At 42.8% G+C, this 144,179-nt stretch overlaps 1 protein-coding gene across 2 annotated transcripts; it reads right to left on the minus strand.

Annotated features, from left to right (window-relative positions):
• Positions 1–4,953: 4,953 nt before the first annotated feature.
• Positions 4,954–120,514, minus strand: SEC63 (SEC63 homolog, protein translocation regulator). 2 transcript variants are annotated; one of them, XR_012243902.1, is made up of 22 exons: positions 120,261–120,514; positions 94,350–94,449; positions 92,426–92,540; positions 82,550–82,662; positions 80,201–80,262; positions 79,962–80,020; positions 79,135–79,185; positions 64,332–64,440; positions 60,207–60,301; positions 59,981–60,113; positions 59,789–59,881; positions 54,105–54,259; positions 47,819–47,966; positions 45,113–45,195; positions 44,772–44,831; positions 36,173–36,346; positions 35,277–35,426; positions 26,862–26,963; positions 23,472–23,553; positions 23,138–23,236; positions 7,869–7,973; positions 6,309–6,443 (listed from the first exon to the last, which is right to left on the minus strand). XR_012243902.1 is itself a non-coding variant. In XM_073627034.1 (21 exons), exons 1-21 carry the CDS (start codon positions 120,382–120,384, stop codon positions 6,303–6,305), a joined length of 2,271 nt encoding a protein of 756 aa, XP_073483135.1. In that variant the 5' UTR covers positions 120,385–120,512; the 3' UTR covers positions 4,954–6,302. The 2 variants fall into 2 exon arrangements, 1 of the variants encoding a protein (XP_073483135.1); XM_073627034.1 differs by lacking the exon at positions 23,472–23,553 and having other exon boundaries at positions 4,954–6,443; positions 120,261–120,512.
• Between the last annotated feature and the right edge of the window lie 23,665 nt (positions 120,515–144,179).

Consider the following 144,179-nt stretch of genomic DNA (forward strand, 5'->3'; position numbering starts at 1 on the left):
CTGGTTTTGGAGGCAGAGAACACGGCAAAGAACACTGGCGTATGGTGAACTGGGTCAGTGGACCAATATGACCGCAACTCACTCTTTTTAGTTATGCCCATGTGGAGGGATAGGCCTAGGAAGGTCTTAAAACTTGGAGACCGTAATAGGTCTCCAATCTCTGGAAAGGGTCAGCTGTGGATTAGCGGCGATGAATTGACCAGCATATAAATTGCTTTTATTCCACAATAGATCTATAGAGATCTTCGGTGAAAAACAGCGAATAAAAATCAAGTGACATAAAATCAACTGTTTCCACCTGAATTCCGGGTTGACCAGTGAATGGGGTAAGTACGGGTGCTGCAGAAGTGGTGGATTGGATTGGCGAATGCAGCAGGAAGGGAACTATAGGCTCGATGGGCCTGTCTTTGTCTTCTTGGTGGCAGCGGGACACTTCTCGTGCTTGCCACCTCGCCAACTTGAACTGCACTTATGGGACTCACCACATCACCAAGTGTTACTGCAGTGCTGGATGTACGACCAGGATGTACTAGGCCGCTGGTGCTTGGCAGTTCACCAGAAGGGTGAGCGGCGCTAGTACTGGCTCTCTGCTCCATATGAGGGACCTGCGGTTCTTGCACCTCAACGACAGCAGAAGAACAGGGTCTGGTAGGCCTGACCTTGGCAGGGACCTGAACTCCGTTGTGAGAGCTATCCGTCAGGGTGCCGCTGCTGTCTACAGGTTCGTATTCTGAGCCTGAATCTGACAGGTAAGTGACTTCCTCTTCACTATCTGTCATGCTCAGAAACGTGTAGGCCTCTTCACTACTGTACCTTCGATTTGATATCGAAATTTACTGGTACAGTAGTGAGACTCACAAGAAAAAAAAGCACCTGTCAGCGACCGATTCAAGCGCTATTAAAAAAAACTGTTAGCGTTCACAGGGATCAGGACTGACTCTGCAAACGCTGCAGTTATGTGTTTTGTAAGTGACAGTGATCGATTGATACTGCACTTGGGTGGGCTGCGCTGGGCGGAGGGGCTAAACGCAGGTGCTAGCAGGTATCTGGGCTGATCCCGCTAACACTGCGTTTTTGGGAACCCTAAACTGCTGGGGACGCTAATATAGATCCGATCAGATCTTGATCTGTTCAGACGATATACTACTGAGGGAGGCTTATGGTGCGTGCAAAAAAAAATCTGAACGCTGCACTGGATGACACAGCGACAGATGGTGAAGGGTTTAAAAGGGGGGGTGAATTGTGTGCCTACGTGACCTGGTGTCAGTGTAGTGTTGTGCAACTCACTCTGAGATGTCTTCTCTCCTTGGTCTAGAACGGAAAAGACCAACACGAGGAGAGATGACATCACTTCCCCTGTCAGTGTTTACACGACAGGGGAAGGATCTCATTCGTCAGGACTGATCACCAGGCCTGGGCCTGGGGATTGATCGGCTCCTGATCTAATCCAATGGTCGCGGCCGGTGGGGGGGGGCACACGCCCGATGTAACATGACGGCGATTCGCCTGCCTGTGGTACTACGGCAGATGGTCGGCAAGCGGTTAAAAATCTTTACATGATGGCACATGGACTTTAGTTTGGGTGTGAAATTTACATCACTTTTCACAGTTTTTTGTGGTCATTGCACAGTATATATTAGTTTGTATATATATGAATTTTTATCATCATGAATTTAGAAGAAAAACTGTTAAAGAGTCTGCAAAAGACTTGAGACCGGGAGGAGGTTCACCTTCCAGTAGGACAACGACCCTAAACATACAGCCAGAGCTACAGTGGAATGGTTTAGATCAAAGCATAATCATGTGTTAGAATGGCCCAGTCACAGCCCAGACCTAAAGCCAATTGAGAATCTGTGGCAAGACTTGAAAATTGCTGTTCACGGACGCTCTCCATCCAATCTGACAGCGCTTGAGCCATTTTGCAAACAAGAATGGGCACATGTTTCACTCTCTAGATGTGCAAAGTTAGTAGAGACATCCCCTAAAAACACATTTACAAATTTGGTTACAACATAACAAAATGTGGAAAATTTCAAGGGGTGTGAATACTTTTTCAAGGCCCTGTAGTAGCCCAGATGTGGATCCCCCCCAGTAGGTTGTGTCCTACTCTGTTGTACTCACTAGTAGTTTTGGGACAGATGGGGGGTGAAAAAAAAAAAGTCTGTTTACCCTATATGCCTTTAACTCGTTTATTAATTCAAAATTTATCGCAGGCTTATCCTCACACCTCTTTAGTTGGTGGATAAAGGACTGATGTGGATAGGAAACGTTATATCGTTAGATATTATGCCTGCTATGGCTTATTTCAAAAGTAAACTGTATCTACCTTTGACAGTTATTCAGATACAATCAGCTTACCTTATACATCAAAGAAAAACTTAAAAAGATTACTAGAGAGCCACTGAAAGGCCACATTTCCATACTATACAGCCTCTAATAGAATCCGAACATAAGCTTTCCTACATGAAGCACTGGGAGAGAGACCTTAACACCCAATGGGACCTGTTAGAATGGCAAGATATTGCAAATAAGTTGACAACGATATCATTACAGCACTGGTTGAATCGAGTTACAAAATGTTACGATGGTATATGGCCCCAACCAGGATAGCTAAGATGAACATGCACGCCTCTCCCCAGTGTTTCAGGAAATCTGGCCAGGTAGACACCATGAGCCATGTTCAGTGGCTATGCCCCAAAGTGACAAGGTTTTGAATCAGGACATTTAACCAAATCCGATTGGTAACAAGGCAACACATTGCCAGAAAGCAATAGACTGCCTCCCTCCAACAATAAGATAAAAATATTCCCCCAAAAAATTACACATTTGATTTCTTACATGATCCTAGCTGCCAGGATAGCTATTGCATGATGTTGGAACCAGTCAACAGTAACATTAGAACAAAAACTAAATTGGATCATGATTAATGACATATTAACTTGTACCCTCCATAATAACCAAGCAACCATGTATGCATTATACCCCTTCTTTTCTTCTCTTTTATACCTTAAAAACACTCACTGTTTTGTCTTAGCAGTCATCCATTTAATACAACCGTTTTATTTCACTACATGGTGTTCTTCTGACCACTACATCATAGCATTCAGTAGACAACTGCTATGTTTTCCCTTCCAAATCGACGAGAACTACATTGCATCCAAAACTATGGAGCCTCTATCATGAGATGTTGTTCATCTTGTCAATTATTAGAGCTGCACAACTTTTTTGCTTAGAATAAAAAGATCACGATTCTCGTGATGTAAAATCTTTCACATTATACAAAAAAAAAAAATTGGGCTAACTTTACTGGTTAGTGACAAAATATTGCAACCACCATTTTATTCTCTAGGGTCTCTACTAAAAATATATATATATATATATAATGTTTGGGGGTTCTAAGAAATTTTCTAGCAAAAAAAAAAAAAAAAAATGATTTTAACTTGAAACCAACAAATGTCAGAAAAAGGTTTAGTGTTTAAGTGGTTAAACTTTCCTCATTTCCACACGAAGTCTATTCCTTTGACAAATTGTTGCAATGTTTATACTTAAGTTCCACTGCTAAAGAATGTTGTGATTCTTGGCAGACTGCCCGTTTTTTTCTTCCTTTCTTTTGATGGCTGTGTTTTCAGAAGACCAGAGAGAATTCTTTGCATAGAAAGAATCGTGAAACACTTTAGTCAAGATCGCAAAAGGGGAAAAAAAAAAATCGTGATAACGATTCTTGACGATTAATCATGCAGCTCTATCAATTATATAATATCCGAGTTAATTCATGATATCCTTTGGTACTGTTTATACAGATACGTTAGTGAGCATTGACTAACACTTCTTGTCTATGGCAGCACTATTAATGTTTGGAGTTCTATCTCAACTTCAATTTATATTTTGTGAAAAAATAGATTGAAATCTTGGTGTTACACTAATGCCCTGTACACACGATAGAATTTTCAGATGGAAAATGTGTGATAGGACCTTGTTGTCGGAAATTCCGACCGTGTGTAGGCTCCATCACACATTTTCCATAGGAATTTGACACCCAAAGTTTGAGAGCTTGCTATAAAATTTTCCCACAACAAACTCCGTTGTCGGAAATTCCGATCGTGTGTACACAAATCCAACGGACAAAGTGCCACGCATGCTCAGAATAAATAAAGAGATGAAAGCTATTGGCCACTGCCCCGTTTATAGTCCCGACGTACGTGTTTTACGTCACCGCGTTCAGAACAATCGGATTTTCCGACAACTTTGTGTGACCGTGTGTATGCAAGACAAGTTTGAGCCAACATCCATCGGAAAAAATCCATGGATTTTGTTGTCAGAGTGTCCGATCAATGTCCGACCATGTGTACAGGGCATTACAGTTTACACCCATTAATTTTCCCCTGCATGTGTTGCAATGTAGAATAAAAAAAAGAGAATAGAGAGAATAAAGCTCTCCTAAAATAAAATGCATACGTTAATGTTGAGCATTCTGTTATGAAACATACTTTTTACTAGTGTGATGTTAATCCACAGACGTTTTAGATTATATATTTTAGTGTACATTTTTGGGGTTTATATATTACAAAAACTTTGCATTCAAAAAAAATTACATGAAATGCATTTTTTTCTAATTGTTTGCGATTTATTTTCAAATAAATCAGGGAGAAAATATTTGTATCCATATCTGTTACTAGGTTAAAGCCATATTTGTCCTGAACAAAAAAAAAATGCAATGTATAATAGATTAGGTAGACTACATACCAAGGGTATAATTTGCGGAAAAGGAGACATTGCTGAAATTAAGAAAAACAGATGTTCTGGAGATGAAGGGGATTAGGGGGAAAAAGGCCCAGACACAAAAATGGTTAAACAAGAAGCTTCCATCATTAGCACTGAATAAATAGGCAACTGAAGCCCAATGCACCTACCTTAATAATCCTCGCCTGGCACTTAATAACAACAACAAACAAGTACCAGTTAACCTCTGAAATTTTATTCACAACTATTGCATTACAAAGACTTTCGCAATGCCATTTTGCATTTAAAGTGACAACCCATTTTCAAAAACATGGTATTTATTTTCGAAACCGAGAGTCTGCCCACGAAAATTAAATGGGCAAAAAAGTGCATGTGACTTGCCACAAGTTCCATAGGTGTGTGCAACACAGGAACAATACAATTTCTCTTCTAAGAAAGTTTGACTCAGGTATGTTATACAGGATCACAGACCACCTGAAATGCTAATTATATACAGTTTAATAGCAAATATTTAGAAAATTATTCCCCAATGGGAGGCCAAAAGAGGTACACACTATTACAAATGCAAAACAGTCATCAATGGTGTACTGGTTTATTGAGTATTATACAAGCTAACCATGTCTGTGTAGCCCCGCTCTTAAAATTTCAGTAGAAAGCCAAGTGAACCTACACAGTAAACAAAATTGCACAAATGTTCCAAATGTAGATGTCACAGCATCAGGACAGACAGAGGAGCTTGGCACTGATTTGAAGACTAAGAGGCCATAAAAGTAATATGTGTTTTTTTTTCTTTTATACATAATTTAAAAATATCACATCCCCCATAATGAAGGCTGGTGTGTCTTGTCTTCTTATTACAGCCACAAATCTAAATCTTATCCACATGTTAACACTTTCCAGAAGTATTTAGCCCCTCACTTACAGCTCAAGATAAAAAGTATCTTTGCATTAAAACCACAAACATTCCGGCCACTTGTGGTCCCATTACCTGTACAGCCACTCTTTTACCAAATCCCTATTTGCATTGACTTGCTAGTGGTAATGATAAATATTTTGTCTGCTAAAAAGATTTTTTTTCCTCAAAAAGAAAATATTTTCAAACATTGTATTAGTGTTATATACTATATAAACACCCTGGCAATATACATTTTTGGTGGAATGTTTCACCAAAAAAAATAATAAAAATGAAATGAGTCAGAGGATGGAGGAGAAAAACACAACTGAAATGGAATTATCAATTTAATCAAGTTCTGGATTAAACTCAGGAGGTATTTTTAAAAGATCTCTTGATGTGCAAAAATGAGCAGTTTTTGACCGCAGACATTGTAATTTACCAAAACAGATGTTTTTAAATGAGCCAAGGGCACTAAATGGCTTTAGAAATCCATTAGGCCTCAGCCCAAAGCAAGGGTCTGCTTGAGTAAAGCCAAACAATACAAAACACTAACTAAAACTGACTTCTTGAAAAACTTCTAGGCTGTGGCTCTGGTGAATGGAATAGCTGCAATATCCAATAGATGACCATGTGCAAATCTGAGAAGTCCTTTCTTTGCCTTCTTGGTTTAATCATCTTCCTCATCTTCCTCCTCTTCTTCATAGCTTTCTTCAAAGCCTTCACTATCTCCTTGGTCATCATCACCTTCTATGGTAGTATCCCACTGTGGGTGATTTTCTGGTATTGGTTTAGCTTCATGAACCTCCAGCTATGGGAATGAGCAGACTGTTAGCTCTATACAATGCTTAATGAGAGAACTTGGTACTATTTGTTAGGGAAAGGTTTCCTTAAAAGCAAACTTGTGGGCAGGATGGCCATATGTAAGATAAATAACAGCCCAAAACAGACCATAATCTAGGCCAAAATAAGCAAAGTTCGTCATATAAACAGAAAACCTAAAAATAGCACAACAAAGGATTTTTATTTTTAATTAAGCAACCCAGGGTTTTATTGCTGCCAGGGTGCTCGGGGTAATCCTGAACAAGCCTTTTAGCCCCCAAATCCAATCACTGTCCAAATCTTGCCGTTTCAACCTCCGCAACATCTCCAAAATATGCCCCTTCTTAACCATCGATACCACAAAACTTCTAAACTCCATGGTCGTCTTTCACCTCGACTACTGCAACTCCCCTCCTCTCTGGCTTACCTTTACAAAGACTATCCCCCCTTCAGTCCATTATGAATGCTGCTGCCAGACTCTTCCACCTTACTAACCGTCCAATAATGTCTGCTACCCCTCTCAGACGATCCCTCCACTGGCTTCTGCACACCCAACAAAAAATTCTAAATACTAAGAACTTAGGCTAAAAGAACACCGGTGATTTAGGGATAGGTGAACGGTCACAGCTCTGGTACTAATAACTCTGCATGGAATCTCAAGGTATACTGGAGTGACATGAAGCACAGTACTTTACTAACAGAAGCACAGATGGGTTTTCACTGCAGAATGCAGGACCATCGCAGAGAGAAAACCAGTATACTTAAAAAACTTGTAAAGCCTGGACTCTTGGCTAACTGGAAAAACTTCCAGGATTTCCAATACCTGGCCTGAATCTACTACCCCGTTTCCCCTAAAATAAGACCTAGCGTGATTGTCGGTGATGGCTGCAATATAAGCCCTACCCTCCAAATAAGCCCTACCCTGTTTCCCCGAAAATAAGCCCTACCCTGAAAATAAGACCTACAAAGACTTTAACTAGGGCTTATTTGGGGGGTAGGGCTTATATTGAAGCCATCGCAGACAGTCACGCTAGGTCTTATTTTAGGGGAAACAGGGTAGTAGCTGCTAATAGCCTGAAATTAAACTTACAATTCAGTCAAAAAAAGTAGCAGAAAGTAATATCCACTCTCCTAAAGATGCTAAGCAAACCTGGCAGGTGTGACGTAGGAGGGATTATAGCCTCAAGGGGGCTGGTCCTCAGTTTTCTATATACCTAATGTCCCATTTCTTCTGTAGGCGGCACAACCCCAAGTTTCCTTATCATCAAGCTATGACCCCAAAACTTAAATGGATAATAGATAAATCGTATTTAATTTCATAACTACATTTTGTTTGGAAATGAACTTGGTAATGCATACCTTATCAAATATTAAAGTCAATTCTCTATTTTAAATGAAAAAAATAGACCTTTACCTTCAAAGGTTTAATTTGATCCAAACCCATATAAGAATCCGACCTTAAAAACAATGTGTATTGATAATTTCCAGGTTTATTAGGTGCTGGGAATTTAAGCTCAACCTACAAAACAAAAAATATACTGTATATTACAAACACAGACATGTACATCTATCGAATTTCAAACCAGAATTATTTTTGTAAAGTTTAAAGTGGACCTTCACCTGAAAAATGAAAGTCACCCTCATAAGCTTCCTCCCCCAGCTTTTGAGCAAATCACTTGTTTTTTTTTTAGCCAGGCCACCCCACCCTCCCCCTAGTAATTGTGGCTGGACTTTTATTTTTCATGTGCGCAGATGAATTTCCTCTTAAGAGGTGAAGGCCAGATTTCCATAAAACTATGGCAGCTTTGGCAAATGTTTTCTGTAAAACCCTAGGGCTTCTCCAGAGTTTGCTACGAGTTAATTGAGTAACGGTGGATTGATCCATGGAACCAGTAGCACATTTCCTCTCATAGATAGCCACTGACACCATTGGTGTTTTTTTAGTTGTCTGAACAGGGGCCTTTCTACCATTATTTACCATTATAAGGGTTCCCTATTTTCTTGTCGATATATTTTGCTTCATTTATTGTTCAGACCAGACAACATATGGTCAACAACTAGATCACTTTTCTCATGATCAAAATCTATGGGTGAAAAGAAAAGGCCCAGGCTTTAGACTCTGACACTTGAACCAAGAAAGGAAGGCTCCCAAAAAGAATAAATATGCCTGGCCAGATATCCACTTTATCTTAAGAGATATACAAAGTAGAGAGAATCAGGTTCTACTTTAACAACTTTAAAAGCTTTTTTTTTTTTTTTTTTTTACAATAAAGATTTTTATTGAGCAAAGTTAGAGAACATATGAAGTAATGCAGCCATGTATAACAAAGAGTCACATCAGGTAAACTGGTTACATATGAACTCCGTACATAAAAATGTATCATGAAATTAACATATTCAACAACTGTTGCATTTATGATTAAGCATTAGGAATCTTTGTTAACTATGATGAAGCCTTTCACTTCCAAGAAGCATCGTAAGAATCAGGGGACTTCATTAGAAGAAAGAAAAGAAAACTGAAAAAATTAAATAATAAAAGGAAAAATAAATAAGTACACAAGTAAGGGTCAAGAATACCCCCTGGGGGTATCACAGGTACATAAAACAGATATATAGTGGTCAAATTTCCAATAGGGTAAATACTCTCTCAGAACGAATATATCTGTCGTCCGACTATAAAACGCTATGGAATATTTGAACTGGAACCAGGCAGGCCATGTTTTATGGAACGTGACAGAAGTTTAATTTGCTTCTTCCATTTCCAAAATGTGGTTTACTGTGTAGGCCCATTCTCTTAGGGAGGGAGTTGTCGACATTTTCCAGTATTTGGGGATCAAAGATTTTGCGGCAATCAGAAGGTGTTTGGTCAGGGATCGTTTGCATCTACCCAAAAGGGAAATTAGAAATATGTAAAAGACAACATGCGGGTATAAGTTTAATCTTTGTGTCTGTGATGCGGAGGATCAAGCAGATTTTGCTCTAGTAAGAGGCTATTTTAGGGCAATCCTACCAAATATGAAGCATACCTCCAGCACAGATCCGAAGCCAATGGGTACCATTGTTTTATCTCTGCTGTTGTTGCCTGCAGCAAATTAGGGATAGAGAAGTGTGGTTGTGTAAAAAAACAAAACAAAAGGTCATCTGCGTACGCAGCTTTTTTTATAGTTTTTTGTGTAAATCGCAAAACCTCTAACTGAGTTGGTCATGTTGACTGTGAAGATAAATGGCCCTAAAGTTAATATAAATAGTAGAGGTGACAGAGGGCAGCCTTGTCTAGTGCAATTTTTAATGAAGACCGGTTCTGACAGGGTGCCATTGACCTTCAGCCTGGCCGTTGGATTTTGATACAGTGAGGAAATCCAAGTAAGCATATGTGCTTTCAAGCCTATGTGGGAGCAAGTAGCTAGTAAAAAGTCCCACGACACCCTGTTCTCTGCATCAGTTGACAGGAGAAAGCCTTCAAAACCAGCTCTGCGGCAGCGATGCATCAAATTAAGGGCCTTCGTTACGTTGTCCCTTGCCTCCCGCCCCAGCACAAACTCAACTTGTTCAGGACCTACTAATTGTGGAAGAAATGTGCGCAAGCAGTTGGCAACAATTTTAGATAGTAGTTTCAGGTCGAGATTGAGCAAGGATATGGGTCTGTAACTGAACCATTCTGTTGGGTCTTTACTTGGTTTGGGAAGCACCATCACATGCGCCATTAAGAATGTACTTTGTATTTGTCGAGGGTCCTTTAAGAAGTTTATTGTACGTATTAATGGGGTTTCAAGTATATTGCTAAACGTCTTATAGTAATGAGCTCCGGGCACTTTCCGGGTTTGAGGCTTTTTATAGCGGACAATAATTCCTATGAGGATATCGGATTCTCACATGGACTCTGCGTCTTCGTTGGAAAGGGTAGGCATGCCGCTTTGTATCAAATAGTCTTTAATTACTTGTTTCCTATTACCCTGTAGGGCTAATGATTTTTGTATGTGGGGGATATTATAAAGTTTAGAATAGTATTTTTGAAAACAGTCTGCAATTTTGTCTGTGCGGTTATGTAGAGTACCGTCTTCTGACTTAATCGCCAAAATATTAGACGCTAATAAGGCTTCTTTTAGGGCTCTAGCCATTCCCCCTATGTTCATAATAGATTTTTTTTTTTTTTTTTTTTAGAAAACATGGAGCGTTTGGCCTTAAGATCTAGTAAATTCTGAAAGCTTTGTTGCGCCTCGGATTGCTTCCCCAAGGAGAGCTTGTAAAGCATCTCAGTAGCCAATTTGGTAAGTTGTCGTTCTGATTTAAGTTTGCGTTGGACCCCTAGTTTAAGTTATTCTCCTCTGAGGACATACTTATGTGCTTCCCAGATTGTTAAAGGGGAAAGAAAGGTCTTCCACACAGTTTTCAGAGAAATAGTTACGTAGGGTTTCGGTTGTTTTTTGGAGTGAGTCAGGATCCATTAATATAAATTGGTTTAGTCTCCACATACATAGGTTTAGTATGAGATTCAGGAGAGGTCAAACTGAGTGAAATAGGTGCGTGACCTGAGTGCGTTTGTATGCGGGTGCCAAGCAAGGTTGGGAGATCTTTCTGCGTAATAAAAACATAATCAAAGCGGGTATACTTTTCATGGGGTGCGGAGTAGTAAGTGTAATCCTTACCCGCCCGATTCACCGTGCACCAGGAGTCTATAAGGGTCAAGGATTGTAGTGATGTTTTGATATTTTTCAGGATGCGTTCCCTGATGAGTTGTCCTGTAGGGGATTCAAAGCTACATTAAAATCCCCCCCAGGACAACACCACCCGAGGCAAAGCTTTTTAGTTCTTCAATGAGATGCCTGCAAAAAGAAACATTCGTAGATTTCAATAAGATGCCTATCCCACCAGGGCTTATAATTTTTCTGCTTATCAGTGTCCAGTTCTCTTGAGGGTGGCAGCATAACCTGACTGTTACCGAATTCCTATGGATGATGGAGATATATGCTAATAGGCTATAATATAAAATGTAATTTTGAAGAAACATTTTGAGATTGGAGAAAAGTGCAGTATTGCTCATCTTCAGACCTCAAACAACTAGATAAACCAGCAGAGGATCTCACACTGTCCTCTACAACCAATGTTAATTTCATCAATGAAAAAGTTTGTAAAAATTTTCAATCGCGGCATTTTTGCAGTGACGAAAACGAAAAGTACACCACATTTTCGTCCACCGACTAAAACTGTCGAAAATTCTGTTTTCGTTAACGAACAAAACGAAAATGTGAGGCAGGGATGTTTACCGTGAACTAACTTCCACGGAGCTCTGCCTGCTTCTGCTCCCAGCAAGCAAGCGACTGTGCAGCCAGCATTACAGGCTTCCGAGTCCTCAGACAACCATCCAGAGCAGCACTGTGCATTACAGGCCTCGACAGTCCCACTGCGGAGTCACGATGACGACTATCCAGAGCAGAGGGCACCCACTGTGAGTGTGTACATTACAATTACATACCTGAGGCCTCCCATCAGACCACCGTCTGTCCAGAGCACTGTGTGCACTACAGGCTTCCTCTGAGCGCTGACATCCAGGTTACTGTGCATTACAGACCATCCCTCAGACCTGAGACCACCATTCAGCTCTGTGCAGCATTACAGGCCTGCTCTGACCACCAGCATGCAAAGCACTGTGCATTACAGGCCATCCCAATCAGACCTAAGACCAACATCCAGCACGCTGCACTATTGGCATTACAGGCCTCCTCTGACCAGTGACCACTGGAATCCAGAGCACTGCGCATTACAGTTCATCCCTCAGACCACTATCCAGCATTACAGGCCTCCTCTGCCCACCGGTATCCAGAGCACTGTGCATTACAGGCCATCCCTCAGACCACCATGCAGCACTGTGCACTGTCAGCATTACAGGCCTTCTCTGACCAGTGAGCACCGGCATCCAGATCACCGTGCATTACAGGCCATCCCTCAGACCACCATCCAGCACTCTGCGTAGCATTACAGGACTCCTCAGACCAGCGCCCAGAGCACTGTGTGCATTACAGGCCTCCTCAGACAGACCAAAGCCCAGAGCATTGTGCAGCATTATTCCTCAGACTGTCCAGAGTGGCTAAATCTGTATCTGAGTTTGTGCAAACCTTAAATACCATATTCCATTTTTTTACTCCCAGGACTATATAATGAGTTTGGAAATTCTATAGAAATTCTTAAATAATGCATTACAATTTACTAAACACTTAGATTTTAGTTGACTAAAATTATTTTATTCAAATAACATGTACTGGAGATTTTAGTCGATTAAAATACGACTAAAACCAAAACCATTGCAGATGACTAAAATGGGACTAAAAAAAAACAAAAAACAAAACAAAAAAAAACGGCACTTTAGTCAAAAGACAAACTAAAACTACTGTGTTTTTCGCTCCATAAGACGCACCTGACCATAAGACTAACCTAGGTTTTAGAGCAGGAAAACGAGAAAAAAAAATATTCTGAACCAAAATTGTGTCCTAAAATATTTACCAGTAGCCATGAAACGCAGCCTGACCATTGCCATGAAACGCAGCCTGACCAGTGGCTTAACACAGCCTGACTAGTGGCTTAACACAGCCTGACTAGTGGCTTAACACAGCCTGACTAGTGGCTTAACACAGCCTTACTAGTGGCTTAACACAGCCTTACTAGTGGCTTAACACAGCCTTACTAGTGGCTTAACACAGCCTTACTAGTGGCTTAACACAGCCTTACTAGTGGCTTAACACAGCCTTACTAGTGGCTTAACACAGCCTTACTAGTGGCTTAACACAGCCTTACTAGTGGCTTAACACAGCCTTACTAGTGGCTTAACACAGCCTTACTAGTGGCTTAACACAGCCTTACCTCATGTCATTCCATTCTCCTGACAGACGACAGAGCAGTCCGAGCGGCCAAATGCTCTATCTTTTGTCTCAGCAACAATGTCAGGCCCAGCCGAGAGATCACCCGGCGCTCACAGGGGTTTCAGATGTCTGTCCTCCGCTCTCCTGCCTCTCTTCTGGCGGTGGCGGGGGGCTTTGGCAGCGGCGGGGGAGAGGGGGGGCCTAGCATACATTCGCTCCATAAGATGCAGAGACAAATTCCCCCATATTTCTGGGGGGAAAAAAAGTGCATCTTATGGTGCAGAAAATACGGTAAATCAAAATTGATGCCAAAATTAAAAGGGTCTACAACACTGTGCTCTACAACAAATACAACATTTTTACTAAAGCAGAACATTGTATGTACAATCTACCCTTTCAATTCACCAGTAATTCTATTTTAAGGAAAACTGAGTGTAAGATCTTCAGATAAGGGGCAGTACAAATGAAAGATTCATGACTGGGCCTTAAAAAAAAATATTTATACTGGAATTCATTAGCCCTCATTCACACGAGGCGGACTCCGCTTCCATGGAGCCCGCCTCGGTCCACCGGCTCAGCGGGAGATCTCTCCGTTGATCTTCGCTGAGCCGGCGGATGACAGGTCCCTCTCTGCCACTGAGCGGGGAGGGGCTTGTCAGGCGCCGCTGCTGCCTATGGAGGGATTGGATGAAAACGGACAGAATGTCCGTTTTCATCAGATCTTACCCGATCCGATAGCGACGGATCTGGACGTAGGGCCATCCGTCTGCTTTTAGCGGATCGGATGGGGTCGAATGTCAGCGGACATGTCTCCGCTGACATCCGTCGCTCCATAGGTAGACATGGAGCGCCCATTCAGGTCCGCCGTCAAAACTGACAGGCGGACCTGAACGGTCCGATCGTGTGAAAGGGGCCTTAAGTGCACACACATTTATACATAAGACAATATTTACAATACACATCTAGCATCCTGTAAGTAACGCCACAGAAGTGCAGGAAGCGTCTGGCAAAGTCCGTTATATAGCATAGGCTGAGGACTAGCTTAGTGTACTGTATATACATTTATGCATTTTTGGAAAGCATGGTCATTTAAAACCTGTGCATTTTTCAATGTTTGCATACATATATAACAGCAAATATTTAAAACCAGTTTTAGACAAGCCCAATGTCAATTGCATTACAAGTGCATTTCTAATGTATTGTCTTAGATTTGTTTAGTTGTTGTCCAGTGTATTAACATATTTCTCACAAAAACACCACAACACACTGTATACTTTTCTCTATGAGTTAATACTCTCATACAAACACATTTAGTACATGTAGCATACAATGCGTGCATCAAACATTGCACCAAAACAACATGTACCTTCTAACAAAGCAATTAAAAAAACTATAATAATAATAAAAGATACTGTCTGCAGAAACAAACTGCTGCAGATGTGTAGGGCAAGCACAGAGAGGAGGCTGCACGCACCTGCATCCAACCGAGCCAACACTTTTGGCAATTTCCAACCTCCTACATTCCTTACACATAGATGGCTCATTAAGGCTACTTTCACACTCAGACCGCCCGAGCGTTAGCGGTAAACCTGTGCAGGCGGAAGCAGGGCACTTTTAACCCCAAAGAAGGGGTTAACAAGGGTTTAAAAGCAACAAAGCGCTTTGGCAGCGCTGCCCATTGATTTCAATGGCAGCGGCGGTTTAGGAGCGGTGTATACACTGCTCTCGCACCACCCCAAAGATGCTGCTTTCAGGAATTGTTTTTCCGTCCTGCAAGCGCATCGCCCCAGTGTGAAAGCACTCGGTGTTTCACACTGGGAAGGCTTGAGAGGCGCTTTTCAGGCACTTTACAAGTGCTATTTTTAGCGCCAAAAACAACTGAAAAGCGCCCCAGTGTGAAAGGGGTCTAATAAAGAGAAATAAGCAAAAGTCAGGAAGGAGTGGCCCCTATGAGGATGCCTTCAATTTTTTTTGTAGGTTGTTTTCCTCTACAGACACAATCTCTAACATTTCTTATTGGTAGCAGTAGCTTTTCATGGCAACAATAAAGCTCCTCTCCATTGTTACTGCTAAAAAATGCAATCCAGTTTACTGTTACGCATTTTAAATTCTTACCCACTTTTGTTTTTCCTGTAATTTTCCCATCTTTTTGGAGGGCCTGCCTGCTAAGAATACCTAATTTGTTCCAGTATTGCAAGACAATCTTGGAATCTCTGTAGATGGGTAAAACGTGGCCAGTATATATCAGACAGGCTCAATGATGCAGATTTAAAGCTGAACTCAGATTAGAGATATAATATTTATATATCTATACACACACACACACACAGTATCTCAGCAATGCAGAACACGTTTATATGCAATTCTGGTATGAACGGACACTTAATACAGGAAGCTATTGGGCAGAGTTTCACACTGGATATGCTGCACATATATGGAAGAAATACACAAAGTAAGATTCTAATAAAATTGCACCAAGTTTAAAGTAAAATTACACCTGCCTCCTTATAAATAAAAAAATGTTTTTATAAAATATAATATATATATATATATATATACACACACATACATACATACATATTCATATACACACACACACACACACTGTATCTCACAAAAGTGAGTACACCCCTCACATTTTTGTAAGTATTTTATTATATCTTTTAATGTGACAACACTGAAGAAATGACACTTTGCTACACTTTACATGTAAAGTAGTGAGTGTACAGCTTGTATAACAGTGTAAATTTGCTGTCCCCTCAAAATAACTCACACAGCCATTGATGTCTAAACTGCTGGCAACAAAAGTAAGTAAACCCCTAAGTGAAAATGTCCAAATTGGGCCCAAAGTGTCAATATTTTGTGTGGCCATCATTTTCCAGCACTGCCTTAACCCTGTTGGGCATGGAGTTCTCCAGATCTTCACAGGTTCCAGTCCTCCATGACAACATCACGAAGCTGGTGGATGTTAGAGACCTTGCGCTTCTCCATCTTCCATTTGAGGATGCCCCACAGATGCTCAATAGGGTTTGGGTCTGGAGACCTGCTTGGCCAGTGTAACCTTTACGCTTATTTTCTTCAGCAAAGCAGTGGTCATCTTGGAGGTGTGTTGGGGGTCGCTATGTTGGAATACTGCCCTGCAGACCAGTCTCCGAAGAGAGGGGATCATGCTCTGCCCCAGTATGTCATAGTACATGTTGGCATTCATGGTTCCCTCAATGAACTGTAGCTCCCCAGTGCTGGCAGCACTCATGCAGCCTGAGACCACGAAACTCCCACCACCATGCTTGACTGTAGGCAAGACACACTTGTCTTTGTATTCCTCACCTGGTTTCCGCCACACACACTTGACACCATCTGAACCAAATAAGTTTATCTTGGTCTCATCAGACCACAGGCATAGTTCCAGTAATTATGTCCTTAGCCTGCTTATCTTCAGAAAATGGTTTGCCGGCTTTCTTGTGCATCATCTTTAGAAAAGGCTTCCTTCTGGGACGACAGCCATGCAGACCAATTTGATGCAGTGTGCGACGTATGGTATGAGCACTGACAGGCTGACCCTACACCCCTTCAACCTCTGCAGCAATGCTGGCAGCACTCATATGTCTATTTCTCAAAGACAACCTCTGGACATGACGCTGAGCATGTGCACTCAACTTCTTTGGTCGAACATGGCGAGGCCTGTTCTGAGTGGAACCTGTCCTGTTAAACTACTGTATGGTCTTGGCCACAGTGCTGCAGCTCAATTTCAGGGTCTTGGCAATCTTCTTATAGTCTAGGCCATCTTTATGTAGAGAAACTTTTTTTTTTTCAGATCCTCAGAGTTCTTTGCCATGAGGTGCCATGTTGAACATCCAGTGACCAATATGAGAGTGAGAGCGATAACACTAAATTTAATAAAAATGCTCCCCATTCACACCTAAGACCTTGTAACACTAACGAGTCACATGACACTGGGGAGGGAAAATGGCCTATTGGGACCAATTTGGAAAATAGGGGTGTACTCACTTTTGTTGCCAGCAGTTTAGACATTAATGGCTGCGTGTTGAATTATTTTGAGGGGACAACAAATATACACTGTTATACAAGCTGTACACTCACTACTTTACATTGTAGCAAAGTGCCATTTCTTCAGTGTTGTCACATGAAAAGATAGAATAAAGTATTTACAAAAATATATTTTTAATACAAGGAGTGTAATTGTATTAGAATCTTACTTTGTGTATTTCTTCCATATACGTGCAGCATATCCAGTGTGAAACTCTGCCTAACATCTTCCTGTATTAAAAAGGAAGTAAACCTTGATGGGTTTTACTTCCTCTTTTGCTCCCTGCAAAGTAAAAGCATAATGGGCTAGTAAGCATCACATACTAGCCCATTATGTGACATTTACCTGCAAACGAAGCCTGCGCTGTCCAGGCTGCATCCATCTTTGCCCCCTCTTCCTTCCCGGGCCGCAGACTCCGTCTCTGTCACTGGCTGGAGCCGCATGACGTCACTCCTGTGCATGCGCGCAGGAGCCGTCAGTCATGGCACACGCTGGGGAAGAAACGGCACGGAGTTCCGTTTCTTCATAGTGTATGCGCTGAAGATGACATCGGCGCACTACAAGGGAAGTGTCTCCTATGTTTAGGAGATATTTCCACTACGTATAAGTAAGCCTTATTCTAGGCTTACCTATAGGTAAAAGTCATTCAAAAGGGTTTACAACCACTTTAAGTGTCCGTTCATACCAGAATTGCATATAAACGTGTTCCGCATTGCTCTTCGATTCAGTGCAATGCGATCTTTAGACCATTCATTTAAACGGGCCGAAATTGTACTGGGTTGCACCAAAAGTAGTGCATGCACTACTTTTAAAAAGCACTGCAGCCAGATCGCATGGCACTGTGATCTGCATTTGAGGTGTCCTTAGGAATGTATTGACACACACAACAGACTGCACACCCAATGAGTTTGGAATGCATTCTGGTGTGAACGGGCACCAAGGCTCCATTCACCCTTGTGAAACTTTAAAATGGTGAGATTTTCATAGCTACTTGATGCGACTTTTGGATGAATGCGACTTTGGCTTTGAACAAATGTGATAGTTTCGTTTCTCCTCCACAAAGTCACTAGACATGCGCAGAACGTAAAAATTGGTTTAGTTTTGTTTGGTTTCTTTATTTTCCAACGAGTTCCAAATATACAGAATGATTCGAATGGGTTGAAAAATTGATCGACGGATTAGAATTCTGTGCTGGTTAAGGAGCGGGCCGGAAAGCTGGCCTCCGCATCCTTAACCGTTGACTTATCAGCAGGTTTCCCCACTTTTAGCTGAATGTAAAAAACAAAACAAAAAGAAAACACACAAAAAAAAGAAGTAGAACGCCGGGAATGAAAAAAATCATACCATACCAGACCCCCAGATCCCTTCCCACCCCCTGTGTGACTGAGTATGGGGTACATAGTATCTCTACCCAGTCACTAAAAAAGTATAAGTGAGAAAAAGACAGAAGATTATGACAAGTCGTTTATTAAAAAAATAAAAAAACATGATTCCCCCTCCCCCCCCGCTGTAGATGCATCATCAATCACGGCGCCCGCCACGAGGAAGAAAAACAAAAGCAACAAAAAAAACCTCCAGCTTCGACGAAGACTCCCACCGTCTGCCAGCAAAGCCAGACATTTCTTAAAGAGGGGAGGGGGTGCAAATGGTAAAGTCATTAGGTGGCACCACCCCCTTGTGACATCGCCAACACAGCATGTTCTCGGGCAGTGATATCACAAGGTTTTGGTGTCAGAGGGCGTTGCTGGCAGACGGCGGAAAGCTTTCATCGGAATCAGAGTTTTTTTGGGTCGGCGGTGGAACTGACGATTGATCTACAGCAGGGGACATTTTTTTTTTTTAAATAAAAGGACTTGTCAAAAACTCGTGTAGTGTATTTGTTTACCTTTTTGGTGAATGGGTATGGGTACTGTTCCCCATACTCATTCACATAGGGGGAGGGCCGGGATCAGGGGGCCTCCTTGTTAAAGAGGGCTTCCAGATTCCAACAAGCTCCCGCCCGCAGACCTTACAGCCCCGGCCAAGGTTGTGGGGAAGAGGCTCTTGCCTCCATCAGGTGCCCCTCCCATGTTGAGGGCATGTGGCCTAGTATAATTCAGGAGGGGGTGCTCACTCGTCCTCCCCCTTTCCTGACCTACAGGGCTGCATACCCAGATAAGGGTCTGGTATGGATTTTGGGGGGAGCTCACTTTTTTTCATTGCCGGCATTTACAAGCCGCACACAAGTCACACCCAAATCACATCTGTATCATGCAACGTCCATGAGACTTTACATTGCGGTCTATGGATCTCAAGACGCGTGAACATCGAACCAAAGTAGCGTAGGAACTACTTTATAGTCACACTCATAGGGAAACATGGTGAGAGTTGTCAATTGTCACGCGGCTTAGGGGTCCAAAGTGTGAACAGGGCCTAAGACTAGCCACTGCTGCTTCCTTTTCTTGTGCAGGGTGACTGGCCTTGTATCCACTCACCTCCTGTAGTTTTCTAAAGGCAGTCTGTAGTGGGCAGGAGCTGCTGGGTCCCTCCAATAACCCTGCTCTCTGCACAAGGGGTGCAGCACAGTGATGCTGTCACCACTACCTTTATAAGAACTGGGTTTGCAAAGACATCTGGTGCATACATATTAACTGATGTTTTTTTGGAGCAGAGTTCAGCTTTAACAACAGTGTTTTAATACCTGAAATTTTCCTCACATTTTGCACAGACCTCAGTAAAAGCAATGAGCCAACCACATGGGCATGGAATAAGATTTCTGGGAACACTCTAAAAATAAACGTACAGAATTTCCACTGTGCTTTCAAAGCTGCAGGGAAGGCCAATTATCAGTTTTAGAAAAATTACACCTGGCTGCAGATTAAAATGGTAATGGAATTATTATACAACATGGGTTGGGTATACATTTCATACCGACTTTGGAGCCAAATAGTTTTCATTTAACCTCTTCATGAACAAACTAAAAAAACAAACATTAAAGTGCTAATCATTTTTTACAATAATGTATTCACTGCATTAAAGTGTTACTAAACCCAGGACCCTGCATTCACTTTATCTGGTCTCCCACAGAACACAGTAATGCAATTATTCTAGTAATATAAACTGCTAAAAACCTTTCCTCATCAGCAGTATATAGTAGTCTTGTGACTTCTATCAGTGCCTGGTTAAAGCTTGTAGGAGGAGTTTTCATTCTACTTTTGACTGTCCTATGAGGTTGCAGGACCCCTAACTAACCCTCTGTCTGGACAGTGCCGATTGGCCCTGTGCTGATCACATCCACTCTCTCAGAAAAAAAAACAAAAAAAAACCCCTCTCCATCAATACACACCAAACTGAACATGTGCAGCCTGACTTCATAGTCTCTGTGCTATCAGGAAATTACCAGGGGACAGTGGAAGGAGGGGAGGATCAGAGAAGACAGGATTAGACAGCCTTTTAACAACACAGAGGATTAACCCCTTAAATTCCACAGAGAGTATAACAACAAGCATGCTTTACTGCATATACTGACTGATTTTATTGTTGTGGGTTTGGTAACACTTTAAAAAAGGTAAATAATGTCTCACTACCCATTTCTAAAACTAACCAACACTAACAGCCACAAAAACATAGTGGGGCCAAGATAAAATCGTACGGAATTTCCTATTCTTTTTGTCCCACCTGACACAAAACTTTTTTTCTCCCTACCTAAAACACACTGACCAACACTAACAGCCACTAACTGACAATGACACTTCGGCCCCTTTCCCACGACTGTTCCGATCAAGTCTGCCATTCTGCTCTAAGGGCGGCCGTGTCTAAACTGACTTGTGTCCAATTACACCCGCCTCCGATCCAGTCCGCTAAAAACTACTGGAAGGGGATCCATTCTCCTTCGTGAAGGCAGAATGGATCAGAGGCTCTGTCCGTGTCCGCTCTGCACAAACTGAGCAGACACAGACCTTTCACCTGCCCGCTTTGCTACGATCAGCAGGGGACCTGTGAACGAATCTCCAGCTGATCGGAACAGAGTCTGTCCTGTGTAAAAGGGGCCTAATGCTTGTTTTTTTGACAGACTTTTTATTTTCACAGACTTCCCCTCTAGAGAGGAGGGAAAAAAAAACAAAATGTATCATTTCCTTTTCACAGAGGAGAGACAACAGTGGGACAGGTCTTCACAGTAGTGATCACTGCGATTAGTGATCACACGATCATTAGAACAAGAACAGAGGTGTCAGTAAGAGATACGTGGGAGTGCGCTTCCAGCACAAACACAGGAGCAGATGTATACGGTGTCTAGGAACAGGGCCGCTACTGGCATTGTTGTATCGGGCCGGGCCAGCAGGGGGGGGGCCCAGGCAATATAAACAGTGAATGAAAGAATGCAAAGTAATAAAAAAAAGTGTCTCCCTCCCCTTCTCCAGCCGCTCACATTTGACTGTAAACAGTTCTGGAGTGGGGCTGAATAGGGGAGCAAGGAGGGAGACACACGGCGGTATGACTACAGCAGCAATACAAGTTCTGCAGGACACACAGCTGTGGCTGAATGCAAACAGGATCGTCGGGAGCACAGTAACATGTTGCTGGCCGACTGCAGTGTCTTCCAAATATCTATGTGATCAGACAGTGTACAGGTTACCGATCAGCCTCCCCTTCCTCTTGCCTTGCTGGTTACTTTTTTTTTTTATCTGCCCAACCTGACCTGCACATTGCCTGAACACACTGATACAATCACTGGACGACTGCAGCAGCTGCTAACCATTTCAGCTTATAATCAGCTATTTAGCCAGAGCTCTGTGTGTGCTGCACAGATTGTTTGATGTTTTTTTTTTTCTTTGGAGGATTTACTGCTGGATCAGGCTAGAAACTTCACAGCTCCATTAACTGGTTACTGTCCTCCACTAATCCTGACCAGTTCACCGTTTGTAAGAAAATTTGTATTTTGGAAATTGGATGTGATGCTGTATTCTGTCACTTGGTTGTACTTTCTAAGAAAAATCACTGACTCGATCTTGCAGAGCTGGTTTAAATAAATAGAGTGGATCAGCCCTGTGATACTTTATACTTGTACACTGGGTTCAGCCATAAACGCAGTCTATGACCATCTCCTGAATCAATCATGTCTGCGATCCCTAACTGTCTTCTGAACCATGTCTGCAGCGTCTCTGATCATCTCCTGTACCATGTCTGCAGTCTCTGATCATCTCTTGTACCATGCCTGCAGTCTCTGATCATCTCTTGTACCATGCCTGCAGTCTCTGATCATCTCTTGTACCATGCCTGCAGTCTCTGATCATCTCTTGTACCATGCCTGCAGTCTCTGATCATCTCTTGTACCATGCCTGCAGTCTCTGACCACCTCCTGTACCATGCCTGCAGTCTCTGACCACCTCCTGTACCATGTCTGCAGTCTCTGACCACCTCCTGTACCATGTCTGCAGTCTCTGATCACCACCTGTACCATGTCTGCAGTCTCTGACCACCTCCTGTACCATGTCTGCAGTCTCTGATCACCACCTGTACCATGTCTGCAGTCTCTGACCATCTCCTGTACCATGTCTGCAGTCTCTGACCTTCTGGAGAGGGGCCAGGGGTGGGGCTGAAGGAGGGACCACGGTGGGGCTGAAGGACGCCCCGTCAGGTACGCTGTAAGGGGCCCCATGATTTCTATCAGCGGCCCTGCCTAGGAATAAAGTCCACTTCCAGGTCGCTCCATATACTTTTTACACGGTTGTAAACAGACCAATAATCAGCGAGTTTCTTGGTCTTCTAATTGAAAAAAAAACCACAGAAGAGCTTACTCACCTCTTCTTGATCCTTAAGCGTACACACATGATACGGCATAGATATTAACGTTTGATCTTTTCGGTCTGCAATATAAATCCACCACCATTCTTGTTTCTCCTATACAACAATGAATTGGTTATTAGTATATAAAAGGAAACCAGGGAGGGAGCAGAAACAGTGTAAAAACGAATATACATTCTGTAAAGCGTGTAAATCTAAGAAGTGCCAATGATTTTGGAGTGTTAAAAACTAAACCTAGACCAAACTAAATTGTATTCACACATCTCTCATAGTCAAAGTCCTTAAAGCAGTATTAAACCCAAAACCAAAAGCGTATTATATTGCAGCTTACCAATCATTAGATGTGGCGGCTGCAGCAGTTTTCTTTTCTTTGGCTTTTTTTCTCTGTTTTCACCTGGCCAGTAACACACCTCCTGTATTAGTGAGACACAACCCCGGAGGAATGAGCACAGGAGGCACAGTAGACAGCAGTATTGTCAGTCTTGGGAGGGGGGTGAGGGCAGAGGGTAGTGTTAAATGTATTAGCACATTTAGATACACTAACAAATTAAACCCAAACTCCAGCTCACACTTCATAATTGGTTACAGCAAACAGTTTTTTCCTTTTGAGGTAAAGGTTTTGCATGAATAATTAAAAGTGTATCTTTTTAATCACCCCTGCCAGTGTTAAGTGGTTTGTCTCATCCATGTAAACTGTTGGAGAGCTTGTGCAAAACAGCAGACTTACGGGCCAGCTCACCAGATTAAAAAAAAAAAACAAGAAGAAAGTCTAAGAAAGAAAACCAATACAGCCATCGCATCTAAGAATTGGTAAGCGGCAATATAATAAATGTTTGCTTTTGGGTTTAATACTGCTTTTTTTTTTTTTTTTATATAATTAAAAACGGATGGTTTATCCCATAATGTGCTGGTATGTGCTGCATATTAGCACATTATAAAATGCTTACCTATCAAACAAAGGCATTCAGCGCTGAGCTGTCACTGACCGAGCTTTTCACAAGGCGCCTCCATCTTCGCCCAGTCTTCATTCTGGGTTTGCTTTCTTAGCTCTCTTGAATGGAGGGGGCTGTGATGACATCACTCCCATGTTCATGTGCCACATCATCATAAAGTGGTTCAGTTAAACCACAATGATCTGCGCATGCGCTGATCAGTGTACATTAGAGCCGACAGGCAGGGCAAAGAATTTATGACAGAAGAGACCAACAGGTTTTCTTCTGTCATACACACCATACCTTGTCAACAGTTTAAAAAATTAAGTGCTTAATACAACTTTAAGAACTTTATTATAGTGTTGAGGATTATCATCACAGAGCTCTATGAGTTATATGTAGCCAGCAATCAAAGTTTCTGAACTGTGTGAAATTGTTACTGAGATTATAATGTATGAAGTAGAGCCTGAGAATAACTTCCTTTTCAAAAGCCTAGCCTTGATGCAGTGGAGTAGGGGTCCTTAAATCATTTTATTAGTAAACAAGGTTCATGCTGGGGAAGACTCCAGAACAAAGACTGATTGCACAACAGTCACAGCTTTACCCTGTACCATCCTGGTTAACAAGGTAAATGTCAGTTAAGCTCATGAGCGGCATTTCCCTAAACCCGTTTGCTCACCTTCAAGTGGGGCTTACACTAAAAACTATATAACTAGCCTGGAAGCCATAAATAACAGAGCAGAGTGCTGTTATGAAAATTATGAACAGGCTGACAAAACAATTGATACCATAAACCTTGAGATAAATGTATTACCAAAAATGTTCTATAATCAATTGGTATTCAGAAAGCAGTGAAAACATTGAAACAAAAATAAAAACCCTTTAGATAAAGTCCGAGTAAACAATAGTACATTTATATATTCCCTAGTAGGGTAGAAACCATGAATAAATCAGTGAATTTTAATTTTCACCTAGCTACAGATGCATTATTAATTGACGTGTCCTGTAACAGGCCACTGTGATAAATGTTTTTTTTTTTTTTCAAAGTGGTTATACTTGTAAAAAACTTTTAATGGAAGAAACACAGAGCAAACAGATCTCCTGCATCAAACTGCTCGGAAAGCTCTTGTCTCCAGAGTACAGTACAAACAAATGAGGAATTTCCATTAGCTAAGCACGTCTGTACTAGAACTCTGATAATGTGGACAAAATTACAAAATGTATTTTGTGATTAAACTTTTTTTTTTTGCTGTATGATCATATAATTTGGAAATCCAAACGAGAACACTTACAGTCTGGCCTAAAAACACTAGCCATCAACTGGTTTGGCAAAGGGTGATGTTTGGGTATTTTGGTATTATGCCGTAAAAACAACAAAGCTTTTCTCGGCTGACCTCTGAGTTTTTTCTGATGGGTTTCAACCGCTTCTGGACCGACCACCGCATATATATGGCAGCAGGGCGACCCGGCTGCACAAATCACGTACCTGTACATGAGTTTGTGCATGTGGTGTAGGGGGCGCATGCACGCAGCCCCCGATGTGACAGCGGGAGCCAATCAGCGGGTCCGGCGGACACCGCGACCCGCCGATCGTTCTGTGGAGAGACAGAGCAGCGGTGTGCCTATGTAAACAAGGCAAACTGCTGATCTGTCAGGGAGCAAGAGAGATCTTGTGTTTCAGCTAAGCTGAAACACGGATGTCTCTTTCTCCAGTTTATCCATCCCTCACAGTGTTAGTAAGCACCTCCCAGGGACACACTTAACCCTTTGATCGCCCCTGGTGTTAACCCCTTCCCTGCCAGTGTCATTTATACTGTGACAGTGCATTTTTTGTTAGCACTGATCACTGTATTGTGTCACCGGTCCCCAAAAAGAGTCACTTAGTGTCCAATTTGTTTGCCGCAATCCCGTTAAAAAAAAAGAAAAAGCTGATCGCCATTACTTGTAAAAACAAATTAAAAATAAGTCCTTAAATATATCCCATAGTTTGTAGACGTTATAACTTTTGCACAAACCAATCAATATACGCTTATTGGTATTTTTTTTTTTACCAAAAATATGTAGCAGAATACATATTGGCCTAAATTGATGAAGAAATTAGATATTTAGTAATTTATTGGAAATGTTTTATAGCACAAAGTAACAAATATTGTTTTTTATTCAAAATTGTCAGTCTTTTCGTTTATAGCGCAAAAAATAATAACCGCAGAGGTGATCAAATACCACCAAAAGAAAGCTCTATTTGTGGGGAAAAAAGGACATCAAATTTTATTTGGGTACAGCGCTGCATGACCGCACAATTGCCAGTTAAAGCAACGTAGTGCCATATCGCAAAAAAATGGCCTGGTCAGGAAGTGGGTGAAACCTTCCAGAGCTGAAGTGGTTAAGCTTGGCTTGGAATTTGCAGACCACCAGTGTTTATCATTTTGAATATTTTTTTGTTCTTAAAAGCAGCCAGCAGGTGGAACTCTAGTCTCCTTTACATGTTTGGCTCTCTCGCCTGATCAACTTTGCTGAATGATGTTTATTGACTTTTGTAACTCAAGTATGCATGAAATATAAAAAAGGGAGAAGTCTTATAGCGCAATACTATTAAAGTTCTCCATTTATTTAGTCCGTGCTTCAAAGAGCAAAGCAGATGTAAACCAGGGCCTATTCATATACACCAAGTAGACAGAAGTGGTGTGTGGATCCAAGTATACCTGGAAGGGAGAGCTGAAAATAAAAAAAGCAAGCCAAAACCAAGAGAGAGAATTATAGTGTATTTCTTAATGTAGGATATAAATTACCTCTGGAAAATATAGGCTATATACAGGATGTGTTACTTTTGATTTGGTTTCCAGTAAGGCGCGGTCTTTTCGCTGAATGCTCTGTTGTAATTCTTGCCATTCCTAGAGGGTGAACGACAAAGACAGGTTAAAGATAAATGTCAGAGTTGCTCTAATACAACAGCTAAGAGCCCTTGCACACTGGGGCGGTTTGCAGGCGCTATTGCGCTAATAATAGCGCCTGCAAACCGCCCCGAAAGTGCCGCTGCTGTCATCCCAGTGTGCAAGCCCCGAGGGCTTGCACACTGGAGCGATGCGCTGGCAGGACGGTAAAAAAAGTCCTGCCAGCAGCATCTTCGGAGCGGTGAAGGAGCGGTGTGTATACCGCTCCTTTACCGCTCCTGCCCATTGAAATCAATGGGACGGCGCGGCTATACCGCCGGCAATGCGCCTCTGCAGAGGCGCTTTGCGGTGGTATTTAACCCTTTCTTGGCCGCTAGCGGGGGGTAAAACCGCCCCTCTAGCGGCCGCATACCGACGGTAAAACGCCGCTAATAATAGCGGCGTTTTACCGCCGACGCCGCCCCCCACCCCAGTGTGCAAGGGCTCTAAATTCAGCTTCAGCATACACTCACTTCAAAGAAATCTTTACTACAGCTAGAAAGTGTGCTGCTACACAATAGCAAGTTATCTATTTGCCCAAGATATTTTAACTGATACAGTGGGAACTGTCAGAATGTGCTTAAAGCCATAGGCAGAGGTATCGTCTTAATGAGAATGACTGTACTAGTAACATTTACAGGCAATTTAGTTCAGGGGTTTGCACTTTTAAGCCTATGTAGTCTAATAAAGGGATAAATTGCTAAGGAGGTATGAAATCAAAGTTCTATTGCCGCACTTTAATTCAAAGGCAGATTTGGAGTACTTGACCACAGCAGAGGAAAGTGATGTGCGGTCTAAGGGAAGGGGGGGCAAAGGGGTCAATGGGCACAGCTTGAAACTTGGTCCAGTTAATCCTGAGCCATGAAAGGCCATGACATTGTTCAGCATTGGTCAGGGTTCCTTGTAGGCTCACAGGCTTGTCAAATACAGAACATTATTACTACACATACAGTAAAGCCTGAATTTACCCAACATTAGGATACCAGAGAGCCAGGACAATTACTTGGATTGGGACAGATGGGAGAGCCATTGGAGCACACAGAAGTGATAACATCCAGGATACAACACATGCTGGTTTTGACTCTTGCTCACACAAGGAGTAAAAATCGTCTGGTGAGTGCGGTGTCAAATCTATGGAACCAGGACTTCTGTAGAGAACACACTGTGAAGCACTATATTTGAGGAGTAAGACGGTCACTTGAAGAAGACACTGACTGCATTGGTTTACAGCGTATGTCATCACATCTTTGGACATTCATCTGTGATATTTGTGACACGATATTAATATTCATACATGTTTTGATTATTTGTTATAGGTAGCGCTGTTATCCACAGGGTTGGTGGGATTTCTTTTGCGTTTTTCCAGTGGTTTTTACTCAACAGCTGCAACTTATTTTTTGTGTTTTTTTTTTCCAGCACAGGAATATATATCCACAGTGCAGGGAAATTTCTTTACACACACACACACACACACACACACACACACACACATTCTTCCATTGTTCCGTGGTCCAGTTCTGATGCTCGTGTAAGTAGGCGCCTTTGGTTGTGGAAACTGGTCAGCATGGGCACCCCGACAGGTTTGTGGCTACACAGCTCTATACTCATTCGGACACCTTTCTATCAGAATCAGCAGTAACTTTTTCAGCAATTTGACCTACAGTAGCTCTTCTATTGGAAAAGACTACACAGGCCAGCCTTCACTCCCCACGTCATCAATAAGCCTTGGCTGTCCATGACCCTGTCACTGGTTCAATGGTATTCCTTCCTTAGGCTGCTCTGGCAAGTCCTGACCATTGCAGACTGGGAACATGTCACAAGAGCTGCAGTTTTGGAGATCTTCTGATCAAGTCATCTATTCTAGACATTACAATTTGGCCCTTGTCAAAAATACTCAACTCCTTATGCTTGCCCATTTTTTCTGCTTTGAAAATATCAACTTTAGGGACAACATGTTCACTTGCTGTTTAACATATACCACCCACTTGTTGATGCCATCGTAAGAGATAATTGTATTAAACTTTACCCGTCAGTGGTCATTATGTTATGACTGATTGGTGTAAATCCCCGAAAACCTCATTATGGAGAGACCATTCCCTGGCATTAAAATGTCTGCTGGGAAAATCTGTTCACCAGTTTTCCACTCTGGGAATATGCAAAGCAAAGCAGTGATTGCCAGAACAGAAAACTAATCAGGAGAGCGTAAACTACCTTAATCACCACTGCATTACTTCTGGTGTCCCCCGATGATGGATGTAAGCCACATAAGGGGGAGGGGGTTTCAGTGAAGTCAGAGAGAAGATAGATTCATAACTTCAGGATGTTGATTGGAAGCTTTGATTCCTCCTAAGAACAGCACTAAACAGATGGAGGGATACAGAACTCTGTCCCATCCTATGAAGGTTGGTATCCCTTGTGATAATACTTCCAATGTATACAAGTACTCTATTCCATATATTCAGGATGTACTTGACTACATTACCCTACAGGCATTAAGTGAACCTCTGCTCTCATTATTGCTGGGGTCTACTATACCAAAGGACCCTTCTACACATCTCTATGGTCTCTTTGAGATGGGTTCCTACACACTCCAGAAAAGGGATGACACATATACTAAGTCACTGCCTTATGTCTAGACTGAAAAGTCCCTACTATGCCCTTGCTATCAGAATTATATAAAAGAATCCCTAAGATCCAGTTGATGGAAACTTTAAATGGCTAGACTAAAAACTTTGTTTGATAAACATAATGAAGTCTGGTTGACATGATATATTCATGTCACCCAGAAATGATCAGTCCTCATTTAAGCAATCTAACCTCATACGCTAACCCTACCTTTTTTTATTTAACGTCTCCTTTACTTTCTTTCATCATGCCTCTTAGGTGGCGGGAGATGCTGCACTTTTTTGCTCTGAACAATACTTTATTACTTCAGGAGATGGGCTGGGGAACTGGAATGAAGCCCTTGGGGGAAATTACGCTTTTTCACTGGACCCATGATGCCATTATCTCGTTCCAACTTGGATACTTTGCAAATATTTGTGCCACTGAAACACAATTCCGATATCATTGCTGGAGCATCACAGAGAGAACGGCATAATACAAACTAGGAAGATCTGCGCTTTTTGACTTAACGGAGAGTCTTCCAAAATTTTCCATATCTGGTATGATCTACCAGCTAGCCAACTACCAGTTGGCCAACTACAGAAACTTCCAGGATTTGCAAAATCTGGCATGTACTGTATCTACCAGTAGTAGTTATTAGAAATTCTTCCATTTTAAATTAACAATTTAGCAGAGAGAAAGGAGACATCCATTGTCCTGACACCAAGTGCACCTGGTAAGGTTGGAGAAGTTATAGCCCCTAGAGCAGTGATGGCGAACCTTGACACCCCAGATGTTTTGGAACTACATTTCCCACGATGCTCATGCACTCTGCAGTGTGGTTGAGCATCATGGGAAATGTAGTTCCAAAACATCTGGGGTGTCAAGGTTTACCATTACTGCTCTAGGGGCTGGTCTTTTTTATAAAAATATAAGTCTTTATGTGCCCTGTGTCCATTTCACTTGTAGGCAGCAGTATAACTCTATGCTGCTTGATTATCATGAAGCTGTGTTCATTTAATAGAACACAGAGAAGAGCTGCTTGTGCAATGCTGTCATGTATGTTTATTTAGTTACTGGGACCTGACTTTCCATGCCAACCGGCATTCCACTGACCAATAAGGCTGCATCAGTTGCCAGAAGGGTACTGAAGGCACTTGGTGGAGGGAGCTTAGCTATAAAGCATATGTAAGGCAGGTCCAAGTTGGACTGTCACTTGAATAAGACACTTGTCGCATTGTTTACAGCGAATGTCATCACGTCTTTGGACCTTTGTGATATTTATATGTGACATATTAATATTCATGCATGTTTTTGATTATACGTTATAGGTAGCGCTGTTACCTAGAGTGTTGATGGGGGTTCTTTTAAGTTTTTCCAGTTGTTATTACACAGCATAACAGCAGCAACTTATTATTATTTTTTTTTTTCTGCATGGGAATTTATATCCATAGCGCGGGTAACTAATGTATTTTCATTTAGTTACTGGGACCTGACTTTACATGCCAACCGGCATTCCATTGTCCAATAAGGCTGCCTATGAAGCATATGTAAGGCAGGTCCAAGTAACAAAGTTAAACTAAACCAGAAAAGGACACAGAAGAGCCTTAAAGTGCCACTAAATTTGAATCATACAAAACTATCAATAAATGCTGTTCATACTTAGTAACAGATTTGTTTACTGTATTCTGCACAAAAAAAAAAACTGCTTGATCCTGCTGTTCTCCATCTCCACCTTCTGTTCATGTCCCCAGTTCAGCTAAGGATTTTGCAGCTGTGGTGGCAACTCTGCACATGCTAAGTATTCAGTGAGTTTCTTTGCTGAGCATTTCCTCCCGATCACATCTGAGCAGCCAATGTAACTATAGAGTTAAATATGTGGGCGTGTACACAGTGGCAAATGACAGCCCACTCCCTCCCTCCTCCTTAATGACCACTAACCAGCTAAACACAATGAGGGTGGGATATTACATGTATGATATGAGATATATTATATATATATATATATATATATATATATATATATATATATATATATATATATATATATATATAATGGAGGCTTCACCTCCCTCTTATTCTAAGATATAGGCTGGAGGGGCGTGACACAGCCTGTAACTGGCAAAAATCCTCCCACACCATGCTCTTGCCAAAAAATAATAAATATTTGATTTCAAATATAGATTTGTATGACAATTTAAAACAAACAGTTTATTGATGTTATTTATTTTTATTCTGTATTCCAAAGGCTGTTTTTTATTTTATTTTTAATATGTGACCAGCAGCAGAGGACTAGAAGCTTCCTGTGACAGCTGTATATCAATTAGGAAATAAGCTTTTTTTTTTTTTTTTTGTTTTTTTTTTTTTTTAAATAAGTACAGTGCCATCATCCATATACAGAAATAGAAGGGACAACGTAAATTTAACAGTGTGTGTTTAGTATCACTTTAAGGCTAATAAATTTTACAGCGGACATACTGTGGTTTTCTTATGGGTACACTTACCGTGTTATCTAAAGTCTAATTGGCTCTCCTAGTTCGTATCTTGAATCACAGAATAATTAAGTGTCCACAATGTAGATTTGAGAAGAGTTGGAGTATTTGAGAAAAGAAACTAAGCAGGGCTAGTACCAAAGTATTGTTAGCCCACAGCAGGATGTAGGAGCTAATGCATTTCTGGCAGAAAAACAGATCATTTTCTGTACTTGTGGGGATAAAACATGGTAAATTGTGCTTATATTGCACAGATGTACTGTTTTTTTAAATACCGTATTTATCAGCGTATAACATGCACCTTCATTTTAAAAGCGGAGTTTCAGGAAAAAAAACTTATATTTTTTAAATAAAACAACTTTGAATTTAAATAAAAGGGTCAGTGCCCATCAATGCAGTCTGATCAGTGCCTACCTGCAGCCTCCCCATCTCCCATCAATGCCCATCTGCAACCTCAATGCAGCCTGATCAATGCCCATCTACAGCCCATCTACCATGAATGCAGCCTGATTAATGCCCATTTTTAGCCTCAATGCTCATCTGTAGCCTCACCATCTCTCATCAATGCAGTCTGAACAGTGCAAGAAATCAACGAGCCGTCATCTCCTGATTACTCGGCAGTCACACAGTCCTGCCTCCGCCATCAGCATGGGACCAGCTCCTGTGATAGACAGAACACTGGTCCAATGCCGGTGGCGGGACTGTGTGACGTGAGAGCCGAGTAAACAGATGACGGCTCTGTGAATTCTGGCTCGTCGCCCTCCTTACCCTCTGAGGTACACTATCGGCATATAATACGTATAATACGTGCGTATAATACGCACCTATGATTTGCCCCCTATTTTCAGGGGGAAAAAGTGAGTGTTATACGTCGATTAATACAGTATATATTTTGCCCTGACATACACTAATCCAGAGACAAGACAAAATGCTAGAGGTCTGTGGTAATCAAACCTAACTATTCTTTTAATTGTAGATAAATCCAGAGGCAGGGGAGCAATTCCATTTCGACAGTGTAGCCGAACTATTGCTATTCATGAGATAACAGCATTAAATCGATAGTTTATGTTAAGTGAGGACATCATCTTAGGCATGAAGTACAATTAAAAGCCCAACTTTAGATCTCATTATACTTCTAGTTTCTGCACAATTCTGGCTAAAATGAGAATCACAAATTTTTTGCTTAGAATAAAGAGGACTATTCTTGCGGCGTAACTTCATCTTTCACATTATACAAAAAAATTGGGCTAACTTCACTTTTTTTTTTTTTTTTTTATTCATTAAAGTGTATTTTTTCCCCAAAAAAATGTGTTTGAAAGACCACTGAGCAAATACAGTGTGACATAAAAAATATTGCAACAAGTGCCAGTTTATTCTCTAGGGTCTCTGCTAAAAAAATATTTATAATATTTGGGGGTTCTAAGTAATTTTCTAGCAAAAAATACTGATTTTAACTTGTAAGCAACAAGTGTCAGAAAAAGGTTTAGTCTAAGTGGTTAAACTGCCCTCATTTACAGACCGAAGTTTATTCCTTTGATCTAAGAATGAAATGTTACTTTGTTTATAGTTATCTCCTTTGTTGAGAAAAAGTTGGCAGGCTGCCTGGATATTTATTTTTTTGTCAGGAGTGAGCAGAGAACTCTGCACTTGTTACATAGAATCATGGAAATGCCGTTTTAAGATCGGTAGGGTGGCAGAATCGAGATTTTGATACTTTAACGATTAATCTTGCAGCTCTACTAGTTTCCTATTCCGTTTAAATAGGCTGCCCTCTGCCGTGTGTACACGGTGTTCTTCAGCAACTGGCCCGTTTTATCATATGGTATGGGAATGCCTATCAGACCGTTTTGGTCTGAAATCACTGCTTTCATTAGCTCAATTACTCAAATACCTAATGTTTGTAACCCCCTAAGATGCCTAATTGGACATATTGATGATGACACTCTCCCTAAACGTTCCCAGCTTTTTCTACGCTTAGTTTTTTTAAATTCCAAGAAATCTATTGCTATAGGTGCTGATTGGACCTAGGGTTTACTTGCTGAAAAAATAGTCTACTGCTTATATGAATTGTTTGACGATTTATATTTTACATATTTTGGTGATCTAGTGCTGTATAACTGCCCTTCCATTATATATTATCGGTGTATTAAGTGGACATCTGGTTTGCATTGTATGGTGATACTTAAAGGGGTTGTAAACCCTTGTGTTTTTTCACCTTAATGCATCATATGCATTAAGGTGAAAAAACTTCTGGCAGTGACTGGCCCCCCAGCCCCCCGCTTTACTTACCTGAGCCCCTTCATTCCCTCAGCGGAGACGCGCTCTCCCTCTCTGCACGGGGTCCCGGCTCTTGATTGGATTGATAGCAGCACAGCCATTGGCTCCCACTGCCGTCAATCAAATCCATAGACGCGGGCGCTGGGGGGCGGGGCTGAGTCCGGCATTCGTGTCTATGGATGCAAATGCTGGACTTGGGAGCGCGCTCGCACGTTAATCCCCTGGGAGAGTGCTTGTCCTAGGGGTTATCTGATGCGAGAACCGCATAGGGATCCCAGAAGAGGATGATTGGGGTCACTCTGTGCAAAAGGAGCTGCACAGTGGAGGTAAGTATAACATCTTTGTTACTTTAAAAAAATAAAACACGAAGGTTTACAATCACTTAAAGATGTGACTGTTCAATTCTTTTTTTGTTGTTGTCTTTGTTTTCTATGTATACTGTACAATAAAAAGTTACCTTAAAAAAAAATAAATAAATAAAAGCCCAACTTTATTTTAAAAAAAATGATAAATGGAGAACAGCAGGGCAAAGCGCCCAACTTGGATGTCCAGTTAGACACCAAACATGCCAGTTCTCAGTATTAGAAAGGGACACAGAAGCAAAGTGGTTCAAACACCTCTAATATCTTGTTTTACCTTAGTTGTAAATGGACTTATGCATTATTAAACTATACTACTCTGACTTATTCCACTTGTGTTTTGTATATCTAAGTAAATGTCAATCTTTATATGAAGGAAGAATATCTTTCATGCCTGCATCTTGTGTTACCCTAGCACAAGGTGGATTATAACGTTATATAGTAGTAACATTTTTGTTTTGTTTTTTTTCACAAAAAATAAAAGCATATAAATGCATACAGATATGACCATTTAGGTCTGTACATACAGCAACAATCCTTACCGCTTCATCGTCTTTTCCTTGTTTCTCATCATTCTCTCTGTCAGATTCTTTGTCACTACCATCACTTTGGGAATCTCTATTCGTGTCTTCATCTTCAGAGTCACTGCCTTTTTCAGAGATATCCTCTTCTTCCTCCTTTGCCATTAGATCCTTGAAAAAGTTTTATAATATTTATAGAAACATACACATATATTCAGCATCTATCAAATTGTTATTCTTATTACACTTAGACTGAACAATAAGCAGAGCATGCTAAACAAAAATGCCTTTTCAGGTTCCCCTGCAAACTAGAGCACCGGACGCAATATGCAGAGAGTTTAGGGACTGCTGTCAGAGGAGGCAATAACAACTTAACTTGAATGTTTACCACACAACATGTGCTCCATGCTTTGGATCGTCCTACACAAGGCAGGGAAGTTTCAATAAATCCGTTTACCAGCAGCCATCTTGCTGTCACAGATTTATGATCATACCAAAAGAAATTACTTCTAATACAATAAACTGCTTTGGTCACCTCCCTAACAGGCCAACAGTTAAAAATAGGGACAAATAATGGCTACTTCATATTCTACACATCATGCCATAAAAAAGATTTAAAAAATTTGAACGGTTCTACTAATCATTAGCCAAGACCTTACCATAATGCAGATTAAAAAGATTCAATCATAATAACTTAACTAGAAAACTATAAAGATCGTGAATATAAGCTTCTGCCACAGATATGGAAAATAAACAATTGATTTAATTATTTGGTACCATTTTTATCATTCTTATGCTGAAAGAAATTGGAAAGGCATTTTGTTTCCAGCAAACTGATTTGCTAAAATAAATGTGTGCTGCAGAAGACAGCAGACAGTAAAAGCAAAGCACTGGGTTAAGCTGGGCCAAACACTCACATTGCCGGTTACATCATTTCCTTGCTTCTGCTTTATTTGTTTCTGTTGTATCTGAGGTAATGTTGGAGGTGCTGGCTTCTTTTTCACTGGCTTCTTTTTCTTAGATTTGGAGGCCTTTTTGGCTGTTTTATTCTTTTGTTGCCAACCTTTGCTTTTGACTTTGCTAATGTCTCCCTGTAGTGAAACAGTTTAAAAGTTAGGCAGACTTTTCATTCAGACAAAGAAGAACCACAGTTCTTGTATCAAGATTGTTTAAGCCTCATTCACATGGACTCTTAGCAGCTGTGTGCTTTAGTGCAAGATCCCCAGTGCTTTCTGGCATACAGCTGCCAATACAAGCCAACAGCTGTATGTGGCTGTGCTCAGGTAAATGCTGATGGCTTCTGCATCTGCATTTACCCACACATTAACTCACGGCCTTCTCCCTCAATGTGCCAATTGCATTCAGGGTGAAGTGCCATATGCGCATGTGTGGGTAAATGTCGATACAGAAGCCATTGGCTTTAACCGAAGCACGGCAACTATACGCAGCATGTGCTGCTTCCTGGGCACCAGAGAGCGCTGGGGATTATACACCTCAGCACACAGGAGCTGTTAAGCATCCATGGGCACGAGGCCATAATTACACACTCTTGTGTAGATTACAAAGTCCCTACTCTCAGGTGGAGTAATGCTATTCTTCTCATTAAGCATCACAATTCTACCTTCACCGTAATACAATCTGCTTTCTACTCTGGTCATATTTACCACAACAGTCATACTCTAATTGCGGGTACTTTGCAAGTACACATAGGGTAAGATCACGATGAAGATTAAACGTGGAACAATTAAAGCTGTACTGTCCATAACTGTTAATACTTGTTTTCATAAAAAAGGTCAGCTTTAAATTGCCCCATCTCTTTCTCGGTTAATGAAATGCAGCAGCAGGTACTTAAAAGCTGAACGCCAGCTATGATCTTAATTGCATATTTACATCAGCCCAGCTTAGACCAGTGTAAGTATTCAAATTTCATACCTGAGGGACAGCTGTGGAATCTGACAAATCATTGTAATAGTCAGTGGTACTACAACGGGCATCACAATTTTCAGGATCTTGTGCCAAGCAGCTGCCCTGCGGCACGCCGACCACAGAATGGCTGCTTGCTTGGCACTACTGCCATTCACAGGATGCCTTGGTATTTGTTGTAAATAAATAGGTGCTCTCTGATTGGGCGAGATATTATGACTTTGTAGCCCCTCCTCTCCAAAAGAAGTCTCAGGGGCACTCCCAGAGAGGCCCTGCTGAAGAACAATCCTGCCTATCCCTGGGCACGAACTATAGGTTTAGGAATGCTACTGATATTTCATATACAGTGAAGCATTAAATTCTGTGGAACAAGAAACAGGAGTCTTATCAGTACAGCAAACAGTGTTTTTGCCTTCTGACTGAAGACAAAAACAAGGAAAGACCTTCCTTAATGGGCTGTGAATCCGCCAAAAGAAAGAAGACCTAACCCCAGCTGGACAGGTCCCTCAAAGTAATTCAGACTATACCCGTGTTCTTGTTAGAGGATTCCTGCACCAATAGACCAGTGATCTCTGCCTGCTGACAATCAAGGGAAGCATGGGGTCATCTTGCAATGAGTTTGACCTGCACAAAAGGGTCCGATACACACCTAAAAGTGTGAAGTTTTCTTCTATGTCCAGAGACTATCTGAAAGAGTGGAACTGGTTTCCAGGGATTGTCCTTACAGGACAATAGTTTTTAGTTAACCAAATATGAAAGCGGATTTCTAGTTGACACGTTGGGCTACTGCGCTTTGCATACACTTTTCTCCTTGACTTAAAAATCCTATAGGGATGTGTGTGAGTAGAACAATTACTGTATTGTCCTGTACAAAAATCAGACAACCTCTCCTGATGCAGGAGGGATGCCATTTCTTCTTCTTGGTGGTGAAGACACAGCAGTAGCTCAATAGTGTTCAGGGGAGTCAAACCAGGAGGCCTGCCCAAGGTGGGATTCCATAATGATTCTCCAAAGAGAGAAAGCAAGAATCAGAAACGGAACAGAAAAGATGCTCATCCTGGAACATTGGTGAAGCGTATCTGCCAAGCCATCTACGCAGCAGTGTAGGGCCACAGACAAAAGTTCTAGGTGGTGTTGAACAGATCCCGTAGCACATAGTGGTTGTGATGTCCTGTTCTGCCGATGTGGCAGCTTGCACACCACAATACACAGTCAGCACACTGGGACCAAGTTAATGGACACTAGGCCCGACTTACTGTGGCAGATGTCCGTCTCTAAAAAGTGCAGGATTAAAGAGACAAGCCCTATTCTGACTCAGCCCTCCTTGATGGGCTACTGCCAAAGGGGTCTTTAAAGACTGACCTCCACCAGCTGATGAACCACAGCTTTGGACCTGTATAGCACCCTGCGACTAACACCACAATGCACATTTTGCCAAGCCGAGTGCCCAAAACAATAATACAGGCGGCCCCACATCTTCTACCAGATGGAGGCCAGGTACACTTCCCCAAAGCTCAACCCAGGATAATCTGGAAAGCTGCAGGGGAAGCCACAGTGTCTGAGGATCAGCTAATAAACTTAATAAAAAAGTTTAGAGAGAAATTTCAAGAGAGAGAGATCGAGAGATCGAGATCGAGAATAGGAAAAGTAAACTGAGGATAGCTGGGAGTGGGAAGGGTCATAGAGGAGATGTTCCTGCAGCTTTTTTTGCCAGTGTCCAATCACCTTAAGGTAGCTGCCTATAACCCATGTTGTAGGATTAGTAAAGACATCCACCCCACTAGGACACTAGCAGAAAAACTGAGGCATGCTGGGCAGGAGCGGTTATACTGGGTTGGCCTACAATTTTTGGTGTTTGCCAGTGTCCAATTCTCCTGTAGGAGGCAGTATAACCCAACAGTATGAATGACAGTGAATTCCTGTGTCCTTCAACAGACAAGAAAGAAAAATGGATTAGACCATTTTTATCCATGTGCCCCATTATGGTCCTACAATCAGGAATATTTATTAAAGCAGAGTTTCACCCAAATATGGAACTTCCGCTTTAAGGGAAGGTGACCCCCTGACATGCCACATTTGGCAAGTCATTTTTTTGGGGGGGGGGGGGGGGAGCGGAAACCCTCTTTTTAGAGGGTTCCAACTCCCACTTCCTCCCAGGGTACCACAAGTTCACCTCTCCCCCCTCCCTCTCGGCAATCATCTGGGACACGTCACAGGTCCCAGATGATTGCCTAGCCAGTCACAGCTCGCCGCGCATGCCCGGCTGTAAAGCCACACCCGGGCGCCCACAGTGACAATGTCGGTGCAGCAGAGAGGAGCGGGAGACGAGCGGGGCTTCGTTCCCCCGCATCGCTGGACCCTGGAACAGGAAAGTATCCGACTATTCAAAGTCAGCAGCTGCAGTATTTGTAGCTGCTGACTTTTAATTGTATTTCTTAAGCGGATATTTCTTAAGCGGAACTCCGCTTTAAGATAAGAATGATAATATGGATAAGGTAGTGACCAGAGTCAGAATTTAGTTAGAAAGCGGATTTCTAGGTGACACTTTGGGCTACTGCATTTTGCATAGCACACTTTTCTCCTTGACGTGAAAAGCCAATAATATTAACCACTTCTCGCCCGTCATATAGCAGAATGATGGCCGGAAAGTGGTTGTATTATCCTGACTGGGCGTCCTATGACGTCCAGCAAGATAAGCCATGGGTGCACGCAACGCGGCGGCGCTCGGTGGTGTGTTAGTTTTGCACACTGCATCTCCGATCCCTGTAAAGAGCCTGTGTCCAATCACAGCTCATCACATGGTAACCAGCAAGTGCTGTTTATCAGCTTTTCCTCTACTCGCGCTGACAAGAAGCGAGTAGAGGAGAGCCGATCGGCTGCTCTCCTGACGGGGGCGGGGTGCACCGATAGTCAGCGCATTATTTATCAGTGCAGGCCCATCGAGGGTGCCCACTAGAGCCCACCAGATAAGCCAATCAGTGCCCATTCGAAATGCCAATCTGTGCCCATCAGTGATACCCGTCAGGGCCTCCTAATCAGTGCTCCCCATTGGTAGTGACCAGTGCCCACCAGTACCACCTATTTATGCCCATTAGTGCTGCTTATCAGTGCCAACTATCAGTGCTGTATATAAGTGCCCCATCGTCAGTGCCGCCAGTGAAGGAGAAAACGTACATATTTACAAGGTTTTATAACAGAAAAACAAAGAAAACATTTTCCCCCCACCGGTCATTTTTTATTTGTAGCGCAAAAAATAAAAACCCCAATGATCAAATATCACCAAAAGAAAGCTCTATTTGTGGGAACAAAATGATAAAAATTTTGTTTGGGTACAGTTTTGCATGACCGCACAATTGTCATTCAAAATGCAACAGCGCTGAAAGCTGAAAATTGTCCTGGGCTGGAAGAAAATATTGAAGTGGTTAACCTTTTGGCTGCCAGACCCTGCGCTCCAGTTTTAAATTAAGGTGGCCAGACCATTTTTGCAATTTTTCCATTGCTTTTATCTTTTTCATTTACAGATTCCAGAGTTTGTGAAAGACACCCCCCCCCCCCCCCCCAAACCACATATTTACTGAAAGCACATGACCTATAGAAAAAAAAAATGTGCTAGTGATTTTTTTGGGCCCATCGATATTTGAGCAAATGTTTATCAGATCGATATTTTCACTAAAAACACACCAAAATCATTAGTGGATATAAATACGGCAAAATGTACTAAATCCTGCTAAATTCCTACTAAATAAAGAAAAAACTGTACTGATTTTGTAACAAATATTTGTATATTTTAGATTGTGCCTTTTTGTGAAATGGTTGAAAAAAATCAATTATAAAAAAAAAAAAACACATACGGATTTTTTTGATTTACCGTATTTATCGGCGTATAACACGCACCGGCGTATAACACGCACCTCAATTTAGGAGGGAATTTTAAGGAAAAAAAACTTTTAGGAGGGAAGTTGAAGGGAAAAAAAATTACATTTAAATGCCCATCATTGCAGCCTTCTCAGTGCAGCCATGTCAGTGCAGCCATGTCAGTGCAGCCTTGCCAGTGCAGCCTTGCCAGTGCAGCCTTGCCAGTGCAGCCTTGCCAGTGCAGCCATGTCAGTGCAGCCATGTCAGTGCAGCCTTGCCAGTGCAGCCATGTCAGTGCAGCCAGTGCAGCCTTGCCAGTGCAGCCTTGCCAGTGCAGCCTTGCCAGTGCAGCCTTGCCAGTGCAGCCATGTCAGTGCAGCCATGTCAGTGCAGCCATGTCAGTGCAGCCATGTCAGTGCAGCCATGTCAGTGCAGCCATGTCAGTGCAGCCATGTCAGTGCAGCCATGTCAGTGCAGCCATGTCAGTGCAGCCATGTCAGTGCAGCCATGTCAGTGCAGCCTTCCCCAGTGTCCAGTCCAGCCTTGCCCCAGTGCAGTCTTGCTGAAGCCTCTGAGCTTCAAAATCGCAGACCGCGATTTGAAAATGGCGCCGCCGGCGCCGAAATACACAGAGCCTGTCCTCGGCTCTTCTCGGCGGCTCTCGTTTACTTTCGGTTCCACTCGGACGGTGAGCGGAGCTATCCGAAACTAGCCGAGTATACTCGGCTAGGTTCGGGCGGCGCTCGAGTGAAACCGAAAGCCGCCGAGAAGAGCCGAGGACTGGCACTGTGTATTTCGGTGCTGGCGGCGCCATTTTCAAATCGCGGTCAGCGATTTTTTTCGTTCTGGATCGCAGGGGATCAGCGTATAACACGCACCCGCGATTTTCCCCTGATTTTAAGGGGAAAAAAGTGCGTGTTATACGCCGATAAATACGGTAAATAGATTTTTTGAATTTTATTTTTTAATTTTAATTTTAATTTTTTAAATTTTAATGACATGCTTTTGGAGGAAAACCCTATCTAAAGATAGTTTTATATTTAAGATGCATTAATCATTTAGTTTATTCAACATGAAATGGAGCTTAGTTATGTAACATGAGGCTGTATATTCTGCAATATTTAAATTTTTGGTAAACTCATTCAATGAACCCAAGCGTTGCAAGCTGAGAACATGCACTGCATTGATGCATTCACACAATTTCACAGTAACCATGAAATAAAACAAAGTTCAGCAATATTGCTTTATCCCATTGTTTGGCAGCTCGGTATACACTACAAACTGTATGATTGAAGCGGTTCTGATAACAGTTTTTTTAACCCGACAGCTTATTCTAAATAGGAAACCTTCATTTTTGTTTGCAAATATTATTAAAGATTTAAGGAAAAATAAAGCCTTACATTTAAAGAGCACCTGTCATTTCAGATCCATCATGGCAGTGCCCGTTAGCGGGCATCCACTCACCTGCTGCCACCACGTCCCTCACCTTGTTGTGTCACTGCCGCATCACCAGCTGTCCCATTAAAGTGAATGGGGCTGTTGGTGAGTCAACAGCGGGTCAGAAGAGGAGCCGCTGCACGACAGAGATGACAGTTGCTCTTTAAAAATTATGATTTAAAATAGAGTTGAATTAAAAACCAAGCCTTTTTACTAGCGATTTAAATCGTGATTTAAAATAGACTTGATTTCAATCAAATCCACCCTGCCAACCAAATATTTTCTGAAAGTACATGAGCAGTAGAATAAAAATAAGTGCTACTAATATTTTAGGCCGTGCAAATGCTCATCAAGTCTGTATTTTCACTAAAAATACACAAAAATCATTATCAGCAGGCACAAACACAACATAACTTACAAAATTCCTGCTAAATCCCTACTAAGGCCTCATTCACATTGGGCGTACTAAAGTGTACACCCATGTTTACCTGCAAGGGGATGCACAGGTGTTCCATGTATCCCTGTGCTGGCAGTCCTATTTATGCAATTGGGATGCAAGGGCTGCATGGGCACAGCTGCTGCTCCCAACCTGAGATCTATGTAGGTGTGGGTGCATGATCCCAAAAGCAGACAGTGTGAGCTCAGGGTAGATATTGAAATGACAGTGTGGCGCTGAATAGAAAATATATATACGTGTACCCTAGATGTGGTATAAATGAGACCAAATGTACTGTGCAAATGCACCATAACAAATCAAAAATAGACTGTGCTCAATACGGTGAGTATATGCAGCATAAAAGAGGATAAAAGCAATGTGGGGTACAGGAATGCTGGCCCAGAATCCACAGACCGAGAGTTGGGGAGCCTGTATGACCCACTTGTCGTATGACACTCAGGGTCCACCACAGTTGGTAAGAGTAATTATTTTTCTTCGAATTGTTATTGAAAGTGACTTCAGACAAGCGATTCACTATTTCCACGTGATTCAAGACACCTTCACAGGAAGCACTCACCCTTTCACACTTTTTGTGGACTATTGTTTTATGCGGCATATACTCACCGTATTGAGCACAGTCTATTTTTGTTTTTGATTTGTTATAGTGCATTTTCACATTACACTTGGTTTCAGTTGTACCACATCTAGGGTACACGTATATATATTTTCTATTCAGCGCCACACTGTCATTTCAATATCTACCTTGAACCTTGTATATTCAAGTGTTGGCAGCTCTATTGTTTTTTTTTCACTTTGTAATTTGTTGTAGCGCAGTCCTTCCCCACAATTATCGCACTAGTGTGAGCTCAGGGACATGCACCCAGACCCAAATGGATGTCAAAATGAGAGTGACGGCTCTGTGCGTGGAGTTGCTACATCCCAAATGACATCAATGAGACCGACAGCCTGCATGGAGATGCATGGCACACCCGTGCATCCCTGTAAAGGTAAACACAGCCTTGCAGGGGCAAACACTGTAGTATGCCCAGTGTAAACAAGGCCTAACTGTTTTATCATTTTATTTTAATTTTCTTTTTTTTTTCAATTTAATTTTTTTTACATTTTGTATTTTTTTTTTGAGGGGGATGTGGGGACTGTGGTGAGAAATCAGAGGTCAGAACAGACCACTGATATCTCTTTTTGAAGACCGGGAAAGGGACTGAAGACAGTGGGTCGGATCGATATTAGCATCAAAAAGCCAGGATGTCAAAGCGAGAAGAAAGAAAAAAAAAAAAAAAAAGGCAGCCACAAGCAGGATAACAGAGCCGGCACTGGCACTGGGGACATTAACAGTGATTTGGGATAGGGGAATTGTAGAGAAAGGGACACTGGAGGGGGTACAAGATGGAGACACTGAAGTGAGACACTGCAGGGGACAGGGGCAAGTGTAAATAGCACACTTTCGGCATGTAGATGCAATCAGCAGCCATGCTGCTGCTTGATTACATTTACAAAGCCGTGAAGTGGAGCTGTGATAGAACCGCTGACTTTACACACTGTATGTAAATCATAAGCTTGTTAGCTGCAGATTAAATTCATTCAGTAAAATATAAAGGGTTAGCTTAGATTTGAGTGTAAATTCATGGTTGTTAAAGCAACCATGAGTTTACAGGCTTAGAAAATGCAATGTCCATACGGCGTATGGACCTGGCCAGCTGGAAGCAGTGTTGTAGGTCTGTACGCTGTATGGACCTGGCAGCAAAAAAAGGGTTAAAGCCTATAACATACATTCCCATTCCATCTCTTCAAACGCTGTAGAGCAACAATGCAACCAAAATGAACACAGAAATAAAATCCTCACGTACTCCTTCTTCCACTGGCTGGTCTTCTGCAGAGCAAGTGGACTGTTCTTTCTCAAACACCTCCTAGTATAGAAGAGCATAAATACATGTATTACTTTACTCAACTGACTTATTTTCAGGATCTGAAAATAAACAAGTCAAGTTAAGATAAGGTTACATCTGTTATATCGTACATTGTAAAGAGAATGCCATAATAGCACAAACATAGAGGGAAAACTATACAATGAAAAAAAGTAATAATATAATACTACTAGCACATAGGCTGCAAAAGCATTCAATGAAAGAATGATTCATCTAAAGTTGACCTTTTAACACAGAGAAATGTAAAGCACTGGTTTGCTTACCGCCATTGTTTGTCTTCTAAGTGTGACAAGGACCGTAACAAGTGAACCCACAGTAATGTTGTTACTATCTTCATCATCTAGCACTGTGAAATAAATAAAAAGTTATTGTTAGTACATGTTTCTCACTTATTCACACAACTAAAACTTTATCCTGTGTTACCCAAATCAAAAGAGGCCAGTGACATTTCAAATACACACCAAAACAGCGTTTCGATAGTAAGCAGACAATAGGAACATTTGGGTACTCCTATCCAGAAATGGAAATATACAGGAGTGTATGCAAATGCTTTTTTGTCCAGTAGAACTAGCCTAAAAGGAATAAAATTATTATGTTAGGCCTTGACTATCTACATTGGCTGTCCAGGGCTTTTAATTAAAACGAAAACATGACTAAACTTTTTTTGCCTAGATTTCTCTTCGATAAAAGCAGTACATGTACTATTGTTCTCCTGTTACCCAGAGTCAGCTGATAGCGGGCAATTGCCTGCCATCACTAGACAGGGCTAGAGGTGTGCCAACTTCAGAAAGGAAATATTGATAATATTGTTGGGACCAACTGAGCTGCCTGATTGACAGCTGGCTCCGCCTTTGAGGGTACAGGCTCAGAGTCAGGGACGCCAGCCCCTTCCTTAGTCTGGAGCTCCAGTGAGCACCGGAGGAGCAGAGTGGGAGAAGTGAGTGACATTCTCTGCTCTCAGCTGAAAACAAACTGAGCCCTCTTTCACACCTAAACTTTTTCCTGCTAGTTTCCCTATGTTTCACTACATCTTACTACACAGAATCCTATCCTTGCCAATTGTGCCTGTTCATACTTGTACGCTCCATCACCCTGTGATACTCTAAAAAAGTACATGAGCTTTTTTTTTTGAGGGTATTCAGGTGTTCTTTTGATCCCATAGACTTCAATGGAAATGCTTGTAAAGGAGCAATACATGTGTTTTGCATGCATTTTTATGCCTAAAGATGTCCTTTACTCCTATAGAACTGTTCTCCTCCCCTTGCCCAGCCCAGGAAAGAAAAAAAAAAAAAAATCCTGAAGCTTGATACATGTGCAAAAACACACACAAAAAAAAAACAAAAAACACAAACTCAAACAGAAATTACGTTCTTCTCTGGTGTCAATTTAGACAGAGCTGAGTGATCAGTGGCCATATGATCACTCCGCTATCGGTCTTAATTAAAAAGCATTTTTCTACGCCCTAGTTAGGAATCCTCCCATGATCATTTGTCTGCAAGAGACTCATCTCACTGCTGTCTGTCCACATTTCGGAGAACTTTCACTTGAAGTAAAGAAAATCTTCCCTCTTATTTGATGATTACCATAAAAAAAATTTTAAAAAAATAAATAAAAGGAAGTGCAGAGACAATATGGAGATATGCAGCAATTAAATCAAACTTGCTGCTGAGGAAGGTTTTACGAGTTTATTACTGTATGTATACCCATAAAATGTTTTAGCAGGAGTTTTGCTTTAAGATTTAAAGTGAAATTATATTCCACCTAAAATGTATAAAAAGGCAAAATGTCCTGCTTACTATTATCTCAACCACAAATGTCTCTTTTACACCTCCCTCTAATTAGCATACACTTTGTTATTGGGGCTCAACTTTACTGAACTTCATGGCTAAGCTACATCAGCTGCCACGATTTGAGCAGTACAAGTTCCTTTACTGGCCACGGGGACTGACAATGTTAAGAACAATGGGCACAAAATATTGACCTATTGTAATCACTTTAGATCCACAAATGGCAATATACTCTCTGCCATTCATTCTACACATTAAAGTGGTTGTTAGCCCACTTCTTTCAGATCCTCCCATCCCCTCTGTACCATAATAAACGACCCTGTGCCTGTGAATTGTAAAAAAATCTGCTGATCTGTACCTATATAAGCTCGGCTCCCAGCTGACTTGTCAGCTCTCTTCTCTCTCAGCTCACAGTTCCAGTGGGCGGGGCCAAGCCCTCCCACTGTCATCAGCCGGGGGGGGGGGGGGCGGCGGCGGGAGAGAGACAGACACGACAGTCAGCTGAGCTCCGGGAGGCGCGCTCATAAAAAGGTACAGATTGGCAGATTTTTTTACATCATTACACAGGCACAATTATTATAGTAGAGAGGATGGGAGGATTTAACTGCAGATATGAGAGCAGCTGGAGCGGGGGGGGGGGGGGGGGGGGGGGGGGGCGCATGGGGGGACTGGTACAAGGAGAAAGGGAGGGGGGGGGGGGGGATGAGGACAGAGGAGACACAGGAGAGCAGGGCAGCATATGACAGAGGCACGTACGCTGACCACGGTGTTAGGGCTCAGCTGCCCTGATATATCGGAGTCAGCGTACAAGGGGAAGGTATATAGCCAGGCATTTCAGGTGTTACGGTGGGCCAAATTACACAGTACAAGCACTGTGCTGTATAAAATGCTTTAAGGTAACAGGATCTGTTTTGTTTTTGGGTTAACAAATGCTTTAAGGCAGTCTTGCATTACAGTAGATATAGGTTATGCACGATAAGAAGCAGATAACTCTTCTTCATTACGGTTAATAATGCTACACACACAGGCCTTTCCACACTAGCTCCCAAGCGGCTTTGTTGGCCCAAATGGCTGTACCCTTCTGTTTTGAATAAAACAGAATTGGATACACAATGTCTGATAAGTCATAAAGAGGGCAAAGCAAGGAAACAAATAAATTAAAATAATGAATTTTACACATACCGTGAGGCTTTATCTCCATTGTGATGTGTGGAAAGCTGCCAAGAACTGCTACTAGCTCCTCATAGCTGCTATCCTCCAGAAAGCTAAACAGCAGGCGACGATCTGACTCCTTCATGCTAACTAGGTCTCGAATCGTCTTGATTTTAAACTGTTCGCAAGGAATAATAAGTATGGAAAAACAATTCATAAGGAAACAACTTGACCTTGAATTCAGTAAATGTACATAATTAGCATGCAACTTTGACTCTTAGTGTCCCAATACGCACGTTTGATCATTTGATCACATTATCATCTCTTACTACAACACCAATTCCAAAAAAGTTGCAATGCAGTGTAAAATCTACATAAAAACAAAATGCAATGGATTTGCAAATCTCATAAACCCATATTTTATTTTTGTTTATAATCTTTATTTATATTTTTTTCTTTTTACAATCAATAAACAAACATATAACCAACAGAGAGAGAGAGAAAAAAAGGGGGGGGGGGGGGGATTTAGTGTCCTCTCCCTTCCTGGGAAAGGAAACTATGTACTCCAGTTCACTGTACTGTAGTCACCCATGGTTCCCATTTAGCGTGGAACTTTTCCAGTCTATTACTATTAGTACAAACCCATTTCACATCTTCCATAATTTTGTTAACCAGTCTCGCCCATTATTCTATTGTAGGTACTTGCTGCTTTTTACAATAGGTCGGAATTAGCCCTTTAGCTGCATCCAACAAATGTGGAACTATACTCTTTTTATATGCCCTAATGGAACTTTGGGTACCATGAAAGGCATTGCACCGGATCGTCCCTGATTAAGGCCATTACTACTTGTGAGACCACATGCCTGAGCTCGGCCCAGAATGGCCTAATCTTAGGGCATTCCCATCAGATGTGAATTTGGAAGCCTTGTTGCCCGCAGCCCCGCCAACATCTATCAGAGACAAGAAGGGTATGCGATGACCAGCATCTTTGGGACCCTGTACCACCTGGACAAAAGTTTATAATTTGTTTTCTGTGTTTTAATATTTATAGAAGATGTACTAGTCTTAACATATTCCTTTTCTGTAAGTCTGTGAAATGCCAGCCCAACTCTGATTCCCACTCCCCAAAAAATCTAAGGACTGCGGTGACACTACTTCTGTTCAAAAGTCCATGCGAGATAGAGAGCAAGTCACCATCCCCTGGCTGTTTATGCCAAAGAGATTCGAAATCAGAGAGAGGTTCCACCTTTCCAATCTCCTTTAGGTGGACAGTACAAAAATGCAGTAATTGCTGATCCCTCAAGGTATCCATTGGAAACTCGCCGTATTCCTCTCTAAGGTCCCTCAGTGGGTGTAATTTCCCATTCCGTGTAAGCTTAAGACAGCTAGAGTTTCCAACAATAGCTCAAGATTTAAAAAAAAAAGTAATGACTCCCCCAGTGGAAACCAGCAGAAACCCCCTAACGGTAATAGTGGAGAGATTTTTTGTGCCAGAGATTCTTGTTTGTGAACTGAATCCCAGAGCTTCAAGGAGTGGGTAGTAGGAAAAAAGGCAGTTTTGGACAACACTCTATATGGGATCGGGACCCATGGAGCTTGGGCTAAATCACAATGTGCCAATGTCTTTTCTAATGTCACCCAGACCTTTTGAGTTGGATGATGTCTCCAACTAAGAATTCTAGTTAAGGCAATTGCTCCATAATTCCTCAAATTTGGTAGACCTAAGCTCCCGTCCAATTTTGACCTCGTAAGAATATGATATGCCAGTCTTGGTTTAGTCTTTCGCCAAACAAAATCAGTAAAAATCTACCTTACATTAACTAAAAATGACTTTGGGAGTTGAATAGGGATCATCTGCATAATAAATAGGGCTTTGGGGAGCACGCCCATCTTTAAAATATTAACTCTTCCTAGCCAGGAGAGGGTAGCTCTGTCCCAATCTGCCAAGTCTCCCTTGATTTTTTGGAGGAGCGGTACATAATTTTCTTCATATAGCTTTGATAGGTCTGCCGTCAAACTAATTCCCAAATACTTAATATGTCTTTCATTCCAAATGAAAGAAAAATACTGCATAAGAGAATCCTCTATAATTTGGGGTATGTATAACCGCAAAATTTCGGGTTTGTTATATTTTATTTTAAAATTTGACATAATCCCAAAACCCTTTGGGTCCTCATTAAATTAGGTAATGTTATTAACTGGTCAGATATAAAAAATTAAAAAAAATATCGCCCGCATAAGTGGAGAATTTATGCTCCGCAGGGCCCACTTTAAGGGGTTCTCTTATTTTACATAACAGTGCCTCCATGACCAATGCAAACAGCAGGGGTGACAAAGGGCACCCCTCCCGAGTCCCGTTCTTTATCTCAAAGGAGGAGGAAAAGACATCACTGACCTTCACTCTAGCGGAGGGTTTCCTATACAGGGCCATAATCCAGCCTAACATTCTTGGCCCCAGACCAACGATGGCTAGAACCTCCTCAAGAAATGCCCAGTCTACCCTATTAAATGCTTTCTCTGCGTCTATAGACAGGAGTAGACTGGGCATTGGTGTTTTTTGCTGAGTAGCCCAGTAAATCAAATGCAGGGCTCTTACAGAGTTGTCTCTGGCTTTACTGCCCTTGATAAACCCAGTCTGATCAGGGTCCATCAAGGACAGTAAATAAGGCTGCAATCTAGAAGCCAGTACCTTTGCTAATATTTTAATATCTAAATTAAAAAAAAAAAAAAAAAAAAGATATTGGGCGATAACTCATACATAGTGTAGGGTCCTTTACCTCTTTAGGGATTACTGTTACATAGGCCATAAGAGCCTCTGGCAAGATGTCATTTTATTTAGTCAGTTACTTGAAATGATCCTGCATATGTGGGAGTAAACGCTGTGAAAATTTCCCATAATATATACTATTAAACCCATCTGGTCCCAGACTCTTCCCCTTAGAGAATATTAAGAACCTTTCTATTTCTTCTCACAGGAAGCAACTAGGTCAGGAGAAAGTTTTGGATATTTTATTTCTGTTAAGTAGCTCTTGATCCTCTCTCTAAGTTTTAAAGAAGCATGCGACAATCTGTCTGGATATAAGCAATAGAGAGTGCCATAAAATTCCTGGAAAAGCCTAGCTATTTCGGATGATTGAAATACTTGTTGTCCATCCTGGGACACAAGCTTATGAACATGGCACTTCTCCTTTCTCTTTCTCAATTTGTTAGCCAGCATTTTTCCCAGGTTTGCTGTCCTGTTCATAAAACCTATGAGCCCAGAACATTAACATTTTTTTTAACCTGCTGGTCCAAGAACACTGACAACCACGTGCCTCATTGAGACTGTTCTCGATTTCAGATTGGACCAGTTTATGTAAGTTTTCCATATGTTGTATATCTGAAAGTAAGAGCCACATTTTTTACCTCTTGATCTTCGAACCGTGTGAAATCAGAACTCCTCTAATAACTGCTTTGTGCCCTTCCAATATTACCTTTTGGGAGACTTTGTCTGTATTGTTTATCTCAAAATATGTAATTGCTTCAGTGACTGCTGCTAAGGCTGTAGGGTCTTCCAAAATGTTGTCGTTCATGCACCAGGTCCATTCCCTCGCCCTCCCATCGGTAGGTCTAAACGTAATTGAGACCAGAGCATGATCCGACAACAATGTAATCTGTTCGATAACTGCTCCCTATAACAGATCTAAGTAAAACTGACCCAACCATAACAATTCTAGAATACATCTTATGGACCTTAGGATAATAACTATAGTCCTTTATAGATGCATTACGCATCCTTCAGCAGTCAATTAAATGATTTGACTGCATAGTCTTAAGGAAACGCTTTAAGGCCCTCTTAGATAGTACTGACCTTCCAATTGATATATTCAGCTCTGGGTTGGGGCTTAAATTAAAGTCTCCCCTCCAGAACGAGGAAGCCCTCATGGAAGGATACCAATTTGGAGAGTACCCCTTCTATAAATGTTTTTTGACGAAGATTGGGGGCATATATTGTAGCAAAAGTGTATGCTTGGCCCTGGATCTGACCTTTCAGAAAAACGAAACGGCCCTCGGGGTCTATACAGGAATCATTGAGCAAGAAGAGCAGTTCTTATGAATTCCTATAGCCACCTCTCTGGCCTTTGAAATGGGTGATAAATTTAAATACCACTGGTTAAATGTATGTGTGGGCAATTTAGGGGTTCTAGTGGACATAAAATGTGTCTCTTGCAGCATTATAATCTGAGGATTCAGACGCCTTAATTCTATCCAAATTTTATTTTATTTAGTCGGAGAACACATCCCACAGACATTATAAGAAATAACCTTAATTGTTTCCTTCATAAGTCGGAGGTGGCATCGATAAAAAGAGCATCAGGAATAATCCATATAATATAGATGAAACAGGACCAGACCCCCTCATTCCCAGAAAAAAAAAAAAAAAACACAAACCACACACACACACACACACACACAAAGAGCACAATCCCAACCAAAACTCATACTCAACCCAACCAATTCCAAAAAACATTTTATTTTACAATAGAAAACATCAAATATTTAAACTGAGAAAATGTATAAAATTTTAAGAAAAAAAATAGGGTAATTTTGAAATTGATGGCAGACAAATCTCAAAAAAGTTGGGACAGGGCCATGTTTACCAGAATGTAGCATCCCTTCTTCTTTTACCAATACTCTGTAAATCTCTGGGAACCGAGGAGGTGTGCTCTGCCCGCCCAGGTCATTCATTCATTGTGAAAACTACAAGTACCGACAAGCCTTTGTAGTAGCCAGCTTGTAGTTCTCAATGAACTACCAGGGGGCTGTTCAGCGCTCTGGTAGTCCATACAGGCAGACAGCTTACACTGGCATTTTGTAGGAGTCCCAAAGGGCAATGCAATGCTTTTCAGGCTCCTACAAATCAAATAAAATAATAAAATGCACATTTACCTGCAAAAAAAAATTGTGCATATATTTTTCTTTAAAGTGAACTTATCTGTTAACTGCTTGCCGACCGTATAGCTTACATATACGGCAGCAAGGCGGCTCACTGGATCACTGCACTTTAGGGGCGCGCATGCGCACCTCCGACGGTCGGCTGTGATTGTACACAGCGGGAGATGATCTGCGGGTACCGCAAACTGTCCGCTGCCACCCACCGATCATCAGGCAAAGAGCCAGAATCGGGAACTGCCTATGTAAACAAGGCAGATCTCCATTATGTCAGTAGGGAAGGCATTAATCCGGTGTTCCTGCAAAGCAGGAACATGGATCAATGCCTTCCCCTAGTCAAAGCACCTCCCACACAGTACACAAGCAATGGCTAGGCACACAGTTAACCCTTTGATTGCCCTTGATGTTAACCCCTTCCAAGCCAGTGTCATTAGACCAGTGACAGTGCATATTTTTAGCACTGATCACTGTATTAGTGTCACTGGTCCCCAAAAAGTTTCAAAAGTGTCAGTTCGAGTCCAATTTAACCGTCACAATATTGCAGTCTCGCTACAAGTTGCTGATCGCCGCCATTACTAGTAAAAAAATAAATAAAAATACCATAAATATATCCCATAGTTTGTAGATGCTTCTGAGCAAAATAATATACGCTTATTGGAATTTTTTTTTACCAAAAATATGTAGCAGAATACATATTGGCCTAAATTTATGAAGAAATTAGATTTTTAAAAAAATGTTATTGGATATGTTTAAAAGCAGAAAAATTGTCAGTCTTTTTTAATTTAAAGCTAAAAAAAAATGCATAGGTGACCAAATACCACCAAAAGAAAGCTCTTTTTGTGGGAAAAAAGGACATCAATTTTATTTGGGTACAGTGTCACGCGACTGCACAATTGTCAGTTAAAGTAACGCAGTGCCGTATTGCAAAAAATGGTCTGGTTATGAAGGGGGTAAATCTTCCAGAGGTCAAGTGGTTAAAGTGTTACATATTCTCAAGACACAGTGTTCAAAGTTTTTTTGGAATTGGGGTTGTATAAATCTATATATGCAGAGGGTGTTTGTACATTTTGCAAAACAGCTTAAAAGCTAGGTACATTTTTTTGGGGTTACTGTTATTTAATTGACCCGATTATAATTAGCAGGGGAGACAAAAAGGCAACTACACAAAAAAAAAAAAGGTTAAGGTTGCGTGTGTTTTTCGATAATCACTTAAACTAAATGCAATGGAATGAAAAAAAAGGCATGCTCAAGCAAATGACCATATAAAAAAATGCATGCATCCTTTCTGCCTGGCTAGAATGCAAAAAAAAAATAAAAAAAACAAAATCAGCACAATAATCAATAATAGACCACAATAAAAGAACAACAAACCTAGGCCACACACCTTTTTGTGGTTAAACACCCGTCGCAGATGATCCTCTTCTATAAACGGTAACTGTAAGAATGGAGATTTGAATTGTTGGAGGCCCTGAACGGTCATCTGGCAGAGCTTCATACAGTTCTCCAGAGAGGACAGTGAAGGTGGTCTCAGCTCCCGCTCTAAAGAAAAAGCAATTTATTTTTATGTATTTAACATGCCTAATGTGTATCCAAACCCCAAACTATAAATGTAATATACTGCAGTTTACTAGTCCTTGGTGAGGCAGATGCCTTTCGTTTTTAAGCTTCTTTTGCTTGAATTTTCACCTGGAAAGTCCCCAAATAAAACAATTCCCAACTATAGAGGCAGCCATGGTACTCACCCAAGGCTGGGCATGTCCATATCTCTTCAACTCCATCCAATGATAGATTTGGGGGGGGGCAAGGCATTTGGCAAGTTACAGAAAATAGTAAGGAAGGAATATATTCTATTGTGCAGATCATGGGAAGTGGTATGGACAAGTGCATTACTGACAGGATCAACTAGTATTTTCTGTACTTGCAGGGTATGATCTTAAATAGGCTGTAAACCTCAGGGGCAAAAAAAAACAAAAAACAAACCCTGCAAGACAAAGGCATAATGAGCTAGTATGCATCATATACTAGCTCATTATAAAATACTTACCTTAGAACAATGCCCTGGATCGGTGTCAGCCCTCCGAGTACAACGCAGACACCTTCCACCGTAGTTACTTCCGGGTTCGCGGCTCAGGCCCTGCGATTGGCTGGAGCAGCAATGACGTCACTCCCACGCAAATGCGCGTGGGAGCCAGCAGTTACGGCACGACTCCTGAAGAAATGGCACCAGCTTCCTGTTTCTTCAGTGCGCATGCGCTGATGACGTCGGCAGCAGCACATATACTGAATATCTCCTAAACTGTGCAAGTTTAGGAGACATTCCAGGTACCTACAGGTAAAGCCTTGTTATAGGCTTTACTGTAGGTAAAGGTGGTGTAACAGAGTTTACAACCACTTTAAAGTAGAACTATAGACAAAACTTTTTTTCCCATCCATTTTGGATAGAGTAAGGGAGGGTTATATAAAGCTGTCTTTTTTTTTTTTTTTTTTTACCATCTGTGTTCCATTGGGGGAGATTTACCTTCACTTCCTGTCACATAGCCAAAACAGGAAATCCCTGCAAATTAAAGGGAAACCCTTGGGAGCTCCCAGGTCACCAGAACTAGTGCCCCCTTTGGAAGATTTCCCCTCGCTTACTTTTCTGGGGACAAGCCAAAATTTGGGATTTTTTTACTTTCAACGATACCGGTAAACAGGACAAAAAGGAGGCTGCTCATTCTAAATTTCCTATGGCACAAAAAAAAAGCAGCTGGGACCGCCCCCTATTTAACTCTCACCCCCCCCAGCCTCAGTTTTGTAGGAATCAACAGTGAGATCCATAAGAGGGGAGAGACCTGTGTCCTGTACTACAAGAAAAAGATTTAACTGGCAAGCCAAAAAAATTTTTTAAATTTTCCTATTCCTCAACACTGGACGTTATAAAAATGCCAGTAGAGTTGCCATGTTAAGAAACATGAGTTTTTTTGTGTATTTGCATTAGCGTTTTGAGCAAGAAAATACAAGCTCAAAAAGGCAATAGGCACTGTCCATGCCACTTCCTGAGATCTACACAACAGAATATCTTCTTCCTTGCCATCTTCTGTAACTTACCAAAAACTCTCAAACATGCCGGTTAGCCATGTTTTTAACGGCGTTAGAGCGTTTTTACAGCTCAAAAACTCCTCTCGAAGCCCACTAGTTCTGGGGGGGTTTTCCAGCCAGAAAATGCTGATAACAGCCTATGCGTGCATGGATACATAAGATAAAATGCGGGAGAATTAACTGGCTGTAGAAAAAAACTAAAAAACAAAACAAAAACACAGAAGCCAAAAACAGCAGCTGTAAAAAATGCCCAGTGTGCATGAGGCCCTATGATTGAGACTTCCAAAAGCATTCCAACTGAGGCATGCTTAACACAGAAAATCAGACCAACCAGTCCACATAAAAAAACAAGTTCAAGAAAGGCTCAACAGACTCAGAGAATAGCTTGTACAACCTTACATTTAAAACTATCATAGGAGGCCTGAAAATCCATCCACTTGGCATAATTTAACCAATGTGTGAACGTAATCCTAGGTGGCAGCATTGCAAATCTGACAAACAGTTGCTGGAAGCTGCAAAGTCCATAAAATTGGTAAAGTGTGCTCCAACTCTGTGGGGTCCCTCGGGAAGCACAAAGAGGTAATCCAATTACCTCCAAGCTAGTGCCCCTTTTAGACAAACTTTCAACACATACTTTGTCCAGACAGTGGAAAGAAATTTGCTTTGGATATTGCAGGACATGGAAAGGAAGGACAAGGTTTTAGTTAAGGTGGAAAGCAAAGACCACCTTTGGAAGGAAGAAGGCCTTAAGCCTCAGGACAACTTCGTCCTTGTGAAACACTAAGAATGGCTCCTTTACAAGATAAGGCTGCTAACTCAGAGACCTTGTACACAGAAGTGATAAGAAGAGCTTACGGGTAAGGTTAGTTATGGTAATAATCCCAATCGGTTCAAAAAGCAGCTTCTGCAGAGCCCAGAGAATCAGATTGAGGCACCCACACACCTTGATTGGGGTCTAAAGAATAAAGGGTCTCACTGGGCTGAATGCTTAAATGGCTTCCAGAGGGGATCTAGCAGGCAGGATTAATACCCCATCCTGGCTTTGTCCTCCATCATGAGCATGCCCTTGTAAGGGTCTTCAGGGACAGGGTTCCCCCTGCAGCTAATTGCTGTCGCACATGCCAAGGGTAGCAACAACAGCAGGAGCCAGTGCATGGCAGCAAAATTATTGGCTGCCTCCACAACTTCCATTGGGCATAGTCCAAGTACGATCCTCCAAGGTTCTGCTGAGAAGTCAACCAAACTGGAAGCTTCATTGGGAGCTGGAGTGGCTATGGTGCAGCAGGAATCTTGATAGAAGAATCATCTTGGTGGAATATCGATCGAGAGAGAGCGAGCCCCCATAATAAGAAGGAAAGCTTCTCTCTGTAAAAAGAAAACGCCCATCACATAAGGACACTAGCAAAAACACTTGGGCTATATGGGAGTGGTGAGTGATATAAGGAGGATGTCCCTGCAGCTCTCTTATTTTTCTCAGGGTCCAGTCAGATAAACAGTGGCTACAACAGTAATTAAAAAGCCTGTGCCCCATGCAGTATGACCAAGAAAAAAAACTATTTCTAAATTGCAATATTTATCTAAAGTAGCACATTGGACATTTAGGGGTATACATTTGACATTCACTTCAGGTAAATCTTTCTGTATGCCTTTTTAAAACTAGTTGCATTTTATTACACAGATCTGACTTTGGGGCAAATCTCTGCCATTTGCAATTTTACTGTCCAATAGGAGTGCCCTTACTGTGTATGAAAGAACTCTCAATGGACAGGTAAATAGCACATGGTGGGGCTCTCACTTAGGCAGGACCACTCCCTTCGGGGAAAAAAAAAAAGCCCTAAAATTTTTTTACAACTTTGTTATCATAGAATACAATTTTACTTTTAGGTAGCCATAAAAACAAAAACACTACCCTCTGCTACTTGGCATTAGTACATAGCTGACAGTCTAGTTACAAAAACAAAGACAAAAAACAAAAAACACAACACCACCACTTAAATCAATAAATGAACAAATCTATAAGAAAAAAAGAAAAGGGCAGTGCACAGACCAAAGCAGAGCATATACACGGCCTGTGACAAGCAGCCTGGAGACGGAGGAGGAAGACTGGATGCAAAGGAGCATTGCCTAATAAAGGTGATAGAGAATATGTCTACTCCTTGTATCATTTGATGATATGTCTACTCTTAGAAGCGCTGCCCTGCCTAATTAATACCAGGTGCAGCAGCTGATTACTAAGAAGCCAATATTGCTTTGTTGAAGAATGTGTACATGGACTAATGTTCATTGACTTTGAAAGATTCTCAGACTGACTCTCCTAGAAGGAAGTAAATGAAAATATACTAACAGACTTCTCTGCTGCACAAAACTTCATTCTACTCTATTTGAGTTACAGTTTACAGTACAGGCCTTAACAACGGTACACTGTAACCAAGAGAGTACTGCAAATATCGCTAGATGAGCATAGGATGGATACCTTAACAAATCTTCAAAAACAGCGACTTGTGGCCGGTATGTGTACATATATAATACAGTAGCAACTTCACCTCAATTTCTAAAGCTAGGAGGATTACCAACATTTCAATGAGCATCTCAAATTTGTTGGTTGTGTGTACTCCTCATTTGAACTGAGCCTGCCATTGGCCAACATATGCAACTTACCACTGCTACAATCCTTCTAACAATGATAGTTACCATGTGGAACACTGATTTCAATATTCACAGACCTGGAAAAAGTATCTGGAATACACTAAAGTCAGAAGTCCTCATCCAACTTCTTGTTCCATGCCAGTGACTCAAAATAATAGTAAAAGGATATTTAGCTTACAAAACCAAAGCTTTTTTTTTATTGTTCCATATGTGAACCTAATCAGCTGTGACATGCTGAGGAGAAGACTACACACAGGTCTTCAATATCTGTACAACTCTCAGAGCCATTATCCCATAAACATTAAGTATTTTTTCACAGAGCGGTTTCTTTCTTTTCTGATTCTGGGTTGGCTGTTTCATGGATACATAACAGAAACAAGGCAAAAAAAAGTAAAAAAAAAAAAAAAAAAAAAGAAAAGTGTCCCTCAAGATTTATTGTTGTGACCTATACTGAGTAGCCAAGGTTTAAAAATAAATCAAAGCAGCAACGGCATAGGGTGGGTTGTCAGCGCACGGGGCAAGGCAAGTAATTTGCACCCCCTAACCTGTGGACTTCTAGCGCTCGGAGTCCAGTGTGCAGCGATAGCGGCCAGTCCGCGGGCAGTGAGTGGTGAAAGTAAGGGCTGAAGCAGCACAGATGGAGCATAGAGGGAACTCTTGCAGAAATAAAGGTAGACATCTACACATCAGCTACTTACCCAATGGCTGGAAGTAGAAGACTCCCGGACTGCCATGTCTGCACCGCCTCCTTCCCAGTTTTAGCTGGCAATCAGCCAGAGCAGTCATCTGTAGGTGTTTAGGAGGCAAAGTTTGGCCACACGCCACAACGCCCAACACCTCCACAGGGAGATACTGCACAGCTGACAGAGTTGAAAACCTCAGGATGCTTGCCAGCCCTGAGACACAGATGGTCGCAGAGATGGGGGTGAACCCAAGCACCCCCCAACCCTACTCCTGGATTAGGGTGTTCCCAGGTGGCTCACCCCCTGCACATGCCTATGGGGAGCCTGCTTGGTCATCCAGTGTCACTCACAGTGGATGACAAAGTGGGCTCATCCTGGACGATACACACTGTGTGAGCTACCTCTGTCATCCTGGGTACCTCCAAATGTTGCGCCCGGGGGGACGACACCGATTCTCTCCCCCCCCCCCCCCACTGCAAAGAGGTTGATTAATTGAGAAGGACAATATGGGCATAGTAATATTGGGGAAAGAATGAAAAAAAGGACAGGAACTGCACATGCTTGTTACAGGACCACAGGTTTAGAGACAATAGATATCAGTACTTTCCCCCTATCCAGATCTAACAGCTGAGCTTATTTAGAGGCAGATAACTAATCTTACCCTCTCTACTCCGTGCCATTATAATTAGCTGGCATATAACATTAACCATTTCCTGGAGCAGAGCTGGACATTTCTTCAAGATAAACTGCTGATCTGCAAGACCAAAAACCAGAAAGATTAGCATAAATGCTCCAAACCAATGGCTAACTAATTCTTAAAAAAAAAAAAAAAAAAAAAAAAGTCTATTACTACCTTCTTTTTGTGTCTCTGGTATTTGCATTCGTGATAAATGAGCCAGTAAAAGCACCCTTGCCTTAAGACTGTAGGGGCAGGTGAGTGGAGGTTCATTTTTCTTTAGATTGATGCCACCAATCTCTCTTATTAGCTTTAAAAAACAAACATGTACAATGTTAGCAAAACCAATACACATGATTTTATAAAGGCAACATATATTCATATTATTTATGTCTAATATTACCTGAGGTATTAGTACATTATCTGCAGGTCTGCTTGTGGCATCCTTATTATACTGTGGGTCAAACTCTGATGCTCCTGCTAACACCATAATTAGGCCTAAAAAAAAAAAAAAAAGAAGTAAGGATTTATATATTATGTTATATAATTATATGTGCAGGCCATACATCTCTAACTCTAACTACACACTGCAATGTAATGCTGTCCTCTTAAATATACTTTCAGTCAATTGGCGTAACAAATACAGTAGGTCCGCAAAGCTTTATTTTGACAGTTTCTTATTTGTACACTTTATAAAATGGCTGTAATTGTGTTAGCTGCTGCTTGAAACAGAGTGAGCCAAATATCAATACATTTATGACTACTCGTATAAAAAAAAAAAAAAAAAAAAAAAAAAAAAAGTATTTTAGTGCCCAATAATGGCTTAGCAGATCAATTATGGCAATTGATTTGAGCTCTAATCAATCAACTGACAAGTTGTCATGCACACAGTTTGCAACATGTTATACTATGTTTAAAATCTTAAAAAGAAATGGTAAACAATCTGCGACCAAAGAACTCCCCCTGCAGATTTTGTAAGTTTGCCCACTTACAAAGAAATTAAAGGTCTATAATTGTTATCAAAGGTGTATTTTAAATGATAGAAACAGAATATCAAACATGATAGAAATGTTATCAATTGAGTTGCAGTTCAATGAGTAAAAAAAGTATTTGATCCCCAAGCAAAACAGGACTTCGTACTTGGTGGAGAAACCCATGTTGGCAAGTACAGAGGTAAGACGTTTCTTGTTGGTTTTGCACACATCTCAGAAGGGATTTTGGTCCACTCTTCTCTACAGATCTTCTTTAAATCCTTAAGGTTTCTTGGCTGTCACTCACCTCCCTCCATACATTTTCTATAGGATTAAGGTCTGGAGACTGGCTAGGCCACTCCATGACCTTAATGTGCTTCTTCTTGAGCCACTCCTAGGCGGTATGTTTTGGGTCATTGTCATGCTGGAAGACCCAACCACGACCGATCTTCAGTGTTCTGGCTGAGGGAAGAAGGTTCTCATTAAAGATTTTATAAAACATGGCTCCATCCATTGGCCCCTCAATGCAGCAAAGTCGGCCTGTACCTTTAGCAAAGAAAACAGCCCTAAAGCATAATGTTTCCACCTCCGTGCTTGATTGTAGGGATAGTGTTTTTAGGGTCAAAGTCAGCAATTTTCTTCCTCCAAACATGGAGAGTCCAGTTAATGCAAAAGAGCTAATTTTTGGTCTCATCTGACCACAGCATTTCCTCCTGATCCTTCTCTAAATCATTTAGATGCTCACTGGCAAACTTCAGACAGGCCTGTACATGTGCCTTCTTGACGAGGAGGACCATGTGGGCGCTGCAGGATTTCAATCCATGGCTGCGTATTGTGTTACCAATGGTTTGTTTGGTGACTGTGGTACCAACTGCCTTGAGATCATTCACAAGCTCCTCCTGTGTGGTTCTGGGCTGATCCCTCACTTTTCTCATGATCAGATTTATGAGGCGAAATCTTGCATGAAGCTCCAGACTGAGGGCGATTGAAGGTTCTTTTGTATTTCTTCCTTTTGCAAATAATCACTTCAACGGTTGTCTCTTACTCGTCAAGCTTCTTGATGGTCTTGTAGCCCATTCCAGCATTATGCGGGTCTACAATATTGTCCCTGATGTCCTTTGACAGCGCTTTGTTCTTGTCCATGATAGTGGGTTTGAATGGAAGAAAGATTCTGTGGATAGGTGTCTTTTATACACATAACAAGTTGTCATTAGCAGCAACTTCTTAGATTGACAGGACTAATCTGTGTACCACATACTGTAGCCAGAATAATTGTTGGTTGGTAGGGGATCAAATACTTATTTTACTCACTGAACTGTAACTCAATTTATAACATTTGCATTGTGTGTTTTTTCTAGATTTTTGGTTGATATTCTGTCTCTATCATTTAGAATACACCTATGATAAAAAATAGACATTTCTTTGTAATTGGGCAAACTTACAAAATCTGCAGGGGATAAAATAATTATTTCCCCCACTGTATAATAAGGAAAGTCTGATCTAGGTATTCAGATATGTAAATGTGATCCTATAGTTACATAGTAGGTGAGGTTGAAAAAAGATAGTCCAACCTATGTGTGTGATTATGTGTCAGTATTACATTATATATCCCTGTATGTTGCGGTCATTCGGGTGCTTATCTAATAGTTTCTTGAAGCTATCAATGCTCCCCGCTGAGACCACCGCCTGTGGAAGGGAATTCCACATCCTTGCCGCTCTTACAGTAAAGAACCCTCTACGTAGTTTAAGGTTAAACCTCTTTTCTTCTAATTTTAATGAGTGGCCACGAGTCTTGTTAAACTCTCTTCTGCGAAAAAGTTTTATCCCTATTGTGGGGTCACCAGTACGGTATTTGTAAATTGAAATCATATCCCCTCTCAAGCGTCTCTTCTCCAGAGAGAATAAGTTCAGTGCTCGCAACCTTTCCTCATAACTAAGATCCCCCAGACCCTTTTTTAGCTTTGTTGCCCTTCTTTGTACTCGCTCCATTTCCAGTACATCCTTCCTGAGGACTGGTGCCCAGAACTGGACAGCATACTCCAGATGCGGCCAGAGCAGAGCCTTGTAGAGTGGGAGAATTATCATTTTATCTCTGGAGTTGATCCCCCTTTTAATGCATGCCAATATTCTGTTTGCTTTGTTAGCAGCAGCTTGGCATTGCATGCTATCGCTGAGCCTATGATCTACTAGGACCCCCAGGTCCTTTTCCATCCTAGATTCCCCCAGAGGTTCTCCCCCCAGTGTATAGATTGCATTCATATTTTTGCCACCCAAATGCATTATTTTACATTTTTCTACATTGAACCTCATTTGCCATGTAGTCGCCCACCCCATTAATTTGTTCAGGTCTTTTTGCAAGGTTTCCACATCCTGCAGGGAAGTTATTGCCCTGCTTAGCTTAGTATCGTCTGCAAATACAGAGATTGAACTGTTTATCCCATCCTCCAGATCGTTTATGAACAAATTAAATAGGATTGGTCCCAGCACAGAACCCTGGGGAACCCCACTACCCACCCCTGACCATTCTGAGTACTCCCCATTTATCACCACCCTCTGAACTCGCCCTTGTAGCCAGTTTTCAATCCATGTACTCACCCTATGGTCCATGCCAATTTTTGTACAGTAAACGTTTATGGAGAACTGTGTCAAATGCTTTTGCAAAATCCAGATACACCACGTCTACGGGCCTTCCTTTATCTAGATGGCAACTCACCTCCTCATAGAAGGTTAATAGATTGGTTTGGCAAGAACGATTCTTCATGAATCCATGCTGACTACTGCTAATGATACTGTTCTTATTACTAAAATCTTGTATATAGTCCCTTATCATCCCCTCCAAAAGTTTACATACTATTGATGTTAGGCTAACTGGTCTAATTCCCAGGGATATATTTTGGGCCCTTTTTAAATATTGGTGTTACAATATACAGTATACAATTATAACATCCATTTGGAAGAAAAGTATGGTCCAGTATTTCACATTTGTAAAGGTGATATTAATCTGATCAATGAGTGATGTTATAAAAACTGTTTTTGTATGCACTGTAATCCTGTATCTACAGGAAGGTTGAAATATTCAAGGCGCTTTTCTACATTACTACCAGCCTTCCTTTTCTGTCACTGCAAGTCTATCAGTCAAGGTTGAGAGACAACATGCTCTCTGCTGGGCTAAAATTTCCTCTCTAGTAATTAGAGAGCCTAGGAACTTCAGAGAAATACAAAACACTAGTGAATATATACAGTGGGGCAGGACTTGTCAACAGAGAAGTTTAAATAAACAAAATCTGCTTTGACAACATAAATGTAAATTTTTCTTTTTAATAATTATTGTAACACACACACACAGATGAAAAAAATACTATAGATATCATTTAAAATAGTGGAGTGTTAAATTTACTTGCAGCAACACCAAGACCACCACCACCACACAGAAGGTGCATTATCAGTAAAAATTAAATAAACCTGCACATTCACAACTGTAATAAAAGTAATTTTTTTTTTTTAAATACATGAAGCAGGCTCACTCCTCGCACCTATGCAGTAACAACTTTACTCACGTTTCATATCCATGTTCCTGGTCTTATACACAAAATAGGTGTAGATCTGAGTGGTACGGATGAGGATCTGATCACCGCTATAACGAATTGATTTATACCACCATGAACCCTGAAACAGCAATTTTTTTAATGGTTTATAAAACATTCTTTATAAAGATATTTACCACCATGCATATCCTGCTCTACCGTATTATCCAACTCAAGCAGACTTTGTGGTTTTTGAAAAATATGCACCAATATAAAAATATACCATATTATATAAGCAGAATAGTTAAAACAACAAAACTATCACCAAGAACGTAAGTTACTGGAGCCAAAAGAACCATATGCAATAGTGTTCTTAGATGCTGACAGAAAAAGATTAAGTGAGGAACCCGCAGTAAAAAGGAATGTCAGTGCAAAAAAAAAAACAAACAAAAAAAAAACCACAAACACACACACACCCCCCCCCCCGATGTTTTATTGCTTTAATCACTTGACCGCCAGAAGATTTACCCCCCTTTCATGACCAGGACATTTTTCCAATACGGCACTGTGTTATTTTAACTGACAATTGCACGGTCCTCCAACGCAACTTTTTTTTTATACTAGTAATGGCGGCGATCAGCAACTTATAGCAGGACTGCGATATTGCAGCGGATATTCTGACATGGTTTACTTTGTGCGAACCAGTGAGAGTAATACAGTGATCGGTGCTAAAAAAAAAAAATGCACTGTACTAATTATACTGGCTGTGTTAAACATTTAGGGTGATCAAAGGGTTAAATGTGTGCCCAGCCATTGTTTTTGCTTCCAATCTCTTTTTATTATTTTCCATTTAATACACTGCTTTTAGATTCTCTCAAGGTGAACTCTATGTTCTAGCTATATATTAAAACAATATCAATATTCTTTATAGCCATACATAGAATCATTTTCTTACCATTCATAATCAGCATCCACATCTCCACCCAAAAATAAATAAATAAATAACCCACCACAACATAGCCCCCTCCCTCCCACCTTAAAATGATATGCGTTAGGGTGGTTATTCATAAATTTTTTGATAAATTTGCCAAGGACCTAAACTCTTCCCATTTTTCTCATATTTCTGAGTTTTGGGTATTCATTTTCTCTTCAATCCTTATCATTGTCTCTATTTGCTGTATTTACCCCATTTCACAAACCAATTCTGCGACTGTGGGGCTTTTTGCTTTCCGCCAATTTCGAGCCATTATTGTCTTGGCTGCTGTTATCATACAGTGAAGGATATCTGTCTTAATTGTTTTTCTAGCTCCTGGAATAATATTTAATATTGAGATTTTTACACTTGATTGTATCTCAGAGCCAGCTATCTTTCGATAAATTTTATAAATTTTGTCCCAGAACTCCTTCACCGTTGAACAGTCATGCCATATACGTGTCATAATCCCTTTTTCCTTAAAGCATCTCCAACATATTTCTGCATTGCCTCCATTTATTTTATGTAAATCCACTGGGGTCTTATACCATCTCATAATGATTTTATAATTCCTTTCTTGATTTCTTATCGCTATTGAGATTTTGTGTACCAAAAAAAATGCCCTATCCCACTCTACCAGTGGGATCACGCTCCCTATTTCATTCTCCCATTTTTTCATACACATTAACTCATTAAGAGATTCCATAGGAAGTAAGAGCTTATATATAGTTGACAAATTAGGCGTCAGTCTTTGTTCCTTTATTAATTGTTCAAAAATGGTTAGTTGTCTGTCAACTAAGGAATATTGTATATTAACCCTAATATATGTATTTAACTGTTGATATTGCATCCATTTATGTTCATGTTCAGGTCCCAGTTCAGGCAATCAAGGAAGTTGCCAGCCACTAAGGTCTGGACTATCCTTACATTTTCAGTCCTTTTCCATTTAAGAAAATGATTAACCTTTAATGCTGGCGGAAATTCTGGATTAGAAAATAATGGAGTCATTGGTCCTATCAATGTGGATAGGTCTCCCCTTTTCAAGATATTATCCCATATCTTTAAAGTTGATAACGTAAATAATGTAAGATCTTTTCTTTCCAGTCTAAGCTGGGGTTTAACCCATGGAAGAAATTTAACCCCTTCCCTCCGAGCGTACGGCTTTTGGGGGTTATCCCGGGATGATGCCCCCAGCTGCAGGCATCATCCCGGTACTGTTTTTTTAGAGTCGGCGATCGACTATCCAGGGATAGAAACCGATGCAGCTAAAAGCCGCTCGGCTGTTATACTGGAGGAGCGGGAGGGGACGTCCCCTCCCCTCCCGCCGCTCTTACTGGGCCTCCACCAGGAGACCCAATGAACAATCCGCTGCCTCTGGCGGCTAGGGACAGACTGCAACAAAGTCGTAAGCGGCTTCGTTCCAGACTCCTAATTGTAAACACAGAAACGACGTCATGACGTCACTTCCCGTTTACTTGGCTGCCAATGGCACCGGTTTTAAAAAAACATACAGTATTCAGAATCACCGAAAACGGTGATCTGAATACTTTGAAGTGCAAAGGAGGGATCGGGGGGTCTTTTAGCTGTACCTTTTACCCCCCCCCAATTAATTTAAGGGCGCAGTTACGTAAGGATGTAGGAAACTTTATTTGGGCACACACCACGAATAAGAAGGGACATTTTAATTAAGACAAAAAAGAACGGAGGCCTTGCGCTACCTGATTTCACAAAATATTTACAAGCTGCGTCTTTAAATAGGATTATAGACTACAGGATCCCCCAATCCCTCCATAAAGAGTACCTGTCATCACCTATTACTGTCACAAGAGATGTTTACATTCCTTGTGACAGCAATAAAAGTGATCAAAAAATGTTTTTTTTAAACACAATTTATATAAAAATAAATAAAAAAATTTTTTTTTAAAGCGCCCCCGTCCCCATGAGCTCGCGCAGCAAAGAAAACGCATACGGAAGTTGCGCCTGCATATGTAAACAGTGTTCAAATCGCACATGTGAGGTATCGCAGCGATCATCAGAGCGAGAGCAATAATTCTAGCCCTAGACCTCCTCTGTAACTCTAACCTGGTAACTAAAAAAAAAAAAAAATTAAAGCGTTGCCTATGGAGATTTTTAGGTACCGTAATTTCTCGCCATTCCACGAGTGCGTGCAATTATAAAGCGTGACATGTTTGGTATCTATTTACTAAGCGTAACATCATCTTTCACATTATACAAAAAAATTGGGCTAACTTTACTGTTTGGTTTTTTTAAAATTCATGAAAGTGTCCCTTTTCCCAAAAAGTTGCGTTTAAAACACCGCTGCACAAATACCGTGTGACATAAAATATTGCAATAATCGCCATTTTATTCTCTAGATTCTCTGCTAAAATATATATTTTAGCAGAGAATCTAGAGAATAAAATGGCGATTGTTGCAATATTTTATGTCACACGGTATAATAAATATATTATAAATATATATATAAAATATTTGGGGGCTCCAAGCAATTTTCTAGCAAAAAAATACAGATTTTAACTTGTAAACACCAAATGTCAAAAAATAGGCTTAGTCATGAAAGGGTTAAGTTTTAGTCCAATGATATCTTCTTCCAGAGTTACCCACTGTTTATGTTCCATATTATGATACCAGTCTATAATCCTATTTAAAGACGCAGCTTGTAAATATTTTGTGAAATCAGGTAGAGCAAGGCCTCCGTTCTTTTTTGTCCTAATTAAAATGTCCCTTCTTATTCGTGGTGTGCGCCCAAATACAGTTTCCTACATCCTTACGTAACTGTACCATAAATTAATTGGGGGGGTTAAATCGTATAAATACAGTAATTTTGGTAAATATCCATTTTTTCCTGTATTAATTCTCCCTATCCATGAATGGACCGATTTATCATATTTTATGAGTAATTTTAGAATCCTATCATTGGGGAATAATTTAACCACTTGCCAACTGCCGCATGTACATATACGTCGACAGAATGGCACGGACAGGCAAATGGGCGTACAGGTACGTCCCTTTAAATTTGCCGCCGCGTGGTCGCCATGCGCCGCAGTCAGCTCCATGAGTGTGATCGCGGGTCCCGCGGACTCACTGTCCGTGGGGATACCCCCGATCGTCTCACGGAGAGGAAGAACGGGGAAATGCTGATGTAAACAAGCATTTCCCCGTTCTGCCTAATGACAAGGACACTGTTCACAGCTCCCTGTAATCGGGAGCGGTGATCAGTGTTGCATCACACATAGCCCATCCCCCCCCCACAGTTAGAACACACTTAACCCCTTCACTGCCAGTCACATTTACACAGTAATCAATGCATTTTTAATCGCACCGATCGCTGTATAAATGGGAATGGTCCCAAAATAGTGCCAAAAGTGTTCGATCTGTCCGCCATGTCGCAGTCACGAAAGAAAAAAAAAAAAAAAAAAAAAAAAAAAAAAAAAAAAAAAAAAAAAAAAAAATCGCTGATCGCCGCCATTCCTAGTGAAAAAAAAAAAAAAAAGAAAAAAAAAAGAATAAAAATGCCATAAAACTATCCCCTATTTTGTAGACGCTATAACTTTTGCGCAAACCAAACGCTTATTGCAATTTTTTTACCAAAAATATGTAGAATACGTATCGGCCTAAACTGAGGAAAAAATGTTTTTTTATATATTTTTTGGGGGATATTTATTATATCAAAAAGTAAAAAATATTGCTTTTTTTTTTTCAAAATTGTCGCTTTGTTTATAGCACAAAAAAAAAAACAAAAAAACGCTGAGGTGATCAAATACCACCAAAAGAAAGCGCTATTTGTGGGGAAAAAAGGACCTCAATTTTATTTGGGAGCCACATCCAACGACCGCGCAATTGTCAGTTAAAGCGCCGCAGTGCCGAATCGCAAAAAGTGCTCTGATCTTTGGCCAGCCAAATGGTCCGGGGCTTAAGTGGGTAATTCCTGTAGTTTAGTCATATCTTTTGGAATAAAAGCATGAGTGCTCTCACTCCGGGGCGGTGCACTTGCAGGACAGGAAAAAAAAAAAAGTCCTGCAAGCAGCATCTTTGGGGCGGTGGGGGAGGGGTGTATACACCCCTCCTCCACCGCCCCTGCCATTCAAATGAATAGGCACCGCTTTCAAAGCACCTTAAAAGCATTTTGAAAGCAGCGCTAAGTGGTCGCTTTTAACCCTTTTTTAACCCCTTCTTGGGGGTTAAAAGCACCCCGCTAGTAGTGCCAAAGCGCTGCTATAACAGCAGTAAAGCGCCGCTAGTTTTAGTATTTTATCACTAACACCCGCACCGCCCCAGTGTGAAAGGGGTCTTACTGTTCCCCAGCAAATTTCCCTGGTCTTCCCCCTCAAGTATCCCCCCCAAAAGTAACCATTAAATCCTCTCTTCTGCTTATCTCTTTGCTTACCTCTGTGTCCTCCATCCACACCAAACCTCTGCAACCCTCATCCACAGCCCACCTCTTCTTTCCCTGTTCAAAGCTCCACTCTGAACCCCTATCCGCAACTCACCCCCCCCCACCATCACACGTCTGCACCCCTCTAACTACAGCTTACACCCCCAGTCCACAACTCACCTCTGCACCTCCATCCATATTATCTCTGCTCCCCTTCTGCACCCCCATCTAAAGCTCACCCCAATCCACAGCTCTCACCTTTGCCACCCACCTCAGCACCCCCAGCTTCCCCTATAGCTCTCACCTCTACACAACCTCCCCCACCCTCCACAGCTCTGCCTTCTGCAGCTCTTACCTCTGTACAAAGCTCCCTTCCCAGTTCTCCTCTCTGGACAAATTTCCACCCCCCCCCCCTTCTTTCACAATTATCCTCTCACTGTGAATTCAGTTTCTGGAGGGCTCTCTCCCCCCCTCCCCTCCGTTTTTCATCTCACTTTTTCCAATGCTGTTCCAGTGCTCCAGTCCACGTTTTATGTACAGGCTTTTCAGATGATTGAGAACTGTAGCTGGGGCAGAGTTTCAGGGCTTCTCTGCTCCCTGCTAGTGTGAGAAGAGGCAGGGGGCAGAAGTTGCTGCTTGAATCAACACAGGCAGCTGTATGTTGCCTTGCTGAGACCTGAAAATCTCAAAAGGCAGCAGCCCTGTGTGCGCAGCGCTAGTGTGAGAGGTCAGAGCAGATGGCTGTCAGAGGGGCCGGAACTGCATTCCGCCGAGTTCCGGCACAAAAAAACTCTCTCTCTCTCTCTCTCTCTCATAAAATGGCGATCATTGCAATACTGTCACAACGTATTTGAGCAGCGGTCTTACAAATGCTTACCAACAGCTTACCTGTAAAATCCTTTTCTTTCAATGGACATCACGGGACACAGAGCCACAGTAATTACTGATGGGTTATATAGGCATCACTGGTGATTGGACACTGGCACACCCTATCAGAAAGTTCAACCCCCTATATAATCCCTCCCCTTGCAGGGATACCTCAGTTTTGTAGCCAAGCAATATAGTGTATTAGAAGAGGGGCGGGACCTCTGTGTCCCGTGATGTCCATCGAAAGAAAAGGATTTTACAGGTAAGCGGTTTTAAAAAATCCTATTTACTTTCTCGAACATCACGGGACACAGAGCCACAGTAATTACTGATGGGATGTCCCAGAGCAATGCTATCTGAGAGGGGGGGGCCACGACCAAGTAGGGTGTAATCAGACCTGAGGACCCTGTACTGCTGCCTGCAGCACACTACGCCCAAAGGCAATATCCTGATAGAATCTGGTGAATGTAGACTGAAGACCAGGTTGCGCCCTTGCAGAGCTGAGCCATAGAGAGGCCCGGTGATGCACTGCCCAAGAAGCACCAATAGCCTTTGTGGAATGTGCCCTGATCTGAAACGGAGGAATCCTCTGTTTCAAACCGTAAGCTTGAATAATCAACTGTCGATTCCATTTAGAAACGGTAGCTTTTGACGCTGCCTGTCCTCTACTGGGACCCTCTCGCAGCACGAACAAAACATCCGTTTTGCGAATCTGAGCAGTTGCCTCGAGATAGGCCTTGACTGCTCTTATTACATCCAACGCATGTAGTGATCTCTCTTCCGGAGAACAGGGATCTGGAAAAAAGGAAGGCAGAACAATGTCTTGGTTTAAATGAAAATCAGAAACCACCTTTGGTAAAAAACTAGGATGAGGGCGTAGTACCACTCTATCCTTGTGCACAATCAAATAAGGCTCCCTACAGGAAAGGGCTGCTAATTTTGATACCCTTCTAGCAGAAGAAATGGCTACCAGAAAAATTAACTTCCTTGTCAACAAGACCAAAGGAATCTGACTTATTGGTTCAAAAGGCTGTTTCTGTAACACAGACAGAACCAAGTTCAAGTCCCAGGGGTTTAGGGGCACCTTAACCGGAGGATTAAGACACGTCACCCCCTGTATAAAGTTTCGGACCCAAGAATTTCGAAGCAAGTGGCCGTTGAAATAATATTGATAAGGCCGAGACCTGGCCCTTGGTGGTACTCAAGGCCAGCTTCATCTCTAAACCCGATTGTAGAAAATCAAGAATTCTACCCATCACATATCTTCTGGGATGCCAACCCCTGGATTCACACCAGGATACATAAGCTTTCCAGACTCTATGATAAATCATTCTGGAAGCTGGCTTCCTTGCATTGATCAAGGTAGATATCACAGAACCTGAAAGCCCACGACTCCTCAGAACGTGGGTCTCAATAGCCAAACCGTCAAATTTAGCTTTTGTAAGGCAGGATGGAACACTGGACCCCGAGATAACAGATCTGGGCGTACCGGTAGTGTCCACGGGGAACCCACCATCATCCTTACTATTTCCGCATACCACGTCCTTCTGGGCCAAGCGGGGGCCACCAGAAGTACTGACTTCCTTTCCTGCCTGATCCTGCGAAGGAGTCGTGGCAGTAGCAGAATAGGCGGGAATGCATAAATCAGTGAGAACCGATGCCACGGAATCACCAACGCATTCGTTCCGCATGCAAGAGGATCTCTTGTTCTTGCCACAAATCTGTCTATCTTTTTGTTGAATCGGGATGCAAAGAGATCTACATCTGGGACCCCCCATCTTTGGCATATGTTCCAAAAGACGTCGGGATGTAGAGACCATTCCCCTGGAAGTAACTTCTGGCAACTTAAATAGTCCGCCTGCCAGTTCTCTATCCCTGGAATGAAAACTGCCGATATGCATGGCACATGCCTCTCTGCCCAGGCTAAGATCTGGTTCACCTCTTTTTGAGCAGCTCGGCTCCTGGTGCCTCCCTGATGTTTGACATAGCCACCGTTGTGGCATTGTCGGACTGAATCCTGACCGGGCAACCCTGTAGCCTGATAGTCCAGGCCTTTAGGGATAGACCTACCGCACAGATTTCCAGAATGTTGATGGGTAAGGTCCTCTCTGTCTTGGACCATACCCCCTGAACTGCAGACTGTTCCAGAACTGCTCCCCAACCTGACAGAGTGGCATCTGTTGCTACCACCGTCCAGGTAACTGGCAGAAAGGATTTCCCCTTCTGCAGGTTTTCGGGAATGAGCCACCAATTGAGGCTCTGACACACCGCATGAGACAGGTGCATCAGAAAGTCTAATGCCTGAACCTTCTTGTTCCAGGCCGACAGAATACTGTGTTGCAGCAATCTTGAATGAAACTGAGCATAAGGAACTGCTTCGAATGAAGACACCATCTTCCCTAGCAGCCTCATACAAAGGCGGAGGACCCCTCTTGATCCTGACTGCCAGAATCAGCTTCCTTAAAGCAGTGATCTTTGCCTGAGGCAGAAATACTTTCTCCTGGCTTGTATCTATAATCAGACCTAAATACTCCAGTCTCCTTACTGGTTTTAGGAAAGATTTTTCTAGGTTGAGGATCCAACCTAGGTGTTCCAGATACTTGACTGTGGTTCTCAAGTTTCCGTTCAAGGAGGCTACCGACCGGTCTATCAGTAGCAGGTCATCTAGGTATGCTATGACAGCTATACCCTGAGCCCTTAATCTGGCCAGAGGAGGGGCCAAGACCTTTGTGAACACTCAAGGTGCAGTGGCTATCCCAAAAGGCAGAGCCACAAACTGGAAATGGCGCCCTCCTATCTCGAAGCACAGAAATTTCTGATGAGCAGGAAAAATGGGCACATGCAGATATGCATCTCTGATGTCTATCGATGCCAGAAATTCTCCTCCCTGCAGGGTGGAGACTACTGTCCGAATTGATTCCATGCAGAAGGACTGAATCCTTAGGAATCAGTTCAGATCTCTTAAATCCAGAATGGGTCTGACATCCCCATGTGGTTTTTGGACCGTAAAAAGGTTGGAATAAAAGCCCAATCCCTGGTCCTTTGCAGGAATCATCATAATGACCTCCTGTGACAAAAGTTGCTCTAACGCTAGAAGGAGCGACTGCTTCTTCTCTGGGTCTCTGGGGACACTTGATCTGAGGAACCGAGGAGAGGGAAATTCCTGAAACTCTCGCTTGTACCCTAAGGTTACTGTGGAGATTACCCATCTGTCCTGGAAGTCCTCCTGCCAGAGCTCTGAGAACTGTCGCAGTCTTCCCCCCCACTCAAGCGAGCGGGGGCGCCCCTTCATGAAGAGGTCTTAGTGTTTTTCCTAGTAGGCTTCTTCCCCCAGGACTTTTTGTTCCTGGGGTTGACTCTTGTTTCTGAACCCAGACGGAGGAGGCTGTCGAGACTGCCTGGAGGCTGAAGCCCCTGGCGCTGGGGAAAGAGTGCGTTTGAAAGAGGGACGCTTACTCTTCTTCTTGACGGGTAAGAGAGTACTTTTCCCACCAGAGATTCTCTTGATATAGTAATCCAAGTCCTCTCCAAACAACCTTTCACCACAAAATGGAAACCCAGACAGTAACTTCTTACATGGTGCTTCGGCTGACCAATTTTTCAACCATAGGATTCTACGTATATGCACCAACCCCAGTGAAAGACGAGAGGTTTGCACGATAGAATCTCTGATGGCGTCAACAACGTAACATAAGGCCACAGGAAGGTTAGCCAACCACCTGGGACTGCTGTTCAGGTAAAACTTTGATAACCTGCTTGACATGGTCTCTTAAGTATTGACAGACTCCAATCGCTGCAACTGCAGGTTGAGCCACTGAACCTGCCAAGGAGAAAACATCCTTCAATAGGGATTCCATCTTTTTATCTACAGGATCCCTGAGCATCTGAGCATTGTCTACAGGACAAGTCAGACTATTATTTACGGAGGAAATGGCGGCATCAATGGGCGGTATTCCCCACATTTTAATAAACTTTTCTTCCATCGGATAAAGTGATGAAAACTTTTTCGGCGGAAAAAAAGTTTATCTGGGTGATCCCACTCAGAATAAATGAGCTTTTCAAGTAAATTATGAACCGGAAAAGCATGAGCTGTTTGAGGAGGCTTCAATGACCCCAAAGAAGAAGAGGGTTCTTTAACTGATTCAGATACGGGCAACTTAAATGTGGAGCAGACCAATCCGTAAGGATCTGCACTAAGACTTTCTCCTCCTGGGAAGTCGCAGAGGGTCCCTCTCCACCTGATTCCTCAGAAGAGGAATCATCTGTCCCATCCTGATCCTCTGAAAGGGATTTGCTTCCTTTATCCCAGAGCTCCTCTTCCTGAGGGTCTTGGGGAACAGAGGAAGGCCTAGTGCGTTTTCTTCCACTAAGTGGAGATGTAATCACTGCCATTAATCTCTCCTCTAAACCACTAATGGTTGAGGAAAAAAACCTCCTGTGTAATGTATACAGGGGCTGAAGTGCCGGAGGCAGGTATAGCCCGACCCCAATGGCTCCCTCTGTCTAGCCGTCCCTGGCCCCTCAGGGGGAGAGGATGCTGCAGAAAGGGGGTCCTCAGAACCCGAACGAGATCCCCCTAGAGTCTCTGGTTCTTGGGGTGCTTGAACCTCTTCTACCCATAGTGCAAAGCAACAAGGTGGAGGTATCACAAATTGAACACTGACTGCTGAGCGATGTAGTCCGGCTAAAAGCCTTGCTACCAAATGCCCAGTCTGGTGTTACCTTAGTAAATGCTGCCTAGGAGAATGCCTGTGTCCCACCTTACAGCAGCCGTCAGCTCTGTGTCCCTCCAAAAGGCTGTGTGCACCTGTACAGAGTGCTTTAAATAGCCTGCAGCCGGCCTGTGTGGGCGTCTGAGCACGCTGTGCTGACGCCCCGCCCCCCCACCTCGAATTTCGAAAAAATGAGCGCTTCCCGCGCTGGCCGACCCTCCGGAAACAATATGGAGGAAAGGCTGGGGGGAGGGGGAGGAAGGAGAGCGTCGGTAGTGATGGGCCTGTACCTGTAACGGCAATGGCGGCGGCGCTCAAGCGGTGTACAACCGCCTTACAGACACCTGTGGCCTCCCCCTAGCCTGGGGGGAACATTCATGAAGGAGAAATCCCCCCATCCCATCCTACCTGAAGCCGGCCGGAGACGCTGTGCAGCGTGAGAACACTGAGACCGACATCAGCCTGGGAAGGTATGTGCTCTTGGCAGCCCCCGGTGGTCACAATAGGCATAGCATGCATTTACCTTAAAGGAGAAAACCTACTAGAATTAAAAAATTCTGTGGAATCTCCTCTTACCTTATCCAGCCGCAGGGTTCTGTTATACAGACCCAATCTTCACCTCTCACGGTGGGCTCCGTTTGAATAAACCGTCAGAGACTGGGCCCCCCTATGAATAGGGGGATCCACAGTTCTGGCCCTGTAAAGCACCCGGCTAGAAATTAGGCTAGAAAAACCATTTTCTAATATGCGGGGTCCAGCTCTCTAAAAAGAGAAGCGTTACAGGTAAAACCTCGTTTTTTCGGACACGAGGCCCGGGTACCATCCAATTCGGCCACGAAAGAACACTTTGAATGGATCCGGTCTGCCTGGCTTGCCCCAGTATAGGATATAGGATATTCCCTTTGGAGCTCAGCACAGGACATCTTTACACGTCCAACACCTAAGACACTGGCGTAAAAACTGAGGTATCCCTGCAAGGGGAGGGATTATATAGGGGGTTGAACTTTCTGATAGGGTGTGCCAGTGTCCAATCACCAGTGATACCTATATAACCCATCAGTAATTACTGTGGCTCTGTGTCCCGTGATGTTCGACAAAGAAATACACTTTAATACACTTTTTTAAAATAAAAAAAAATAAGAAAACAGTAAAGTTTAGCCCAATTTTTTTTTTTTTATTATGATAGATAATGTTACGCAGAGTAAATTGATAACCAACAGGTTATGCTTCAAATTGCTCGTGGAATGCCGACAAACTTTGACACTTAAAAATCTCCATAGGGGACGTTTAAAAATTCCTACAGGTTACCAGTTTTGAGTTACAGAAGAGGTCTTTTACTAGAATTATTGCTGTCGCTCTAACGATCCCGGGCGATACCTCACATGTGTGGTTTGAATACCGTTTACATATGCGGGCGCGACTTACGTATGTGTTCACTCCCGTGCTCGCAAACACGGAGAGACAGGGCACTTTAAATCTTTTTTTTTTTTCCCTTATTTATTTTACTTTTTAAAATTTTGGATGACTTTTATTCCTATTACAAGGGATGTTTACATTCCTTGTAATAGAAAAAAAGCATGACAGGACCTCTTGTGAGATCTGGGGGTCAAAAAGACCTCAGATCTCACATTTGCACTTAAATGCAATAAAAAAAAAAAAATTGCCCCCTTTAAGGCCGTTGGGCGGAAGTGACATTTGACTTCGCTCCCATCATCTAATGGCATAGAGTCAAGTGGGGGGCCATCCTTCCCTCACTCAACTTCCTGCCTCTCAGGGGACAACATTGAATCGTCTCTGCCGCTACCGACAGATCCGATAAGCGGCGGAGACAACCGGGATGTGGAGGGAGGGGGTGGGGACCTCCCCCGCTGCCGATAAAAGTGATCTTGCAGCAAATCCGCCGTGGGGGCCACTTTTATCTTAAAGCGGACTGCCCGCCATTGAAGAAAATACCAGGGTTATGGCAGCCATCTTCTGCCATAACAACGGTATTTAACATCAAATGAGCAACGTAAATCCATGGTGGGCGGTCCAGAAGTGGTTAAAGGAGTTGCAAAGTCAGACTTTTTTTTTTATCTTAATGCATTTTTTGCATGAAGATAAAAAAAAAAAATCTTCTGTGTGTAGCAGCCCCCCAGTACTTACCCAAGTCCCATCTCTCTCCAGCAATCTCCACGAGTCCCTCGGCTGTCTGGCTGATACACAACAGCAGCGCCATTGGCTCCCGCTGCTGTCAAAGTCAGTTAGCCAATCAGTAGAGAGAGGGGATGGGGCCGAAGGGCAGTTCTGTGTCTGCATGCACACAGGGAGCCGCAGCTTGGCTCGGATGCCCCCATAGCAAGCTGCTTGCTGTGGGGGCACGTAACCTGAGGGAGGGGCCAGGAGACCAGAGAAGAGGATTCAGGCTGCTCTGTGCAAAACCATTTCACAGAGCAGGCAAGTATAACAAGTTTATTATTTAAAAAAAAAAAAAAAAACAAACACACACGAGACTTTACAATGACTTTACATCTACTTTAAAAGGGAGAGGAATGGAAAACAGCATAACTAACTCCTACTTAGTGAAGTAGCGAATGTTTTAAAGGAGAAGTATGGCCAAAGCTCTTTTGACTATACTTCTCCTGTAGGTCACAGGAGTGCACTTAGTTCTGCACTCCTGTGACCCAAATTCAACCAACAGTGTGCTAAAGTCAGCTGCTGGTTCACATCACTCTGCCGGTCCAGGTTCTGCAGGAATCCCAACAATGTTGCGATTTGTCCAGATGCCTGACCGGCAGCTGGCTCAGCCTCTCAGCTTGCTGCTGAGAGCCCAAGCCAGCGGCTCCTGCCCCCTCCCTCCACAGCCCAGCACTCCAGTGAGTGCTGGAGGGGCAGGGCAGAGTGGTGACTGATATTTTTTTGGTGAGATACTTCCAAAGGGTTAATTATTTCTAAAGAGATGCAGACCCTGAAATGTACCCTCCCCACCCACTTTCTGACATTCTACTCCTACCCCTCTCTTTTATCTCGCAACCAGATTTTTTTTATTACCTTTCTTGGGGATCACAGCTCTACATTTCCTGGATTCCCGTCAAGCAGCCTACTAGAATACTTACATCAAACATCGCAAGAGGCCTCAGGGCACTCCACAGCGCAGGTGCTGTGCCATCAAGAGGCTGGCTGTCTCTTCCTGGTTCTTGCAGCTGGCCCCCAGATAGTGAGCCACTGGCATGTGCATCATGAAGGTCGACTGCAAGAACCCCAAAAGACAGTCAGCTCCCAATGGCAGAGAAAAAGATGGTATATCACTACACAACACTGTTGGATTAGCTGGCTGTGCAATTTTTTATGGCTAACCAAGCAAAAAAGAAAACTGGGGATGAAGTTCTTCAAGAAGCCACTCTGAAGTAAGGCCTGCATGCGTCTGCCTGCCTCAAGTGTTCGACGGAGAGGTAAAAGGGCCAGCTGGGGCAGCACACAGCCTGTAATGTCAAACTAAGCAGCCCAGGGAGAGCTTGTGACCATGAAACTAGAACCCTGGGACCTGGAGTCACATGTTTGTACCTTCAGTTCTGACCCCTCCCCAGGATTGTTCCCATACCTGGATCAACCTTTCAAGAGCTTCAAGGTAAGAGAAAGTAGTGATAACTATGGGGAGATAAATTCTGAGGGGGCAAGCAGTCAACCCTGTAACTTTAGACAACGCCAAACCTGTCGCAAAAGAAATAAGACAAAACTGAAGCACTACTGGAGGAGTTCAATTTCATACTCTTCCATTACTGCACCTTTCAAGTAGGCAGGCCAATCTCCTGTTTATATACTGCCATGGAATATATAGAAAAAAGCCTAAATTTTTCCTTACTGTTCAAAGAAACAAGTTAATATACTAGCGATGTGCATGCAACTACTTACCACAACAACTGGAAGGATAACCATAAAAGCCAGGCCATATACAAGCAAAACCTAAAAACAAAATGATATGGAATTATCCCACATTGCACAAGCTCATGAAGAATCACTACTACAGTTTAAAGTAGAGATCCATTCCCCCCAAGCCCGCTGGTCTTCATTTCTGGAATTCGGTGCGCTGGCTACCCAGCATGCACCTCCCAATCTCGTGCCTGTGCAGTAATGCCACTGTGCAGCGCTGTTTCTTTCTGACAGGTTGCCATAAACAATGGTGGGGTTAGCGGAAGTTCCTGCCCCATTGTTATGGCAACCTGTCAACCAGAGGACATTCCAGAAGGTAACTGAAGTCATGAAATCGCACGAGAATTTAGTATTAGGCGATTCCCGATGGACTTCAGGGATAGATGACGCAGATAGCCCAGGAGTTCATGGGAATTGCCTTGTGACATAATCGCTTAGGCGGCCAGAGCCGGAAGTGCAGCAGAAAAAATTTGCAAAGATGGTATTTAGAAAAAAATAAATAGTTGGCATTTCAAATACCATTGCGGATGGGCAAGGGAATGATTGGACATTAAAAAAAAAAAAAATGGGTGGAACTCCGCTTTAATATAAGAGTCAAAATCCAGAGAATGGAATTTAGATCACATAACACGGTTCACAATCAATGCAAATTAAGTACATAAACGTTAATTTAAAAAAAAAAAAAAAAAAAAAAAAGAATCACAATCCAAAAAACAAATCAAACTTGAATTTAGTTTACACTAATTAAGCTAGATGGGGTTTCTATTACAAAACAAAAGATGAAGTAAAACAATTCAACTTGTAATTACCAGCATAGAATTTTTCTGGTCCACAATCCAGGCAGGCAGTGCAATGCCAAAATTCGTAGCTTTAAAAAAATAAATAAATACAAAAAGCATCATGTTTCAAATTGCATACCTATTCATACTGTATAAAAAGTAAACTTTTTTTTTTTTAAATTGCGTTGATAATATTGAATTTATGTTTCATAACAAAAAGGCTGGTAGAATATGACAGAAAACAAAGTATATTAATTTAATAAAATTACCCTGTGGCCCATCAGGATTTCCATATTCTTCCCAATTCTTTCTTGATTGTTCATCTGTCAAACTAGAAATGTGCAAAGTATTTATACAAGTTCAATATATTACACTACAGACATCAAGGGGCATATTTATAAATCAGTGGAATAGACATTCAGCAAATATTCACTGACAGTGAACCTTCCAGGTGCATGAGTTTTAACCCCTATTCTATGAAGGTACATTTAAAAACGTTCTGGTATTCAAGAAGTTAAAACAAGCTCGCGCCTGCGACCGGCTTTCGTGTAACAGTGACGCGGGTAGCTGTAGAGCCATCAGATCACTTTTATGGTAAAAAAAAAATGTGACCCTGCCCATGGTGGTTCCCAGTCTCTCTCATTCTTCCTGGACTGCAGTAAATACTTTCAGGATGGCAAGCGAGAGCAGATTGAAAATGTCCATTACCCGATCTTCTATTGGACTAATGAACTTGGATGCCACAAGCATTTTGTCACTTCTAGGTTCAGAGCTGTTATTCCCCAGCTGCTATAGCGAGGGAAGCAGCTAATCAAGCACAATCTGTGCTTGAATACCTGCAGTGGAGGGCAGAGGTAACATTAAGGGTCTAGACTCCAAAAGAGGACCTGTCACCTGCCCATGCACGTAACGGAATTAAAGTTAAATGGAAAAAAAATGTAAAAGCAAGCCCATCGCAACATGCACACACCCGAATGCAAACACATATGTATGTAAATAGCAATTGTGCCACACGTGTGAGGTATCACCACAAATACATATTACAGTGCACACCAGAGTGAGAGCAATGATTCTAGGGCCATCATTCATGGTAAACTCTAAACATATAACCTTTTAAAATAGGTCACCTATGGACAATACCGGGTACCGCACTTTAATCTCTATTTAAAAAAAAAACAAACACACACACAAACAACAGTATTTCGGACATGAAAATCACAATATTTTTACAAGGCAGTGTGATTTTTTTTTAACCAACCAGTATAAGATAGGCATGCTGCTACTGATTTATTATATATACCACCACACCATCACAGCATGTTTCACCTATAGAAATGTCAAAGCAGCTCAACATTGTTCAAAGCGATTAACTGGTTACCATCAGCAGGACTGAATTTCAATTGTTAGAGCTTGCAAGCACACAATGTCTGGCATCCAAAACATCACCTGTCTGTTAGCATCTTTTTTATACAAGGGGACTGACAAAAAGAGACAATGTGTGGACATGATACCTGTAGAGGGAAAACTCACCACTTTGCTTATGTCACATAGGTTATAGATCTACTAGCCAGGCCCAAAGAGTTAATCGCCACCAGTTGCTCCACCAAACCCCTACCCTGTCCTGCCCCTAAACATGCCCTCTTAAAATTATCTCATGAAATCACACAGTACAGGACGGGCTTGAAGGCACAGTAATAGGGGGTTTAGGAAGGGCACAGTATAAGGGTAGGGGGTAAGGTGGGCACAGTATGGGGGGGGGGTCAGGTGGGCACAGTATTAGGGGGGGGGGGTCAGGTGGGCACAGTACAGGGCAGGCAGCACGACAGGAGGGCACAGTACAGGGGGGGGGGGGGAAGGTTAGGAGGGCAAAGTACCGGGGGGAAGAGAATCAGGGGGGCTTGGTATAGTGGGGGTTAAAGGGCATAGTACAGAATGGGCAGGAGGGCACAGTACAGTGCACTAGGCAGAGCTCTTTCTCCCATCCCTGCACTGTACATAGCTTGAACAAAGGCACAAAGATCTCCTGCTCCCCACAAAGCACACACCGGCTACTGCGTTACAATTCTGACCTTTGAAATTCCCTAGTCGGACTCCGAACGGCAACTCAATTTGCAGTAGCCTGCTATACACTGAATATTGTAGCTGTCGAATGGGGAAGAGGAGCTCTCAGTGCCAGTGCTTAAGCTCAACTGTGTACTGTGTAGGGATGGGAGACTGCTGGCGCAGTGCCAGGGGTGATGGAGAGCTTTGGGAGGTGCAACTGACATCCGGGGGGGTCCAGCCCTCCCCAGCAACCCCCTAGACCTGGTCATGATCTCATCTTTCCACTGGTGCTTGTGTGGGCGGATACATGTTCTGCTCCGATCCCCGTTGCCCCACTCTCCTAAACATCCCACGAATCGCAGCAGTACACAGATCCTGCCCACACGAGCAGCGGTAGCTAGATGCTCCACCTTGGGGGGTTCCCACACTCGCCCTCAGCTTATTTCCACTCGCCTAATGTGAGCGGAAATTTTACGGGCTGTAGTAAATGATATATTCAGTTGTGGCTATAGGCTCTCTCACCTCTAGGCATGGAGCTCAATGCGTGAATGAAACCAATGGTTTGAACTACTTACGCTGCATAAGCCTTTGCTATCCTCATGAACAGGACTTCATCTCCTCCTTTATCAGGGTGGAATTTCAGAGACAATAAACGGTATTGTTTCTTAATTTCTGACACTGTTGCTCCCTGTAAACAAAAGCCAAGTTACCAAACTTTTAAGGGTCGAACACAGATTTGTTACATATGGGGAATAACATGCTACAGTTGAGTGTTTGAGCAATTTATTTCAATAGAATAGAATACAAATGTTCCACAGTTTTGAATCACAGACTAGGATGAATGAACATAAAATTAAGCTGGTAACAGACGGAAAGACGGATCAAAATCCAGGAGGTCCCACCTGAAGTGGTCAAATTTCGATCAGTGTGAGGCCTTCCCTGTTCGACAAAAGTGAATCATTAGATCCACCTTTGTCAAAGAAGTTGTAAAGATTTTGTTGATCAGCATCTGCAGCCGCTGATCACTGTATTCTGATGGCGCAGGGTCCTGCTGTCAGAAAGCAATGCCCTGATGGGGCTGAAGGAAAAAAAAAAAAAAAAAAAAAAAATACCGCCTCCTCTACGGCCAGCCTGAGCTACAAACACAGACGCCATATTAAACAATTTTTAGTTACAACCATTTATGCATTAGAGTTTCTGATGATGTAATAAATGTGTTTCCCACATATAGAAATAATCTTCAGAATTATCAGCAGGATTCATATAACAGACATGAACAGAGAGCACAGGACAAAGTGTATATACCTCAGAGCTACTGTGACAGGGAATAGAAAGTGCATATCAGGAGGTATGAATTGTCTGTAAATATTTTAGCAACAACCTACTAACAAGGCAGGACAGGATGATGCCATCTATCGGAGTTTTTCTGCCAGGCTTTGGGAGGTACATAAATGGCCTTCAGTTATTGCAAAGGCATTACTTAACTTTGGTCAAAGCTGCAGTTTGCTTTATCTACATGTACAGAGATTGGAGCAAAATTGGGTGGGACTTTACATGCATCATGTAGGGTTTTTAAGAAATGCACAAATCGAGGAGATTTAAAAAGAAAATACACAAATTTATTTAACATATATACATAGAAAAGCTCTTTCGGAACCCTCAACCAGAATAAGTTACAGTGTAATGGCGTTTTTAAACTTGTCTGTTTTTTCAATGTTTTAACTTTTCTACGTATATACAGTGGAACCTCGGTTTAAGAGTAACCTGGTTTGAGAGCGTTTTAATTTGCGAGCAACTTTTTAAAAAAAATTCTGACTTGGTTTGCGAGTGTTGTCTTGCAAGACGAGCGGAATTCAACCTAATAGGGCCTGTAGTACCGCATTTGGCCTGACAAGCGGGGGCGCCGGAGCCAAGCAGCGACGATCAGCAATGCTCGGAAAGACACGGAAATACTCCATTTACGAGCCTTTCCGACATTTGCCAGGGTCAGCCGACGTGTTCTTGGGCCTTTTCGGCCGTTTCCGAGGCTCTCCAGCACCCCCCCCCCCCCCCCCCACCTCTGGCCGCATGCAGTATTGCATCCCATTGAACTCAATGCGGAATTAATTATTTTCGTTTCCATTGACTTCAATGAGAAAACTCGCTTTGATATGCGAGGACTTTGGATTAGGAGCATACTCCTGGAACGGATTATGCTTGTAATCCGAGGCTCAACTGTATGTTAAATAAAATTATGTATATTTTCTTTTTAAATCTCCTCGATCTGTGCATTTCTTAAAAACCCTACATGATACATGCAACGTCCCACCCAATTTTGCTCCAATCTCTGTACATGCTTTTTCGGGATGGTATCCATGTAGGGTTTGAATCATCCCACATTTACACCCCCCCCCCCCCCCCCCCGTACTTTGACTACATTGTTTTATCTACAGGCACCCTTTACCCACATAGGCAGTTCTTTGTGATAAAGTTAAAACAAACCCTTTTAAAGCTTCACAGAGGGCATAAAGCCTCTTAAAACAAGCAGGACACAATTTATAGAGCAAACTGGATGCAATCTATTTATAGAAGAATCAAAGTGCCCTTAACCTGCACATGCAGTTTTTTTTTGGTAAAGATGAACTATCCCTTTTAAGTGCACCACAAACTCCTGATTAACTTCAACTGTCCTTTTTTTTAGCTTAGTTCTACCTCAGATGTGAAATGAATATCAAACCAAGGTGAAATAGTGAAGTAATTGTGTTTTCTTATAAAAAAAGTTTTCACAAGTTCAGTCACAAGATGAAATGACCATAGTAAAGCAGACTGCTTATTTTGTTTTATATTGTCACATGACTCCTCCTGGATGCTCAAAGAAGTAAACCACCCGATTTTTAATTTTTTTTCTAACCTGCAAAGTAAAGGCATAATGTGCTAGTATGCATCGCATACTAGCACAATTTGTGAAACTTACCTGCAAACAAAGCCCTCCACAGATGCGAGGTCACCACTGGAGGCTGCATCCATCTTCATGGGGGGCCATTCCTTCAGAGCGTTTGCGCCGATGACCTCATCAGATGCGTATACATTAAATATCTCCTAAATGGTGCACGTTTAGGAGATATTTACAGTACCTATAGGTAAGCCCTATTATAGGCTTACCTATAGGTACAATACATCTATGGGAGTTTACAACCACTTTAAAAAAGAAGTACAGTCAAAGCTCATTTGGCTGTACGTCTCTTGTGGATCACAGGAGTGCAGTTTGTTTTACACTCCTGTGACCTGCTTTCAGAAGATGTGGGCTGAAGCCCGCTTGCGGCTGACATCACAGAGCCGGTCCAGGCTGGGGAATGATCACGACAATATGGTCGGGATCTGGCCACTACACTGGACCGGCACCTGGCTCAGCCTCTGAGCTTGCCGCTGAGAGCAGACAGCGGCGACTGAGGTGTTTGATCGCTCGGTTCTCAGTCTTAGAGCCAGTGGCAGGACAGCTGCAGCATCACACCGATGCTGCATCCACCTCAGTAAGTGTGAAAAAAAAAAAATAAATAAATCCTGTACTTTTAAGGGTAAGCATCAAACTATCCACATTACTGTATAAACTTGAGCCAGATCAACATTTACTGGCAATTCATACTTTAGGGCAAAAGTGAGTAGGGTGGGATTTCTTTATATGGATCTATTTGCCTTGAAAGAGATCACGTTTATTTTCTGTGCAGCCTGAAAAAAAAAACTTTGTTTCAGAGGGAAGGCCTCATTTACACAGGGTGTACTACAGTGTACGCCTATGTGAGAGCCTTGTTTACCCGCACTGGGATGCACAAATGGTCTGTTAAAACACACTGGACAACACAAAAAGTAGTGCCTTCACTTCTTTTAAAAATGAATGCACCAAATGGCATGGTACTGCGGTACTAAACGATTTGGTGCCCACAAACGCACTGCGTCTATGATCTGCATTTGGGGTGCAGTTAATACACTGGAGATGCAGGTCACAGGGGCAGTGTGCTTAAACGCAGTTCAGGAAAGTGCACGTATGCACCTTTCCAACACTGCATTATGGTGTGAACCAGTTCTCAGTCAGTTTCCAACAGTTTAGGCCCAGTCACACTTCCTGATTTGGAATCGCAGACGCAATCGCAGAAAACTGCGCCTATAGAAATTGCATGAAGCTTGTTGCCCAAAAAACGAGCAGGAGCTTCTTTTGGGTGACAAACGCGCAAAGGGCAGCCCATTAAAGTGAATGACACTTTGAAAATCGAACAGGGCCTAAGGAGCACCTGCTGCTTGTTTACATTAGAAGGCTGGCAGGCTGCCAAGACTCTCCTGCAACAAAAATAGAACATTATCACTGGCAGCAGTTCTGAAAATGAAATGACAATTAAAATTCACACCTAGAACAAATACCATGCAATACATTTGTTACACCATAATTTAGCACTTATTTGCACAAGCGCACATGACTTCTGTCATTGAGAGTCCATAGCAGCTGGTTAGTGAGTGGGCACACAGGAGGGAAGCACAATTTGCACTGCATTTGCGTTTACAGCACTTGGCACTTTACTTCACTATCAAGATTTGAGATAACGGACTTTATGTAAAATTATGATGCATTGAATTCGATTTATTTGTGTTAATCATTCACGGTCAATTGATATTTCTTTTGTTTATATTTAAACACGAGGTAATAGGAAGAATCCATATAGGGTAGCGCTCTTCATATATACTTTAGCATTAAAAATACTAGGGATCAACCGATTATCGGCAGCTGATATTCACTTCTTTTGAAGTATCGGTCACAAACGTACCCCATATTACTGATATTGCTTCAAGGGGATTTTACCGGGGTGGTACCATTCTTTAGAGCGGACAGTTGGCTTTATTGTAATAACAACCGATGCGGCTCAGCAGCCGCTCAGCTGTTATTACAAGCAGCGGGAGGGGACATTTCCCCCCCTCCCGTCGCTCGCCCCACTTGGAGGCCTGAGCAACCAGCCGGCACATCTGTCAGCTGGCCAAAGACCCGAACAAAGCCGAAGCTTCGTTCAGGTCTCGGATCTAGTAATCCGGAAGCGATGTCATGACATCACTTCCCGGATCACTGGCATCTTAAAAAAGGACCAGTTTTTAAAAATATAAAGTATTCAAAAACGCCAATCTTGACGTTTTGAATACTTTCAATTGAAGAGGAAGGGCTTTGGGTCTTAAAGACCCTCGATCTCTCCATAAAGAGTACCAGTCACTGCCTATTACTGTCACAAGGGATGTTTACATTCCTTGTCACAGCAATAACAGTGATAAAAAATAAAAAAAAGTGTGTAAAATTTTTTTTTTTTTTTTTTAAATGTACACTATATCGGCTATCGCCCTGAGAGGTGGCCCGAAATATCGGTATCAAAACAGCACCGAAAAACAATATTGGTCAATCCATACAAAATACATAGTCATATTGGGATCATAATATATCGCAACAGATGATCAAAAGGACAAATGTCTGAACCCCAATGCGTTTCAATTCATCCAATCTTAATCAGGGGTATATGGATTTAGCATCTAAATTTTCTCCTTTATGCTTTACACCTTGGCATGATCATTGTGTCTCCAGTGAAGATTGCTGCTGCTAGTTATTTTCTTACCTTATATGGTTGATTGCTAAACATATACATGCTCTCCACTCATTGCTACATTTTTGCATTCTTTTTTTCTCCTTTATAGACCTCCAGCTTTTTCACCTTTGGGTTTCTCATGCCATTTGTGTTCCATTATTTCAGAGGTTTCCATCCATTTTTCATATTGAGTATTCACCACAGGCAAAGGTAAATGTTCATTCTCAGCTATGTGTAACTAATGGGATGACCTCCACATCTTTATGATACACTTATGACTATTGTATATTTAGACTTTAACAGTACACCCCCTGATGAAGATACTAGATGAATTGAAATGTGCTGGGGTTCAAACATTTCTCCTTTTGGGTCTCTGTTGTGATGATATATCATGATCCCAAAATGAATTTCTATTTTTAATGTCGCTACATATGTGGGTGTAGTTTTTAATGTACGTCCAACAAACTTGTAATATTTTAAACTTTTCATATCGTGTGCAATCAAAGTCCCAACCAGTTGCCAAAAAGTTATTCTGACATGCATTAGGGATGGGGGCACTTTGCAGTCGCATCAGACCTATTTGACATAATTTAGCACTTCCTTTGCTCCAAACAAATATGGCATCATTCACCTGGGTGCATTCTGCACTGTATCAATGCCAATCACCACAAGGGCACAGAGAAAGCTGATATTTTTTTTATGCCCTGTTTACACTTTAACAGAGCCCTCGGGTGCCAAGCAGTGTGGTGTGGGAAAAAAGCATGCTGTATGTATTTATTTGTAACAGACTAGTGGGGATGGAGAGGCAGCCTGTATCTTCATTGTGATGACAAAGGATATAAGCAGACCACGCTAGCATGGACCGACAGCCATGCTAGCGTGATCAGTTTACGCTAAGGAAAAGGGGCACAAGCAGGATTAATACAATAAAAAATGGATAGTGCTAATCCCTAAAAATCTTACTTCAGGTGCAAACCTGCATAAATGTATTGAACTACCAATTGTGCAAAAATATACAAAAAACAATAAATGTCGCTTAATTCATATCAATTAAACTGCAATGTGCTATACAATAGAATAAAACATCTTCACATAAATGCAAATAAAGTGCACAATTCAAAAGGCCATATATTTCATGCAGGAAAATGGTGAAATGGCAAGTCTCACAAGATATTTTATTAATGTGCTCTTTAAACATGACTCTTCACATAAACTCGTATGGTGTGCTTCAAACACCCTGCGTGCTCTGTCACCAATATAACTAAATAAACTCACTAGAGCGAGTTGCTGGTCAGGTTATAAACCAATGCGCTTTTAACTCAATAACCACTTCAAGTCTGCTGTTATGACTCCAAAAGGTAATCAGACATTAGATGCTCCCATAAAATTAATAATCACATGAGGGAGGAAGATCAGAAAGAAAAGACTCCCATAGAGTAAAATAATCTAAAATCTTATTTCATTAAGTAGTCAAAAAAGCCACTCACATTTCGAGGTGTCTCAACTGACACGAGTCTATACAGCATGATCTAATAGCCCAATCGCCTCCGACCGGAGTTCCGAGCACGATTTTGGTGTGCGCGGTGACAATGTCCTGGCCCTGCCCCGATAGGGCCAGTAGATCAAGCTGTATATACCCATGATGGTGGAGACACCTCGAAATGCGGGACTTGTCATTTTATCATTTTCCTGCATAAAATAGATGGGTCTTTTGAATCGTGCACTTTTTACTTGATTTTTAGTACGCTATTTGCATTTACGTGAAGATTTTGTTTATTCTATTGTATAGCAGATTGCACGTTAATTGATATGAATTAAGTGGCATTTATTGTTTTGTATATTTTGCACGATTGGTAGGGGAATACATATACGCAGGTTTGCACATGAAGTAAGATTTTTAGGGATTGGTGCTATACATTTTTTTATTATATTGTATATTTTGATGTAATCAAAAGTAGGGCAGCAGCTTTTTCCCCTTTTTACTTTAGTCAAAAGTTTTGCACACACAGGAGGTAGATTTAATTGTTTAAGACCAGAGGCACAGTTTTATTTCAATTCCCTTCACAAACAGGATCAACCAGGTAAAACAAGACATTGGCAGAGAGAAAGGTATTAATGACATTACAGATCACATTTAAACACATTAAAAAGGCAGTGCAACATTTTTTTTTAGATTTACAAACACTTTAAGCTTATTACTTAGTTACATAGTTACATAGTAGGTGAGGTTGAAAAAAGACACAAGTCCATCAAGTCCAACCTATGTGTGTGATTATGTGTCAGTATTACATTACATATCCCTGTATATTGCGGTCATTCAGGTGATTATCTAATAGTTTCTTGAATCTATCAATGCTCCCCGCTGAGACCACCGCCTGTGGAAGGGAATTCCACATCCTTGCCGCTCTTACAGTAAAGACCCCTCTACGTAGTTTAAGGTTAAACCTCTTTTCTTCTAATTGTAATGAGTGGCCACGAGTCTTGTTAAACTCTCTTCTGCGAAAAAGTTTTATCCCTATTGTGGGGTCACCAGTACAGTATTTGTAAATTGAAATCATATCCCCTCTCAAGCGTCTCTTCTCCAGAGAGAATAAGTTCAGTGCTCGCAACCTTTCCTCATAACTAAGATCCTCCAGACCCTTTATTAGCTGTGTTGCCCTTCTTTGTACTCGCTCCATTTCCAGTACGTCCCTCCTGAGGAGGGAACTGGACAGCATACTCCAGGTGCGGGCGGACCAGAGTCTTGTAGAGCGGGAGAATTATCGTTTTATCTCTGCAGTTGATCCCCCTTTTAATGCATGCCAATATTCTGTTTGCTTTATTAGCAGCAGCTTGGCATTGCATGCCATTGCTGAGCCTATCATCCACTAGGACCCCCAGGTCCTTTTCCATCCTAGATTCCCCCAGAGGTTCTCCCCCCAGTGTATAGATTGCATTCATATTTTTGCCACCCAAATGCATTATTTTACATTTTTCTACATTGAACCTCATTTGCCATGTAGTCGCCCACCCCATTAATTTGTTCAGGTCTTTTTGCAAGATTTCCACATCCTGCGGAGAAGTTATTGCCCTGCTTAGCTTAGTATCGTCTGCAAATACAGAGATTGAACTGTTTATCCCATCCTCCAGGTCGTTTATGAACAAATTAAATAGGATTGGTCCCAGCACAGAACCCTGGGGGACCCACTACCCACCCCTGACCATTCTGAGTACTCCTCATTTATCACCACCCTCTGAACACGCCCTTGTAGCCAGTTTTCAATCCATGTACTCACCCTATGGTCCATGCCAACGCACCTTATTTTGTACAGTAAACGTTTATGGGGAACTGTGTCAAATGCTTTTGCAAAATCCAGATACACCACGTCTACGGGCCTTCCTTTATCTAGATGGCAACTCACCTCCTCATAGAAGGTTAATAGATTGGTTTGGCAAGAACGATTCTTCATGAATCCATGCTGATTACTGCTAATGATATCATTCTTATTACTAAAATCTTGTATATATTCCCTTATCATCCCCTCCAAGAGTTTACATATTATTGATGTTAGGCTAACTGGTCTGTAATTCCCAGGGATGTTTTTTGGGCCCTTTTTAAAAATTGGTGCTACATTGGCTTTTCTCCAATCAGCTGGTACCATTCCAGTCAATAGACTGTAAAAATTAGGAACAACGGTCTGGCAATCACCTGACTGAGTTCCCTAAGTACCCTCGGATGCAAGCCATCTGGTCCCGGTGATTTATTAATGTTAAGTTTCTCAAGTCTAATTTTAATTCCGTCCTCTGTTAACCATGTAGGTGCTTCCTGTGTTGTGTCATGAGGATAAACACTGCAGTTTTGGTTACTGAAGCCCCCCGATTCACTCGTGAAGACTGAGGAGAAGAATAAATTCAATACCTTTGCCATCTCCCCATCCTTTGTAACCAAATGTCCTTCCTCATTCTTTATGGGGCCAATATGGTCTGTCCTCCCTTTTTTACTGTTTACATACTTAAAGAATTTCTTGGGATTTTTTTTGCTCTCCTCCGCTATGTGTCTTTCATGTTCTATCTTAGCCATCCTAATTGCACCCTTACATTTCTTATTGCATTCTTTATAAATTCTGAATGTTGTGGATGATCCCTCAACCTTGTATTTTTTGAAGGCCTTCTCCTTTGCTTTTATATGCATTTTTACATTGGAGTTAAGCCATCCAGGATGTTTGTTTGCTCTTTTAAATTTATTACCCAATGGGATACATTGGCTAATGCCCTTATTTAATATGCTCTTAAAGCAAACCCATCTCTCCTCCGTATTCTTTGTTCCTAATATTTTATCCCAATTTATGCCTTTTAGCAAGGTTTGTAGTTTAGGGAAGTTGGCTCTTTTGAAATTCAGTGTCTTTGTGTTCCCTTCATGTCTCCTATTTGTGTGATTTATATTGAAACTAATTGACCTGTGATCGCTGTTACCTAAATTGCCCCGTATTTCCACATCTGTTATCAGGTCTGTATTGTTGGTAATCAGTAGATCTAGTAATGTTTTATTTCTAGTTGGTGCGTCTACCATCTGACCCATAAAATTGTCCTGCAAGACACTAAGGAACTGGCGAGCCTTAAATGAATGCGCAGTTCCCTCCGCCCAGTCTATGTCTGGATAATTAAAATCCCCCATTATGACACTTCCCATCCTTGCTGCTAATCCAATTTGTGATAGGAGATCCGTCTCCACTTCCTCCCTCAGGTTAGGGGGCCTATAGCATACTCCCAGTATTAATTTCCCCTTAGCTTCATCCCTTTGGAGCTCTACCCATAAAGATTCCACCTCCTCCCTAGCCCTCCTCCCTAGTAAACTTTGTTTACCTAAAACTGGTTACTTACCGGATCCAAACCCAGCACCTCATATGGGTTGTATTCTTGATATTCTTTATCTGTTTTTGAAACTTTGTAGGCAAGAAAAAGGAATATTGCCCATCCCAAAAGCAAAAGTGTTTTCCTAGTAAATTGGACATAAAGAGAAACAAAATAAATACGTTTTCAAAAGTAAACTGTTATACCAAGGTATTATATGAACTATTGCTCTATAAAACATGTTATGGGATCTGTGGTTGGTTCTGTATAACTGCAATTGCATTTATTGCTTTCAAACATGCCTCTGTAAGGTAAATGCAAAGTTTGTTTTGTTAAGATCCGATGCAGCTTAGGTGTTGTGTGTCAGTATGGATTATCTTCATTCCACAGTGGCCATGTATGTTTAACAGATATCCTATAAGGAGGTTACTGATTAACCCTTTGTAGACATTATTAGCAAAGCTGTGCTGCTGCCTACAAATAAAAAAAAAATATATATTGTACAAATGAGGAGTGGAGTTGAGAAATGCTGCTTAGCAATGGTGTTCATCATCAACTATGAGTCAGTTAATAATGACACATGCATTGTGACACAACCACACTCAAAAAGGCATCTGCGAGCAATGATGGACACCTGGCCATTGCACCCAAATTACCTTGTTGAATGCTGCCCTACTTTGGCAGCTATAACAACCTTCACTCTTTTGCTTTCCACAAGATTTTGGAGTGTGATGAAATGTGTGCTCATTTAGCCAAAGGAGCATGCGTGGGTCATGTACTGATTTTGAAAGAGAAGACCTGGCTCCTGACCAGCATTGCACTTTACACCAAAGGTCACGGCTCTAGGCAGGCCACTCAAGTTCCTCCACCAAACTCTTTCAACCATGTCTTTATCAATGTGGTTTTGAGCCCAGTCCTGTTGGAATCAAAAAAAGGCCTTCCCCAAACTGTTGCCACTTGCTGGATGTGCAAAATTGTCTAACCCCTTTATGATTTCCCGACACACTGGTGTGAAGGCAAAAGATTGGGCTTTAACACCCACACACTGTACATGCGTTGGTGAGCAGACATTGTTTATGTGCTGAGAGTGTGCTCACTGCTCGCTCTCAGGATAAAGACCAAGCTGTTGCATACAGCTCTTGGTCTGGGCTACAAATCAGTAGCCATAAGGACTGGCTTCAAATCATGTGACACCTGGTCACATGATCGCTGATCTTTCTGACCCCCCGAGCATTCCAATTAGTTTAAAGGGATGCCGGGGCAGGAGGGATAAACATCAGTAATATTTGCAAAAACATTTACTACACTTGGTCACCTAGGTGTCCACAAACTTGACCATATAGTGTAGAAGAAGTAACCGCAGCACAATCAAAATATAACTAAAGGGAGAATGTTTTTTGGTTTTAGATTGATAGAGTTGAGAGGGATTGAAATACCTGTCAGATTTTTTTATTTCTGTCTATGTCCCTGTTAGGAAGATTCTCCATATGTCTTGTTTACCACATTTTGGGTTGCCACCAAAACAGGATGAACTTCCAGGGGGGGGGGCTTGTTCTGGTCAACCTGGTGAGAACCAGGGATTTCCATTAACTTTCTGTTTTGGCTATGGGACTGGAAGTGAAGGTAGAGCGCCACAATGGGTCACAGTTGGCAAAAAAAAAAAAAAATACAATAAATACAATAACTCACCGATAACCCCCTTACAAAAAAAAAAAAAAAAAATTATATATATATATATATATATATATATATATATATATATATATATATATATATATATATATATATATATATATATATATATATATATATATATATATATATATATATATATATATATCTCAAAATGACATGGTACTTTTACCATACTGCAAAAGGCATGAACTTAGAATAATATTTAATATATATGCAAAAAAAAAAAACACACACACACAAAACTGAATATAGTACTTACTTTATTGTGGGGACTATATTTTGCTGTGGCTTGATGGACTTCAGCTGGTACCATACACAACTTCGATATACATGGCGTATGTTTTTCAGCCTTACTTGTTCTAAAGATAAAAAGAAGAAAATAAACTTAGATTTGTGGGTTTCCACTTGCACATCACTGCAGAATGGTAGAATGAATTATCGAAATAAAAAATGAACCATGAATTGGTTGAAAATTTTAGTGCCCAGCTTTAAGTGGATTTATTACATATTGGTTCAAACTAGGAATCCACAAATTTGGAATTCTTAAAACAGAGCTCGTCTTATGCAAATATTTTTGACAGTTCTAGCCAAAAACTTATTTTTGCTTATTTTTGATTTTCTCAGGGAAAAATAGGTTGAAGCTAAACTCCAGGCAGATATAAAAGACAAATTAATGCAGCTCTGCATTTAGGACTATATCATTAAGCAATGTTAAGTACCTAAATCTGCCTTGGTATCAGCCTCTTGCAGTTCCACCTGCCTTGGCGATCCAAGCAGAAAATTAAAAAAAAAATAAATAAATAATCACATCCCCCCGCCCCAAACCTACAGCTACAGTATTTGGAGCTGCTGGCTTAAAATTTTTCCAGAAACAACTGCAGCAGAGCAGAAAAAGTCTATGACTAATTAGGGAAATCTGTTTCTTGGGGTACAGTACAGGACACAGGATCTTTAGCCTTTTCTTTACTATGGGTTACTAGATTGTAAGCTCTAACGAGCAAGGCCCTCTGATCCCTCCTGTATTGAATAGTATTGTAACTGTACTGTCTGCCCTCATGTTGTAAAGCACTGCACAAAATGTTGGCGCTATATAAATCCTGAAAAATAATAATAATATGATTTGACACAGAAATAAAAAAAAAAATAAAAAAAAAAAAAAAAAAAACACACAGAAGGCTGCAGGGTACATTCCTTTTGTAATCCCTCCCACTCCCAGCTAGCCTTAGTTTTGCAGCAAGCAAAGGGAGATCATTAGAACAGAGGGGAGGTACACAAGTTTCACACTACTCCAAGAAACAAAGAGTTTTAAAAAAATCCTAATTTTCAAAACCGAACCCAGGATTGTTGGTCTTTATCATGGAATGTTAAAAAGCAACCCAACTGAGGAGTGGGAAAACAGTAAACACCAACAGGCTCATGTAACAAATAAGGATACGAAGACTTGACAGGCTCAGAAAGCAGCTTACACCCAATCAGAGAAGGCCTAAACATCCATGCTGTAGAACTTCGACCCCTTTCACATTGAAGCGCTGCTAAAGTGCCGGTTGTTTTTGCTGTGCTTTAGCGGCTCTTTTCGGGTGCCAGCACGTGACCTTTAAAAAAAAATTTAAAAAACACCCGTTTTGTGTCGCTTTCAAGGCGATTCGAAAGCGCTGCCCATTCATTTCAATGGGTAGGGGCGTTTTTGGAGCTTTTTTACAGCATTCCAAACACGCCCCAAAGATGCTGCTTGCAGGACTTTTTCTAACGTTCCGCAAGCGCACCACCCGAGTGTGAAAGCACCCATGCAAATGAACGGAAGTCAGCTTTCAGGCACTTTTTCTAGCCAAGCTTAAAATGGCTCCAACCCCCTTCCAGCACCTTAAATACTTGTACTTGCCTGTTTTCAGGAGGCCCCGGTCTAGTCATATGGTTGGCTTCTAATGGCAGCTTCAGGGGAGAGAAGGGACAGCCTTATGGGTGACATCACCGCCCAGGCATTACATGGGTTTTCAGCGCTCTCTCCTCTCCCCTGAAGCCACCTGCTGGTGAGACCATGTGACCAGACTGGAGTGCTCCAAGAATGGGTAAGTATACGCATCTTCCTTTTACAGGGTAATTACTATAGATGTTAGATGGAGAGTGGGAGCATTTAGGCTTGGTTAGAGCCTAGAATTCCACTTTAAACATGTTAATAGAAGCCCAGATGGCAGCCTTGCCAATCTGACACAAATATGAGACACAGATGCTGGATGTTGAAAAGACCATGAAGTATTAACAGATCCTGTAGATCAGGGGTGTCCTAACCTTTTGACCTTCCTAGGCCACATTTGAAGAAAAGGAATGGTCTTGGACCACATATAAAATACACTAACAATAAAGAAAACTGATAAAACAGAAAAAGTTAGGCAAATCACAAATTAGCAATTACTGATATAGATAATGTACCTGAGTAATAAAACTTCATTTTTTTTTATATAAAAGTAAAAGAGGAACATAAAACTAGTGCGATATTTGACAATATCTGGCTGGATGGATGTAGTAGCATTTCTCAATGAAATCACCTTTGTGTCCTAATTTTGTGTTGGGCCACATTCATATTCGTGGGCCATAGGTTGGATACCCCTGCTGTAGACAGTGCCTTTAACCACTTCAGCACCAGAAGAATTGGCTGCTCAATGACCAGGCCATTTTTTGCGATACGGCACTGCGTCGCTCTGACAATTGCACGGTCGTGTGACGCTGTACCCAAACAAAATTGACATCCTTATTTTCCCACAAACAGAGCTTTCTTTTGGTGCTATTTGATCTTCTCTGCGGTTTTTATTTTTTGCGCTATAAACAAAAAAAGCGACAATTTTGAAAAAAACAATATTTTGTACTTTTAGCTGTAACAAATAGCCCCTTTTTTTTTTTTTTTTTTTTTATATGCTAATTTTTTCCTCAGTTTAGGCCGATATGTATTCTTCTACATATTTTTGGTAAAAAAAAAATAAAATAAAATCGCAAAAAGCGTATATTGATTGGTTTGCGCAAAAGTTATAGGGTCTACAAAATTGGGGTTAGATTTATGGCATTTTTATTATTATTTTTTTACTAGTAATGGCAGCGATCTGCGATTTTTCATCGGGACTGCGACATTATGGCAGACATATCAGACACTTGACACATTTTTGGGACCATTGGCATTTATACAGCGATCAGTGCTATAAAAATGCACTGATTACTGTGTAAATGTCACTGGCAGGAAAAAAGTTAACATTAGGGGGCGATCAAGGGGTTAACTGTGTTCCCTATGTGTGCGTTCTAACTGTGGGTGATGGGACTGACTATAGGAGATGCGAGATCGTGGTTCCCAGCTCATGGGAACGCCCGATCTCTCTCTCCTCTCGCGATCATTGCAACCGCCAATCACGAGTATTGGCACCCCCGCTGTGCAGCGGGTGCACGCGCCTGCTATCCCGCTTAAAAGGGACTGACATACAGCTACGACTGTTTGCGGGATCGTGCCGACCTGCCGCTGTATAATGACGGCGGTTGGTCGGCAAGTGGTCATAAAAGAAAAAAAATTAAAAATTGTGAACAGACAGGGTCTTTATTACAGGAGGCTAGCAATGTCTTACCATAAACCATAAATAAACCTCTTGTGTTGCTCTGCATAAGAAAAGCAGAGATTCACTTTAAAGCGCAACCCCACTTTTGTTGAAAAAATTACCAGTTACACATACCGGTAACAGTGTTTCTAGGAAATCTTCCAGGACAACAGACCAGAGAGATGACTGGTCTCACCTGACAAGAAACACAAACAATAGAGGTTAAAAGCCCCCCGCTCTTCCCTCTGCTCCTCAGTTTACAAAGTATTAGCCCAAACCAGTGCACGAGGGTAAATTCTGTGAAGTTTAAACACCACCAACGAACAAGGGGTGGGAAGTAGGCTTGCCGTCCTGGAAAATTTCCTAGAAACACTGATACTGGTAAGTGTAACTGGTAATTTTCTCCAGTCATCTTCCAGGACAGCACACCTGAGACGATGAGCAAGAAGCTCAGGCCTACCTTAGGGTGGGACTACTGCCTGTAGGACTTTCCTGCTAAACGCCAGGTCCTTAGGTGGTCAATAGATGCGCCCACCTTCTCTGCCAGGAGGTCACCAGAAATCTTGAAGAGTGAGCTTTAATGTGAGCTGGGACTGGTTTACCTGACTGCTCGCATGCTACCAAGATGGTCTGTTTTATCCATCTTGCTATGGTTGGTTTAGAGGCCTGGAAACCTTTCTTCTGGCCACAGAAACAACTTAACAAGTGGTTGGTTTTCCTAAAACTCTTGACTCTGTCCAAACTGGTAGACACCGTCTAACTAATGGAAGGTCACCTCTTTTTCATTCTGGGGGTTCTCGCAAAAAGAAGGACGACAACCTCGTGTGACCTGTGAGGTCACCTTTGGTAAGTACAAGGGATCCTGCCTAAGGATAACCCTGTCTTCTAGAAGTAACAAAAAAGGCTCTAATCATCAGAGCCTGTAAATCACCAATCCTCCTGGCCGTTTTAACTGCCAGAAGGAAACGTAATAGGGTTCTGAGCCACTAGCTCAAAAGACCCCCTAGATAGGGCTTCCAGTACTAAGGTCAGGTCCCACGGTGGAAACCTATTCGATATTGCCAGGGTTACCCTTTCCCTGGCTAACAGAAATCTCTTTATAAGAGGATCGAGGGCGAGTCTCCCTTAAAAAAATATGGAGAGGGACGTGGACCCTGAAGGTATTAACCGCCAGACCCTGGTCAACTCCCTCCTGGAGGAAGTCCAGGACCGCCAGGATTGTCTGCTGGGAGACTTCTCTCACTTGACACCAAGGAAAAAAAGACTCCCCAGACCTTTGCGTATATATATCGTATATACTCGAGTACAAGCACATTTTTTTGGTGCTGAAAGTGCCCCCCTCAGCATATACTCGAGTCTAGCACTTTTCTGGTGCAAAGAATCTCGGTGCCACATGGATCTAGGAACCCCAAATTTGGCGTGCCAACACTGTGGAACTAGCACTACAACATACCCAAAGCTGGGGTTCCTAGTACCAAGTGGCCCTGAGATATGGGGCCCCCAATTCGGTTCGGAAAACGTAATTCTCTGCTGCAGAAAAAGTGCTTGACGTTTTCTGAACCAATTTGGGGCCCCATGTCTCAGTGCCACTTAGTGCTAGGAACCCCAGCTTTAGATATGTTGTATTGCTATTGCCACTGGGTTTGCACACCAAATTTGGGGTTCCTAGCACCAAGTGGCCCCGAGATACGGGGACCCAAAGTCGGTCAACTGTGTCCATCTGCTGCAATGTCATTTTGGGACCCTTTGGGTCCAGAGACCCCAAATTTTGGCTGCAGCTAGGGGGCATCTAGGAACCCTTAACTACTGAGTTTGAAGTTCGGGGGACCTATGGCTGCAAATGGGCACAGTGAGGCATGCAAATGGGCATTGTTGACCCTCTTTTCCACTTATAGTAGCTGCGCATTTCTCACCCTAGGCTTATACTAGAGTCAATAAGTTTTCCCAGTTTTTTGTGGTAAAATTAGGTGCCTCGGCTTATACTCAATTGAATGAATGATACGTCTGGTGACCGACTTCCTGCTTAGCAAGAGGGTCTCGATCCCGATTTCCGAACATCCCTATTCTCTGTGGATTTCCCTCTCAAGCATGGGGAGATCCTGCCTGATTGGCAGATGTAGCGGGGGGTGGTTGAGAGACTGACCACTTCTTTAGAGTGGGGTACTATGCCCTCCTTGGCCACCAAGGTGCGTTTACAGTTAGTCTGCAGTATGCTTGGCTCAGCTTCTGTAACACCCGGGGGACCCTGCTCCCTGGTGATGGAAAAGAACCTCTGTACTTTGCTGTTTTTTCTGCAGGCAAATAGGTCTATTTCTGGTCTGCCAAAGCGCTGACTCACGACTGAAAATACGTCGCCGTTTAGTTCCCACTCCCCCTGGTGGATGGGCTGTCTGCTGAGGTAGTCTGCCTCCGTATCATAGGCTCCTCTTGTATGGACTGCCGAGATAGAGGGGGATTCTCCTCTCTGTCCAACCTTGTTAAAGTGTTACTAAACCCACAACAGTAAAATCAGTCTGTATATGCAGCATAGCATGCTTGTTATACTCACCGTGATACTTACGGGATTATTCCTCTGCTTTGTGTAAAAAGCCTGTTTTATCCTGTATGCACAGATTTTTCCCTCCCTGCACTGTCCATCTGGGGAAAGGCAGCTAACACAGGCAGAGCAGCTGACCTGCACATGCTCAGTTGTGTCTTTTATGCTGGAGAGATTAATTACTTGTTCTCAGAGGTAGCCAGGTCACATGATATTGGCATCACACATGTGGGAGTGTATACAGGCTGAAGTGGAAATCTTCTCCTACCTGAACTCTCAGCACTGGAAAAACTGTGCAGTTTATCACTGGCCGTGGTATACAGATTATCAAAAAAGGTATATAGTGGCAGTATTTTAATGTAAAAATATTTATCAGCTGTGGGCACTGTGGAGGGGGGGGGGGGCAGATTAAGTATTTTCATATTACTGGCTTTAGTAACACTTTAACTCTGGGACATGTTTTCCCTCCGTCCCCGGAAATTAAGTTTGTGGAAATGGCGCCATGCCTGGGCGTGGCCCACCCCTCTGCCGAGCATCCAGACCTGCGCAGAGCAGCCGATGCCTTGCGGCACTAGGTCTCCTGTCGCCCGCTGAGAGCCCGCACCCTGGGCTGGGGAGAGCAGGAGATGCTCCCCGCCCCGCAGAGAGAGCTCCCCTGTAGTGTTCTTTGTAGGGATCGACCGATTACCAGTAAGGCCAATTATTGCAGGCCGATATCAGCATTTTCTGAAAAGCATTTTCGCAAACTAGACCGATCTTACCGATATTGCTTGAAGGGGTTTTACCGGGGGGATGCATGCATCCCCCCGATACCATACTTTAGAGCAGACGATCGGCTTTATTGTAATGACAACTGATGCAGCTCAGCAGCCGCTCGGCTGTTATTACAAACAGCGGGAAGGGACAACCCCACCGCTCGCCCAGGCTCTCCTGTCCCACCGGGAGGCCCGAGCAACCAGCCGACACGCCCGCCGGCTGGCCGAAGACCTGAACAAAGTGATGCTTCATGCGGGTCTCAGATCTAGTACCCCGGAAGCGATGTCATAATGTTTACATTCCTTGTGACAGCAACAACAGTGATGATAAAAAAAAAAAAAAAAAAGAAGAAGTGTAAATTTTTTTTTTTATAAATGTACAGAATATCGGCAGACAATGTCGGCCTGAGAGGTTGCTAAAATATCGGTATCGTATCGGCACCGGAAAAAACAATATCGGTCGATCCCTAGTTCTTTGTCATCCTCTCCCCACGGCGCAGCAGATGGACACACAGGCAGCCTCCTCCGTCCCATTTACCACTGTCAGTTAGGAGGAAAGAGTGGGAAGCATGGCCCCTGGAGTTCTGGACACACTTTCACTGTGTCCAGGGGCCTCCAGATCTCAGGGAGGGCTCTTCCCGTTTCTACTGCCCTGCCCCCCCCCCCACTGAGCAGGGGAAAATATACCCCCTGGGAAGGGCAAAGCCCTGGCCGAGACTTGCATCCACCACTGGTCTGTTGATGGTCTAAATAAAATAAAATGTTGTTTCGCTCCATGCTGAGGGAAACACAATCAAGAACTGAGGAGCAGAGGGAAGGGCGGGGGCTTTTAACCTCTATTGTTGATTGTGTTTCCTGTCAGGTGAGACCAGTCATCTCTCAGGTGTGCCATCCTGGAAGATGACAGGAGTAAAACATTCCCCTCTGGGAACATTACAAGGTTTATAACAAACTTTGTTGCAGATTCCTACCTTTTGTTATTTTAAAGAAACCCCTGTGTTTTTCTCTGTGCCCATGTGGGAACATTAATCTAATGGGAGTGGTTTCATAATTATCAAATCAGCTGCTGCACCTGCAGGGCTCTGAGGAAATCTGCTGGGCCTGCATCTCTTTAGACGTGTTCCTATTGGGAGTATCTCACCAAAAATGCCATTTTTGTTCCAGGGGATGCCTGCAATCTGACTTGTATCTTATTGCAGACTTCTGCGAAAATTGGTGAGCCAATCACACAAGCAGGAAATTATGTTTCTGGGGGGCGTTCTGTACACCATCTGTGTACAGAACACCTCCAGGTAGCCATATTGCAGTTTCAGAAAATTACAGCGGCTGCAAATTGAAAAGGAAGGTAATTTTTAATAACATTCAATTACAACATGAATTGTGTCGCAATTGTGCGCTATATTATTTTTTTCCCCACAAAAGTGGAGCTAACCTTTAAACACTTTCCTCTTAGATTACCCAAAGCTATTTCAGTTTCAATTTCTTCACTGACTGCATGACATTCATCCAGTATACACTGAAAGAAGGTTTATGTAATTCCCAAGAATGAACTTCTCTTTATGGGGGGGGGGGGGATTGTATTGACTGCATACATAGCCAGTCTTCAAGTAGTTCTGATATTTTTCTAGGTGTTCCAAAATTTGTCATATGAGTAGTTCCCCTTATGTTCCATTTCTTAATGACATGACATTCTGGCAAATGGATATTGCAAGTAGGAAGCAGATATCTTTTTATAGCCGTCCTCTGCCTAGCAAGAGTCAATTATCTAAATTTTCAGATGTTTATTAAGCGCAGTCATTAAGATCCAAAACGGTCTTTTTCTGACTTAAAGCAAACCTGTGGTTTAGATTAAGGCTTCATGTACACAGCCTATTATGGCCGCCGGCAGCGTTTTTCGGCCAGCGGTCAAAACGGTCCTATCCTGAACACAACACTTCCAAATTCAGGAGAGGGAGGTTGAACCACCCCTAAACACCCAGTTCCTAAACGATCCTAGAAGTCTATATTTACATCAACACATAGGCTTTTGTGGAGTGGAGTTTAGGGCGCTTTCGCAAAAAAAAAAAAAAAAAACGGCAAAAGCTCCTAAACTCAAGTTTAGGAGCTGTAGTGTACATGAAGCCTAAGAAGTGAGCCAGAGGTTCACAATGTAGGTCTTTCACTGAGCTAGTCAAGAAAACATGTCATACAACCAGGGGTGTGCTAACTTTTTCATAATACTATGAAATACAGTAAATTCTTTTTGTAATTCCAGCAGCAGGAGAAAAAAAAAAAAGCAGACAGTACAAGGAACAGGAAATACAGTACAAAAGTTTCATATAGTAAGCTTAATTTTAAAAAAAAGGAGAAGTATAGTCAAAGCTATTCTGGCTATACTTCTGTAGGTCACAGGAGTGCAGTTCAGTCAGCAGCAGGCTAAAGCCTGCTGTCAGCTGACGTCACAGCACCAGTCCAGGCTCTAAAAAGATCTTCACCATATGGTCGGGATCCACCCAGATGCCTGGACCGGCACCTGGCTCAGCCTTTCAGCGATCCGCTGAGAGCCTGAACCAGCTCGTACCGCCCGCTCCAATGACAGCTGGAGGGGCAGAGCAGAGAGCCTGTGACTGACAGTCACGGCTCTATGCTCAGGATGGAGAACTGAGTGATCAGCGGTGTTTGATCACTCAGTTCTCACTGCAGAGCTGGCTGAATAGATGAATAATGTGAATTACTGAATGACACATGTTAAATTCAGCATTATAATAAATGTTTGGTCTAGAAATCTTGTTTCCATCCCAGGGCCATCTTGCTACAGAGCCAAATGTCGGCATATGTGTTTGACGTGTGCATTTAAGTTAGCACTGGAGGCATAAACAATATGGAGGGGTATTGCTCCCTGAACTGCTGAATACACTGGGGTGGGCACTAACCAATGGGAGATTGCCCACCTCTATGTCAGAAGCCACCATTATTGTAATGCATAAAGAGGGGAAAGATCACCGGAAGCCTCCTCCTATTGCCCAATTTCACTACTTTGCACAGACGTAAAAATCTTGGCCAAAGTCCTAGCAACTCATTTAAATAGACGTATTCAAAAAAAACTTATACATTCTGACCAATCAGGTTTTATTCCCAATAGGTCAACTAGCATCAACATTAGAAGAGTCTTTGTAAACATGCAGATTCCAACAGAGAATGGGGGCTCTAGGGCTATATTGGCATTCGATACCCTGGAATGGGAGTATTTATGGAGAGATTTAGAGAGATTTGGGTTTGGCCCCTCCTTTATAAGATGGGTGAAAATACTTTACAGCGAACCAAGAGCAAAAATTAAAATCAACAATTAATTTTCAGATCTGTTAAAGTTAGAAAGAGGGACGAGACAGGGCTGTCCTTTGCCCCCTTAAAATGGAACCATTAGCAATTATGACTCGATCAATGCCAGGTATACAGGGGTTCCAGATACGGATGTGGGAGGACAGGAGAGCACTGTTTGCTGATGACGTCCTGTTCTTTCTTGGGGGATGTTGAAACTTCATTAAAAACAGTGATACAAATGGTAGGAGAGTTCGGACGATTCTCTGGTCTGGTTGTCAACTGGGAAAAATCGGCTTTATTGCCAGTCAACCCTCTTGGCAACCAGATACCGTCTGGAACTCCCCACCTCAAAAGCTGTCGTAAAGTTGAAATACCTGGGCGTTTGGATTACAAGTGATATAAAACAATATCTCAATGGCAACTTAGCACCGTTACTACTTAAATTAAAACAAAAAGGAGATATCTGGAGCCGACTCCCATTATCTGTAGCAGGATGTTGCAATCTAATAAAGATGATATGGCTACCACAGATACTATATCTTCTTTATAACTCCCCAATTTGGATAGGCCAAAAGTGGTTAAAAAAAAATAGAATCCCTTTTTAGGGACTTAATTTGGAAAAAGGGCCAAGTTAGAATTAGTTTGCAAACTATGCAGCTTCTGATTAAAGAAGAGGGTATGGCGGTTCCACACCCAAGATCATACTTTTTGGCATCCCAGCTCCAACATCTAGCGGGCTGTGGTGCCTTTGGAGTGGGGAATTCCAACGTTAGAATGATGATAATGGGGGCCCCACATAGCACACTAATAGAGGTATTAGAAGCAGACTCATTTGTAGATGCCCAACGATAAAATTAATTAGTAAAGTATGGCAGGTGTCGAAGGCACTGTTGGGGTACGGTGGGATATCAGAATATGCCCCTTTATGGAACAATAGAAAATTAGCGGAAGTAAGAGGTATAGATAGGCCCATGGAATGGGAGAGACAGGGCATTAGCCGCTATGTCAATTATATGAGGGTAATCTTATGAAAACATTCCAAGCTGTAAAACGAGAGTTTGATATATCGAATAACTTGTTTTATAAATACCTTCAAATTAGACACGCTATTCAAGCAGAGTTTAGGTCACAGACAATCGAATGGCCCTAGATCCCCACTCTCTCAAAAATAATCAACACAGACACATCTAAAGGCCTAATTTCAGAGCTGTATGCCAAACTGGAGGCTAAAACATTAAACAGAGTAGGACCCTCTAAGAGTAAAGCGGGATGGGAGAAAGATGTGGGGCCATTGACTGTGGAAGAATGGGATAGGATTTTGAAACAAGAAGAATTGGTATTGATTTCTCCTTCGCAGAAGGTATCCCACTTGTTCCTAATATATAGAGTCTACTATACCACTAAAAAAATGTTTAAACTCGGGTGGAGACAAAATGATGAGTGCCCCAGGTGCAGGGCGACAGGGGATTTTTTTCACATGGTATAGAAATGCCCGAAGCTATTTAGATATTGGGTGAAGGTAGTGGACAGGATAAATAAAATCTTTAAAACTGTAATATCACCGATTGCCAAGACATGCCCATTAGGGGATATGGAGGAGGCTAGAGTCTTGAATGATACTATCGAAGTAGTCTTCAGATGCCTATTTCAGGTGAGAAAATCAATTGCACAGAAATGGCAGGCACATACCCCCCCCGACTGTGGAGAATTGGGTTGAGATTATCAACTCAATGACTTGTATTGAAAGTGTTTTATATTAGGCAAAGCAACTATAGGAAGTTAGAGTGTGTGGAGACCTTGGCTGGACGAGATGGGGTGTCCCCTATAGGGGGAGGGTTGCGAGTGGATAGAGCTTTTTTCTTTTGTTCACCTTTTGCTGCTGCCAGCCCCCCTTGCTGGGTGATCTTGGATGCTCTTCGCCCTTGTATTTATCCCTTTTGAGTGTTGTTTTCTATTTCCTTCTGCGGTTCTGCAATTAATTTTATGCATGCATAACCAATGACTAGGTGGTGTGGGTGAAGAGGGGAGGGTGAGGGTTGGGAGGGAGGGAGTGGGTAGGTAAAATAATAATTGCATTATATACTGTAAGGCTTCATATATATGTTTTATGATGTTATACCTTTATTACTTGCGTAATAATGTTATAATAAATCAATAAAATTATTGAAAGGAAGCACTAGTGGCAGTGCTTCGTTCTGTAAGTGTAATACTCATCTTTTATATATTAAAAACGGAGAGCATTAGATCTTGTGTGCCTCCCTTTCCTTCCCATATACATCTGGTGTTCCTGGGTGTCTGAGGACCTGTGTATCCCATTGCGAGGAGAAAGGAGTAAGGACTTGCCAAGCGTCTGTCAGAACCAATATCCCTGAGGGGAATACAGCTTGATTTGACATTTCTGGTAATGCAGGGGTTATGGCCATGAGGTGAGTAACCAACTTATATGGTGGTGGCGATACGGAGCAATTTTAATTGGATCACAGTGGCGATTGCAGTATTTATTGGACTTTAACCACTTCAATACCAGGCACTTAGACACCTTCCCGCCCAGACCAATTTTCAGCTTTCAGCGCTGTCGCAATTTGAATGACAATTGCGCGGTCATGCTACACTGTACCCAAACAAATTTTTTATCATTTTGTTCCCACAAATAGAGCTTTCTTTTGGTGGTATTTGATCACCTCTGCGGTTTTTATTTTTTGCGCAACAAATAAAAAAAGACCGAAAATTTTGAAAAAAAACACGTTTTTCTTTGTTTCTGTTAAAACTTTTTGTAAATAAATACGTTTTCTTCTTCAATGACGGGCACTGATATGGCTGCACTGACGGGCACTGATACGGCGGCACTGATGGGCACAGATGAGGTGGCACCGATGAGGTGGCACTGACGGGCACTGATAGGCGGCACTGATAGGTGGCACTGGTATGCGGCACTGATGGGCACTCATAGGTGGCACGGATGGGCACTCGTAGGTGGCATTGATGGTTACTTATGGGTGGCACTGATAGTTGGCACAGATGGGCACGGATGGGCACAGATAGATGGGCACTGATGGGCACTGACAGGTGGCATGAATGGACACTGATGGGTGGCACTGATGGCATTGCTTATTTGCAGTGATGCCCCTAAGGGTGGCATTGCTGGGCATCACTGCAACATAATTGTGCCAATCAGTACCCATTTGTGGGCACTGATTGGGCACATGTGGATGGCCATGGGGTACATACCTGGCCATCCACATGTTGCCCCTTCCCTGGTGGTCCTAGTGGCGATCCCTGGTGGTCCAGTGTGGTGATCTGCGGGGGGGCTGCGCTGATAAACAATCAGCGCAGACCCCCCCTGCCAGGAGAGCCGCCGATCGGCTCTCCTCTACTTGCGTCTGTCAGACGCGAGTGAGGAAGAGCCGATCAACGGCTCTTCCTATTGACAGCGTGATCAGCCGTGATTGGACACGGCTGATCACGTGGTAAAGAGCCTCCGCCGGAGGCTTTTTACCAAGATCAGTGTAGCGGTGTGTCAGACTGACACACCGCTCCACCGATCGCCGCGATGCGTGCCCCCGGGGGCGCGCTGCGGCATGTTATCCTGCTGGACGTCATATGACGTCCAGTCAGGATAACAGAACCACTTCCCGGACGTCAATCCGCTATAGGGCGGGCAGGAAGTGGTTAAAGTTTGATTTTACACAATTTTGGAATGTGAACAAAATTGTTATACACTGTATAATTTGAGTTTATTGGAATTTTCACATTTTTTGAAGTATAGTTTTTAGTATATGGCAGATTTTGGTTGTGCTACACTGCTTTTTTATTCATGTACATCTTCACCATAGGCGTGCGCACAGAGTGTGCCTAGGCACACACTAATCCCCTAGTGCGCATTAGCATTTTCACTCTGTGTAGCAGCAGGGAGATGGAAAAAATCTCTCTGCCATAAGAGAAGTGCTTATGCACTTTCACTGTGCTGGCAGGGAGATCAATGTGCCAGGGACCTATATAGACACAGACACACATTCCTGTTTGAGCTTTGGGGTGCACAGTCTAATGCAATATGCAGCGCACACCTATGATGTCAACATTAGACTGGAGAAAAGTCAAGATGGACACCAGGACATACTGTCAGGATGCAACATACAAGCTTCACATCAGGCAATAAAAGCTTTCCATATGCAATGCTACACCTTCTGGCAGGCTGACTTGGCGAGGGTAGAAATTACAGAACAAAAACACCCCTATTCCTTAGGACTTGGGCTTCAACAGCCATTCTGTCAAAATATGCAATCCTAAAGCAGGATGAAGAAGAGAGTGCATAGATAAAAGGGAAAACTGATCCCAAGGAGTCAGCAGGGCATCCATTTAAAATGCCCAAGGATCCCCGATTCAGGACACAAACCTTTTCAGTCTGTTGTTGAACCTGGACACCAAGAGATTCACATCTGGCATCCCCCAGTAGTAGAAAAATCTCTGTGTAAGGCCCATTATCCCCAATTCAGCGAGGGTCTGCTAAGAAAGTTCACTTGACATTTTCCAAAGCACTAGTGTCTGCTGGTCATTTGACATTGGCTTCTGAGTTCCCTGAGAAGCCTGTCATCCAGGGGATACCCAGGTCCTTAACCCCAGAACCAATGGGGTTGATTCACTAAAACTGGAGAGTGCAAAATCTGGTGCAACTCTGCATAGAAACCAATTAGCTTCCAGGTTTTATTGTCAAAGCTTAATTGAACAAGTTGAATTTAGAAGCTGATTGGCTACCATGCACAGCTGCACCAGATTTTGCACTCTCCAGTTTTAGTAAATCAACCCCAATATGTCGTTATAAAACACTCTGGAGGCCATGTAAAGGCCAAAAAGCAATGCCTCAAACTGGGAGTAGCAATCTTTCACCGCCCACACTTAGCCATAGGATCCTCCTCATGTGGACAGACATAGTCCCCGCCCTCAAAAGCGGCATATGGAATCGTTCAAAGGATCTATTGAGAAACACAAGGCTCTCGAAAAATCTTCCAGGAGCAGGCAAACAGCAAATCCTCAGAGTCTGATTCTCTGTGATAGAGCATAGGTTTCGTGCAGACACTAAGGGCTTGGCAAACCCCCATCTGAATTCCTAACCGTTGTCAAGCGCTCCTTGTTCTACCCAACAGCCGCTGCCTAGCACTGCAGGATCACATGACCAGGCCAGAGCAGACTTAGTATCCACATCTTTTTTACACAGGTTAGGCAGCAAAAGGTAGCAGGAGGGAGGAGTAAAAAAATTTTTAAATATAGTTAAAGTGGCTGTAAAGACACTTGTAAAGTCTCTCCAATCCCCTCTGTTAGATAATGCTATGTTCCCCAGTCTGTGTGATTTTTTTTAATTTTTTTTAAAAGCTGCCAGGTACCTTATTCCATAGCGCCGATCACGTGACCGCCTGGCTCTCTCCTACTCACTGCTATAGTAGGAGGGGCCGAGAACTCCCGCTGACGTCAGCCAGAACCAGAAGAGGAGCGAGCCGGGTGGTCACTTGAGCAGCAAACAGCGCTATGGAATAAGGTACACAGTGGCTTTTTAAAAATAAATAAGTAAAATCACACACACTGGGAAACATAGCAGTATCTAACAGAAGGAATTGGGGAGACTTTACACTGTTTACACTATTCTATCATCAGGAGGTGAGGATCGGGGAGCTGACGGGCAGAGAGAGGACAGAGGAGAGCTGCGGATGATGGAGGCACGTAAACTGACCATGGTGTCAGGGCTCAGCATGATAAACTGTGGTCAGTTTACAGAGGGGAGAGCAGAACCAGGCAGAGTCAGCCAGGTATTTCAGGTGTTACAGGGGGCCAAATTACACAGCACAAGCTTTAAAGGAACAGGATCTATTTTTTTTTTTTTTTTTTTTTTTTTTAGGGTTACAAACACTTTAAGTGTTTGGCTGGAATTCCACTTTAGCCTAGTCAGCGGTGGGAGAACCTCACACCTTGTAGATTTTTTTTTCTCTGTGGAGTACTGGTGAGCAAAATGCTTTGGTGGTGAAAACACTTCTTTGGGCGAGTCCAATTAGCATACATCACTTCTCGTGAGTGCACTAGAAAGCAGAAGGAAGGGACTTTGTTGGCAGCTGCCACAACCCAAAACTATTGACTTTATGAGAAAAGGGTTCCAGCAACAGTAACATCAGATAAGTACTATGCACCACATCTGCCAGGAAGCCCACTATGATCTTCTGTGATAGAGAGCCCTGGAACCTCAAATTCCTCCTAGGTTAACTTGTTCACAGAGGATTCCTTAATCTCAAACAACTTTCTACTCCTTATCACAAGGATTTTCCTCTGACGCCTCATTTTCCCACAAAAGGGGAGAAGGAGAGCACCCACACTTGCAGCCCAGGCATTTAAAAGCAGTAAGAACCCCTGGGAGCAGATTATGCAGCCCAGATAAAGCTGCAGAGCATTTCTCCCTTGACACAAAGGAAGTGACAATTGTGCAGCTGAAACTGTAGAATACCAGATAAGGGCACAGATTAAGGGTTATTCTAACCCACTGGGGAGCTAATGCAGAGCAAAATTTGCAGGGGTTCGTCGCTACTTGATATATGGATTTCGGTGCTCACCCCATAGTCTGTCCTCCACCTCTCTTTTTCAGCATGGGGCCACTGTTTGCTAGAAATTGAAAAAGACCCCTGAACCCCTGGAGGGAAATGACCACCCAGCTGAGAGGAGTGTTGGCCCATGCAAGTCACTCCCAGTAGACAAGTGTCACACTACTTTTTGTACCTGGTGTTGAGTTGCATTAACAGCTTACAGTGGTGTACGACCAATGCATAAACAAAAGCTCAGAACGCACATGTACTGTGCGCCCAGGAACCAGTAAAAATGCCTCTCTGGTGTCAGAGACATATGTAGGCACTTCCATCACCTTTAAGACACTTGCTAAAAACTAAGAGAAGGGTTATGCCTGGGTGGGGAATCCTGCCTTTTTTTTGGCCAGTGTCCATTCACCTGAAGGTGGCAGCATAACTCTAGTCATGAATATCAAGTCTTCTGTGTCCTGTGATGTATGAATCCAAAGACAAATGCATTAAAATTCCAGCAATACTTCACAGAATCATTTAATATATGGGTGATCAATAGGGATGCACCATTACCCATATCGGTGTCGATACCAAGTATTAGCACTCGCGAAAATGCTCCCGAAACCGATACTTTATGGTGCGATTTAAGTCCATACAAAGTGAATAGGCACAAATCACACTGCAAAGAATTGCATGCGATTTAAACAGGAATGTGGTGCAATTCCTGTCCAAATAGCATGCGGTTTCCCCCACCACTCCTGTGTAAACCCAGGCTTGACATAGTGATTTTAAACCTAAATTCACACAGAAGCAGTGTGAGAAAACTCCCTGCATGACGGGCTCCACCAGCTCTGGCTCCCGATCCAACTGTGGACATCTGCGGCTGCAGCTTGGACTCCTCCTGCCTCTCCCATGGCTTTGTTCCCCACATCTCCAGCAGCTCAAGTCATCCACTGGTCCCGCTGTACCAGCTTGCCGGGCTAGATGACTTCTGATTGGTAAACGCCGTCCATGTAACAGTGCTGACCAATTAGAATCTCTGTAGTCCACGCTGCAAGGAGGAGAGGAGAGAAAGCCACAGATTTCAAATCCCTGGAATGGGTAAGCAGTTTCTCAACGTCTGACAGCCGGGGATCGCGGCAATCTGGTACAGTGGGACAGGGGGGATAGGGAGAGGGTCCAGTGGATGGCTCGTACCGTTTATCTGCAAGTACGAGTACCGATTCTTTCGGTAAAATAGGTGCAAATCGCACTGCAAAGAATCACATGCGATTTGAACAGGAATGCAGTGCGATTCTGAATCATATGCGATTTCCACAACTGCTCGTGTGTGCATGAACTCCGTAAAGAAAGTGAAGCACCATGTAGTGCAGCAATAGGCAATTAAAATGTTATAACAACTCACAAAGTAAATATCTGGTCAAGTTCATATCTGCAGTGGCCTCGTCCCGCTGATGATAGCAAACCATGGCCGCTGGAGGTGCTCACAGAGCTGGAGAAGTTCTAGGACTCCTGTGGGTATAGGGCGGAAGTGATGTCAGCTTGGGGGCTGACCAATAGACATTTCCTCCAGCCCTATGAGCCCCTTCAGCGGTCGTGGTTTGCCATCATCGGTGGAATGGGACACTGTAGATATGGATTTGACTACATATTTACTTTGCAAGTTGTTTTAACCACTTCAGCCCCGGAAGGCCACTTTTTGCGATACGGCACTACCTCTGACAATTGCGCAGTCGTGCAAAATTGTACCCAAACGAAATTTATGTCCTTTTTTCCCCCACAAATAGAGCTTTCTTTTGGTGGTATTTGATCACCTTTGCGGTTTTTATTTTTTGCACTATAAACAAAGAAAGAGCAACAATTTTGCAAAAAAACACAATATTTTGTAGTTTTTTCTATAATAAATATCCCCGTTTTTAAAAAAAAAAAAAACAAATTTTTTCCTCAGTTTAGGCCGATATGTATTCTACATATTTTTGGTAAAAAAAATACAAAAAAAAAAAAAACGCAATATTGATTGGTTTGCGCAAAAGTTATAGTGTCTACAAAACAGGGGATAGATTTATGGCATTTTTTTTTTTTGTATTTACTAGTAATGGCGGTGATCTGCGGACACTTTTGACACTATTTTGGGACCACTGACATTTATACAGCGATCAGAGCTAAAAATAGACATTTATTACTGTATAAATTACACTGCCAGAGAAGGGGTTAACACTAGGGGGCGATCAAGGGGTTTACTGTGTTCCCTGGGTGTGTTTTAACTGTAGGGGGTGGGGGGGGGGGGGTGGGACTGACTAGGGGAGGAAAGAGAGAGAGAGATCAGTGTTTATACTTCGTATTGGGAGCATTTTCACTAGTACGACTACTCGTGAAAAACCTTAGTTAGACTTACTGGTAACGGTATTTCTACAAGTCTTTCAGGACAGCACCTGGGGAAAGAGAACAGCTCCGCCCACTTTCCCAGGAAACACTGCAGTCAGTTTTCTTTATAGAGCGGACACTTCCACCATGGCTTCAGTTGTTTTAGAGTACCTCCAGCCATGCTGAAATTAGATAATCAGAACATAGCAATAACACCACATTTTATAACATTAGGGTGGGTCATCAGTGCTGTCCTGAAAGACTCGTAGAAATACTGTTACCGGTAAGTCTAAGGTTTTCTCACCTCGTCTTTCAGGACAGCACCTGGAGATAAAAGAGTACTTACTCTAGGGTGGGACCACCGCCTGTAGGACTTTTCTGCCAAAGGACTGCTCCAATGCAGAAAGCAAATCCAACCTGTAATAGCGAGTAAAATTGGAGAAGCTTGTCCACGTAGCCGCCCTGCAGATCCGTCCTGGAGAAGCCCCTTCCCGTTCCGCCCAGGATGCCGCTACTGCCCTGGTTGAATGGGCCCCCACTCCTGCGGGAGGATCTACCCCTGAAGCTATATAGGCTTCATTGATGGCCATTCGTAGCCACCTACCTATGGTGTTTTTGGAAGCACCATATCCTTTACGTGGGCCAGAGAATAGTATAAACAGTGAATTTGATTTTCTGAATTCACTTGTGATCTTCAGATAATGTAGTATACATCTCCTTACATCTAGGCTGTGAAAATATCTTTCCCTCGTGCCGGATGGTAAAGAGCAGAAGGTCGAGAGAACCATCTCCTGTGACCTGTAGAATACCGTTGAAACCTTAAGTCAGTTCTCAGCACTACCCGGTCCAGAAATATAGAACTGAAAGGTTCAATAATGGACAAAGCTTGCAATTCACTTACCCTCCTGGCTAAAGTGACTGCCACTAAAAGTGCTAATTTAAGCGACCAAAATTTGATTGTCGCTTCCTCTAGAGGTTCGAAAGGCCTTTTAGTCAGACCCTGTAATACCAGAGAGAAGTCCCATTTTGGGAAAAACTTAAAAGGTACTGGCCTAGCTCTGGTCAGTGCCTTAAAAATAAATAAATAAATAAAATCTAATAATAAGCGATCCTGGGATAATGGTCTCTCCAACAACACCGAAAGAGCGGCCACTTGCACCTTTAGGGTGCTAGTTGCCAACCCTTTTTTCATTCCTTCGTGTAGGAATTCTAACACAGAAACAACTTCCTTTGGTGAAAACACTTTGCTTGAGTACCAGGAATTAAAACATTTCAATGTCTTAAAGTAAATCGCTCTGGTGACCTTCTTTCGGCTGTCTAGTAGTGTTGAAACTAGTTTATTAGACAAGCCCTTAGTTTTTAGGATCTGCTCCTCAGTAACCAAGCAGCTAGTCTGAGGTGCTCGATATTGGGGTGTTGAAGGGGCCCCTGGGTTAGAAGATCTCTCTGTAAAGGAAGAAACCAGTGGGGTTCCACCAACATCTTCTGTATGGTTGAAAACCATGCCCTTTTGGGCCAGAACAGGGCTACTAAGATCATCGCTGTAGACTCCCTCTGTAGCTTTTTTAGTACTAATGGAATCATTTGGAAGGGGGGAAAGGCGTAGCACAAGTGAAAGGTCCATGGTTGCGCTAGCGTGTCTAGTCCTTGATCTCTTCTGTTCAGGGAGAAGTAAGTCTCTACCTTTGTATTGGAGTGGGATGCAAACAGGTCTATTTGGGGAGTTCCCCATCTTCCTGTTATTCTCTGGAATACATCTGTATTCAGACTCCACTCTGATTCCAGTACCCTTTCCCTGCTTAGGAAATCTGATTCAGATCTCCTTTTAGGTGTACCGCCGTCAGGGATGCTTTTTCTGGATTCCGCTCCTGACATAATTTGTAGGGCTGAGGAAAGGAACACCCTGCTCCTCGTGCCTCCCTATCTTGTTATATAGGCCACTGCTGTGGCATTGTCTGACAGCACTTGAATGTGGTGACCCAGAACTTGGTCCCTGAAAGCCTATTCCCAGGAGAATGGCCCTCAACTCCCTCCAATTGGAGGATCTCCTGGCCTCTCTGATTGTCCATGCTCCTTGGGCCATCTGTCCATTCAGATGGGCACCCCAACCCCAGAAGCTTGCGTCTGTTGTCAGTCTCTGCTCTATGGGAAAAGTCCAAAGCAGACCTCTGTCCAAATTTGACTGACTCCTCCACCATCAAAGTTTTCTCTGAACTTGAAGGGGGATCCTGATCAATTTCTCCAGCGGTTCTCCATAGGACCAATTCCTGAGAATTGTCTGCTGGAGATCTCTTGCATGGTGGAGACGTGCCCATTGCGCTGCTGGTATTGAGGACGTTAGGAGGCCTAGAACAGACATGGCTGCCCTGATTGAAATTGGCAGATTTGTTTGAGTCCCTTTTACTTCCTTCTGAACTTTTTCTATCTTGTCCTCTGGGAGAAAAATTCTTTCCTGAATGCAACTAATAGTATAACCCAGAAACTTTATTGCCTGAGACGGAATCATATTTGATCTTTCTTTGCAAGACTCTCCAAGTGTGTTCTCGTCTCTTCTAGATCTTTCTCCAATAGATCCCTTGTTCTGGCAAATAGCAAGAGATTGTCCAGGTATGGGACTATTGATATCCCCTTTAGTCTGAGGGGTGCTAGGGCCTCTGCTATAATTTTTGTAAATATCCTTGGTGAGGACGACAGGCCAAAAGGGAGGGCTCTGAACTGTAAATGTGACATTGACTCTCCCATCTTGACCGCTAATCTTAGGTACTTCTGCGATGTTGGAGCTATAGGCACGCGCAGGTACACATCTCTCAGATCTATTGATGCCAAAAAACAGCCTGGGGTCAGAAGATTTGTTACTGAAAAGATTGTGTCCATTCTGAACTTCTTTACTTTCAGGTTAAAGATTAAACAGAATTTCCCTGATGGTTTCCTTACCAGGAATATGTGCGAATAGCACCCTTTCCCTTCCTCTTCAGGGGCAACAGTTATAATCTCCCTCTTTTGGATGAGTTCCTGAAGTAGAGCTGACATCCCTAGAGATTTTTCTAGGTCCCGGGGAGCCTGGGTTACATAAAAGCGGTTCGGAGGGGATTGAGAGAACTCCAGGCTGTAGCCCACTGCTATTATTTTGAGGATGAATGGACTGGAGGTCGCTGTCCTCCACTGTGGAAAAAAGGCTTGCAACCTTCCTCCCAGTCGGAGCACTGTCATTGGCTCTTTGCGGTTTGGCCAGGAAGTCGGAATAGTACCCCTGACGTCCCCCTTCATCTTTCGGAACCTCCACGGTCTTTTATACCCTGTCTCTTTATTCTCTTCGGTTTGTCGAAAAGAACGAAAATTCTTTTTGGCCTGTGGAACTACCTTCTTTTTTATTGGGAAGGCTTTTTTCTGATCAGCCGTTCTATCAAGTACGGCTTCCAGATCAAGTTCCCCTTGAAAGGTAACCCACATAATTTTGCCTTTGAAGCGGTATCCCCTGACCATGTCTTAACCCACAAAGCTCCGCGAGCTCAGTTCACCAAGGCCGCGGATCTTGCCGACATTTTAATAGATTCGGCAGAGGCATCTGCCACGTACCCTACGGCTTTCTGTAGTACAGGCAGAGTGTCTAACAGGCCCTTGCGAGAAGTTCCTGCTTCAATGTGCGTTTTTAATTGCTCGAGCACTTTCCAGGTTCCTAGCCACCACAGTTGATGCCATAGCTGGTATTAAATTGGCTAGAGTTGAATCCCATGCCTTTTTTAATAGGGAGTCTGCTCTCTTGTCCATGGAGTCTTTCATGACGCCTATGTCCTCGAAGGCCAAGTCTGTGTTCCATGACACCTGTGAGAAGGCTGCATCAAGCTTTGGCTTTTTATTCCAGACCTGATCACCATCGTCCTCGAAAGGGAATCTTCGTTTGAGAGATTTAGAGAAAAAAGGGGCCCTCTCTGGATCCTTCCAATCTCTTTTCACCATTTCGGATATAAACTTATGTACTAGGAATACCTGATGCTTTACTTCCCCCATACCCTGGAACATTTTATTGTGCAGGGACAGCTGAGCCTTGTCTTCTTTGATGTTTAAAGTTGTATGTATAGTTTTTAACAGATCATCCACTTCATCTAAAGACAATCTATAGCGAGAAGAAGAAACTTCTTTTTCTTCGTCCTCCTCTTCCTCAGAACCTGGGGAAACACTTCTCTCTTCGTCCTCTGAATCACTGTTCCCTCTGGGTACAGGAATACGTGGACGAGAACAGGATGGCAAATTGCCACTACTGTTTGGCTGTGCCGCCGGATGTTTATCCAAAAAAGAACAGAACGACTCAAACGTGTCCGCTAGTTCTTTTCTAAAGGAGTTTAATAGTTCTCCTGGCTGGGTAGCAGGTGTAGCTAGGGAAGTTTCCTCCCTAACTAGATCTGCTATACAGGTCTTGCATAACGCTTTAGGCCATGATTCCCTAAGCGTATTCCCTGCGTTCCAGCTGCTGGAACCGGAAGCCGCGTCGCGTCAGCGGAACCCCCGCCCCTGGCCAGAGTGACGCGCTCGCCACCCGGGACCCAGAAAAAGCATGGAGGTTAAAAACAAACAGAGGAGATGCCGCTCTCACCTCTGTGAAGCGTGCCTTCTCCTTCCAGCCTAGAGCTGCCAGTCTGATGAGGGCGGGACCTCCTGCAGCCTGAACCCTTGCCGGGTATGAAGGGGAGCAGACACCAAGAATCCCCCTCACATAAGGGGATATGCTGGGCTGGCCTGAAGAAGAAAAGACAAAATACACAGGTATGCCCCATACTGCCTCCACCTGGCAAGAGCGTAGCACACCCTTGGTTCCCTGCAGCGCTTCCACCATGGTCGGAGGAAACACTACAGCTAAGGCCATGGTGGAAGTGTCCGGTCTATAAAGAAAACTGACTGCAGTGTTTCCTGGAAAAGTGGGTGGAGCTGCGCTCTCTCTCCAGGTGCTGTCCTGAAAGACGAGGTGAGAAATACTCAGTATCGATGCATCCCTACAGGAGGTCATACAGGGAGGTTTCCCACACAGCTCCTGTGTGAACTTAAAATCACTGACAGGCATGGGTTCACACAGGAGCGGTGCGGGAAACCTCATGGGATTTGGAAAGGAATCGCAGCACATTCCTGTTCAAATCGCATGCAATTCTTTGCATGCGAAGGGACAGCTACACCCGCCAGCAGTGTATCTGGGGGAAGGGACAGCTTCACCCGCCAGGAGGTGTATCCGGGGGAAGAGGGCAACTACATCAACCAGCAATATATATGGGGAAGGCAGCTACACCAAATAACATTGTAGAGAAGCAGTAAACTGACTATTTGTGTATCCAGGGAAAGGTGCAGCAATATCATCCAGTGGTTAATGCAGGGGGAAGGGGCAGTGTGACAAACCCAAACAGGACAGGGGCATTTGGGAGAGGGACTAGGGGCTAGCCTTCTACCCACTGATTATGGCCCATGGAGGAGAGTGGGGATTTTGTCTGCTTCTCCCGGTCAGAGCATGGAAAAGAGCTGAGGTCCCATGGAGAGCACAGATCATTCTCTAATGATGGACAACATCATGAGGAACGCTGAGAGCGAGGCTTGGATTAATTATCTGAAGTGGATGGAAAAGGTGTAATATTAATCTTGTACAGGTTAATGGTCAGGGGAAATATGGTGGCCCTCCTGCAGACTGGGTTGGAGAAGCTCCTCCACTCAGGACAGAAATATTTCTCAACAATCTCCCTCAAGAAATCTACAAAGATAAATTAATTCCACTTTGTCGGACTGCTGGAATCTTGTATGAGTTTTGTCTTATGACGACTTGTCTAGATTGCACAAGTGAAAGCTGGTTAATGAGATTTGGACAGCCCTGGGTCTACTTTCTGGGGAACTGGTGCTGAACTGTCTAGGTGGGAACTGACCCGAGTCACCTAGGCTTGTCTAGGTAACTAGTTGTTAATTAGCTTATGTTAGCTGTTCATTAGATGTACTGATGATTAGATTCCTGCCTACAGTTTGCATTGTTTAGGTAGAATAATGTGATCAAGCTCTTACTCGATTTTGTGTGGTATATATTCTATGTGAATTTACAATAAAGTCAGTTCCAGTTTGCACCTAAACTAGGGTGAAATTCTCAGCTATAATACCTGGTTACAGAGTGGAGGAAACTGTATCTTGGCGGAAGCACCCAGGCAAGGTGCCAGGTGATGCGTCACAGGCAGCTACTACAGACCGGCGGTGTATCCGGGGAGGAATGAGCAGGAATGTGTATCCGGGGAGGAAGGGGCGGCTACGCCGACCCCGCCGTGTATCCGGGGAGGAAGGGGCGGCTACGCCGACCCCGCCGTGTATCCGGGGAGGAAGGGGCGGCTACGCCGACCCCGCCGTGTATCCGGGGCGGCTACGCCGGCCCCGCCGTGTATCCGGGGCGGCTACGCCGGCCCCGCCGTGTATCCGGGGCGGCTACGCCGGCCCCGCCGTGTATCCGGGGCGGCTACGCCGGCCCCGCCGTGTATCCGGGGAGGAAGGGGCGGCTACGCCGACCCCGCCGTGTATCCGGGGAGGAAGGGGCGGCTACGCCGACCCCGCCGTGTATCCGGGGAGGAAGGGGCGGCTACGCCGACCCCGCCGTGTATCCGGGGAGGAAGGGGCGGCTACGCCGACCCCGCCGTGTATCCGGGGAGGAAGGGGCAACTACTACAGACCGACGGTGTATCCAGGAGGAAGAGGCAGCTACACCGACCCGCCGTGTATCCGGGCAGGAAGGGGCGGCTACACCGACCAGCTGTGATGACATGCCAATGATCTACCCACAGTATGCCAATGAACTCCAACCTGCTTTGTGGGACACAATCTGTGACACACTGATCTGAGATGTAGGAAACACTGCTACCTACAATCTATAGCAAGCTGATGTGCGAGGTGGATACTGGGGAAACACACGAGTACTTATCTCCGGGTATTACTGACAGGAAATGCATTGAATCACCACAAATGATATCCATTCTCTCAGTCACAGCCGACAATATGTCCCATATGTAAAGCCCCAGTCATGTCCGCATCATGCTCAGAGCCATCTATTATGTACAGGGCCCCTTCCATCCCCCCAGCACTCACCCGAGTTCTGGTCCCGGGGCCACAGGTAATATGTAGCCGGGATGACAATCAACCCCACGAAGGATGTCAGGAAGTAGAGGAACGTGTTGCCACTATCGTCATACTGGAACTGCTGTCCGGCCATGGCCGCCTCTACTTCTCCTCGCCGGGAGAATCACCGGGAACCCGGACCCTCACAACACCACACCACCAACACACCGATGGCCGTCACCCGGCGAAGGCCCCGCCCACCACCTCCTCTGTGTCACGCCCCCACTTTACGTTCCAGCATTGAAGCCTCGCGACAAAGCGTATTGGAGACGTGTTATTTTGCTCAAAAAAACTTTATCAACAAATGACACAACGTGACGTGAGGGAGAATTAAATAAACTTTACTTAAAAAGAGGCATGTACTTGTCGTTGTCATGGCAGGATGATAATCAGTGGACTGCGATCATCTTTAGAGCCTAGCCATCTTTTTTTTTTTTTTTTTTTTTTTTTTTTATGGATCGGACAGAGCAAAGCGTATGCCAAGCAAGGGAAAAACAAAAACATACATGCAGATTTACTGTCTTATATTTTCTCTTTTTTATTGCTCCTAGCACAGAAAAAGACATATTGATCTGCCAGAAATACAATCAGCTCTTAAAGTGACACCAGACTCTAGTTAAAATCAATCTATTTCAAGTATTATTTTTAAAGCAGAGCTTAACCACTTAAGGACCGGCCTATTTTTCAAACTTGTTATTTACAAGTTAAAATCTGTTTTTTTTTGCTAGAAAATTACTTAGAAAAAAATGATATATATAATGTTTGGGGGTTCTAACACCCTAAGAGAATAAATTGGCGGTCGTTGCAATACTTTCTGTCACACCGTATTTGCGCAGCGGTCTTGCAAGTGCACTTTTTTAAATTAAAAAAATAAGACAACAGTAAAGTTCTGCAGGTTGCATGTTTTGAGTAAGACCTCATTCACACGAGGCGGACTCTGTTTCCACGGAGTCCACCTCGGTCCACCGGCTCAGCGGGAGACCTCTCCGTTGATCTCCACTGAGCCGGCGGATGACAGGTCCCTCTCTGCTCACTGAGCGGGGAGGGGCTTGTCAGGAGCCGCTGCCGCTTATGGAGAGATCGGATGAAAACGGACAGACCTCACCCGATCCAACAGCGACGGACCTGGACGTAGGGCCATCTGTCTGCTTTTAGCGGATCGGACGGGGTCGGATGTCAGCGGACATGTCTCCGCTGACATCCGTCGCTCCATAGGCTAACATGGAGCGCCCGTTCAGGTCCGCCGTCAAAACTGACAGGCGGACCTGAACGGTCCGATTGTGTGAAAGGGGCCTTACAGAGGAGGTCTAGGGCTAGAATTATTGCTCTCACTCTGTCGATCGCGGTGATACTTCACATGTGTGGTTTGAACACCGATTTCATATGCAGGCGCTACTCACGTAAGCGTTCGCTTCTGCGTGCGAGCTTGTCAGGACGGGGCACATTAAAAAAAAAATTTTCTTATTTATTTTACTTTTTATTTTTTATTTTTACACTTCTACACAGTTCTTTAAAAAAAAAATTGTGTGACTTTTATTCCTATTACATCCCTTGTAATAGAAAAAAAGCATGACAGGTCCTTTTAAATATGAGATCTGGGGTCAAAAAGACCTCAGATCTCATATTTACACTAAAATGCAATCATAATAAAAAAAAATGTTTAAAAAAAAAAAAAGTCCCTTTAAGAGCTATGGGCGGAAGTTACGTTTTGACGTCACTTCCGCCCTGCAATGGTATGGAGCCATTCCCCTCACTCAGCTCCATGCCAAGCAGGGGGAAGGGCCCGATCACCTATGCCGCTGCCAGCGGGTCCGGTAAGCAGCGGAGGGCTCCGGAGCACAGCAGGGGGGCCTCTCCCGCCACTGGTAAAAGTGATCTTGCGGCGAATCCGCCGATGAGACCACTTTTATCTGAAAGAGGACCGCCGCTGAAGAAGTGTATATAAGCTAGCTGCTGCCATAACAACGATATTTCACTTCCAAGAGCCGCCGTATGACAGCGGGCGGTCCGGAAGCGGTTCTCCACTCGCCTCTATGCTCTTGGAGGACCAGAGCGACCTCTTACTTCACTTCCGGTTCTCAGGCCAAAACTTTTTTTTTTTAATCAAAATGCAAAAAAAAATATTTTCTTTTGCTTTTAACCCTTTCGCTGCCAGAGCCGTTTTTGCGTTTTTTTGCACACATGTTTAAAAAATAATTTTAGGCCTGCAGATTACACAAAACCCATAAATATATATTTTCTAAAAGCAGACACCCTAGAGAATAAAATAGTGGTAGTTGCAATTTTTGATGTCATACAATATTAACAGAAACGTGAATTTTAGAGCAAACAAATGCAATAAATTACCCACATTTTTGGTAAAATATAAAAGACGAGTGTGCACCGAGTAAATAGATACCCAACATGCCAAACCAGTGCGTCCTAGTTGACTGTTTCAGGTCCAATTTCAGCCCGAATTTTGGCTAAATTTGGACCTGAAACGGACCAAAAGACGCACAGGGCTCCGCTGCGGAGATATGTAAACTCCATAGAGAGCCGGTCACAATCTCCTGCTGTGCGAATTGGATGCGAGGAAATACGCATCCAGTTCGCACTAGTGTGAACCCAGTCTTAAAGTGGTTTTTTTTGCAGTTTGGCTCCGCATCACCCGAATAAGACCCCTTTCACACTGAGCTGCCCTGGGCATCGGCGGTAAAGCAGCGCTATTTTTAGCACCGATTTACCATAGTTTTAGCAGCGCTATTCGGTCGCTAGTGGGGCGGTTTTAACCCCCGCTAGCGGCCGAAAAAGGGTTAAATCCACCTGCAAAACGCCGCTGCAGCGGCGCTGCCCCATTGTTTTAAATGGGCAGGAGCGGTGGAGGAGTGGGGTATTCACCGCTCCTCCACCGCTGCAAAGAAGCTGCTGGCAGGACTTTTTGCGATGCCCTGCCAGCGCAGTGCCCCAGTTTGAAAGCACTCGGGCTTTCACACTGGGTTTGCAGCTGAGGCTTTTTTCAGGCGCTATGCAGGTGCTATTTTTAGCGTTGTAGCGCCTGAAAAACGCCTCCAATGTGAAAGGGGTCTTACACTTCTCTATCCCCTCGCAGGTAATCTATGCTGTCTTCAAAATCCACCTCTAACTGAAACTGATTCATTACTATCACTGTTCTTCGTGGTAATCTATGCTGCCTTAAAAATTTTTAGCTCTGTCCATATTGCTGTGATGTTTATTTTACGCTCTTATTGTCTAAACCTAAATTATGAGCTGATCTTAATCTTTACAAAACTGCCCTCCTGCTCTCTTGTTGTCTCTTGTAGCCTGTCTTTGGTGTGAGGTTTGTTCTGACCGCTACAACCTTGGCAAACAGACGATACCAGAAGCCTCAAAAAACGTAGCCGCGCTCTTGAGCATCTGTGGTGTAATGCCGCGTACACACGGTCAGACTTTCCGAGGGGAATGTTGGATGTGAGCTTGTTGGCAGAAAGTCCGACCGTGTGTATGCTCCATTGAACATTTGTTGGCGGACTTTCCGCCAACAAATGTTTGCTAGCAGGTTCTCAAATTTTCCGCCAACAAAATTTTGTTGTCGGACTTTCCAATCATGTGTACACAAGTCTGTCGCACAAAAGTCAATGCATGCTCAGAAGCAGAAGCAGCCGGTCTTGTAAACTAGCGTTAGTAATGGAGAATTAACATTCGTGACGTGGCAAATTATGAAATCTCCAAATGCAGCGCACAATTCTCTTCTTCTTTAATGGGATAATAATGAAGCTGCTTTGCTGGTGGAGATACTGATGGAGTTATTGCAAACAAAATTTTCAAAGGCTTTTTTTTCTAGTGATATCAAGAATAATAATAATAATAATATCGCTAAATGAAAAATGCAAAAAGAAAAGCGCAAATCAACACTCACCAAACTTCAACTAACACAAAATTAGCAGAAGGAGCCCAAAGGGTGGTGCAAAAGACCTGAAAAACCACGTAGTACGTCTAGTACGTCACTACAAACGTAATTGTTGGCCAACATTTGTGTGACCGTGTGTATGCAAGACAAGCTGGAGCCAACAACCTGCTAACATAATTCCACGGCTTTGTTGTCGGAAAGTCCGATCGTGTGTACGGGGCATAAGACTTAGCCGCGTACACACGAGCGGAATGTCCAACGGAAAAAGTCAGACGGAAGCTTTTCATCGTATATTCCAATCGTGTGTATGCCTCATCGGACTTTTCTTTTTAGAAAATTCTGACGAACCTAGAAAGAGAACATGTTCTAAATATTTCCGACTGAACCAATTCCTATCGGGAAAACCGCTCGTCTGTATGCTGTTCCGATGAACCAAAAACAATGCATGCTCTGAAGCAAGTACGAGACGGAAGCTATTGGCTACTGGCTATTGAACTTCCTTTTTCTAGTCCCGTTGTAAGTGTTGTACGTCACCGCGTTCTTGACAGTCGGACTTTGGTTTGACTGTGTGTAGGCAAGACCGCTTGAATGGAATTCCGTCAGAATTCCGTCGGAGAAACCTTTGGAGTTTATTCCGACAGCAAAACTGGTCGTGTGTACAGGGCATAAGTCCCAGGAAGACTTCAACGAATATAAATCTGCACTCCAAAAATACAATTCCAGCCTCCACACTGCCAAACAGACCTATTTTATCACTCTCATTAACACCCTCTCACGCAGTCCCTGTCAACTTTATTCTACCCTTAACTCTCTACTTCATCTTTCATTACCTCCTCTAATCACTTCAAAAATAAGATTGAAACAATTTGTAATGAGACAAAAAAAACTGGTAGTACTACGTATTACCAGGGGGGCGGACTTTTTAGGCTGAGAAACACTGGAGAGGAAGTAATAGTATAAAAATATAAATGTATTAAAGGTTACAAATATATAAAAGAATGAAGATTATAACATAAATGCATCTATGAATATTGTGCAGTGAGCCCTTGTATGTCTACGCGTTTCGCTGCTAGGCTTCCTCAGGACACGGCCAAGGTTCACAGACGAGACAGATAAGAGAATATGTTTCTCTATCTTGTTTGGGATGCACAATCATGTACAGTCACGATACGGTGGGTAATTCACTCAAAGGTTAAAGAAATATGTTAGGTATCGCTGAATGTATGAACAGGGGCATGTGAATAGTATTCCTTATTTTGGGAACGGCCATCAAAGAGAGGAGGGCCATCAAAGAGTATCCCACCGTGAATCCTGGATTTGAATTCCAGTACTGCTGATGGCTATATATAGCCCAAAAGCCAATCGCTGTATGTTTAAAGTTTCAATATCACAGCATGCCCCTGGGAGACAGCAATCCACTGCACACTCATGTGTGGCAGCTTCATATACCAGAGATGATACATGCTCATCGCATGCTCCCTTATAGTCATTTCCAGATGCCGGCCATTTTTCAACGCTCATCCATCTGAATGCATATACGTCATCTAATTTGAATTCCACGTTGTGGCTTTTCTCCTATTGCTGAATTAACCAACTGCTATGTCTCTAGATTGATATTCCTGGTTTCATATTGTGACCCCACCACCTGATCAATTGATTCAAGGGATCCTTGAACTTCCGGTATATTTATACTTGGTGTCACCAGAGGCTGTTTTTAGACTTTCAACATCCAGTCAATTAACCCCTCTCTGCATATGTGAAGAGTGTCTGTCTGTGTGTGTGTGTGTGTGTGTGTAAGTGAGCCCGCGCTGTTTCATTTTTATTGTGACAACGTTGTCATAATGTTTTAACTGATTTGCTTTTTCAGTTAAAACATTATGAAGGTTTCAAATGATTTGCTTTTTCTTTTTGGCTCATTAGCCACATGTTATTTACTTTACTGTTTCTTTTCAATGTAATACATTTTACATCTAAACCGCTGAGAGTTCCATACTGAAGCCTATTTTTTCAAACCTGCTGGTTTGTTTCTCTATTTTGCATATTTTCATGGCTTCAGGAACCCCAACCTATAATAAGTTGAGTCGGTAATATACATTTAAACCAAATATCAGCAGTGGTCTTCCCCTATTTTATTCTTTATTTTTGAGTTTTTCAATTTTCAATTCAGACGATGCCCGGGGAGAGCACACATATATGCTTTGCAAGATGGATGGATGCAGTATTTATACTCTTCTGATCTGAACACACAATTACTTCAACAACGCAATAAGGTGCTCCTGCCCATTTGATTCCCTGTTGGGGGGCCGTTAAACATGTGACCACTTGTAAGCCTCACAGATCGGGGTTGCCCCCTTGGGTTAAGGACATGGACAGGCTCTCAGTGGGTCCGGGATTGTACTTGAGAGGATTATCTGGTTTTTAAAGAAGTCTCTGGTTAAGCGAGCCTTCCTGTTGGAAAGGAAATGTAAGGACCCCCTGAAGAAGACCATAACCTTTGAGGTCGAAATGCATTGGGGCATTTCCATACATCGGATAGTGCAATTTCAAGTGTAACAATGTATCACTCTTGATGTATAACCTTTCCTAGCCTAATTTGTCGCCTTGTATATACCAGAGCTCATATTTTAATTAATTTTTTATATATGTTTTGTGTCTAACCATCCTTTGAAATAATAATAAAAAATCCCCGTGGGGAACTTTCCACTTTTTTCTTTTCAAAGAGTTTTTCAATTTAACCCATCTTTTTTCATTTTTATTGTTTGCCCATTCCATTACTCGTGATAATAAAATTGCATTATAATATTTAGTCCTCCTTGCAATTTATCTTTATTTAAAACCTAGAATCTTATTCTTGGCTTTTTGTTCTGTCATATAAACCTTAACACCATAGTTTTCAATGCCTTAAAGGGTTACTAAACCCTTGTGTTTTTTTAAAATAAAAAACATGTCATACTTACCTCCACTGTGCAGTTCGTTTTGCACAGAGTGGCCCCTATCCTCCTCTTTTGGAGTCCCCTGGCAGCGATAGTAGCTCCTCCCTCCATTGGAAAACCACCTAGGAGAAGCGCTCTCCTTGGGGGTACCCGTGTGGGCGTGCTCCCGAGTCCAGCTTTTGCGTCCATAGGCACAGAAATCCGGACTCGGCCTGTTCCCTGGCGCCCGCATCATTGGAGTTGATTGACAGCCAATGGCTGCTCTGCTATCAATCTATCTAATCAAGAGCCAAAACCCCAGCCAGAGAGGGTGTTCGTGTCTCCGGCGTGGGAAAGCAATGGGCTCAGGTGAGTAAAACGGGGGGGCTGCTCAGTGACAGAAGTTTTTTCACCTTAATGCTTAGGATGCAGTGGCGGTGCGTCCATAAGGGCGCACAGGTGCTGCCCCCTCTCTCCAGACACCCCCTCTATGAACAATGAATAGATTCATGCATTGCATGAATCTATCCACGGCTGCTGCTGCCACCCCCTATTCAGGACACCGGGCGCCTGAATTATAGCGGCAGGGTTTTTTTTGAAGCACCTGATTAGAGCCATAGTCTGTAATAGACGTCAAAAAAAGGTGAACTACGAGCGCCATGCTTGGCACTAGCAGTTCACCCAGGTGTGTTAGAACAGCAAATGAAAATTCGCTGTCCTAACATTGAACCGCCTCTCCGGTGCTCGGGTCTGTTACCCATCACCTGATTGGCTGAAACGACAGGCGCTGTAATTGGACGCCTGACGGGAGAGGACGGGAGGGGACTAATGGAGGACACCGCTCATCGTCATCACCCACTGCCCGATTTGTCCGCCTCAATATCACAGTCCCAATGAAAATCGCTGATGGCCGCCATTACTAGGAAAAAAAATATATAAACAATAAAATGCCATAAACCTATCCCCTATTTTGTAGACGCTATAATTTTTGTGCAAACCAATCAATACACGCTCATTGCAATTTTTTTACCAAAAATATGTAGAAAAATACATATTGGCCTAAACTGAGGAAAAAAAAATAGTTTTTCTTTTAAATTGGGATATTTATTATAGCAAAAAGTGAAAGATATTGTGTTTTTTTTTTTTTTTAAATGGTTAAATTGTCAGTTAAAGCGAGGCAGTGCCGTATCGCAAAAAATGGCCTGGTCATTGAGCAGGCAGATCTTCCGGGGCTGAAGTGGTTAAAAGTCTTTCAGGTCTCCTGTTCCATTAATGCCTTTAATTCATCCCTTTTTAGTACTAATGCATGATGTATCTCAACCTCTCCCTTTTTCCTATGCCATTGCTGTAATTCATGGATTTCTTTTATTAATATTTCGATATTTCTTATTCTTTTTTTTTCTTCCTAGCGCCTCCCATAGTGTGGTGTCCGATATCTTTCTAGTGTCATTTATTTTGAAATATCGTTCTAGTTCTTTTTTTATCTTATCTTCAACTTCTTTAACCTGTATTAGTTCTTCATTTAAGCTCCATGAATTTGACCTATTTTGAACTCCGGGTATCTTCATTTTCATAGTCACTGGGGCGTGATCTGATAGATTTGTTACCTCAATACTTGTCCTGATCACCAACTCCAGTAACCTATGCTCAGCCATTATGTAATCAATTCTCGAGTATGTCCCGTGAACAGGGGAGTGGAATGTATAATCTTGTGTTTTAGGGTGTTGTACTCTCCATACATCCATCATCTGATCTTGATATAACTTCTTTTTTATCATCTTAAGCTGTGAGTTCCTAATCCCCTGTACCCGGGACGTACTATCTATTCTCGGATCCATACAAAAATTGAAATCTCCTGCCATGATCACATTTTCCTTTTTGAGCTCCATTAGTTTCCCTATGACCTCCTTCAAAAAATGTGTTGGACAGTAGATGTTTGCTAAATTACAGTCCATTTCGCACAGTCTTCCCTTTAGGAACAGATACCAACCATCGGGGTCCACCATCCTTCTTTCTAGCGAGAACCACACTCCTCTGGCTAGCCCAATAGCTACTCCTTTTGCCCTTCTTGTTGTAGAGTCTCCATAGAACTATGTTGGAAAATCCTTTGAATACAGTTTTACATTTGTTTCCTGGGAGATATGTGTCTTCTGTAGGAATACTACCCCTGCAGCATATCGTTTAACCTCCTTTATATTTTATGTCTCTTTGCAGATGTATTTAGCCCACGAACATTATAAGTTAAAAAATGTATTGAGGTCATCTTTGCTCTCCAAATTCCCCTCTTCTCCCTCCACCCTCTATATTCAGCTTTGCCAGTAATTCCATTTGATCCAATGTATATATGGGAGGTAAGGAAATTAGTGGGCATAAGGCGAGCAAAGAGGGGGCACCGGGTCCCTCAGGAAGATTCCTCTGTTACACATTGAGAGACTCTTTTTCCCTCTACGCAGTTTAAGGTTAAACCGCTTCTCATCTAATTTTAGTGAATGGCCACGTGTTTTTTTTAATTCCCTTTCGCAAAAAACTTTTATCCCTATTATGGGGTCACCAGTACAGTATTTGTACATTGAAATCATATCCCCTTTCAAGGGTCTCCACTCCAGAGAGAATAAGTTCAGTGCTCGTAACCTTTCCTCATAACTAAGGTCCTCCAGTCCCTTTGTTAGCTTTGTTGCCCTTCTCTAGAGTCTCTCCAGTTCCAGCACATCCTTCCTGAGGACTAGTGCCCAGAACTGGATGGCATACTCCAGGTGGTGCCGGACCAGAGTCTTGTAGAGTGGGAGAAATATTGTTTTATCCCCTTTTTAATGCATGCCAATATTCTGTTTGCTTTGCTTGCAGCAGCTTGACATTGCATACCATTGCTGAGCCTGTCATCTACTAGGACCCCCAGGTCCTTTTCCATCCTAGATTCCCCCAGAGGTTCTCCCCCTAGTGAGTAGATTGAATTCATATTTCACCTAAATGCATTATTTTACATTTTTCTACATTAAACCTCATTTGCCATGTAGTTGACCACCACATTAATTTGTTCAGATCTTCTTGCAAGGTTTCCACATCCTGTAAAGAAATGATTGCCCTGCTCAGCATTGTCCACAAATACTGAGATTGAGCTGTTTATCCCATCCTCCAGGTCGTTTATAAATAAATTAAAAAGGATTGGTCCCAGGACAGAACCCTGGGGGACCCTCCTCCACACCAGACCATTTCGAGTACTCCCCGAGTACAAGCTCTGTCCTTGTACCCCAGTTGGGAAAGTTTATAGCCAGCTCTGCTCCCCAAGTCCCAAGTACCATCCCCTATTTATTGCTCGCTTCTTTCTTCACTCCCCTCTTTGTTTCATCCTCTTCTTTATCTATGTTCTTTTCTTTGTTGATGTTTTTTTCTTTGTGACTAATTGCCATTGGTCATCTTCTGAATCTGTTGCTTTTTTCTGTGCTTCTAACCAGCCTGGGATAACCAGCCTGGGATATCTGGTAAGTCCAGCTTCTTGCAAAATCTTTCCATTTGCTCTGGAAATTTTAATCTTGCTGTACAACCCTCCTTCCGCCCTATTAAACATGCCAGGAAGCCCCAAGAATACTGGATGTTATGTATTCTCATTTGTTCTAGTAGAGGTTTGAGTAATCTTCTTCTTATAAGGGTTTCCAGAGATAGGTCTGCAAATATCTGAAGAACAGCTTCTTCATATTTTACGGGATATTTTGTTCTCAATTTCTACCATGACTGTTCTTTATCTTTGTAGTTGTGAAACCTCACAATTACATCTCTTGGAATTTCTCTGGCCATACTTGCGGGTTTTCTGATCCTGTGTACTCTTTCAATCTTTATTTTTTCTGTTATTGATCTTCCGAACAGTGGACCAAATACTTTATCCATTATACTTTGTAAATCCTCTTTCTGTGTTGTTTCTGGATTCTTAGATTTTTCCTTCTAGATCGATTCTCCTGATCTTCCAATCTGTACAGCATGTTCCTCTGCTCAGTTTGTATTTTTTTCATTTGTTCCTTAAATTCTTTTATTTCTACTGCTTGAATATCACATTCTTCCTCTGTATCTTCAACTCGTTTTAATCTCTGGCTCAGGTCTCCATGTAAAGTTGCCATATCTCCCTTGCCATATTGCTCCAGTCTTGAGAACATATCCACCATTTCATTTTTTGTTTGAAATTGGCTTTTTATTCTTTGTTCTTCTTCATTCTTTATCTGCTGCTCTTCATTTGCATAATTTGACCTTTTTGCACCCAAAGATTGTCTGTTTTACCCATTTTTATTGGCTCCATCCACTTGTTTACTCTTTGGTCCTATATGTTTTCTAGGACTGTCCTGATTCCCCTCTTGTGTCATATATTTTTTAATTGAACTTGGACTAGAACTAATTTTAGGGGGATTTACCCCAGCTCCTTTCACTGGTTTGCCTCTCATTGTGTTCTCACGTTATACAATTGACTCATCTCTCTTTGACTCGAAGGACTTGTCCGCCGTACCAAGCCACCTGGCCTCTATGATATAATCAAATATAAGAGCTTCTCAATTTCCCAGTCTTGTCAAAAAAGGAAAAAAAATATGTCCCTGCCTTCATTAAGCCTGGGGGTAAATTCCCACTTCCCCAGGTGGGGCGTCACTCAGTGGCCAACAAGCTGTGCAATAATAATTTCAATTAGAAAGAAGCATTTCTATGCCCAAACTCACAGATGGAACTTTTATATGCATTTTTTTGTAGTTTAGAGGGTTTACCATCCAGCATTCCCCCATCTAGGAGGTATCCTTACTTCCCCGACTGTCACATGTATAATTAATTATTCACAAATCAGGTATTCCACTAACATTTATTCATCCCCTATTCTGGAGCATATATGCCTGCTTTCAAAAACGTAGAGGGTACGGGGTGGGGGGGGGGACTTACCAATATTCTCCTACAGGCTATATACCTCCAGTTGGTTATTGGTCAGTCCTATGTGTAGCAACCTTCACCCATGTAAGTCTCTTCCCACAGTATATTGTATTATAGAATGGGTGGATACACGGCAAAAAGACAAGCGAAAAGCGACTCACCCCTTCAGCAGATGGGACACCGGCACAAGTGAGCAGGGAACTTACTGATACAATCAAACTGTTTTAAAGATGGATTCCTCCTTCGTTATGTCCTCTCTGTCTCCTGTTGGCGTCATGCTTTGTTTTCTCCCTTTTGGGGGTTAGTATCTTCCACCTGCGCTTTTATACATCTGGGAGTTTGGGGGGCTCGGGATCCTCCAGACCTCTCCAGGTTGATCCGGGAGGTATTCGTCCTCTCTCCTACCACCACACAGGGGCTTGCGCTCCTCCTTCTTCCCCGGCAGCTCGGCGTCTCTCATCTGACTCTCTAGGCACACTCCTTTACCAGTCCTACTTCTGCCTTCTGTCAGCACCGCACAAGCCGTTTGCGGGGAATCGGACGCCACGCTATGGGAGGACGCCACGCAGTCCCTCCATCCTGCTCTTGCCCAGCGCCACACAGGTAGTTCTAATGGACGGGGAGACTATCTTAGTTGAAGCATGCAGATGAGAGCTTCACAAGCTTTGCACCGGCTCTCAACTGGCGCAGTCTTAGGGCTACTTGTCCCCATGTTGATGAGGACAAGGGCCTCTTCCCGACAACCCTGGCCGGTGGTTGTTGGGGTCTGTTGGCGGGGGGGTTTATTGGAATATGGAAGCTCCCTTTAACAAGGAGGCCTCCATATCCTGCCCCCCCCCATGTGAATGGGTATCCCTACCCATTCACCCAAAAAGTGTCCAAAAATGCAAACCAAAAGAGACAGTTTTTGACAAATTCTTTATTAAAAAAAAGTGTCCTGTGATATCCATCGTCAATCACTGGAGAAAGTGCAGAGAAGGGCAACCAAACTGATAAGAGGCATGGAGGAGCTCAGCTATGAGGAATGATTAGAGGAACTGAATTTATTCACTCTTGATAAGAGGAGAATAAGGGGGGATATGATCAACATGTTCAAATATATAAGGGGTCCATATAGTGAACTTGGTATTGAGTTATTCTCTTCAGGTCAACCCAGAGGACACGGGGGCACTCTTTACGTCTAGAGAAAAAAAGAGATTTCATCTCCAAATACGCAAAGGTTTCTTCACAGTAAGAGCTGTGAAAATGTGGAATAGACTCCCGCCCGAGGTGGTAATGGCCAGCTCAGTAGATTGCTTTAAGAAAGGCCTGGATACTTTCCTAAATGTACATAATATAACTGGGTACTAACATTTATAGGTAAAGTTGATCCAGGGAAAATCCGATTGCCTCTTGGGGGGATCAGGAAGGAATTTTTTCCCCTGCTGTAGTAAATTGGAGCATGCTCTGCTGGAATTTTTTGCCTTCCTCTGGCTCAACTGAGGGTATAAAATTGGGTATATTGGATTGTACGATATTTTTTATTTTATTTATTTATTGTTTTTAAGGTTGAACTGGATGGACTTGTGTCTTTTTTCAACCTGACTATGTAACTATGTAATCACGGCGCCCGACGGACCCGAAAAATAGCAAAAAAAAAAACGCTCCACCTCAGTGGGAGGGCTCCTGCCGACTGCTGTCTCTTCGTTTCGACAGGTGTTATATTGGCAAGGGCGGGGCCACCCAATGACTTAACCGGGTGAGCCCGCCCCCTTCTGATGTCACGTGATGTCAGAGGGGGTGGGGCCATCAGAGGATGTACCCGGGTGACCCCGCCCTTGCCTATAAAAGAACCGTCAAAGTGCACAGAGCGCATATGGCGGGAGCCCTCCCATCGAAGTGAAGCGTTTTGTTTTTTTTTAAATATTTTTTAGGTTCATCGGGCGCCGTGATTGACGATGGATGTACATAGCAGGACACTTTTTAATTATTTTTTCATAAAGGATTTGTCTCTTGTGGTTTGTATTTTTGGCCATTTTTTGGGTGAATGGGTATATTTACTTAGGGGGGGCGGGATCTGGGGGCTTCCGGATTTCGATGAGCCCCCCCGCCCGCAGGCCCTGACAACCACAGGCCAGGGTTGTCGGAAAGAGGCCCTTGTCCCCATCAACATGGGGACAAGGTGCTTTGGGGGCACCCCTAAGCACCCTTCCCATATTGAGGTCATGTGGCCTGGTATGGTTCGGGGGGGGTCTGGTATGGATTTTGGAGGGGACCCCACACCAATTTTTTTTTTAATTTTGGCGTTTTTTCCAATTTTTTTTTCCTAATAGCCAATGCCACATCAGTATGACCATGGTTGTTTCCATAATATTAATAGCACATTTGCTAAACATTATTGTATATAATTAAAAACATTAAACACTAGTAAATGTATTTTCTATGTATGATTGTGCTCAGCCCAATAGGCTAGTCTAGTGGTCAGCGCTTCTACCTTGAAAGACTCAAGCCTTAAAGGGCTCATGGGTTCAAATCTCACTGAGGGATACTAAAAGATTGCATTGCTGAAAATAGACGAATGCCAATTAGCCTCAGCAGCATATGCTGAAAATAGGCGAATGCCTATTAGCCAATGCACTTTTGTTAGGTTGATTCCATTATATTAACTCTTCAAATGAATACAATGGTATGTAAGTAATCAATAATATTATGGTATGGAATTCAAAACATCACACACTAGTTAATGGGCAGTTTACATTTTTTAGTTTGTTTATTTTAATTCACTTGTGCACTGGAAAAATAAACACAGCTGGTGGGTGGTAGGTTGGCTGGGATTTGAACTCATAACTTGAGTGCTTTGGAGACATCTGAGCAGACCACCAAGTCATTGTGCTAAGTACGCTGAGACCTGCATAATAGTGTAGTGTGAGTAAAAAATGAACATAAATAATGACTGCTTTATAGTCACCTAAATAAATAAAAACATGAAAAAATAACATACAACAGATATGTAAATGTAAATGTTCAATACATGTAACTTTACAGAATAGAAGACATTACTCTGTAATACTTATTTATAACTGCTTTCGAAAAGAAGCAAAAGAAGAAATAAAAATAGGAGTACTAATTACAATACACATCAATAGATACACACAAGGTAGAGCACATCTCACATAAAAATGTTTTCTTCACATACATGTATCATGGTTGCAGTGCAGTGCTATATAATAACTTGGTAGAAATTGGAACTTGAAGATCTGCAGAATTGCCGATTCGGAATTTACTAAGGCATGTTCGCCACTAATAGTGCACATTTTCATTCGCACGTTCGCCTAGGCGAACTCTTATTTGCCTGGAATGGGCGCTATTACATGTAGAGCGCCCAGTACTTCCCAGGAATCTTAGTAATTTACCCCCTATGTGACCAGAGCAATACAGTGTTACCATAGTAACACTGCACTACTCTGGGGAAGTTACATAGTAGGTGAGGTTGAAAAAAGACACAAGTCCATCAAGTCCAACCTAGGTGTGTGATTATATGTCAGTATTACATTGTATATCCCTGTATGTAGCGGTCATTCAGGTGCTTATCTAATAGTTTCTTGAAACTATCGATGCCCTCCGCTCAGACCATCGCCCGTGGAAGGGAATTCCACATCCTTGCCGCTCTTACAGTAAAGAACCCTCTACGTAGTTTAAGGTTAAACCTCTTTTCTTTTAATTTTAATGAGTGGCCACCATTCTTGTTAATCTCCCTTCTGCGAAAAGTTTTATCCCATATCTCCTCTCAAGCGTCTCTTCTCCAGAGAGAATAAGTTCAGTGCTTGCAACCTTTCCTCATAACTAATATCCTCCAGACCCTATATTAGCTTTGTTGCCCTTCTTTGTACTCGCTCCATTTCCAGTACATCCTTCCTGAGGGCTGGTGCCCAGAACTGGACAGCATACTCTAGGTGCGGCTGGACCAGAGTCTTGTAGAGCGGGAGAATTATCGTTTTATCTCTGGAATGAATACCCTTTTTAATGCATGCCAATATTCTGTTTGCTTTGTTAGCAGCAGCTTGGCATTGCATGACATTGCTTAGCCTATCATCTACTAGGACCCCCAGGTCCTTTTCCATCCTAGATTCCCCCAGAGGTTTTCCCCCCAGTGTATAGATTGCATTCATATTTTTGCCACCCAAATGCATTATTTTACATTTTTCTACATTGATCCTCATTTGCCATGTAGTTGCCCACCCCGTTAATTTATTCAGATCTTTTTGCAAGGTTTCCACAACTTACGGAGAAGTTATTGCCCTGCTTAGCTTAGTATTGTCCGCAAATACAGAGATTGAACTGTTTACCCCATCCTCCAGGTAATTTATGAACAAATTAAATAGGATTGGTCCCAGCACAGAACCCTGGGGGACCCACTACCCACCCCTGACCATTCTGAGAACTCCCATTTATCACCACCCTCTGAACTCGCCCTTGTAGCCAGTTTTCAACCCATGTTCTCACCCTATGGTCCATGCCAATGGACCTTATTTTGTACAGTAAACGTTTATGGGGAACTGTGTCAAATGCTTTTGCAAAATCCAGATACACCACGTCTACGGGTCTTCCTTTATCTAGATGACAACTTACCTCCTCATAGAAGGTTAATAGATTGGTTTGGCAAGAATTATCCTTCATGAATCCATGCTGATTACTGCTAATGGTACCGTTCTCATTACTAAAATCTTGTATATAGTCCCTTATCATCCCCTCCAAGAGTTTACATACTATTGATGTTAAGCTAACTGGTCTGTAATTCCCAGGGATGTATTTGGGCCCTTTTTAAATATTGGCGCTACATTGGCTTTTCTCCAATCAGCTGGTACCATTCCAGTCAGTAGACTGTCAGTAAAAATTAGGAACAATGGTCTGGAAATTACTTGACTGAGTTCCCTAAGTACCCTCGGATGCAAGCCATCTGGCCCCAGTGATTTATTAATGTTAAGTTACCCAAGTCTAATTTTAATTCTGTCCTCTGTTAACCATGGAGGTGCTTCCTGTGATGTGTCATGAGGATAAACAACAGTTTTGGTTACTGAACCCCCCTCCAATTCCCTCGTGAAGACCGAGGAGAAGAATAAATTCGATACCTTCACCATCTCCCCATCCTTTGTAACCAGATGTCCTTCCTCATTCTGTATGGGGCCAATATGGTCTGTCCTCCCCCCTTTTACATACTTAAAGAATGTCTTGGGATTTTTTTTGCTCTCCTCCGCTATGTGTCTTTCATGTTCTATCTTAGCCATCCTTTATGCACCTTTACATTTTTTATAAAGTCTGAATGCTAATGATGATCCCTCAACCTTGTATTTTTTGAAGGCTTTCTCCTTTGCTTTTATATGCATTTTTACATTGGAGTTAAGCCATCCAGGACTTTTGTTGATCACTGTCACTTCTTCCCTCAGAGAACCCGAAACTGTGTGTTTACACACAGATCCTGGTTCTCCGCGTGCCCCGACCGATCGTGGGAGCCCGGCGGTGATCACGACTGCCGGGCACTCGCATCGGCACCATGGGCGAGCAGGGGGTGCACCCCTAGTGGCCACAGGGCGAAGCGACGTTACATAATGTCGTTTCGCCCAGCCGAGCCATTCTGCCGCAGTACAACTGCGGCGGCTGGTCGGCAAGTGGTTCAAAAAATGCACTGCTACCGGATTGCATGCTACTTCTGTACCAAACAATATGGTGCAGGCAAATATGCGTTTGGGGTGTCGTTAGCATTGAATCGACACTTAAAGCAGATCACAAGGGCAGTGCATTTTGAGCGCGGTTCAGGAAATGTGCACGAAATGCGACTTTCCCATAGTGTGTACTGTTGTGAATGGGCCCTAAATAAAAGTGTTTTGACGTCACTTAAAGATCCATTGTGTGTGGCAAATTTGTATGCTGATCTGTGATGTTACCAGTCTCCAGCTGCTTGTTGCTGCAGCACCCGATTAGCTCTCAGCCTATTCCAGGAACACGTTCAATGGGAATATTGATAGTTGCATGTATGTCTGCAAGTCTCTCACTGAATATTTTGTACAAACAACAAACAAAGTGGAACGTGTATATAATGAGTAGGCTCAGATTCTATTAAGCCTATCCCCATACTGTATATTCAGTGTAATATAACCATGGCCACTTTTCACACACTCTACTGGTCCTCATCCCCATAACATGTCCTATCTCATTTTTTATTTTTTTTTTCTAAAGTTGGGACATATGCCATTGTCCATTGCTACATAGGGACTAAGGAAGGCCATAGATGGTGCAAGTTTCTTGCTGGGGTTGATCGATGGATCAACTTGGGTACATTCAGCCTGCCCATACATGGATTGAATCCCGGACGGTCCCTGCTGAATTAGCCAAGATTCTAACCATCTATGGCTGGCCTAACTGACTTGTAGTTCAAGATAAGAAAGGGAGGGCTAAATTGTCTCTTTGTGATAACATAGGCAGAGAGATCAACAGGTATTTTTGTGTAGCTATTAGGGGTGCTGAAATTAATCGTTGCATCAATGCATCGCGATTCAGGTGTCCCCGATGCGACATCTATGCATAAGGACTGGAAAATCGATTGCGGGTGACGTCATCCCGACTTGCCCCGCCCCTCCCGGGAAAGCGCTCGGAGCGTATTTATAAAATTACTTTCTTTTAATAAATGCTATGTTACAATGATGTGCCCCGCTGTATGTGCTTTTTAAAAAAATATGTTACTTCATACCGAATTTCACAGTAGTACAATACATCCCGCTCATGTGACTCCTGGCCCGTCCCGCCTCTCTCCGCTCTCCTCTCACGTCTCCTGAGTCCTGATGTCAACGGGGAATTCTCAGCCCTGCCCGCTGACTATAGCTATCATATCAGAAGAGAAGTGGGCGGGACTGAGAATTCCCCGCCGACGTCAGGACTCAGGAGACGTGAGAGGAAAGCGGAGAGAGGTGGGACGGGCCGGGAGTCACATGAGCGGGATGTATTGTACTACTGTGAAATTTGGTATGAAGTGACATATTTTTTTTAAAAGCACATACAGCGGGGCACATCATTCATTGTAACATGGCATTTATTAAAAGAAAGTCATTTTAACAACAGTAAGTAGAGTACAAATGTGTTTGTACTCTACTTACACCTCACGCTCCGTGCTGACAGGTCCCTGGGTTTCCCTTTGCACATTCCACTTGGAACTTGGAAGGTGAAAACAGGAATGCCAAGGAACTGTCAGCACTAGTGGTGGCCCGTGCATTGTGGGGGGGGGGGGGGGGTTAGTGAAGTGATGGCTGCATTTAATGGGCACAGGTGACTGCAATTAATGGGCACAAGTGGCTGCGTTTGATGGGCACAACTGGCTGCGTTTGATGGGCACAAGTGGCTGCGTTTGATGGGCACAAGTGGCTGCGTTTGACGGGCACAAGTGGCTGCATTTGACTGGCAGTTGGGCACAAGTGGCTTAGTTTGATGGGTAAAAGTGGTTGCATTTGACGGGCACAAGTGGCTGCGTTTGATGGGCACAAGTGGCTGCATTTGACGGGCACAAGTGGCTGTGTTTGATGGGCACAAGTGGCTGCGTTTGATGGGCACAGTGGCTGCATTTGATGGGCACAGTGGCTGCATTTGATGGGGGGAGGTTCAATATTTTTCAGTTTGTTTGCGCCCCCCCAAAAATTTTGAGCACCAGCTGCCACTGGTCAGCACAGAGACAGTACAGGGAACTTCACAGGGCTGTTTGTCAGCTGTGGATTGTAATCCCTCCTGACCCCCCCCAGCAGCAGTGTGTGTGTGAATGCCTGTACCCTGTAGTGCACCGGATTAGTGCACTTTTTAAGGGAGTGAGGTTATTTTTAATTCAAAGCAGAGTTCCAATCAATTTTTTGTTTATTAAAAGTCAGCAGCTACAAAAGAAAATGTATCTTCTGACTTTTAATAAAAAGACACTCACCTGTCCCACAATCCAGCGACGTGGCCACCCAAACCCTCCATTCTCTCCCCCACCTGTCCGCGGCGCTGGCAATACTACTGTGGGCATCCGGCTGTGACAGCTTGCAGCTTCACAGCCAGGTGCGCATGTCTCACTGCGCTGTCCTGCATAGCCGGGCAATCTTTTGGGAACTGTGATGTGTCCCAGAAGATTGCAGGGTGGAAGGGCCGCCTAGGTGGCCCAAGCGGAAGGGGGAGCTTGTCGGTAATCGTGATCCATCGTGATGCATCATGATGCATTGCGAAATTGAATCGTTGACCAGATAATCATAATCGAATCGAATCATGAGACCAGTGAAGATGCGCACCCCTAGTAGCTATTGAACAGATATAACAAAATGTTTTTATTGATAACAGATTTAGAAAATAAGAGTAGTTTATTGTTAGGGTTTACATACACTTTAAAATATTTTTCTGATTTAATTTGTGTCTACGGTCCTATTTCATGGATTTTCCCTTACTTCCTGCTCTTGTGACAACCATACAATAGATTAGTGATGTATAGTGCCCTGAAAAAGTATTCACACCCCTTGAAATTTTCTACATTTTGTCATGTTACAACCAAAAACATAAATGTATTTTATTGGGATTCAATGTGATAGACCAACACAAAGTAGCACAAAATTGTGATGTGGAAGGAAAATGATAAATGTTTTTCACATTTTTTTTACAAATAAATATGTGAAACGTGTGGCGTGCATTTGTATTCAACCCCCTTTACTCTGATACCACTAACTAAAATTTAGTGGAACCAATTGCCTTCAGAAGTCACCTAATTAGTAAATAGTGTCCACCTGTGTGTAATTTAATCTCAGTACAATGTAGCGAGGTCCCAGGCCTCCTTTAGTCTAATGAGAACCTCCAGAGTCAGGGACAGCTGACATCCTTCTGTATAGAGTGGGTTGCTAGGCATGGTGGGTGTAATGCAAGATTGCATTCAAGTGTCTGGCGCCCATGAATCTAAGAGATTTATTTCTCTTAAACAGAACTGTGGGAGAGAGGGTTTGGGCCAAGACACCCTTAGGTAGTTGCAGTGTTAATTGGCAGAATCTGAGACTTCTACAGGTAGACAGCCATGCAGGGAAAGGCATCCAGCAAGACACCACATCTGCATGTGTAGGAGCGTTGTTCCTAACACAAGTTATAACGAACGCCTTTACTTCCTCTACAATCACTTCTTGTAGATTCTCAGCCCACTGAGCTCCCAGTCTCTCTCAATAGACTTGCTGGTTCACTGCCACTGAACCCCTTGAGCTCTTCCAATCGTCTTACCTAGTAACTTCCACAAGCATTACCCCCACTTCCCTGCTGGGTTCCTGGCTTGGCACTCCAGATACTCCTCAAGCATCACCCCACTGGCTGGGTCCCTGGCTTGGCACCTGCTGAAGTTTCCTGATTCTTCACTGTCCCCGGTTGGTGACAATACTGCTCCGGTACTTGCTTCCGCTACTCACTGTGGTCCCCGGTAATAAGGTGGCTGGTCCCTTAGTGGCGACAGCTTCCCCTCTACCTCGGACCACGACAGGTTCTCTGGCCGTCAGAACCGTCACTTCTGGTTGGACTGCAAGCCGCAGTCCCAACCCTACGCTGCTCTCTTTCTTCTGGATAGGCCCTTGAACAGCCCAACAGCCAGATGTACCCGGGATAGGCCCAAACTCTTGCCTAGCAACCCGGGCAGCTCAACACACGTCCACCCAGACAGCCGTCCAGGTGGCACAGAACATAGATCACCTGACTCCATCCGAATATATAGACTCTGCCAGCGGGCAAAGGGCCCAAGAAAACCCCTGCCCATTGGCTGAGACACCCCATATACGTCTAATCTGTCCTTGCATCGCCCTTATCTTATTTAATGTCACCCGGTTTCCGGCCACCCAGTGACAGAAGAGAGAAGTGCAGCAATTTCAGACTTCAGGGTGAAATCAATTGATCCTTAGCAATTGGCCAAGGCAACTTTATGTAGCAGGTAAATTTAGGAGAAACCCTGCCTAAACATCAGGGTGCTACAATAAATACAGTGGTTCTGTGTAGCCCTGAGAGGTTTGTTAGAGAACCTTAGTGAACAAACAGCATCATGAAGGCCAGGGAACACACCAGACAGGTCAGGGATAAAGTTGTAGGAAAGTTTAAAGCAGGGTTAGGTTATAAAAAAATATTCCAAGCTTTGAACATCTTAAGGAGCACTGTTCAATCGATCATCCGAAAATGGAAAGAATATGGCACAACTGCAAACCACCTAAGACATGGCCGTCCACCTAAACTGACAAGCCAGGTAAGGAGAGCATTAATCAGAGAAGCAGCCAAGAGGCCCATGGTAACTCTGGAGGATCTGCAGAGATCCACAACTCAGGTGAGAGTATCTGTCCACAGGACAACTATTAGTAGTGCACTCCACAAATCTAGAATTTGTGAAAGAGTGGCAAGAGAAAGCCATTGTTGATAGAAAGCCATAAAAAGTCCTGTTTGCAAGAAGCCTGATCAGATGAGACCAAAATTGAATGTTTTGGCCTAAAAGCAAAATGCTATGTGTGGCGGAAAACTAACACTGCACATCACCCTGAACACACCATCCCCACTGTGGAACATGGTGGTGGCAGCATCATGTTGTGGGGATGCTTTTCTTCAGCAGGGACAGGGAAGCTGGTCAGAGTTGATGGGAAGATGGATGGAGACAAAAACAGGGCAATTTTAGAAGAAAACAGATGTTAAAAAAAATAATAAATCCGCGCTTAGGCCAAAGGGGAAATTAGGTGTGCAGCCTACCCTGCTATAATAGCCCCAATAGGGGACTAGAGTGATAATAGTGCAAGTATGAGGGTAAATGGTGCTACCTATATAATGAAAGTCGACAGATCCTGTTCACTTGTTAGGTGCTATGTGCCTCTATAGTGACTATTGAATGTGCATATACCAATAGTGCATTCCCAATAAATTACCAATGTGCATATGCTAATGTTGCAAACCTCACTAGGTTGCCAAAAAAACTAAATATAAATAAATGTTTAGAAGTGATACAAAAAACGTGATACTACAACAACAAAAATACAGGTATATGAAAATTAAAAAATAAATAAAAAACAAATGAAAATCAGATAAAAATAATAAATAGTCCCAAAAGTGTAGGACAAATATAAAATATTAAAAAATAGTTGAAATAATATGAAACAACCCCAAAAAATAAACGCGCCAAGTCCAAAAAATACATCAAAAAATCAATCCAACCAAAGTCTTATGTGATAGTTAGGGGTTGGTGACGATACACAGGAACAAAATCCAGGTGACTTTTAAGTGCTCCCCCTCTTGGGTCCCCACTCACCAGCTCCAGTAACCCCTACAGGGGTATCTCGCATAGCATATAGGCTTGATGCACCGATCATGCATCCAGGCTCCAACTTTACCAACCAGTATCCACCTCCTATAGACCTTCCAAGGATATCCCGCAGCTGGAGCGAATTGTGTGTGTGCAAAGGATCCTTCTCCAAGCCCATATCAACCAGCTGTACTCCTCTCCTAATGCTCTCTCCAATATCCAGTATAGGTAAGGTTTTCATGCAAGAAATGAGATATGGGCTCCCATAGTGTAGTATTTAAACAAGGAAATGTTTTTATTCCAAAGTTAAAACAGTAAAAAAAGAAAGACAAAAAAGTAAAAAGAAAAAAAAAGAAAAACAAATGTTCCATACTATGGAAACTCCTCACAAAGTCCTACAACTACAGGAGGAATGACAGCTTCAGACCTGTGGTGTGTCTCACTTGCAGCGTGCGCTCAAGCTGCGTTCCACGGGTTCACTGACTGCTATCACACCCGGAAATGATGCCAGTGCGTGACTCCGCCTTATTTGTCCTACACTTTTGGGACTATTTATTATTTTTATCTGATTTTCATTTGTTTTTTATTTGATTTATTTATTTTCATATACTGTACCTGTATTTTTGTTATTGTAGTATCACGTTTTTTGTATCACTTCTTTTTTTTTTTTTAAATCAAACAAGGTTTTATTGATCAACTGGTGCATACATAATATGTTTGCGGTAACACATGAACATGGTAACAGTACATTGATTGTTGTAAGTTCTGTACTTGTGATACTGGGTATAAAATACTTGTCATGTGGGGATATTCAGAGTATATACATTTGACACATGCAACCATACATCTAAACTCACATCAACTATATCACCCTGTACCCATTTAGTTACGTTAGATACAGGTAGCAGATT

This window comes from Aquarana catesbeiana, linkage group LG04, assembly GCF_042186555.1.
Source record: "Aquarana catesbeiana isolate 2022-GZ linkage group LG04, ASM4218655v1, whole genome shotgun sequence".
Lineage (NCBI taxonomy): Eukaryota > Metazoa > Chordata > Amphibia > Anura > Ranidae > Aquarana > Aquarana catesbeiana.

What these genes read in the sequence shown, in the direction of transcription:
- SEC63 (XM_073627034.1), bottom strand. Translation starts at nt 120,384, where the DNA reads ATGGCCGGACAGCAGTTCCAGTATGACGATAGTGGCAACACGTTCCTC. An exon ending in GCCCCGGGACCAGAACTCGG is followed by an intron (nt 94,450 to 120,260) that starts GTGAGTGCTGGG and finishes TTTTATCTTTAG; the next exon opens with AACAAGTAAGGCTGAAAAAC. An exon ending in ATAATGTACTAATACCTCAG is followed by an intron (nt 60,114 to 60,206) that starts GTAATATTAGAC and finishes TGTTTTTTAAAG; the next exon opens with CTAATAAGAGAGATTGGTGG.